The 118,730-nt window shown below is 58.6% G+C and overlaps 5 protein-coding genes across 12 annotated transcripts; 2 read left to right on the forward strand and 3 right to left on the reverse strand.

Moving 5' to 3' along the window:
- Positions 1 to 10,015: 10,015 nt before the first annotated feature.
- ANKS1A (ankyrin repeat and sterile alpha motif domain containing 1A) lies at positions 10,016 to 63,533 on the reverse strand (the record flags this gene model as incomplete). 2 transcript variants are annotated; one of them, XM_080358417.1, is made up of 25 exons in its annotated part: positions 10,016 to 10,426; positions 12,649 to 12,746; positions 13,900 to 14,070; positions 14,626 to 14,763; positions 15,118 to 15,204; positions 15,432 to 15,503; positions 15,619 to 15,744; positions 15,985 to 16,149; positions 16,407 to 16,514; positions 16,673 to 16,825; positions 17,095 to 17,193; positions 22,440 to 22,546; positions 26,970 to 27,036; positions 32,821 to 33,392; positions 38,592 to 38,715; positions 41,886 to 41,981; positions 43,500 to 43,696; positions 43,779 to 43,871; positions 45,059 to 45,160; positions 45,442 to 45,517; positions 46,137 to 46,433; positions 49,909 to 49,971; positions 51,496 to 51,652; positions 52,371 to 52,451; positions 63,334 to 63,533. In XM_080358417.1, the coding sequence occupies 25 exons, from the start codon at positions 63,531 to 63,533 to the stop codon at positions 10,423 to 10,425; spliced, it is 3,453 nt and encodes a 1,150-aa protein (XP_080214543.1). In that variant the 3' UTR covers positions 10,016 to 10,422. The 2 variants fall into 2 exon arrangements, with proteins under 2 accessions (XP_080214543.1, XP_080214542.1); XM_080358416.1 differs by lacking the exon at positions 10,016 to 10,426 and having other exon boundaries at positions 12,192 to 12,746.
- A 157-nt stretch (positions 63,534 to 63,690) lies between these two features.
- On the forward strand, positions 63,691 to 65,269 carry TAF11 (TATA-box binding protein associated factor 11). Its single transcript, XM_080358457.1, has 5 exons — positions 63,691 to 63,902; positions 63,970 to 64,109; positions 64,421 to 64,508; positions 64,624 to 64,720; positions 64,873 to 65,269. Exons 1-5 carry the CDS (start codon positions 63,741 to 63,743, stop codon positions 65,001 to 65,003), a joined length of 618 nt encoding a protein of 205 aa, XP_080214583.1. The 5' UTR covers positions 63,691 to 63,740; the 3' UTR covers positions 65,004 to 65,269.
- Positions 65,270 to 66,598: 1,329 nt separating this feature from the next.
- BLTP3A (bridge-like lipid transfer protein family member 3A) lies at positions 66,599 to 86,934 on the reverse strand. Of its 4 annotated transcripts, none has more exons than XM_080358168.1 (21): positions 86,846 to 86,934; positions 81,090 to 81,252; positions 79,924 to 79,962; positions 79,400 to 79,491; positions 79,008 to 79,197; positions 78,506 to 78,646; positions 77,804 to 77,974; positions 76,896 to 77,067; positions 76,321 to 76,407; positions 75,857 to 76,021; positions 75,243 to 75,385; positions 74,383 to 74,524; positions 73,658 to 73,851; positions 71,851 to 73,388; positions 71,423 to 71,616; positions 70,792 to 70,943; positions 70,546 to 70,693; positions 69,792 to 70,063; positions 68,887 to 68,995; positions 68,191 to 68,282; positions 66,599 to 67,734 (listed from the first exon to the last, which is right to left on the reverse strand). In XM_080358168.1, exons 1-21 carry the CDS (start codon positions 86,887 to 86,889, stop codon positions 67,609 to 67,611), a joined length of 4,374 nt encoding a protein of 1,457 aa, XP_080214294.1. In that variant the 5' UTR covers positions 86,890 to 86,934; the 3' UTR covers positions 66,599 to 67,608. The 4 variants fall into 4 exon arrangements, with proteins under 4 accessions (XP_080214294.1, XP_080214293.1, XP_080214295.1 ...); XM_080358167.1 differs by having other exon boundaries at positions 76,896 to 77,094; XM_080358169.1 differs by having other exon boundaries at positions 67,615 to 67,734; positions 68,191 to 68,332; positions 76,896 to 77,094.
- Positions 86,935 to 87,476: 542 nt separating this feature from the next.
- Positions 87,477 to 91,409, reverse strand: SNRPC (small nuclear ribonucleoprotein polypeptide C). Of its 3 annotated transcripts, none has more exons than XM_080358519.1 (6): positions 90,876 to 91,406; positions 90,604 to 90,646; positions 90,101 to 90,209; positions 89,128 to 89,220; positions 88,493 to 88,597; positions 87,477 to 87,838 (listed from the first exon to the last, which is right to left on the reverse strand). In XM_080358519.1, exons 1-6 carry the CDS (start codon positions 90,881 to 90,883, stop codon positions 87,714 to 87,716), a joined length of 483 nt encoding a protein of 160 aa, XP_080214645.1. In that variant the 5' UTR covers positions 90,884 to 91,406; the 3' UTR covers positions 87,477 to 87,713. The 3 variants fall into 3 exon arrangements, with proteins under 3 accessions (XP_080214645.1, XP_080214646.1, XP_080214647.1); XM_080358520.1 differs by having other exon boundaries at positions 89,128 to 89,217; positions 90,876 to 91,405; XM_080358521.1 differs by lacking the exon at positions 89,128 to 89,220 and having other exon boundaries at positions 90,876 to 91,409.
- Positions 91,410 to 91,651: 242 nt separating this feature from the next.
- Positions 91,652 to 113,600, forward strand: ILRUN (inflammation and lipid regulator with UBA-like and NBR1-like domains). 2 transcript variants are annotated; one of them, XR_013923171.1, is made up of 6 exons: positions 91,652 to 91,923; positions 102,002 to 102,156; positions 104,889 to 105,086; positions 106,543 to 106,871; positions 109,510 to 109,731; positions 113,512 to 113,600. XR_013923171.1 is itself a non-coding variant. In XM_080358094.1 (5 exons), the coding sequence occupies exons 1-5, from the start codon at positions 91,766 to 91,768 to the stop codon at positions 109,543 to 109,545; spliced, it is 876 nt and encodes a 291-aa protein (XP_080214220.1). In that variant the 5' UTR covers positions 91,652 to 91,765; the 3' UTR covers positions 109,546 to 110,358. The 2 variants fall into 2 exon arrangements, 1 of the variants encoding a protein (XP_080214220.1); XM_080358094.1 differs by lacking the exon at positions 113,512 to 113,600 and having other exon boundaries at positions 109,510 to 110,358.
- Positions 113,601 to 118,730: the final 5,130 nt, after the last annotated feature.

Below are 118,730 nucleotides of genomic sequence, written 5' to 3' on the forward strand. Positions count from 1 at the left end.
CAAGAAATAAAAGCAAAAGATCACAACAGGCATTTTTTTAATTTGAAGCAAAATTTAAAAAAGAACAGATCCGCACTTAGAAAATAACAACCACATCCACAGATCAAAGCAGCTGTTCTCTTCTCATTCGGTTTTAAGAGGTTTCTGCAGCTACAGGGATGTTTACACAGGGAGAGAGATACATACATTGTGTCTTGATGCTGCCTCCCCCTTCATCTGGCAAAACATTCCCCGGGAGGCGACGTGAGGTCATTCCCAGAGCCCTTGTTTTCCTCAAGCTGCAAGGCTGGGGGCAAGAGGCAATTCATTCCCCATGAGCACACACACATTTGCACTTGGAAGCCTCCCATGCACATTCTGCCCGACGGACCAGCCCTCGCCAGCTCGTGGTTGCGTTCCCAGGGAACTCCAGCAGCCGGGGCTGCCGGGAGGGTCAGCGGCTCCGGCAAAGCCACCGGGAGGGGACACGGAGCCGGGCAGCGAGCTGGCACCTTCTGCACGCCAGCTGCAGCGTTTCTGTGGCTTCCACCGCTTTCATCACGAGAGCGGCCGAACGGCTCTGGGAGCACTAACGGGCTGGGAAAAGCTGCTTCTCTCCTCTCCTCCTCGGCTGGAGCCCGGCGGGCGCTGAGCCGGGCGCAGGGATGGGCGCAGGGACGGGGGAGCCCCCCCGGCAGTCCCCCCGCTCCGCGGGCAGCGCCCGCTTCGGCAAAGTGGACAAACCCCAGCTTGGGAGCCACCCTGCGCTATCTGGGCTAATAAACTCGGAAACCAGACCTCCCCGGCTCCAGCACGAATTCAGTGCCATATGCTACGAAGGAGCCGCATCGTCAGCTCTGACCGTGCAGATCTGCGTGGTGCTGAAGCCAAGAGGGGTTTCTGAGGCCGCACGAGAAGCTGCTGTGAAGTCACAGCAGAAGCGCGACTCCCACGGTGCCCACAGAAGCAGCCACTGAACCGTGCGGGGGTCTGGAGCGGGGACAGGGCACAGCGCCGCGAATGGGAGATGCCCCTTCCCTCCGGCCCCAGCACCGGGCACAGCGCCGGGAGCAGCACCGGCCGCCCCGCTCGCCCACAGCGCCTGGTGACGGACGCCGGGACCGTCCCCGACACGTGGGGCGCATCTGGCTGGAGCAAACAGCAGCTGGGACGGTTCGATGCCCTCGCGAGGGCTGTGGTCTGAAACGCGGAACAGAATAGACTATTTTTATAACCAGGAAAGAAAACGCTGTATTCCAGTAACGCGCCAACAGCCCCGGCTCCGGCGACCCAGCTGGTCCCCAGCGCCAGCTCCCGATACACCCCTCCTTTCCCCAGCCTACAATTTCATTGAGGTCCCTCCAAGGGAGGTGAAAACCCACCGAGTTGCACTAAATGACTGTCACCCCGTGACACCTTTTTTCCAGCGCGCCAGAGCGCCCCAGCCCCGCGCGCGCTGAGCGCCGCTGCCCGTGGCGCCTGGTCTGCAGCGGGAGGTGACACGCCGGGGTGAGGCGGCTGGCCCCGCGTCACCGGGAAGGTCGATGGCAGCGCCAGGAATAGCCCCGTTCCCAGCTAACCACTAACCACACATCCCAGAATAAGGGTCCCTTTTTCCAGACGAGTTTATAACAGTTTTCCAAGTGACATAAGCTCTTACAGAAATAGGCAGGCTTTTATTCCAGAATAATTACTGGGAAATCACACTGGAGTGTGTATAATTACGCCGGTATCGTTGCTGCTGGCGGGTCGGACCCGCTGTGCGCTCCACGGCTTCTATCCACCCCGCTTTTCCACCAGCTCGTGCACATCAGCTGGGTGCGGCGCAGAAAGAAGGGGCTTTGGGCAGAGAGGGGAGCAGCGTATCGCTCTTTACAGCTCTGTTAATCGTATTTCCTACAGAAGAAAACCTGGTAACAGCTCTTACAGCTACCGAAGTCAACAGGAGCCTTTCGGGGTGCGCTGGATCGCACCCCGGACAGATTCGGCAGCGCCCTGTGCGTCTGCTTCAGCTTCACCCCACGCGTGGCTTTGGAGCAGGTGCTTTATTTTAAACGCAGTTTATGTCCCACACAGGTAAAACCCAGCTCAGAGTTCAGGTTCAGGCCTGAAATGCATTCCTGACAGAAGCTGCTGGAACACATTGTACTTAACTCCCTTCAGGAGCAAACCCACAGCGCTAATCGGGCGCGGATGCGTCTGCTCGGCAGAGCTGCGCCCGCGGCCACGCGGTGAGAACGTGAGGGTCAGCTCGGCACCGCGTTAGCGCGGCATCCGGACACACGTGTTTAAAAGTAGCACTTCTCCCCTTAAAATAGTTTATGAATCTTACTGGGGGATAAATCCAACCCCCCCGGGCAGAAGAAAACCTATTAATTCCTGAGCTTTTCGTGCCGTAGTAAAGCGGTGATTTTATTTGCCCGCCGTGGGTAAGATGTCACTCACCTTCCCACTTGCGTTTCCACCTCCAGTTTAACAAGGCAGCAGTTCATTTCCAGAAGCCCCAGCCAGACCCCAGCCAACGTGTCAATATTTTGTTGCTTACACAAACGCCACCATTAGAGTCAACATCGCGTTTTGGGGAGGCTTTTTCTCTTTTAAAGGGTTCCTGGGGGACGACGTACGTACGGCTCTTAAATCACGCAGGGGAACACGAGCCTCGCGCGGGGCGAGCGCCGCTCCGGGCGCTGACCCGACCAAAGGCATTTGCTAATTAATTCATTCTTCCAGGAGACTTAACTGCCTCTTGCCTCCCAAACCAAGGCAAATGAGCCAAATCCCAGGGCTGTCGGGAAACAGGGAGACCCTTTACTGACCGAGAAAACCGGAGAGCGGGAGCCGGCGCTGCGGACGCGCGGCTGCGGTCCAAGTCCGGACCCCGTGCCCTCCCCGCACCTGCCCCCCAGCACCTCGACAGCACCGGGCAGGGGGAACCCCCAGAGAAGGTTCCCGCATGCGCCCGGGGTGGCGCAGGAGCAGAGCGGCCTCAGCGCGCCCCCGGCACCCGGGGCAGCTGCAGTGAGACACCATTGTTGTTTTCTTTCATTTAAAACGAACTTCTTAACCTACAGGAAAGTAAATGTTCTTCTATGATGGCCAAGAAAACCACGCTGGGATTTTCCAAACGGGTATGACTGACTGTTTATGAGCAGAGGCTTCCAAACGCAGAAATAAATGGCTTGCTCTCAGCGGGTTTTCCTTTCTATATTTACCCTCACCTGAAATGAACATTATTGCACACTGCAACATTCATTCCCTCTGATCAGGGGAGCGGGTGAGGAACGAACCAGCCGCAACACGTCAGATAAATAGTTAACGTGCTGTTTGCAGGGGAGGACGGAGTCCCCTGCTCGGGCAGCACCGGCCTGCAGCTCCATCCCGGCTCCGCTTCCCCACAGCTCCATCCCGGCTCCGCTTCCCCGCAGCTCCATCCCGGCTCCGCTTCCCCGCAGCTCCATCCCGGCTCCCCCGCTGCCGCCGGCGGTGCCGAGGGCTGGAGCCCCACGGACCCGACCTGCTGGTCCCTGAGGGGGCTCCAGCCCCCTCCCCACGGCACCCGAGTGCCCCGGTGACAGTGGAAAGTGTCACTGTCCCCAGCGATGGGAGGAACGGAGCCGCGGGACCCCCCGTTTCCACACCAGGCGCTCTTGGGGTGGGAAGTCACGGGGTGACCCTCTCAGGGACAGGTCCCCACAGGCACCCACTGCCCTGCTGACAAGCAAAACAGCCACAAAAGCCCTAAAATGTCCTTCCTGATAAGGGGCCGGGGGACTGAGCCATTGCAAAGCGAATTTTAACAGGAGGTGGCCACTGAGCTGTAAAATCTCTCCTAATCCCAGCGCCGGGAAGGGAGAGGACGGGGATCCCCAGGACATCGCCCCGTCACGCGGCTCCCGGGTCACCTCGCGCCCCTCGCCCTCAAATCTGGGCTTGACCGCCAAGTTACCCTGGAGTTCACTCACTAATCGTCCAACCCCCTGGCACGCTGGCCGAAAACGGCGATCGGGTCGCCCGAGAGAGCGGGGGATTAATCCTCCGCCACGGCGGGGAAGCCCGTTGGTCCCATCGGTCGTCAGGGTACGTGGGTGCCAAGGGTGACCCGGGGACAGCAGCGACAAACCCGCGTCGCTCTGCTCGCGGGGCTCACACGCGCTCAGCGCAGCACGGGACCCGTTTGCGTTTTTATTCCAGCTCAAACTTTTCATTTTTGGAAAAGTCTGTCCTCGTCCGAACAGCTGAGCAAACCCTTCCCAGCCGTTCCAAGAGCATTTGTGTTAATCCAGATTAACGAACATAAAGCAATTTAGATAAACCGCATTAAGCCAAAAACACCTTTGAACTTTTTTTCGATCGAAATCCCTCCCGCGCTGTGTGTGGTTTGGGGCCCCGTCCCGCAGCGTCGCCCCGGCCGGCTCCTCCCGAGCGAGAATTAAGTGAAGTCAGCGAACGCAAAGATCACGCAGCCGGCAGCACCGCAGCGAACCGGCGCTCTGCACCGGGGCCCTGAACCGACTGCGGACCCAGGACGCGCACGGCGCGCGAGGAGCATCCCCCTGGCTCCGCGCACGTCCCCTGGGCCGCGGCCAGGCCACCTACATGACCAGCAGCCAAACCCCGCCAAGCCTCAGTTTACCCAGCACCAACCCGTCCCCGAAGCGCGGGGATGACGGGATCGGCCTGAAATGGCGCGGCTGCGGCGCTGGCCACACGGGCCGCGCGGGACGGGTCATGGTTTGCTCGGAGTGGCCGGTCCCCACAGCTCGGACACGTGCGCTGTGACCAAGGTGGGAACAGCCAGCTCATGCACACGGGCTGTGTCATGGAAAAGGTCACACACCAACTCAGGGGGGTGGAATTAATAGATGCCGTAGTCATTGGCAAAGCACGTGGTGCGTTATGGGCACACACACACCTTGCACACCTGCACCACAGCCACAGCTCTCCCCCCTCCAAGGGACTCCCAAACCAAACCCAGGGGCTGCAGCAGCGGACACCGAGACGAGCTCTCACCTGGACCCGGCGACACGGTGGCTCCATTCCAGCGGGGAAGCCGCGAGCTGCGCGCGCCTGGCCGCCCGCCTGCCCGCGTGCACCAGCGTCCGGCACAGAAACAATCCCGACCTTGTCTGGTGTCCCGGGGCTCCAGCAAAAATAGCTCTGCTGGCTGGTGGGTGAGAGGAAACTCCTGGCTTCCCCGCTCTCCCCTCCCAGACACCTGCCAGCACTTTGCCCTGATCACCTCCTGCCGAGGACTGTAACAGCCACAGCTGCGGCTCCTGCGCCACACTGCCTCGGTTTTCTGAAGTGGGGGCTGTAACACCAGCTGGGCTTTGCCTCTCCCGTTAGGACAGGGTTTGCCTTTTGCAAAGAGCCTCTGGTGGCTGCTCGCGGCTCAGTGCGCTGTGCTGGCTCAGCTTCGCTCCCGGCAATTTGGGTCAGGACACACTGGGACGTTCGGTTCAGCTGCCTCTGTGGGTGTGCAAGCACCGACCAACCTCACTGCTGGCCCGACTCCTTTGAACGTGGACTTTCACGTTTGTCAGGCTTGAAAAAACGGCATCTTTTAAACAAAAACCCATTTTGCCCTTCGCTGGCGAAGGTGTTTGCGTTGGGGCGACGAGGCCGCGCTGCGCCCGGGGTCGTGCGGCGGGTTGGCGGGAGCACCGTGAGGACGCCCCCGCTCCCTCTGCTCCCGCCGGGAGATGCTGCGCGTGGTGCAAACAGGTTTGCAGCCTGGATGGGGCCTTTCCAGGGTGGTGAGCGGGGTCACAAATTCCCAAGGCAATCAAAGGGCAGTTGGAAATGTCCCTATGGAGTTCGCTGCCTGATACTGGAGAGCTCACCACAAAATGCTCAAAATCCTGGTTTCCTCTGTTGGGATTTCGGCTGGATGGCTTGGCTAAAATAAATGAGATTAATCTAATCAAAGCGGTGGATGGAGCTCATTAGAACAGTAGATTAAAGAACCCACCCTGCCTATTAGTAGCTCTCCTGAGGTCTGTTGCCTTTGTGGCAATTGAGTCACCCAGGAACTGGGTTCCCTTGCAGAAATCTGCAGGAAATGCATTAAAAATACATTCTCCTATTACAGTTCCTCCAATCACCGGTCACTTGGCAAAGGAAATGGATGCAGGGCAAATGCATTTACGTTTCAACACGTACAACGGGCTCCCGCACAGGCCGGGAGCGGGTTTCCCGCGAGCCCCGCCCGCAGCGCCGCTCCCGCCGCACGGAGCCGCCGCGCCGCTCGGCGGCCGGCAGGGGGCAGCCGCGGGCCGCTCGCCGGACGGACGGACAGACGGACAGGGGGCTGTGACCCCCGCACACAGGCCCTGCAGAGCGGCTCGGGGCTCGTTAGACCCCGTTCTCTCAGGCTCCGGTTGGCGCCCCCGCCCGCGCTCCGTCCAGCCACACAGGGTGCGGGGTATCGGGACTTGGCTCCTGTGCCACGTTACACACAGGTTTGGATACCCGGTTACTTTGACCTTTTATTAGTACTCTGAGCGCTAACTCTGCGTCCGGTTGCAGCGCCACAGGCACAGGTGTGCTACCGGAATTGTTTCCACATGGAAGAGCAGCTTTCATCAGCTCTGAAGTCAGGCGGGGCTCTTCCCGCCCGCTGCTTTGCCTGGCGGGGTGTCCTTCGCAGCCCCCGCGCTCCGCCGCTGCCGGGCTGGGCTTGTCCTCCCGCCAGGCGCTGTTAATGCAGCCCTGGCGGTGCTGGAGCCCAGCGGCGGGTCCTGCCCGCGCTCCCGGCCACTACCAGCATTTCCCACGTACCCACCTGAAGTGCAAGAACACCTGAAGCACCCGTGTCGCTGCCCCTCAGCCCGTGTGCCTCAGGGAACGTTTTCCGCTTCAAACGCTGCTGTAGCAGGCAGGACAAATCCCGGGCTCCGGACTTCTATATTCCGTTACACTTGTGAAACGCTTGACTCTTCGATGCAGCACCAACTGCTCAGAGCGGGTGGAACGTCTCCACCGCTGAGCTGCTCCCCTGGCCCGTCTGGTTTATGGGTTCGAGCGCTCCGAGGTCCGGGGCAGCACGGCGGCTGGAGCGGCAGCGGCGGGGGGGACGGCAGCGGCGGGGGGGACAGCAGCGGCGGGGGGGACGGCAGCGGCGGGGGGGACGGCAGCGGCGCGTGGAGCTCGTCGCGCTGCCACGCGGCCGCGGCCTCTTCACTTCCAGGTGCTGACTGTAACCGACTCTGCCGAGACGCCAGGGACGCCGTGTGCATTCGATAACGCCATGCGGTAGTTAAGATCATTAAAACTGCTCAATATATTTCAATTTTAGCTTGAAAACCTGACTTACTGAATCATTAGAAATGGAACACGTGGTATAAATTTAGCAATCCCTGGTGTATTTAGGACTTTACAGCAGCCAGATTTTACTTGACATGAAAATCTGAACTTTAACCTGCATTTAAATGTCTGGATTTCTTGCTCTAATTTTACATAATGACAACGTCCTGTTTCTCGGGCACGCAGGCCGGGAGCGGCTGGCGCAGGTGACGCGGCGCAGCGGGCACAGCGGCACAGCGAGGCGACGCGAGTTTATTCATTCGGTCTGTTCCAAGTTGTACAATTATGAGAACAACAAAACGACTGCTGGAAGCCCAGGAATATTTACACTCTCGCCTTGTTGTAGTGAGGTCAGTCTATGTTGTTGCACAGATTGGTTATGTTTGGTACCACAAGATGTTTAAAATTCAGACAAATTTGAACAGATTAACAATTGTATATACAGGAAATAAAAGAAAATTCAAGTATCAAAATACAGACAGATTAAATAACATTTGTATTACAAATCAGTCCCACCGCCATACATCACAATTAGCAAAATTGTCTACATTGCAAACTGAACTCGACCGTTCTCTGCCCCGTTAGAGAATCTCAGGTTATTCTTCCACGGGTACAAATGTTTGATCCAGATCGACTTTGCGAGAGCAGCACAGCTCATTCCTTTTGGAAGAATAACGCAGCGACGAACGCCAACACGAGAGCGCGAAGGGAGCGACACCGCAGCGCTGCGAACGCTGCGCGCGCCCCGAACGCGATGGGTGGCGGGGAAGCGAGGCGGGAAACTGCTGCCGGGGCCTCCGGGAGCGGGCGGGAGAGCGCCGGAGCGGCCGAGCCGGAGCAGCCGAGCTGCCGCAGCCGCGCTGGACGCGCCCGCGGGGACGCCTGGCATCGGGTCCGCGTCCCTGCCCGGGGAAGGGGCAGACGGCACTGGGGGGCCGAACCCTCTCCCTGGAGGGGACGGGCACGTACCCCACAAAAGCTGCATAATTTCTTCTAAAAGGAAGGATCCCGAAGCGCGCTCGAGGGCAGCCGGACAGCTAACGGCCGCTTTGCTTTGTTTTGTAAATACAAAATTAAAAGGATAAAGCAGCTTTGATCTGAAAAAAAAACAACAAAAAAACCCGAGAAAACAACATCCCCCTATATAAAAAAGACAACTCTGCGTCCCGGCCCACCCGTCCGGAGCTCCCGGGGCACAGCGCCCCGATCCGCCCGCCCACCGCGCGGCCCGGCAGCACCACCTCCCACACGGGCACCACGGCCCCTGCGCTGCCATTCTGAAGTCGTATTCAGCACCAGAAATTCAGGGCACTTTCCTCCAGATACCACGAAACCGCGGTGGGAGGAAGAGCCGGAAGACTCAGCGCCGGGGGGTGAACAGACTCTGGGAGGCCCAGGATGAGGCCCCAGCGCACAAGTACCGTGAGAAACCCATGGAAACAAAACGGGAGACGTGCTGCTGAAAGAACTGCTGTGTGAATGAGAAAGATCTGGCTACAGAACTGCTGGGTCACTGAAGACACCCACGGGATGACACGCGGGGCTGGGACGACCCCCAGGGTCACCGAGCCTGCGGATCGGAGTCTTCATCACCACGTCACCTCCAAGCCGACCTCCGAAGAGCCGATGCAGCCGCGTCCTCCTCCCGAGCAGAGGTTCAATTTGCGTTCTCTCCAAAAAGACTTGTTGCTGACACACCAAATATTTACACTTACACCAGCATGAATTGCAACATATGCATATCAAGGAATGTTAGGTTTCCTAAATTCATCAACTTAACAAAACCAATCTACAGTTTCCCCTCCTAACCCGGTGCAGGGCTGTGCCCTGGGGTCACGGTTCCCTCCTCTGCAGCCTCACCGGCTGGAGAGATCCACTGAACTGACACCAGACCGGAGGTATCGGGAAGGAGTTGGCACGTGGCTCCGGTGCGGCAGCCGGGTCCCGCGTCCCCGCCACGGCAACGCCTGCCGGCATTGGCACAAACGTGCTGTGCTACATGTTTGCATCTGAAGAATTAAAATCACCATTTGAACATCTCTCCCTGGAGGGAAACAGCACTGCGAAACACCCGGCACAGCCACGGCGCGAGCACTCCGTGACTCCAAAGAAAGTGAGCGCGCAGCACCTTGGGGACGGCGGCGTCTGGGGCGCGCGGGGCCGAGCCATCCTCAGGCTGACGTGATTCATCCTCGGGAAGGGGCTGTTTCAGTGTAATGCCCAAAATTTAACTCCTCATTTGTTCATCTTCTGAAACTGTTGCACTAATTAAATAATGAGCTAGTATCAAAAAAGTGCTAAATCACATATAGTTAAAAAAACCCAAACACAACAACCCAGCCCCTCAGGGCACAACTGCTCAGAGCCAGCCGGGCGCCGGGAGGCGGGGCAGCGCGCCTGCAGGTACTCAGTGCGGGAATGGAAGAAATCGTGTCCTTGCCATGGAAACGTCAAGTATTGCAGGGCGAGCGTTCTGTGCCGGGGAAGCGAGCTTTGTACCATCAGACACTTGGCCACAGCCACTCCGGGCTGGAAGATCCTTTGCAGGCTCCTTTGCGCCTCCCGTGTGCCGTGGGCGCAGGGCGGCTCTGCGCGCGCGGCTGCAGCCCCACGGCCCGGCTGCTCGCACCGGAGGAGTTATTGCTGAGAACTTGGCGTTCTCTACTGCTCACCCAGAACTGAAGCAGATTTAAGTACCGTTGGAGATGCGCACACCAGTCCCACCACTAAGACTTTCTACTGTACTCCTCACCGGACCGTGGGCATTCTCAGTAAATAAGGATTTTGGTTTTTTCCTTTTTTCCTCACCAAAAAACTGCAGTGCTACATTTACACCGTGAACTGCATCTGCTCTGTATCGTTCTGCATGTTAAAAAGAGAAATGGGTCGAAAGGCCTTTTGTCTCAAACTAGCAAAGGTGACACAGCTCTCGCCCCGCAAGTCTCGGCTTCTCCGTGACAGAAGCGCCAAGAGCTGCCGGGGCGGGATCCCCGTCCCGCTGCGGGAGCCCTCACCGAGCAGCCGAGCGCCCGCGCCGACGCACACACGGGTGGAGGCGATCGTCGTGTCGGCACGCCACGGCTTCTTAGGTCTCTGCCCCGTTACTACATTCCCGTGGTAGGAGGAGCTGCCCGGAGATCAGCTTTTCAGAGGCAAAGAGAAAGGAAGACAAGGGAATGAGTGATTGAGTCACACGAGCAGCGAGCGCCGGGGAGGGCGGGCGGATGCCGAGATGAGACGCGCCGGGGTTGCGGACACGCGGTGGAGCTCCGCGGCTGAGGTGGGGCTGGATGCCACCCCGGCAAGGCACATGCTCAGCGACGGCTTTCAGGAGGTGCTGAGGGACTCGTCCGTCTCCCGAAGGTGGGAGACACGTGAGCTCAGACCCTCTGAAATCCAGCGTACGTGCGGGCAACTGCGCGGTACAACCGGCACAGGAACTGCCGTCACTGCTGCGTTAATTCAGTTCCTCTTTGAAGGACACGATGCCCTCGGGGCACCGCCGCAGCCTGGGAAGGTGCTGAGCACCCAAACCCGGCCTGGAGCAGCTTGGGCGCGCGGTGCCGCGGCACCCGCAGGACGGCACCGCCGCGCTGAGCGCTGGCGCTGCGTTCAGGGCTCCATGGGACACATCTACTAGACTGAACTCTCCCTTGTTTCTATCTTGCTTTAAGACAATCCCTGGAGTCCTCTCACTTGGATTCTTACAGCCTGGCGCTTATTTTGAAGTCAGTTTGCCGCCCAGTGCCATTAACCACAAAGGACTTGGGAGATCAAACCCATTCCTGAGAAAGAGCTAAATAAAGATTTTGAAACATCAGATTTCACTGCAAGTCTGGGGAAACGGAAGCGTGAGGAAAGAGCTCTAAAGCCCTGGCAGCCCCTCGCCCTGCCGGGGCGGTCGGGGCGCAGGACGCAGCTTCGCTCTGGTGTCTGAGCACCAAGAACTCGGCGTGTCGGACAGCGAGGCTGAGCCGGGTTCGCTGCCACGCTGTGCAAGCCCCAGCACCTTTCCCCGAGGGTCTCAAAAGCCGGGAGCGAGCCCCACAGGCAGGTAGGACATCCCCGTCCTGTGCGAGGGGAAACCGAGGTAACGAGGCAAAACTGCTCGGATGGCCAGCACGCCAGGGAGAAGCGGCACCCGCGCCGCGTCCTGCCCCCGCGCTGTTATTCACGAGACCGGCGTCCTCCTCGGCTCCGCCGCAGCGAGCTCTGCGAGGGCAAGCGCAGGAACCGGGGTAAGGGCCTGGACTCGCTGGGCTTTCACGGGGTTGTGAACCATATGGTGGCGCCAAGTGCCCTGCGGCCTCATGCAAATGATTCCCAGTCATATTCGGGAATTGAAAGCTGCTTCTACTGAGATACACAGAAATGGGGACATTTTCTGAGGAAAAACATGTGCAGTTGAGAACCAGCCAGCACGGCAGCTGTGCCCGACGCGGGGCCAGCTCCGAGTGAAATCTCGCTCTCCGGGATGGAAGGAGACGGATGTTTCAAGATCCCTACAGCCCTCATCGTTTGTAGACTGAAAAGCTTTGGGACGGCAGCAGACTGATTTCAATCATGTTTCTTCCTTTGGCAGCAGGAGAAAAAAATCCTACAGGGGACTGAAATGCTACCAAAACTGCATCTCACGGCTGAGAGGGACAGAACTCACAGTGGGAGCGATCGCACCCGGCTGAAGCAGCGTCCCTGTCAGAGCAGGTTTTCTGCTCCAGGCTCCGAGGACAGGGGCTGTGGGGAAGGGTCCCCGTGAGGAAAGGCGGTGAGGGTGTGTTATTTGCAGAAGCATCACAGTGGTTAGTGCCGGTGCGAGGGGCAGGGCAGACGGGGCGAGCTCACCGGAGCAGCACGCAGCCGCGGCTCGGTCGGGAAGAGAAGGATCTAAGAGGAGGGAGCGCGTGCACCACAGAGACAAGAGTCTCTATCAGTCCGAGGTGAAACAAAAAACCAGCCCTGGGGAGGGTCACGTTGCCCCAGGGACTCACAGTGCCAGAGTGAGGGGACACGTGGCAACGGCAGGTGGCTCCCGGGTCCGCAGCTCCAACTGCCCCAGCCTGCGTCCCTCTGAGCCTCCGCCTCACAGGGTCTGACAGCGCGTTACCCTTGTTTCCGAGTAAGGAGAATTCACAGTGTTCAGCAGTGATCAGGTACGAAAGCCGGTTTAAGTCTAGAGTCTCCTAAGTGCTGCTGCCTCGGATGCAGTACCTTAGGCGGGGCTCAGTGAGCAGGAGTGCCTAGGCGGGGCTCAGTGAGCAGCCGGAGGAAGAGGGAGTTTAGACCAGCAGACAGATCAGATCGCAAAGGCACGGTTAGACTGGGTGACACGGGGTGTGTTTGCTTTAGAAGATAGTGGTCTCATACTTAGTGCTGAGGGTCCGCTTGGAGTCCTGTTTGGGGTCCACGACCCAGGAGACACCGGCATGAGACTGTGAGTCTTGGTCCATGTCAGGGGGGTCCAGCTGGGAAACAAGAGAGAAAAGGCGAGTCAGGTCACCTGTGCTGCTGGGGCAGAGCGAGCGGGGATTCAGATCGCGGAGAGGCTGCTGCTCTGCCTAGCGCCAGCCCAGGAACCTGCCTGCGTGGCGGGAGGGAGCAGCTCTCGCTGGGGAGGCATTTGAGTCCTTCCCAGCTACGCCACGTCTAGCCATGTCAGTGTCAACCCAGCACCCTGAGATGACGTCCTGCATTAGGCCTACAAGCCCATTACCGTTAGTGACAGCTTCGCTTCATCTCACAAACGAGCATGAAAAACTGAGCACTCTAAAGAGGGCATTATAAAAATAACAATAGAGGCAGGAGGAGAGAGAGGGAGACAGCTCCGGCAGGTGAGCCCCACGTGATTTAACTCTCCCAAACGAGCGCGGCTCTTCCATCCTGTCCTCCTGAATCAGGATCCTACAGGAAGGTTAACAGCACCAGAAAGAGCAGCGCAGCGAGTCGGGAGCTGCCACTCCGCATCAGCGGGGACAGACGGAGCGGTTTGTCCCGGGGTTCGCGCGAGCCCACGGCCCGGGGCGGGCGGGCAGCGCGGGCGGAGCGAGGCAGGACGGCAGCACAGCGCGCGGTGCGGGAGGCGGCGGGGCAGACGGCAGGAAAAAGGGTAAAGACCTTGGCTCCGGGACTAACAGACTGCAGCGGCAGGTAGGAGGGGCGGTGAGTTGTGCAGGTGTGACAGTAACAACAGCGAGAGTCGGGAGGGAGCGGCACCTGAGCGGGGGGAGCAAGCAGAACACAAAGGAGACGTTACAGGGACGCAATGGCTCGTCCAGCAGCTCCTGCCTGGGCTGGTTGTGGCTACGGGGGCTGAGAACCACAGGTGACCTACAGAACTGACTGCAGCTCTGCGGGTGCGCACAGGGCAGCGGTGCTGGACACAGTGGGCACTGGACCCCCACCCCACCCGGGATGTTTCTACCCTGCTGCCCTCGTCCCCCCTCGGACAGCGGCAGGGCTGCGGCACAGCCACGACACCACGGTGCCCGCGGTGCCGGGAGCCGTGGGCACCGTGCCTGCGTGTGGGCTCCCCCATCGTGCAGGGAGGGTGCAGCGTGCGGTGCCCCAGGGAAATCCCAGCTCGGAGCGCGCAGACCACGCCAGCCCGCACACACGTACTGCAGATTTCCTCACGCCAGCTCGCGGCTTAGGCACCGGTTTGGAAGATTTTGTTTCGATCGTGTCTCCTGCTGCAGCACCCAGAGGCTTCGCTCTCTGCGCTTGGAGCGCCAGCTGGTAGGCGACCTCGAACGCCTGCCCCAGCGTGAGGATGATCTCGTACGTCAGGTTCTGCAGAGAGGGCACAGAAACAACGCTGTCAATGGCCCCGCGCGGTCCCTGTGCTCAGCAGACACGGCCCCGGTGAGCCCAGCACCGCCCTCGGCAGGTCACGTCGGGCAGGAACCGCGACTGCGCAGCCCTGAGCGTCGTACAGAGAGACAGAGACGTCCCAGAGAGATGGTTCTGCCCAAGAATAAAGCAAGTTATGCTTCCTCACTTTTGGTGAAGTAAAAGGCTGTTAAATCAGCCTATTACACTGCATGTAATTGAAAGTGTTTTAGGGTTTTGTTCAGGGCATGTTCCCCAGGAGGAAAAAACGCCTGTCCTGCTTTTTTCAGCACTGGAGACTGCAGTAATAAAGCCAGACAAATATGCTCTTTGTCGACAGAGCTCCATAGTAAAAGCACTTGGAGCCAGGAGTCTGATATTTTAGGGCAGAAACAGGTAATAGATCCCTAGAACAGAGCAGATCCTGTTCTACGACTTGGCAACAAAGCTGAGCGAGGCAACAAGCGGACGGCGCAGGCCTGCAGCGCAGCGGGCGGCGAGGCAACGGCAACTCACCACGTCCACGGTGCTGAAGACGTGGCAGTAGTGGTGGCTGGTCTGCAGGTCCTTGGTGATGTAGGCGAAGGTGCAGAGATCCTCGGGGTCCTGAGCAGCGCAGGAGATGTTCCGGATCTCGTGCTCAGCAATGACATTCTGCCAGGGGCAACCAAAAGCACCCGTCACCCTTCTGGGGATGGCAAATATTACACACGCGGCAAACGGTGATTGTGGCAAGTGTGTGCTGGGGCTGGGGAGGGGGCCTCCCAGTCTGAGCGGTCAGAGCTCCCCTCCGCTGTGGGAATCAATGGCAACATGGTCCACAAGCAGCGCTGTGCCCAGCTCTCGGCGTGCAGGGCACGGTCAGCACCCGCTGCTCTCCCATCCCCCGGCAGCTCCTCAGCACCAGCCGTGGCTTCTGGAGCCACTGAACGTTACCTGCACCCCCAGGCAGGGGGGACTGTGGGGCCTGTCCCTCCTGACACCCCCTTCGTGCTGTGCGAATCTCACCTTGTTAGAGGCATCGATGAACTTCACCCCCTTGTACGTGATGGACAGTATTATGGTTGGGATCTTCTTCATGTGCTCTGTGGATTTCTTGAGAAACAAGAACATTGGAGTGACCAGTTGAGAACACACGCTCCCTCCCTCACCACCGGCCCAGCCCCGCCCGGGACCCCCGGCCACGGCCCCACCGCGTCAGGCCTAGGGGGGAAAACCTGCTCCTGGTGGCAGCGGAGAGGAAGGGATGGGGACAGAGACCCCCGTGCACCTCCGCCCACCACGGGCTGTGAGCGAATCCCCCGTCCCCGTGGCCTCCGTACCCTCATCTTGGCACAGGCGTCCTGCGTCGACTCTGTCCCTCGCAGGTCCTTGATCAGCATGGAGCCCAAGTACTGGTGGGAGAGGGAGAGACGTTCAAGGCCCCCGGCGGGGAACTGCCCGGCCCCACGGCCCGGCCTGGCCCCAGAGCCTCCTCGTCCTCGCCACCCCATGGGCAAAGCCACTTACATTGGCCTCGTACCCGCAGGACTCGAAGATGAGCTTCTCTGGCTGGTGCTGCCAGCTCTGGACTGGGGCGTACGGGGCAGCCAGGCTGGGCGGGCGCAGGGTCAGCTTGGACTCCCGACGGTCCTCCTGGAAGGGAAGAAACACGGACCTGAGGCTGCCGAAGGGCGCTGATGGAAGAGTAAGTTCCCCGTTTGCAAGGTGAGACTGAGACAAAAAGGAGCTGGTGGTTCTAAAGCCTGTGGAAGCTGTGCGTGCTCAGCTCCCCGGCCCCCGTGCACCGCCGCAGCTCCCTGCTGGCTGCAGAGAATTGAGGTCTGCGCTGAGCTGCGCAGAGGGGCCCCAGCACACACAGAAGCACCCGCTGACCTGTGCTTTGTGGCGCTCGGCTTTGGCGTAGGGAGCAACCTCGGTGCCGCGATCATGCTGCCTCTTCCCGGTGTCCCCGGCGGGCAGCAGGAGATCGGCCGATCTGCCCGTGCAGGAGTCGTTCTGGCTCAGTGGCGACGACGTCTGGGACATCAAGTCCTGGCACTGAAACAAGCAGAGACCACGGGCCACCTGGTCAGCCTGTGCCGTGGCCGTGCCACCCGCCCCCGGCACGGTGCCCGACCCGAGGGGAGCAGCGAGCGGAGTTATCAGGGTCAGCTCCTGCTCATCAGAAATGGGACAGTTATCCCTGGCAAACCCCAGGTTAGCTCTTTGAAAGAAAGGGAGGAAAGCGAAGCAGAGCCAGGGCAGAAGCAGCATCCCGGCCACCGCCAGCACCAGGAGCACAAACGGGGACTCACTCTCAGCTGTGAGAACCGTGGCGGCTTTGCAGGTGGTTCCTCGTAGGGCCGGTCTGCCAGGGAGGCGATGATCCTCTTCCGATGGCCGAGCAGATTCACTTTCAACACCTGCAGGGACAGACCGGGGCACTGTAGGTTTTCCGGCGCTCGGCACACAGCGCGGTTTCCCGCTTTGGGCAGCGCTGCCCCCGTTTAACACAACTCCCGGCGAGTCCGCAGGGGCACGGCAGCACCTGGCTGCGGGGCAGGAGCAGGGCAGTACTCACGTTGACGATTTCAAGCTCCCAGAGGTTTTTCACAGTGTCGATAGAGCTGTAGCCGCTCGAGAGGAAGGACTGCACGTAATCCTGCAGCCCCAGCGAGTCGAGCCAGGCGGGAACTGAAGGCTGGCTGTTCCCATCGCAGCCCAGCGGTTTCAACTGGAAAAGCACAAGCCAGGAGAAAGGGGTTAAAAGCCCCAGGGGCTGGGATCCCAAGGCACACAGCATTGACTAAAAACAATTTAAAAGCCATCATCATCTCCACTAGCAGCTTTAAAGTAAAAAAATCCCTGTACAACCAAGGAACGTGCTTGGGGTCAAAACTGGCAGGTGGGACAGCCAACCCCTCCCCAGCCACCCCATCCACACAGCTCCTCCCGTTCCAAAACCTTCTCGCAGCCACGCGGGCGATGCCCGTCCCTGCTGACCTTGGGCAGCGAGCGAGCTGCCTGCAGGAGCTTCCGCCGGTGCTGCGGGTCACTGATCCCGATGTCCCGAAGGTCCTGGTCTTCCATGACATTACAGCCCTGCGGGGACAGGAAGGAACCACATGGAGCAGAGGGCACCAGGAGCACAGACGGTGCATTACAGTGCCTGCCGATGGCCCCGCGGGAGGAGGAGGAGGAAACTGCTGAGGAGGGCAGCTGGGCCCCACGTACCGACCCTGGGCACCGAGAGGGTGACAGGAGCGGGATTGCGGCACACAGCATCCCTGTGCCCTTGCTCCCGCAGCGTCCCTGTCACCTCCCTGCCGACACACAGACACTCCAACCGCCCACACCAGCGCATGAGGAAACCCAGCCCTGGTGCCCACGGGGGCACTCGGCTCGGCTCGTCCTCCCTGCACAACCACACAGAAACCACAACTTCTTTCCGCAAGAGCAGGTGACCCAGGGAAGGCCAGATCTGCCCCATCGGGAGCTGCGGCAGGGAGGCAGCTCCGTCCCCACACGCTGCCCCGTGCAGCCCGTTTTGTGCCCCAGTTCTCCCCAGAGAGCCAGCGCAGCCGCACACAGAGCACATCGACCTCACCGCCACCCCGTCCCTGCCCGCGTACCTGGCAGCGCCCACCCCGCGTCCCGGCACGGCCGCTGCTGTCCCCCGCGTCCCGGCACGGCCGCTGCTGTCCCCCGTGTCCCGGCACGGCCGCTGCTGTCCCCCGCGTCCCGGCACGGCCGCTGCCGTCCCCCGCGTCCCGGCACGGCCGCTGCTGTCCCCCGTGTCCCGGCACGGCCGCTGCTGTCGCCCCGCGGTCTGCGCTCCCCCCAGACCCTGAGCTGCCTCCCGCCGCTCCCGCAGCGCCGCGGCTCGGAGCTGACAGCGCCGCGCTGCTCCACATTCGGGTTTTATCACAGAAACCTCATTAAACGGGCCGCGGGGCAGGACGCTGCCGCAAGGGCGGACAGGCTGCGGGAGCTCGGGCACGACGGCCGGGCCGCAGGAGGGAAGGGCGAGGGGAAGATCCCCACCCGCCCTCTCCAGAATGTGTTTGCTATTAAAAGCAACAGATGCAAAACCCAAACACAGCTTTTCCAGACTGCAAAGGCTTCCGCAACAGCCACAGCAGAGCGCCTTCAGCTGCCTGCACAAAACAGCCGTTTCTTCTTATTTTAATGCATACAAAGCTATTTCTCTTTTGCCCCTCAGTACAATTTGCATCCTGTCAAGGATTTTACTGCCACTGCTACTGCTTTACTTTTGGTAACCAATCACCTGCACGTGGGAGACGGAGACTCATCCAGGTCACTGCAGACCCAGCCTAAACAGGGATTACAGGCAGCAAGTCCTGAAAACAAGAGGTAGCACCTTCCTCAGCCCCAACACCACTCAGGTTTCTCCTTTCCAAGGGAAAAGGGGATCCAGAACGCTAATGTTGATGGTGCGGGCACCAGCCAGCTCGGGCTTTCCGGAGCCTCACGCGGGAGGCGGCGAGGGGCCGGAGCCCCCGTCCTGCCGAGCTCCGGCTGCGCGCGGTGACCCAGCCGCTGCGGCTCCAGGCAGCTCCGCGGAAACCAGCGGGAAACGCGCGTTTGTCCGGCCAAGGGCACGAGAACGAAGCGCTCGGCCTCCGCAGAGCGGCGGCTGCGGAGAGGGCGAGGACACGGAGACCCGCAGTAAATCCCGGATTAGCACACAGCCGATGCGTTTTTGTTCAGTTTTCCTCCCCATGCAGACTGGCAGCGTGACAACGGCAACGGAGGGAATCGGTCATGGTTGTCAAGTTCGGGCGATTTTATAGAGAGAAAAAGAAGTTAACTGCTACTTTAATGGCTTTTTAAATGTTTACTAGGCCTGGAGATACTAATGAATCAAATTTAAGTATCCTCTGAAGTGCCAGCTCTGGTCCACCCACTTTGCTCCTCAGAATCCAGCCCGAACTCGCTGGTCCCTGTGGAGCCATTGACATCACCTGGGAGCCCAGAGCATCGTTCACCGTCCCTGCCAGAGAAAAGCCCAGCCCGAACCCCCACGCAGTCCTGCTCAACCACCCAAGCAGCATCTCCAGCCACCGCAGGCTGCCACACACAAAGATTTCTCTCCATTGTGCGCCGTGATTCCCCGTCAGACGCTTGGCAGAAACCCCTGTGCAGGGGCCGTACGGGGGTTCATCCAGGGCACTGAAACCAGCCCGGGCCCCGCGCAAGAGCTGCGTTTGCAGCAGGCTGGCAGCAATGAGAGCGCACACGACGCCACGGAACGGGGCTGGCGCTCCCTCCCTGTCACACACATAAACGACAGCCATTGCAGCGCTAAACGTGCCAGCGCGACCCCAACGCTGCTCAGCGACAGCTGCGGGTGGGTTCCCGCGTGCGCAGCACTGACCCCGCAGCTCCGCACGCACCCATGAGCCGGCCCAGCGGAGCCGAGCTCTGCGAGCACTGAGCACAGAACCACCCGCCCCAGAGCTCCCGGGTGAGCAGAGCTGGAAACCGAGCCTACCCGCCCAGGCACGGCTTCGGCTGGAAACCGAGCCTACCTGCCCAGGCACAGCCTTCGCCCAGGGCTCAGCTGAGTCCACACTCAGGAATTCTCCAAGAGCTTTCTCTTTGTTTCAGCAAGTGCAGCGGCAGTGAGCAGGGTGTGCAGGGTGTGCGGGGTCGGCAGGGGATCTGCAGGGTGTGCAGGGTCTGCGGGGTGTGCAGGGTCCGCAGGGGATCTGCAGGATCCGCAGGGTCTGCGGGGGATTCACAGGGGTTCCGCAGGGAACCAGCCCCGTGTGTCCTGCGGTGCTGTCCCTGTCCTGCCCGGCGCCCTCGGCTGCGCCGGCTCTGCTCGCACCCAGCACCTCGGCTCCGCGTTCTTACCGACCGTTCACTTGCGCACACGCAGAGGAGACGCTGCAGGCTAATCTAACGTGGCGCTGAATTACACCGAACCAAATTCATGTCAGTACTCTAAATTATTTGCGGACATGCTGTTCTTCCAATGCCATCACGCTTCTACCACCTCTCCCCAATTATAAAAACAAAAAACCAACCCAGCGGAGCCCAGGGCACTGCACAAGGAGCACAGATTTCCGTTTCTGACGCTGTCTCGTTGAATCAGCGTTAGCTGCTTTCCACACTCTCCATGGGAATCCAGGCTAGAACAATAAAAAAAAGGCTGTAGAAATGGTTTATGTGCTGTTTTACCTGCTCATTTGTGAATGGAAGTATCTTTGGACTCGGAAGTTCAGCCGCACAATAACACACAATTGCTGCGGCGGTTGGCCAGCCCGGGACGCACGGGCAGCAGCGCCGCTCAGCCCCGGGACGGCACCGCTGCCGCAGACCCCGCAGACGCAGCGGTGGCGTCGGCGGGACCACGGACACGGCCGGGCCAGGGCAGGTGCTGCCACATCCTTCCCCGCTTCGGGGGGCAATTCCACCAAGAAATGCTCTAATTCCTCCTTGTGACAGCGGCACCGTCCCCTCTGTCCCCAACACCGCAGGGTCCCCCGGTCCGCTGGGCTCCCCGTCCCACCGCGGCCACCGGGCCTGCTCTGTGTCAGACTCTGCTGTGAGTCAGTGTCTCCTGCAGGCTGAGCTTCCTTCGTTAGGACGTTAAAAAGCTCTTTTTGTGGGACACAGCCCGTTTCACAGCTGTACTATCAGCGCACGTCTAACAGTCTGCTCCAGCCGCGCTGGTTTCTCGTCTGCCCGAGGCACAGGCTGCTGCTTCGCTCACCAACGGGCACCGGGGGACTCGGGCGGCGAACGGAGCATCCTCGGCTGAACCCATAGCACCGACGTCACACCAAAACAGGAGCATTTCTGCACGAAAAGACTTCAACTTCTTCATTGTTGCTACTAAAACTTAATTGGCCTCAGAGCCCATCTGGCAGTTTGCAAACCATTACCCAGCATTCTTTGGACCTTGAAATATTTAACATAATGATGCCCTAATAGGGATTAATCCTTTCACAGAAACCATTTAAGTCCAGGAAAATAACGCCACTTGGTTTGAAATATTCTTCGTTAGCAATTAAAAGTGGCAGCTAATGAAGCAATGGTTGTGTAAGAGAGAAGAGGAGCACCAGGAGCAAGCACCCGTGTCCTGCCGGTGCCGCGCTGCCCGCGTCCTGCTGGTGCCGCGCCGCCCAGCTCCAGCGGCTACAACAGCCTCAATGATTCATCTGAGAACACCAACGTCACTACTAGAAACAAATTAAATAGCTGTTCCTCGTTTGTACTGTATCTGAAGGTTTTACTCCCACACCAGAAGCTCAAGGCCAGTAACACCCCAGAGGAGAAGATTCTGAATTAAACTCCCAGGCCGGGCTGGGTGGATTTAAACCCAGCCTGGGCAGGCGCTGGAGCCAACTGGCCCGGGACAGGGAGAAGCAGCGAAACGCAAAAGCAATCGGCCAGGGTTTGTGAAATGATCAGATCTTTTAAAACCAGAGGAGCGAGCGGGAGAGCGTCCCGCCTCCCGCATGCAGCGCAGCCGATTCCCAACCCGGGAGCAGCACCGGACGGCAACAAAACATCCAGCGACTCCCACCACATTTACCACAAAATCACCGAGTGAGACACATCCAAGGAACCTTTTCCTTCATCTTATAAATGACAAAATTCTGCACTGGACAATTCGCAACCAAGGGCTACTATTTGCTGCAAATAAGCAGAGTCAACACAAATTCCTGCTTCTGAACCTCCAGCTCCCACCCCTCCGGGGCCAGGCAGAAAGTTAATGCTCTGGGTTGTTAAACTCTGGTGCTGAGGAGGTTGATCAGCACCCGTGTCGGGCAGGGCAAAGGCTGCTGAGTGAGCAGCCCCGACACCGCGGGGCACAGACCCACCAGCAGAGCATCCTGAGCAGGGATCTGCAGGGAAACCCTCAACGTGAAGCATTACTCTCTTGTCATCATTAGGTTTCAGAGTCAACAGTGTCAATGTAATTAGGTACAGCTCATTAACATGCTGTCTGCATGCTCAGGGTAAGGACACTTCCAACGAGAGGTCCACCACCTCCTTTGCAGCCCAGAACTGCTCAGGGGTTGCTTCAAACACCAGAGACTTCCAGTTCCCACTGCTGGAGTGAACTGGACAGCAAAGATGTAGGGGCAGAGCAAACAGAACTACAGCAAAAGAACTCTAACACCCGAGTGAAGGTGAAGGACCCTGACCCACCGCAACCCCCAGCTGCTGCTTCTGCCCAACCTCCGACGTGCCCTCAGGGCTGTTCTGCGGGGCTGCAGAACCAGACGCGCTCTGCAGCTGACGGGTACGGATCACAACCCCGGGCTGGCCGAGGAGCTCGTTGGAGCCCGCGGGTCCCGCCGGGCACTCACCAGGAAGCGGACATCGTCGAAGCCGTTGAGGAGCAGCTTGCTCTCATACTGCTGCAGGCCGATGGACTCCAGCCACTCCCCGACGCTCTGCTCCAGCATCCGCGAACCTGACGAGAGAGGAATCGGCAGACGCTTGAAAAGGGAGAATCCGTTAAGGCGGTAGCAGCGGCACTCTGAGGAAGACAGATGGCATTGCCACATCATAGTCATTACCATAGAGAAACTCAAAAAATTATGCTCAGAGTACAACAGATCAGCCGGCAGCCAATTCCTCCGGTGCGCACAGACCGCGGGCGAGCGTCAGTGCCCGCAGGTGCAATCTGTATCCCAGTTAACACGCACGAAAAGAAACAGCTCGCCCGGGCAAACAGTGCAGGAGCGCGGCTGGGGCAGGCGCGGCGTGCACTGCGCCCGCGGCTCGCGCAGCGCCGGGCAGGCGCGCGGAGCCCAGCCCCGCGGATCCACTCCTGAGTCTGGGGGGCGGGAGGAGCGAGAGCCGTCCGCCCCGCGCGCCCGGGCAGGCGCAGGTGTGGGGGACGGAGCTGTGCGGGTCCTGCGGTCCGTGCGGCTCGATCCTGCTCAGCGGGCCCGGGGCAGCGCGGGCACAAAGCGGCTACAGAGAAAAGACATCTTCATGCAGCCCAGACAGCAAACAGACACAACAGAGCCTCAGAAAAGCAGCAGAAGCCAGACTAGAGCAGCTGTCCGCAGGAGGACATGCGAGACAAAGAAAGCACACAAACGGCAGCAGGAGAAAAGACGGGCTTATACTTTTTTTCCCCAAGCAGTCCTGAAAGAGGCAAACCATAGCAAGGGCTTTTTCTCTCCGTTACGGTGTTAAGAGGAGCAGAGGCGTGAGGGACTCCCAGCACCAGCGTCCTGGCACAGGTGTTTCACCAGCAATCCGGACACGCGGCATCTCGGCACGCTGCTGGGAGCGGAGCGCGGCCGCCGCGCTGGCAGGGACATGGCGGGACCGGCACGGCTCCCCCGGCACAGCCGGTCCCGCGGTGCACGCTCCGTCCGCCCTTCCTTCATCCTCCGCAGCTCCCGGCCCTCAGCACAGCCCCGAGCGGCTCTGGGGAGCCATGTCAGCTCCCGGCTTCCTCGCACGGCGAGACAAAAAGAACCCGAGCGCGAGCGCGCTGCCTCCCCTTCCTGCAGCGGCTCCGGCGCCAGACATGCCCTGGCACCTCCTCTCAGCCTCTGGTCAATGAGATTCTGCCGACACCCTGCAGAGGCTGTGCAGACAAGCTCTCCCTTCCCGCACCCCTGGGGAGAGAGGCCGGGGACTTGTTACTCCAGAGAAGCTTGAGACCTTAGCCATGACACAAAGAAACTTCAGACATCTCCTTGCCAGCAGGAAATTCGCCACCGAGACAGGCAGAATTTTTCAGGCTTCTTATCACGTCTGCTCCAGGGGCGTGTGGAGCCGCAGAGATGAGCAGAAATCCGAGTTTGCTTCCTTTGAGCTGCCAGGTCAGCTGAAGCTGTGTGGTCCCTTCCAAACCATCCCTCCCACCCCCAGCGGGGACTGCGGGGGGGGCTGCGGGGGGGTCGGGGCGTTATCCGGCAGTTCCTGGGGAGGGGCCCCCGCTGCTGTGCTCCAGGAGCCCCTGCCCGCCGCTGCAGCACCAGCGCCGCCCAGCACAAAAGGTTTCGGTCTCCCTCGCGCAGCCCGTGCGGAAGGACGGCAGCCAGGCGCGGGATGTACGCACGGAGCGCCCGCTCGCCCGGCGCCGCCGCCGTCCCCTCGCTGCTGCCGCGCCGGCGCTGCACTCCCGGCGATGTGCTCCTGGAGATGTGCTCCCAGTGATGTGCTCCCGGCGATGCGCACCCTGCGGAGCGATGCGCTCCCGGTGATGCGCGCCCTGCGGAGCGATGCGCTCCTGGTGATGCGCGCCCTGCAGAGCGCCGGCTCTGTGCGCCGGCCCGGCCCCCGCGCTCCAGCCTCCCCCCGCGGCTCCCGAACTCCCCGCTGGAAAGCACCGACTTCCCGCTATTTGCTCAGCGATGGCTGACACGGCCTGGGTTTTCCAAGCCGACGTTCCGGGTCTGCCCGGACAGCCCCCGGGGATGTGCAGCTGCCCAGAGGTAACGGATCGAGGCGAGGAAGGCGCCTCTGAAGCAGCCGGGGTGCCGGAGGTGGAATGAAACCACAGCAGCTCCCTCCTCTGAGAGCCTCAATTTTGCTTCAAAAAATTATTTACTCCACTCGGGCTTTTGTACACTCGTAAACGTTATTTCTGCTTTTAAAGGGCAGACGACAGTGACACCAAGTGCAGATTTTCTGTTTCTAAGGCACTTCGAGATAAGATGAGGGAGGGGGGTATTTGTATTTGCAGGGAGGGGAATGGAGGGGTTTACTTTAAAAAGAAAAAGAAGATAACAGATGCCCCCGAACGTCCTACACTGAGCATAAGGAAGCCCAAAACACAATGAATATCTGCATGTTATGGGGATGACGGGGAACAATGAACCCCCGTCACTGTGCCCCCAGCAAGTGCCCGATCACGGCTGATTAAAACAAACACCTAATCCTCAGCTCCATCCTTGTCCTTGTGCTCCACGTTTCAGGAATCCTACCTCAAAAGGTAGCAGAGGGGGAACAGTCCATAGAGCGCAGTTAGAAATAATTTGAGCGTTTAAAAGTTAAAAAGAAACAAAAGGCAAGGCGAGCAATTCGGTTCCTGTTGCAAGAGGATGGATGCGTCAAAGACAACGGGAAAGGGAGAGAAGGGAGAGAAGGGAGGGAGGGGGCTACCAGGGCCCAGAAAGGTCCTTTTACAAGTTAATGTGTCAATAATGACCTTCCGTGCAAAGTTTGGACCTCTTTGAGGAAGAAATCAGTGCATGGGCCACGCTGGACCAAACCCATCACCTGGTAACAGTTTCAGGTGAGCCGGTGCGGGCTGGGGACACACGACCCAGCCCCCCGGAAAAAGAGACTGCAAATCCAACCAAGCGTAACGAAACCACCGTCCACAGCGCGTGAGCGGGCAGGGGAACCGGGACAGGCCGCCGGTGCCACAGCTGGGGACGATCAGCAGCTGGAAGGCCCTAAACCCACCGAGGGGCCACACTCCAGCAGCACATCAGGCAAGAGGGACGGGCAGGGGACGTGTTGCCATTAATGCCACCAGATACAAGAAATGCAGCCAGCACCCGACTTTACGAACCGAGATCAATCAGCCAAACACAGATTGCTAACGGGTTCCTCCCTCTTTTGTCAAGTAAAGCACCAAGGACATTTTCCACATCCCAGGTCAACTGCAGAGCTACCTGAGCCGCCCCCTGAGCCCCTGGGCAGCCTGAGCCCCCGGGCAGCCCGGCGCAGGACCCGTCCGGCCGCACAGCCACGTCCACGCTGCTGAAAGCCCTGCACAGCGGCAGCGGCTGCAGCGCTGGCTCCTCCTCTGCCTCCATGTCAGACTCCTCACTGCCGACATCGATCCCCGCAGCCCGGGCTGGGCACAAAGCTGGATGCTGAGCAGCCGCCGTTGCGCCAGCCCCAGCCCCGCGGCCCTCGCCGCGCTCTGCAGAGCACGGCCCCGCTCGGCTCGTGGGGCGCAGGGCAGGCGCAGGTTGAATCCCCACGGGGAACCACGGGGGATTCCTCCTCACGAATGGGTACGGGATCTGCTTCATTATGGCAAGTGTGCGCTGCGGGTGCCCATTAGCATCTCATCAGGAGGAGACGCTGCCCAACCGCAGCAGCTGGAGGTGAAGGATTGAAAAGGACAGAACCGGTGGCAGCTCTCCAGCACCTTCCATCACGCTGCAGCAGAGGCAAACGCGCTCCTGAGCTCTGCTTTTGTCTTTGCTCACCATTCAAAGGCAGAGAAAGGAATTCCTGCTTAAAGCGGTGGGGGAAGCAGCTCTTCTTTAGGGGATGTCGATACCCACAGGCACACTCAGGATAAGCCGAGTGCCACCCAGACTGAGGCAGCAGCACATTAACCACGACCAGCAATGGGCCCCAGCCCATCCTGCTCCAGCAGTGCCCAAGGACGATCCTCCCACAGAAAGCGCCGTGTCCCGGGCCCGCTGCTCGGCCGGGCCGCCCCGCGGGGCCAGCGCTGCCGCAGCGCCGCCGCTCCCGCCACAGAAAGCGCCTCCCGTGACACTTCCGAGATGCAGATTTTCTAAAGCCCTTGAGCAGTCCGTGACATTAAGGCACCTTCGGTCCCCAGCCAGCAGAGCTCACCAGCATCCCTTTGACTGAGCCCCGTGCGCTGTGTCTCACCACAAACAGCTCCGTTTCTCAGGGCACCATTGAAGCCCAGCGATTGTCTCCACCTCCGGAGGCCACAGACTGCTCCACGGGGAGCTGAGCCCGCAGGACCCAGGCTGTGCCCGCGGCAGCCAGACGGGCGTTTGTTAACAACCCGCTGGTTTTCAGAGAGAAGCTGCGTCCGGGGAGAGAAGAACTGAAAGAAGCTCGAGCAGCTCTGCAGGCAGGAGCCGGAGCCGGCGCCTCCGCCCGGCGCAGAGCACAACGCGACGGGCACGCGCGAGCTGGGCACGCACCTGAGATCCTCTGCTGCTCCTGGGAGAAGTCGATGCCTTCACCAATGGAACTCATGATCTTCTCAATCTGAAAACACAAAACACAGAGAAAAACCACACGTGCTGCATTATTCATAAAGTCCCAGGAAAAGTCAAAGGCAGCCCCTGTGTGACTGCCCAAAAACCCAGGCAGGCTGCTCGCCCCGCTGGCCCTCAGCACCCTGCTGGCCCTCAGCACCCTGCTGGCCGTGGGGCTCCCAGAGCTGCCCCTCCGCACCCGCCAGAGCCGGGGCCAGCAGCTCCCACCGAGCGCTCCTCTGGGCACTGAACGCAGGGAAGGCGGGAACCGCAGCTCGGCCCCAGCACCGCGGCTCCGCAGTCCTCACCAGCTGGGGCTGTTTTAACTTTTAACCACCCATTTCCCAGCGCTGTGCACGGACAGCGCGCTCCGCACCCGCTCCTCGCCAGCAGAGCTGCTCCGAAAGAGCTGGAAAAGGGATGGAGTTTGGGAAGCAGCAACATCATGGGGGCAAATGCCGTAAATACCCAGGAGAGGGAGCTCAAGACAACTCCATCCCGCGCGGCGATGGGGACGCGCCGCACGCTGGGCGCGCAGCGCAGTCTCAGCCCCAGCTCTGCGCAGAGTGCCCGCCCTGAGCACCCACGGCAGAAGCACCAGCAGGTTTGGACCCGAGCGGGATGCAGAATTCCCTGTTTCCCCGATCCCGGCCCCACGGCCAGCAGGACACAGTCCCAATACCGGCACTGCCCTCGCTCCCACCCGCGGACGCGGAGCCGTGATGCTCATATTAATCTCTCCACTTCCCGCCAGAGCCAGTGCTGGCGTTTGGAGCCAGCGAGTCCACTGAGAGACAGAGGACAGTTAAACAAGTCCCGGCTCTTTCATTGCCACAGGAAAAGAGCCCCGCGCTCCACGGGCTGTCTGCAGCTCATCCGCACGCAGGGGAGGGAGCCTCAGCTCCCAGAGCAGGTCGGGGCGGTGCTGGACCGCGCGTCGGGGCGGCTTCGTGCCGCTGCCGCCGGGGTCGGGCTTGGGAGAACCTCACCTAGGGCTGAGAAGCCTTTGCATTTACCATCGACACAAACGCAGAGCTTTTGTGCTCAGCCTCTGCACGCAGCGTCAGCGATTCCCAAGGACATCGCAAGGTTGTCCTGGGAGAAAAAAAACCATATATATATATATATATATATATATATATATATATGTACACAAATGCCAGCGTTCGGATGAGCAGACACGTGACAGCCGGTTCATGCGCTGGGGTCCCCTCACAACAGGAGGTGGTCGGAGCCTCCAGCTGCTCGGACCCCCATCTGCAGCCCCAGCCCCCCAACCCGGCTGAGCCCCAAACCAGCCGCGGCCCCTTCCCAAAGGGGAGGGCTGGAGCTCGGCAGACCAGAGAGCACTTCAGCAGCAGATCTCATTCTTGAAAGCCACTTACAAAGCTGGGTTTAAAGGTTACCAGTATTTTAAAGTTCTGTGTGAGTATAAGGGTCAAGACTTCGTTATTCCCGAGCTCCCACAACCGAGGGATGTGGTGGATTCGGTTTAAAATTATAAAAATCCCAGAGAAGCTGCTTCTACAGCTTAAAACCCCTCTGAGCACAAACAGCCCCAATGGCGAGGGGGCAGCTCGCTGCGGCCTCACGAGCCAGCTCGGAACATGACGGGGCGCTGGGCTGGTGCTGGAAGCGCAGGATGGCTCCGTCTGACACGCCCATTTTGTGCCAAAACCGCAGCCCGGACACTTCTGTTCTGAAAAAGAGAGTCCCAAAAATGCTACCGATCACAAGATGGTTACACAACCAAAACATCCACCAGAGCACGAATAATTCACATACGAGGCTCAAAAGCTCCTGATCCAGAAACACCGAGTTAACGCACTCGGAAGGTTGCCGGGAGCGCGCGGCACCGCGGTTGCTGCGTTACCCTAACACGCTGGATGCACACGGGCTAATTCAGATCCACGTCCAGTCCGTAACTGGCGACCCATAAATAGGAGCGGAAAGGAGCCGCTGTGCCCCGACCCGCGCGCGGGAGCTGCCGCCCGCCTCGGGGCGGCCAACGAGCTGCAGCGTCTGCGTTTTGCAAACCTGCCTTGGGAGAGCTGCTCCCAATGAACCGACACGACTCACAGAGCTGGCCAATGTAACCCTTGTGACGCCTAAACCTTGCTGCCACACACAGAATGAGGTACGCTCGGCCTTCACACCCACCTTTCAGACCAGAACACCAAGTGATTTTACCTACGGAACGAGTAAATTGTCTTAATTTGGCTCGGATCGCTCAGTGCGGTACTGGTTTATAATTTTAACAGGCCGGCCATCTGCAACGGGCACAAAGAAACCTGCGAGGTGGGGACACAAAAGCTTTCGCTCGGGGAAGTTAGTCCGGATGGAGGAAATCTCAGCACAGGCAAAGGGGAAAGAGCCTCAACGCGAGGTGGTGTCAGAATTCCTGACCCCGGCACAGGAAAAACAGGAGGAAACAGTGGGATGTGGAGATAATAGAATAATCAGCCCAATTATTAAGTTGATTAACATCCTGATGGACACACTTGCTTAGAATAGCAGAAACGAGAACAAAAATATTGACCACATTGCCGCTTTTCCCCTGCAAACTAAACCGTGTCTGTGGGGCAGAGGGTGAGCGGGGACGGGGACGCGGCCCCAGCCCACGCGGCCCCCGCGCAGCGGCGCCTTGTGCAGGAGCTGTCCTGAGGCCTCGCACTTCAACGCCAACGCTCCAGTCCCAGCCTAACTGTGTAACGAGGCACTAAGTCCAGCAGGCACTCGCACCTGAGCAGCCCAGAGGGTTCATGGGGACGAGGCACTGAATCCCCACGGCAGACTCGACCGCCAGCTCCTGGAACCCGCGCGGGAGGCATCGCACGCGCCGCTCACAGCCGGCACCCGTCCTCGGTGACACCGAGACCCGAAAGCGGGTCTGCAAGAGGTGAAACACCAAATCCACATGTACTGCCAACGGGAAAGAACTCCTTGTGCGTGACAGCGAAACACGGAGCACCCCTGCGTGAATCCACAGGAGAGAATGGCTGTCCAGGACCATAATTAGCTGCACAATATTCATTAATTTCTCAACTAATTCACTTGGGGAAAAAGGCAAAGTGGTGGACTGTGCATTTCCTTTCTTCCTAAAAAAAGCTGAAGTAAAATGCATGTTTTATTCAGTTCCCTAAGCCTCCTCTGAAGGAGCTTTAATCTCTCCCTAAAAGAGCTAAAGACAGAACACAAAGCGACTCTCATTTGTAAGAGTGATGCTGGAGCCGCCGAGCCCAGCGAGCTACGGCTGCCGCTCGCTCCTCGCGGCTGCTCAGTATGTATGACATGATGGTGAAAAATAGATTTATCACTTCAGCCTCAGCCGAGCTCGGAAGGATCAACATTCACCATGAGCTCTGCCCTCGCACGCCGCTCCGCTCCACTCCGCACCGCGCTGCCCGCACAGCCAGGGCAGCTTCGCCCTCCCGCGCCACACGTCGCTGCTCGCTGCGGTCACCGCTCCGGTGGTCACCGCTCCGGTCACCGCTCCGGTCATTGCTGCGGTCACCGCTCCTGTACCCCAAGAGCTGCTCTCCGCAGTGGCCGAGGAGACAGGAGGTGAGAGCTCCGGTGCAGGACAGCAGGTTGGGGACAGACGGACGGCGCTGAGCGCGGCCGGAACACAACGCAGCACTGTGGGCAGCTGCTGTTCGGGCCGGGCCTCGGAGCTGGGAGCTGCAATCGGGAACAGGACGAGCTTTGCCAAGTGAATCATTTCTTCCCCATCCCACCCTTTTGGCAAAGCCGGCACCACCTTCCACTTGCAGCGCCGGGCTGGGGCCGGGCCGTGACCCCGCGCTGCGGACGCCCCTGCGGAGCGCAGCCCCGGCCCCGCGCTGCCACGGCGCCATCTGCGCGGACACCGCGTCCCCCCAGCACAGCCAGCGCTGGCACGGCCACCGGCAGAGCCGTCGCTGCAGCTGCGCAGAGCTGCACGCGGATCGCATCCCTCCTCTCTGCCTGCATAAAGACTCTCAAAATTCACAGAATAATGCACATAAATCTGCCATTGTTTCCCCTCAACGCAGAGGAAGAGCCAAATCATCGCTAACGGGGCGGCTCAACACGGTTTTATATTAGCCTGGGAAATTTGGAGGCTGCAAGTTGCATCTCATTGTGAGCAGCTGCACCATCCCATTCAGGGACTCATTAAACCTCCAAAACCAGCACTACATTTATGTTTAAATCTCATTGTTGCCGTTATCACCAGCCAGATCAGCCCCTTTCTGCACACAGAAATCATTGCAAAAACTCCCCAGATGTTCCCCACAGGTGCATCTTTACCATTTCCTACCGAGGCTGCTCTTGGACACGTTACAGCCAGGACGGGCCTGGCCACGCAAGCGGCGCCCGGTGGCTCCCTGCGCGCTGCTCTGCGGCGCCGGCTCCGCCGCCCCGAGCGCCGGCAGCACCGAGCGCGCGGCCAGGAGCCAGCGAGACCGCGAGCGCCCCGCGCCGCCGTGCAGGCCGGGGAGCGCAGCAGGCGCGGGGGGGAGCAGCAGCTGCGCGCCCGGCCCGGCTCAGGAGGACACGTCTCTGTACACGGCGTTTTCAGGCAGACTCGCCCCGTTGCAGACAGATGTGAATTTTTCACATTCTTTCTCCCATTTCCTCACCTAAACATAACGGGAGGGGACGCAGACTTTCCTCTCGCGGCCGCTTAGGCTGACACGAGTGGAAAACGTGGTTTGTTTCCGAGTGGGACGGGCAGGGAGCCGCTTCCTCAGCGCCTGCTGCCCACAGCTGGGCCGGGCACGAAAAGCACCGTCACAATCATCCCGTCCTTTCAAACGAGCCTTCTGCTGCACAATCTCTCACTCACAGCCGAACCACAACTGACCTGGGTAATTAACGGCAAAGCCTCTACAACCAGAACAGCTACAGAGGAAAACAGATTATTTGGTGACCCTGAAACGCTGCAGGGAGCGGGAGCAGGACTGAAGACGGGCTCGTGCCCAGGGGGATCCTCACTCGGCTTGCAGCATCTCTCGGGACCTCCCTCCTCCACAACCCACGATTTCCTCCCCGAGGCGGCGCAGCGTCCACGCGTGCGGAGGGGCGAGCGGGGCACGGGCCGGGGTTTATTCCCTCTCAGCGTACAGAGTGGCTGAGCTGAGCTTATCTCTCGCGCAGCGCTGCTGCTCGACCAGCAGAGCATCATCTCCAAAGAATGTTTCAGTAACGCTGGGGTGCCGAATTTCAGAGGGACACTTAATCTCGCCCGAGTGGTTCGCTAGGGCCAACTTTCTGAGCATGAAATATTTAACTATCCACGGGCCTCCTGGACTATAATAAAGCAACTTCTAAAAAGCCTCTGAAATAAATACGTGAAGAGGAAGGCAGGAGCTATTAAATACACCAAACACAGCCTAATTACTCCCTTCCTTCCATCCCCACGAGCCCAGGACGCTGCTGCCCCCCCGGCAGCACGGACCAGAAATAAAACATGTCCGGATGGCGGGAGGGTCCCGGGGGACGGGCTGGACGAGGAGCTCCGCACAGAGGTTTGCAAGGAGCACTGGTATCAACTTGCCCTCAGCCTGGGCTTGCCTAAAAGAAACCGAGCTCTGCATCTGAGCAACTTAAACTCTGAAAAGTCCCTGACTTCTTACAGTTCTGCTTCTCCCCCACTCCAGTTAAGCCGATCCTCTGGCATTTAACACCTTAAAGACACAAACGTGAGCATGTGCCTGTTAACGTGATCCGAGTTAGTAAAGCAGCGAAAATCAGCCAGGACACGTCCGAACGGCCGCGCGGCTGCAGCGGCGCAGGGCAGGGCCGGCCTTACCTCGTCCCACTCCGACGCGAAGGACGGCGACTTCTCCAGCCGCTTCTTCCCGGTGCTGCAGTTGGAGAGCGATTCGCTCCGGCTCCCCATGGCATCGTCCTCTGTCGGAGAGCAGGTCAGCAGATCAGAGTCTGATTTGGACAAGCTGCGGCTGAGTTTAAGCTCGGCTTTGGGCTTGCTGCCCGGGTGGGCTCTGCCCACAGCTCTGTCCCCCTCTTCCTCGGTGCCGCCGGGGTGCAGCGGCACGTGGGGCGTGACCACGGCCCCGGGATCCGCCCGGCTGACGTGCGTGTGCTGGACGGTTGCGTAGACGACGGTCTGGCTCTGGTCCGGAGGGCTGGCCCGCGCTGGTCCCGACGCAGGTGAGTCGGCATCCTCCCGCGGCATGGCAGGCGGGCGGCCGGGCGCTTCCGCGCCGCCCGGCTCCGCGCAGGAAACCAGCCTGAAAGGGTCCTCGCTGATCTCGCAGATGGGGGAAGAGCCGTGGAGCAGCCCCGAAAACTGCTCTGGAACCTGGATGTCCGGGCCGTCGGCGGCGTCTTGGCTGCGGCTGCTGCTGCTCCGCCTGCGCTCTTCAAGGGACGAGAACGGGGGGGGGATTAAAAACATGGAAGAAGCACCAAAATTCCAGCTCTCCTCCTGCCCTCCCTCAGCGAGGGAGGGAGAGATAAAGAGAGAACAGTTCAGTATTGTTCGCGCGCTCAACTTGTACCCAAAGTCGTGGCATTTATGAAATTCCAAACACTGGCCTGATTTATGCAATCTGGCAGCTCTCCTTGTTGTTTTATTCCTGTTAACACTAACTATCAGGCCTTGCTATATAAGGCTAAGAGAAGTGCTAACTATATCCTGCAGAGAGAGCAAGTGAGGTAGGAGAAGCGGAGACGGGGCTCCTGGAACATCTGATACATTTCCATAAAGGCCAAAGTGTTATTTAGAGCAGCGCTCCCTGCTCTTGGCAGGGGCTGCGGGGCGGGGAGGCTGCTGGACCGCGACCGACCTGCGCGCTCCAAAATCCGCTCCCCAGAAAAACGCTGCTTTCCTCCCTGGTGGCTTCCGAGTCTGACCTCTCCTCCCGCTCGGGGAGAAACAAACAGCTTGTGCAATAACGAGCTCCAGCAGAAGTTCTGTGTCCTGCAAGCGCCGCGCTGCGCTGCGGGGGCTGAGCCGCGGGGCCGGCCCAGAAACGCGACTCTCGCTGCACCAGCGCCTTCAGTATCAGGTACCGGGCCCTGCACTAATCATGAATAATTGACTGGTGCCAATCGCCACGCGTGTGCACAGACACACGTACTCACCTTACACACACACGCGTTTAACCGGGGAAGCAAAACATTGTAAAGCTGAGAAGTACAACCTTTGTTTACCAAGCGTTTCTACAGCTGCCCAGAGCCACTGTCAAGTTTTAACCACTTCCATTCAGTGAAGAAACATTTTTCAGTCTGAGGACCAAAAAACACTGCACAGGAACGAGCGAAGCGCCCAATAACACGGCTCTGGGACGCAGGGAGGGTTTTAGATGTGAAGATGAAACCGCTTGCTTTGCAAACAGCAGCAAGGCAAAGGAACCTCGTTTCAGCGAGGCAAAGTACGCTCATGAATTTTACTTATCTTGAACTAGAAGCCTATGAGCATCTACAGTGAGATGAACTGTTTGCCCACCCTGTCCCGCACTATCCTGAGCAGGCTGTCTTCAAAACGAACACCAGCCGTTTTGTGGTCTGTTCTCGCACCAGGAACAAGGCAGGAAAGGTCCAAATTGATCATTTGTCTTTCAAAGCATCTTCAGGCCCTGGGGTGTCCTGCGCCCCGTGTTTGCTGAGCGGAGCTGCCCCCCTTGTTTGCTCCGCAGAAACGCTAAAAGCAGCTTGTTCTGTTGGCAGCTGAGTCAGGAGCAGCCAAAGCCTGAGCGGAGGTTTAACTGCCAGGGCAGCGCTGGCAGAGCTCGCTTCAAACTGGGACCAAGTGATGCGAGGGCTTAGTTCATTCTGGATCCTGTGAGATGAAGATTCCAGGACAGTGAAGTAGTTGTTGATGATCCTGCAGGGGCACACGCACCGTGAGCTCCGGAGCTGCCGGGGGTCGCAGCCCCGGGGCAGGCGCCGCACGTCAGGGCCCGCGCGCCGGGCAGGCGGGAGCAGCGCCCACCGCGGCGTCTCCAGCCCCGACTGCCCGCAGCTGCTCTGCGTAAATGCACGAGGCTGGAGAAACCTCGGAAGGGGTCAGACGCTGCGCTCGCAGGACAGGCTGGTGTTAACAAGGAAAAGCTACTGACCTCGTGAGAGGGACACGGCACTGCCGGGACAGCCATGGCAACCCAATGGGAGGGAAAAACTTCTGCACAATCAACAGCCTCGCTTCTCAACCTTCTTCCTTCCTTGGAAATGTTTTCTTCCACGCCCCAGCTTAACCTCCGCCGACATTTCAGCGGGCGGCAGAGGCCGAGAGCTGCTGCCAGCACTGGGCGGCGCGGTGCAGCCAGGGCCACGCGGTGCAGCCAGGGCCGCACGGTGCAGCCAGGGCCATGCAGTGCAGCCAGGGCCATGCAGTGCAGCCAGGGCCACGCGGTGCAGCCAGGGCCATGCAGTGCAGCCAGGGCCACGCGGTGCAGCCAGGGCCATGCAGTGCAGCCAGGGCCATGCAGTGCAGCCAGGGCCACGCGGTGCAGCCAGGGCCGCGCGGTGCAGCCAGGGCCGCGTGGGGCAGCCAGGGCCGCGCGGGGCAGCCAGGGCCATGCAGTGCAGCCAGGGCCGCGTGCCGCGCTGCGGCCCGGCCACAAAGGGCTCCTGTTGCGCAGAGATCGCGGCCGCCCACTCCCCCCGGGGCGGAGGGGCCTCGAAACACGAGGCTGCCAGGGCGGGACGGAGGAAGCCGGGGCAGCAGCACTTGCTCAGATGTGAGGAACGTCTGGCAGAGACACGTCCTGGGCCTGTGCCGAGAGCTGCAGGGGAGCCCAGCACGGCAGGGACAGGCAACATCGCCTTGCCACCGCTGCGGGACCTGGCAGGAGCACGGGGGCTCCTGGGACCCTGGGGTGCCAGGGGATGCTTTGAGGGTCCAGCTCCAGGTGCCTCCGGGTGGGCAGCAGGGACAGAAACATCACGGCGTCCCTTTGGGGATCGGTCACCAACATGATTCAGCTGCTGTGCTCATCACTGCTCTCATGACAAAAGGATGAGTAGCACTCATTTATCAAGGGTACGGTGAATTCAGAGAGGGGAACATATTTAGGTGCCAGAAAAGCAGAGAAACCCCAGTTCTACCCATCTGCTGCACCTCAAGGCATCTGAAAGTATCGCCCTGCAGTTACCGCTTTTCTCCCAGAAAGGAGCCGTCCCTAATGCAGGAACCTCTGCCAGGTCCCAGCGCGGACACCTGCGCGGCCCGACTCGCTCAGCCAACGCCCGCGGGCTTCCCGCGCCCCGGCAGCGCCACCCGCGCCCCCGGCAGCGCCACCCGCGCCCCGCTGCTCCCGCAGCCGCGCTCCGGCTCTCGGTAAAGGTGTCTTCGTTCAGTCTCTCGGCAGCGCATTTTGCTTTGTTTGTTGGGCCAGGTCTCTGGTTTGGAGCACAGCCACACATCTGCTTGAGCCCGGTCAACCCGAACAAAAACTAGCCGGAGGAAGGGCAAAAGCTGGGACTTCCAGCTGGGCTTCCTGTAGAAGCAGCACAGCAGAACCTAAACATGGGTTTTTAAAAAGCATCAGAAGGAACCAAGTAAGTCCTACCTGCAGCTGGTTACTGCTGATGGCGCTTGGGGACGACTCTCCTGAGAAGCAAGACAGACGTCACGACTCAGGAGTGTTTTCCGTACCCATCCCCGGCCAGCGGAGCCGTGCAGTCCGTCTGTCCTGGCCGGCGGAGCCGTGCAGTCCGTCCGTCCCGGCCGGCGGAGCCGTGCAGTCCGTCCGTCCCGGCCGGCGGAGCCGTGCAGTCCGTCCGTCCCGGCCGCTCCGCCGCCCTTGGCCGATTGCCGAGCGTCGCTACCAGCCCCGAACGCCCTGACTTCACGCACGCAATCGCACGTCGTGTCCTCACCAAAGCGATGGGCAAGCGTTTGGCTCAAACCGCTTCTGATGCTCTGCCCAACGCACTGGGCCAACTTTTCCCAGCGCTCCAGCATGTGACAGCAAACGGCTGTAACACACACAAAGCAGCCAGAGCCGGGCGGATAATACCACATTCATCAGCCACCGGATGCAAGAATCTTGCGGCAAGAGCGACAAAGGCAGCTATCACATCTGAAAGGCCCCTTTAAACCCGCGGGCCTGAAACCCTCGGGCTGCCCTGGAAAGCCCTTTGCAGCACCCGCGGGAGCCAGAGTCCTCTGCTGGCCACAGGCTCCCCCAGAGCTCGGAGGGTCACGGCGAAGCCCGCGCGCTCGGCCCCAGGGCGCAGCGGGAACCCGAGGCCGCGGCCCGGCGTGCTCCTTGTCCCGGGTCTGAGCCGCCGCTTTGATGCTCCAGGACCCTCCTGCTCCAGAGGTGGGAAAATTCTCCAATGCACCAACTGCGGCTCCGTCCTGTATACGGCCCTTGTTTAACGTTTTGCCAAAATGACTCTGCTAGTCCCTAAATGCATCTTCAGCATGTACCTCGCATTCCATATGCAGCTATGGCTGCTCCCACGAGCCCTTCTGGCATCTGCCCCAACTACTGCAAAACTACAACACACCTTCACTCACATTAATCAAGGGCAGAGAAAGGAGCAAAACCACTGGAAGTAGCTCGCACGTGAATGACCAGCAACAGCCGCACACGGAAAGGAGCCTGAATGGCTCGGGTTCCCGGCCAGGACAGCAAAGCACCGACCTGAAAAGTAGCGTAACCCTGCGCCCGGCAGCACCGGCTCTGGAGCCGCTGGTGGGAAAACAACGACCCCTGTGCCGCCCGGAGCAGCGGGAGCGCGCGGCACCCAGGGAACGAGATCACTGCGCAGCGAGAACGGAAGCGAGCTGCAGGCCCCGCAGGGCACTGCGCCGAGCCCTCGCCAGCCCCGGTCCAGCCTCAGAGAGAGGTGCTTTCCAGGTTTAGAGCCCCAGCTGAAACCTTCCAAGTTCCTGCTCAGGACTGCTGAATAAAGCAAGAGATGTTTTTCCTCTAAACAAATCTGTTGTTGTTGTTGAAAAAGAGCCAAAAAGCCCAGCAATAGCTGAACAAGAGACAAGGTGCTCCCAGGTCCTCTGGAGCGCGCGCCAGCTGCTCCAGGAGAGGATAGCCCAGGTCAGTACTTCACCCGGCCCTGGGGCGGATCTGCAGTCCGGTCTAGAAAGGGCCTTGCTCCACACGTTTATTTTCCTCTTTTGTTAGTCCACATCTCCAACGAGCTCTAACACACAGCGCGGTGCTGGTTTTACGACCAGGAGAGCAGGGCAAATCACCTGCCGACACAAACGCGCCGCGGCGGCGGCTCCTCGGGCTGAGCTGCGTGGGGAACGGGCTCAGCGGACGCTGGCGTTGGCTGGTCCCACATGTCCCAGCAGAGCACAGATCACAGCACACAGGATTCGCTTGTTTTCTAAGTTAACAGAGCAGGTTCTCGCAATCCCTCAGTTGTCAAAACAGCAGAGTTGCCCTTCCTCCGTGTACATTTTGTACAGGAACACTTGGATCTCTCCTTTATAAAAGTGAAGATTACCAGGAAACAGAACAATTGGAATCCAGACTCAGTCGCCCCACCCAACAAAGAGTTTAATTGTTCCAGTTACCCTCTCCCCTCGGTACTTTCTTTAAACGCATCTAAGCAAACAGCTCTTTTTGGACGGTCACTCACCTTTTGTTTTCCTGTCCACCACAACTGGCCTTTTCGTCTCAGCTGTGAGCAGCAGCTCGTAGGGGTGCTCCTGCTCCTCCTCCTCCCCGGCTCCGCTTCCCTTGCGCCTTCCTCGCGCGGGGTCCTGAGAGAAACAGCACAATGCACGCTCCGCAGAGCAACGCCTCGTCCCGGCAGCAAGCGCACGGCCTCTCTGTGCCGCGGCTGAAGCCAGGAGTTGGCAGAGGCAGCACCTTCGCTGTTGAGTGCGATCCAACATGTGAAACTCCCTTTTTTCCCCTCAAAAAAAGTACCCCCCCACTTTACTTTGCAGTATTTGAGGCTGCTGGCAGCTCCCTCGCGCCGACCAACCGATCCCCTGCGATCCACAGGGCTGCAGAGCGCCGGGGGAAAGAGCTGAGACCACTGTTCCTGCTCATCCCAGCCCAGACGCGCTGTTGCTATTGGAATTTGCATCGTCATTCATTATTTAGCTGCCAGGTCTGTTAGGACATGGCTGGGGGAAAAAAGACACCCAACCAAAGCCCTGCCGCCCCCGAAGAGTCAGACCCTGGGTTTCTAAGCTCAGATGCACAGCGTATTCAGGACTGAAGAGCCCTCAGGCAACACTATAAACTCAGTTTAACCTCAGGATGTGCAGCAGCGATTGTGCTCATTGAAATCCCAAAAAGCCTCCGATTAGAGCTTGTTTGTGAGGTTGGCAGAGCCTCCAGCAACCGCTGGAGTCCCCATCCACGCACAGGAGCGCTCAGCACACAGCGCCCGACCGGCCCGGCTGCACCGCGCAGGCTGGGCCACCTCACCGCCAGGGACCCGCCGTCCCGGGGCTCACCGGGCTGAGCTGGGCTGCCCGGCAGCCTGCTGCACGCGCAGCTGCCTTCCAGCACCATCTCCTGGCCAGACCCTGGCAGCCCTGTCCCAGGAACCACAGAACCACAGAATCATTTGGTCGGAAAAGACCTTTTAAAATCATCAAGTCCAACCGTTAACCCGACACTGACACTAAACCACGTCCCTAAGAAGTGAAAGCATCAGATTTGCTTCACAGGCAAGTAGGTACCTACAGCGTGCAGGCTGGCCGGGACGCCGGGAGCTCACGGGGCCTTGGGCAGACACGGGAGCGAGCAGCAGGAGACAGGAGAACTGCGTCCCCACCGCTCTGTGCGGGCCCAGTGGCCTTCAACTCGCCCTTCTCAATGGGAGGAAAGGGGCCGTGTCCGGCAGAGAAAGGATTTATTCATTTATTCTACCTGCTTCGGGCAGGAGCTGTCAGGAAGACCTGCTCCTGTCCAGGTGAAAGAGCTCATAATGAGCAAATTAAGGGGAAAAAACCTCCTGAGCAGATGGCGGCACAAAAGCATCAGACCAGAGCAGCAGGTACAGGCTCTGGGCAGAGACCTTGGAACACCGCGCGCAGCCGCCTGTCCTGCCAGCGCAGCCCGGACCCGGCGCCGTGGCCCCCGGAGCTCCCGCAGCCGCGGCTCCGGAGCCCCGTCCAGCACCGAGCGCGGTCGGGCAGGAGCTCTCCAGCAGCACGCAGCTCCCAGCTCCTGCTCTGCTGTGCTTAGAGCCCTGGTTGCACTTTATTGTCTCCACCTCTCATCCTCGCAAGCTTTGAAGACAGTCTCAGGTTCAAGTTCACTCAAAATGAAGACCACTATTTGCTGGAGAACGGTGCGTGCTCTGTAGGCTCTGCAACCAGCAGCATCCAAACTGTCTTCAATTCACCCTCCATCCATGTACACATGTTGGTTAGCACGGTCAGGCACTCACTGTTACCAAGCTCCAAAGTAAGAGTCGTTACGAAGGAGCACGGTCTCCAAATTGCGCTGAATCCGCAGCAGAGGGCCGAAAGACTTGTGAGGGTAACTCGTTTCTCTCCTCCCCCGCAGAACTGCAGCGCGAGCCGCGGAGCGGCCACGGCGCCCGGGCCCGTCTGCGCCGCCCGGCCGGAGATGAGCAGTAAACAACGGGAACCCCGGTTTCCTTTGACAACGCAGGCTCTTATTCAGCTACAGACCCAGAAGGTTTCTGCAGATAGTGAAAGAACCCCAAACAATCCGCTCTTTTCCCTGTCCGTGCTGACGTTTTTCCATGATGAAAGCTGAAAGTTTGTTGTTTGTGCACATCTGCTCAGAGCGATAGCCCCGTCTTGGCAATGGAATCAAAGACTGCTTCGGAAACCAGAGCTTGGCCCAACCGCAGAGCACCCGGTGACTAACGGTCCCGGTGGCCGCGCGGGCGCAGGCCCGGCGGACCAGGAGCCCCAAGAGGTGCTCGCAGCGCCCCTCGCGCCCGTTCGCGCCCGTTTGCGCCCGTTCGCGCCCGCCGACCCCAGAGCGCGCCCCAGGCGGCCAGCGCGGCAGTCCACGGGCAGAGCGGCCCAGAGGCAGCGAGTGAAGACAGAGCCGGGCCCAGGGCCGCCGCGGCGCCTGCAGAAGGTCACTTCCCGCAGCTCTCATCACTGACTTTGGTTGCAAACCAAGATCTCCCCGGCGAGTCACTCTGTGCACAAGTGTATTTGGCAGCAAGATTTCCATTAGTGGATCACGTTTCCAAAGCCGCTAATGGCAGGACAACACAGCAGGTGTTTTATAATTAAGTACGGCAAAACTACCCAGCAGGAGCAGTCAATGCACGTTTCTCTCCCTCGTGTTTATCATCCTGAACAAAATCTGCTCTCCAATGACACCGTGACCCGCTGCCCAGCACGGCCGGGACGGGTTATCACACACCGAAAACCGTTTTAGCACCCGCGGAGAGATCAGTCCGCAATTCCACATTGCGGTCTTACTGTTTGCAGCTTTAATATCTCTATAAACCACCCATCCTGCTAAAGCAAATAACGTTTACTTATGTCTCGTGTAGATTTGACAACGGTCCCTGTTCACATCAGTGGGACCCGCAGCCCACGCGTCTCCTCCCCACTGGGGGCCCAGAGGAAGCAGGAGCTCACGGGCCTCCGGGCTCCCGTGGAGCGAAGCAGCATTTGGTGGGATCATTACAAGCGGGCAACAGTCCACAGCGCAACGCGATTCAGAAAAACCTCTTCCTAAGGGAATTTCCAGCCAAGAATAGGAAAGTGAGGCTGAAGGTCACCACAGAGGTGCCCGGGAAGAACCGCACAAAGGAAATTCCCATGGCAAGTGACAGCAGCCATGCTGGAGCGCAAGAGAACTTCACATTCACAGCCCGACTCGCAAGGGAGGGAATAACAGTCGGCTCCTCCTGAACCGTTAAATCTGTTCTTTAAACCACATTCGTATAACTCATCCCAGACCAAGTCCCACGTACCTCGCAGGAAGCGCCGTGGCCCGTCGTCTTCTCCACGTGCTGCTGCTCCTCCTCTTCATCGGGCGGGGGCTTGGCCGGCGGGGGCGGCCGTTCCCGCTGCGGTTGGGAAGAGCAGTGTCAGCCACGCCACCCCACACGTCCCCCTGCCCCCGCGGCCCCTCCTGCCCCCCGCAGCCCCCCTGCCCCCCGCACAGCTCGGTGACAGCCCCCAAACCCAGCGGGGCAGCCCAGCCCCGCAGCCACCGCTGGCACAAAGCGCCCCGTGCCGCTCCCCGTGAGCAGCAGCCGTGCCGCAGGAGAACGAGCGGCTGGGGAAGGGGCTGCGCACACAGGTTTATTGCTCCACTCCTTACACCTGCTCAGCCACCCCAGCCTGGCGATCCCAGCGGTTACGCAGGGGCGGTCAGGAAGGAACTGGTGCAGATCAGTAGAACGGGCGGCTCACCACTTGTGTTAAGGAAACACTAACAGGAATAAGGGACCGCAGAGGTGCGGGGCCAGCGCTGCTCGCACAGCTCAGAGCCCCGTGCAGCTCCCGGTCACTCCTGCCCTGCAACGGCTCCACCTGACGGCTCAGGGGAACGCTCACTCAGAAAACTCAAGCCTAAGTTCTGGAAGCAATGCCAGCGAGCTCGCGCAGCGTGTCCCTCTTCCTCCTCCTCCTCACTGCAGCTCAGCCTCTCACCTTTGCTTACTCAGACCTGAGCTTATTTCACATTAGACATTATTAACATTAAACAGTATGTAGATGGATAGAAGGCACCTACATTTAGTTAACAACAGGATACTGTGTGTTGTACTGCATACCCTAAATGGAGATCTGGTTGAAAGGCTTTTGTCTCATTTCTGCTATATTTGCTAACAGTGCAGCAAAGAGGATGCGCCCTTTGCAGAGAGGGAGGTCACAGCACCACCAGCAGTTTAATTGTTCATCGCTGCTTTGCCTTTTGTCCACAAACACACGCATGGAGCGGGCTCTGTAAAACCCACCAGCAAACAAAGCCCGCAGCCGAGCCAGCGTGCCGCACGGCCAGCAGCCCTGCCCCGGGAGCGGGCGCCGCGGGCGGGGGGCCAGCAAGGCTCGAAGGCTGGAAGGAGACACTTCCAGCCGCTCTGCGCTGCCTCGCGAAGCCTCGAGTACCCTCTACAGATCTCCGCAAGTAATACACAAACAAACCCAACACCCAAACCACGTTTCTGCCGCCAACTCGTTTCCAACAGGATATCCTTAAGGATAATCTCTTGAGAGCCTTCTCTCGGGCAAAGAGAGAGCAAGAAAGAGGAGAAGAATGCTCCACACAAGAATTGCCGAAGTGTTCTTCTCGGTAAGGGGTCAGCCCTTCAGCACAGTGCAATGGCCTGGCAACCGCCAACTCACAGGCACCAGGACCCAACACCAGGGGAAAATCGGGCACCTGGAAGCGGTTACTCGTGAGCAACAGCAGGGTTCTGCAGGCAGGCCCGTGGGGGGGCGGGCGCCCGTCCCACCCAGCGCCAGGGACGGGTTTAAAGGTTCCCTTGGGCGGGGGGACCGGCAGCCAGCTGCACGGCCACGACAATGGAGCCAAGCTCCCTGTCCTGCGCAAGCAGACAGCAACACGCACGGCTACGTACAGGCCTGACTGCTGCTGCTTTGAGAGCAGCCGATTCCACCTCTTTGCTCACAGACTCCCGATCTGAGGACCTCCCGCTGGCGAGGCTGTCCAGCGAGTGGCAGGACGTGGCGTTGTACAGCGCTTCATAGGGGCTCTCCTCCTCCGGGTTCACGTCGAAGTCCATGATCAGCTCTGTGACGGCTTTCTCCACGTCACCTGCGAGAGGACGAGAGGCCAGCGCGTCGCCGGGGCTCTGCCCGCGGGGCCGGCCCGCGCGGGAGCAGCGCCCGACACGCACCCTGAGACGCGCGGCTCACGGGCTCCGCGCCTGGGGCCGGCGGGGCCTCCGTCTTCTCTGCAGCTTTGGTGCTTTTCTTCCCAACCGTGTGATCTGCAAAGGAACGGGGCACAGCATTAGTTTATGCCAATCTAGCTTGGTGTCCACTGCAGCATACGGCGCTTCCTCCCTCGGGGATGGAAGGCCAAATGTCAGCTTATTAAGTCTCCAATTATAACCAAAGTACGTTATTAAAACTTGCAGCTCAGATCCCAGAATAGAAGCAGGCGGCCTCTTTAATCACATGCACAAGGTTAAGGATGGTTCTTTGAACTTTTACAGTCTTTAATCAGAAAGCTGCAAAGCTCCTGTACAGCCACAACGTCATGGAGTAGATTACTTCACGTTGACCAGAGATACAGCCTGGTGTCCTGGAGCCGCAGGACAGAGAAAGCACCTCGAGCCGTGCTCCCCTCGCCACAGGCCGAGCCGGCAGCACTGAGCTGGCGGGAATCAAGCCAGCACCGCCTCACGCAGGCAGCTCGCCTACCGGAGCAAACCAGAGCATCACCCTGCAAGAACTGCCCTTTCAAAGCCCACCTTCGCCTTCGGTTTCAGAACAGAGATAACACCTACCAGCCTTACAGGCAAAGCTTAATTCAAGTCTGCAAAGTGCTTTGAACCCGTAAGTTCTCAAATGGTGAGCATGAATAATGCACAACAGTTGCATATGCTTCTGATCTTTCTTCCCACAGCTGAGAGGAAATTGAGACAGCATAATTACAAGGTATGAGTATAGCTAAGATGCCACATTTCCTCCCCTAACTCCAACAGGCACAATGGGCCAAGCTCCTTTATAAACCACAAGTAATCAAGGCCTTTTCTGTAAATCTCATCTGCAAAACCCATGCCCGAGCTTCACAATGAAGCGGGGAGCAGGATGTAAGATCCGTGGATGACTGTTTCCCTACACAGACACATAAAGGGCAGTTAATCCAGAACCATTTCTAAAGCTGTTACTTCACATTCTGCAAGCAGATTTAGTCTATCTTTATTTTTAATTAACTTCTAAAGTGAGTTAATCAAAGCTCAATTAAGCCCATTTAAACTGTAAGAGGCACAGCACGCTCCTCCAGCAGAGCTGATCCCCGCGCGCCCTTCCCCCCGCGCCTGCGCCGCCCGGCCCGGCCCCGCTTTGCTTCCAGCGCCTTCCAGGACCGGAGAACCAAATCCTGCGCTTGCACCGGCGCAGTCAGCACCCCGAAGTCCCCGTCCCGCGCACACGGGCCGCGGCTGCTCACCCTCGATGAGAGCTGCTATGTGCTGGCTCTTCTGCGAAGGAAGCTCCCTCACAATATCCAGGGCTGTCAGGCCTCTGTTGTCCTTTATGTTCACATCGATACCTGTGGCAAGAGGTGCAGAGAAGGCAAAAGCAAGAATATTTTCTAACTATGTGCAAATTCAAGTCTTTCATCAAGTCGGTTCTTACATTTGCGATCATCACTGTGGGAAGCTAAAACGTGCTCTCGGGAGGCAGAGCTAAACCAGGCACCAGAGGGAACCTGTCCCGGAGCCCCGAGGATGCGGAGGGGCTGGAGGTGGTGCTGGCCTGCGAAGGGCCGTCCTCGAGTGCTGCGCGAAGGGACCACCACGTTATCGCTTTACAAGGGGATCATTCTCTCACCTGCAGCCAGCAATATTTGTACCACATCTGTCTTGCCAAACAAAGCAGCTTCGTGCAAAGCACTGCCTTTCTCAGTCTGCAAATCAAATGGAAAAACAGCATGAAGCGGGACAGCGGGCAGTGGTGGTGGAGGCACGTTTTAGAGGGGTACAGAAGCATCACGTACAAAGTGTGCGCAATTATCTACAACTGAGGACAGACCATTGATATTATTACAACGCTGAGAATTTGGAATGGAAAATGGGGATGACTCTGCAGAGACATGCGGGCCAGGTTAAAGACCAAGAAAGGACTTTACAGCTTAGCAAGAGGTCGTGTCCTGACAGGAAAGACAAGACCGCCACATCCAAGCTCTTGCTGTGAGAACAGCCTATTCACAAGCGGCTTGATAGGAAGAGAAGCAGTTTGCCTCCGTTGCTATCAAGAGCTGGTGGTTTGCAGGGCAGAACAGCTCAGGCAAAAGGGCTTTTCCTCCCTCGCAACGCGCCCGGGGCTCCCTGCCCAGCTCGCGAGCAGGCGTGAGGCATGCACAGCACCCGGGGCCCCCGAACGGCTTCTTGGAGCCCCCGAGAGCTGCCACGCAGCCCGGAGGCAGCAAAGCTGTTGCTGTTTCACAGGGGATCCCACGGGAGGAGGGTTGGATGGAGCTCTCCGTGCCGGGACCCTGGGGTTCTCCAGCCCTCCCTGCACGGTACCTGGTAGTTGCTGTCCATGCCAGCGTCCAGCAGGACGTGCACCACGGCTTTGTGCCCGTTCCTGGCCGCCAGGTGCAGCGGAGTGTGTTTCTTAGTGTTGCAGCTCAGAAGATTGGGGTGAGCATTCAGGAGCATCTTCACGACCTCCAGGCGCCCGTAGAGCGCGGCCAAGTCCAGCGGGGTCTCGAACTTGTTGTTGCGCATGGTGGGGTCGGTCAGCTCCTCCAGAAGGACCTTCACCACCTCGGTGTGGCCGTACTGCGCCGCGCAGTGCAGCGCCGTCTCGTTGTCGTTGTTCTGGGGGTCAGACACACCGGCGCGTCAGAACGGGGAGCGCGGAGCCACCCCCTGCTCGCTCAAACCATTGACGTTTAAATGCAAAAACAAGATAAAAAAGCAGTCAGGAAGCAGAGAGCCCAGTATGAAACGGAGCCTGGAGTGACGTTTTCAGCCCCTCACGTTACCAGGCACAGACACCCCCTCTGAACTCATCAAATGACCCACCCAGTACAAGCTTCAAAACCATTTCCAACGATCAGCTTTCCTCGGGTATGGGAAACATGCGCTATGGGAAACAGGTGTCACACACGAAGAGCTGCTTTCAGAGCCCCGAGGTCGCAATTGAGGGACTGCACTGAAGTTCCAGGGACTGTGGGGCGGCAGCTGGATTCCCGCCAGCTCCGCCAGCTCCCCCGCGCTGGCTGCCGCGAACGCCGAGGGCTGCAGTGCACGAGGCAAACGGCAGCACGCGGTCTGCCTGCTGGAGCTCAACTGTCAGCACTTTAGATTTAAACTTCAATCGTTTCACATCCTAAGTCATTCCACCTTTGCAATTCTGAAGCTGGCTGGTTTAGAGAAAGGCTGTGTGAGGTTACGTGCAGGCTGTGGATCGGGTGAGCCCATCGCTGCGCTAACGAGCCCTCCTGACGAGGTCTCGGGTCAGCCGGGGGCAGAGCGCCCGGTCCCGTTAGCGCGCGCGGCACCTGCCACGGCACCAGCAGCCCATGCAGAGCGCTGCGAGACGCGCCCGCCGCCGGCTGCGCTGCGGAGCCTGCTCCCAAATTCCACTCAGCCCAGCTCTAGCTTTACCACTGTGCGTGACACACACAGCTATTTCTGTTTAAGGACTTTAGAAACGGTGACTTATCTAACAATTTGACCCAAGAAACTTTAGTACAAACTGTCACACGGTTCAATTTTAGCTGAAAGGATTGTGGTAGAATTTGTCGTTTTAAGAACAGCCCCCACAAAAAGAAACCAGAACATACTTGTCTTAATGGAGCTGGAAGTGCTGCTTGAGAAGGTGCATTTGATCAAAGCACCTTCCTCTGTACCTGGAGAGCACGTGCGCTTTTTGGACACCAGCTTGCAGGAGCAGTCAATATTTTGCACCGTTTCACAACCACGCTGCAGAACTCGCTCTGTTCTACAGGTACTTTAATCCTATTAATGTGTTAAGTCATTCTAAGGATGACAGGAGTCACGCATGCAAACTCCCGTTTGTTTTATATGGTATTTGTATCATTTTCCAGGCACTGAGAAGCGCGAGGGAAGCGAGGAGCTCTGGAGAGGCGCCGCGGCTCCGGGAAAGCCAAGGCAAGAGCTGCGACGTTCCGCGGGGAGGGACAGCGCCGTGCCGGAGCTCGGAGACACACAACGGGTGACACTCCGCGGGGAGGGACAGCGTCGTGCCGGAGCTCGGGGACACACAACGGGTGACACTCCGCGGGGAGGGACAGCGCCGTGCCGGAGCTCGGAGACACACAACGGGTGACACTCCGCGGGGAGGGACAGCGCCGTGCCGGAGCTCGGGGACACACAACGGGTGACACTCCGCGGGGAGGGACAGCGTCGTGCCGGAGCTCGGGGACACACAACGGGCTCTGCACGGGCGGCAGCGCAGCCGGGGGAAGGAAGCACAGACAGGCGGACAGAGTTACTGCAGAATACAGAATCTGCACACCACATGCACACAGGGAGTGAGAAGGGCAGAGGACAGAGAACCACAGGTTACAGCTACCGGTCAGCTGAAGCCGCTGCTCAGGATGAACCCCCAGCCTTTCCTCCTGCAACGGGATCGCCAGGGGGTGAAACTCCCTTGAGTCACCACGGCAAGTCACAAACTCTGCTCTTGCACAAGTCTCTATTGCTCCGTATTGCGGGAGCGTTCTGAGCAGCCGAATGTGCCAGAGCCATCTCAGGCAAGGGCTTTGCCTCCCTTCCCCGCATCACTGCTCCAGGCACAAACCAGAGCAGCCAGCACAGTGCTCAGACACACGTTTATCAGAGATGGAGCAGAAACCTCCGTCCGGCAGCCACGGGCACACGGTTCAGATTCCAAGACTCAGACGCAGCGCCGCGGGCCCAGGACGGGCGCACGGGCAGAGCCGTCGCTGCTGCCATAGGGGCTCCAGCAAGTTTCTCAAGCCCTGGTAACCACGTATCACCTACGATATCCTCATGCTCCTCATCACACATAAAATGGAGCATGCAGCCTGTCAAACCTCCAAATCTGAACGCTGAAACAATCCACAAGAAAGCCAGCTCGCGTTCACCTTTATATTCCTTCTCCACTCAGCATTTTAACGCCAGAGCGTGTGGTTCTGCTCTTACTAACAGTGTTCAGAAAGCTCCTTGCAGGCAGCTGAACTGATGTGTTCCCACACAAGACATTTGTTGCTGTACAATTCCCATCTGGATTTTTGTAAAAGTCACCGACAGGGATGAGCTTCATGTGAACATGTTTGTGCTTCAAGAGAAACGCACTGGAGCACTTCTGAGACAGACGTCTGCAAGAGCAACACAGTCGGCAAGCTCAGCAATTTTGAACGTGGGTCTTTAAGGTTCTGCAGATCAAACAGAGTGAACGTCTGAAGTGAACCCTGAGACAAACGTGCCACAGGCGGCTGATCCAAACGCCCGCGGGCGCTCCTGGGGCGCGGCGGCTCACACAGGAGGGACTCGGCGACCCGGCAGACGGTGCTGCCGCCGCCGCCCGCAGCTCCACCGGAAACCAACCCCAAAACGCTGCCTGCGGGTCGCTCCTGCCCGCTCCCCGGCCGCTCCGCCCGGCGCTGCCGCTGTCCTGCCTGCTTGCGGCTCAACAACAACCCAGAGCAAGAGAGGAGCAGAGAGGCGAGGAAACAGAAGAGAGGCCAGGGCGAGGGTCGGGAGACACAACAGACTTCACACCGAAAGAGAGACTGATGCAACAAGCAGGACACGAAGGACTGGGAAGGGAGGTGTGAGCATCGCTGCCGACCCTCGTCCCACCACCACCACCAGAGCTAACCGTCCGCTGCAACGACAGACACACCGTTATGCGTTCTGCAGGAGAAAAGGCACGAAAATTCACTCCCAACAGCCCACAGAAAAGATGCATCCATGTTGAAGCAGGGAAAAAAAATTCCTTCTCTTTGCATTGATCAGCAACATTAGCACATGAAACAAGACCTAGAGCATTTTAATTGAAATAACATTACCTTTTGGAAGTCATCCAGCCAAACCAAGCAAACTGACCATCACCGTGCGTCCTACAAGGCTAAGCAATGAAGAAACCCCCAGGAAAGGAAGGAAAAACTTCCCTTAATTTATGTTTCTATAACTGCTTTGAAGAAAGAAACCCACAGTAAAGGAGCGGTCGTGTTCTCCTCCTCCCCAGGCAGCTGCAAACTGAACGGGTGTTACTGCGAGTGGATGACATTGCACCTGGAAGCACGCGAGTGCAGCGTGGAGTCACGATGCAGTGAAATGCGGACAGCAAAGTACACACCTTGGCATTGATATATGGGTCAAAGGGGCCGTACTTTTTGAGTTCTTTGATCTCAAGAGCATTCTACAAAAAGGAAGAGGAAAAAGAAACAAAAATGTGATAATGAAATGGGTGAGATATAGCAACAAAGCAATGGGTGACTCCCAGGGGGGAATGACAGGGCTCAGCATTTGTTCCAGCCAAAGCCGTTAACAGCAGAAGCTGCAGCTGCGGGTCCTGCGACCCCAGCCGCGGCGCCGGCCGGCGCACGCCGCGCGGGCTGCTCGCCTGGCGCTTCTCGCTTAAAGAGGCTCCTGCTAAACAGACGTTAATGAAACGTTACCTGGAGGGATTACACTGAGCTTTTAATCTTTTGCAAAGCTTTCTCTACACCTGTCCTACCCGGAGCAGAAAGTTTACACTCGGGGTGCCCAGTCAGTTCCTGTCGGGTTGCCTGCAGGCAGCTGGCTACACCCTGACCTACTGAAACAGACGGAATGCCTGCGGCTGTGCCCGAAGGCACTATCGGCTGCAGCCCTGACCTGGAAAACCCTACCAGAGACACTAAAACACACACTCTTAGCTATTTCTGCTCCGTTGGGGAGTGGTGGACAATAGCATTACCACCATATTTTTCACTTTGTGATGCTTTCGAGGCCGTGGAGCAGCCTGATGCATCAAGCCAGCCGTCCTGTACCGAGGAACAGCAAAACTACGTGTGGCACGTCGGTGCCGCAGGACCGGCTGGAAGCAGGACGGGGACTCCTAAACCCAGCCCACGGGAGTTCGCTCCTCGGCTTCCCAAAGTGTAACATCGCTCGGGCTCGGTGTTCAGCAGCCCCGCTCAGTAAGCCAGGCCCTTGTCCGAAACTCCTGAGCAACACCCGGCTCTTGTCGCAGCAGCGCTCCAGGGCTCCTGCGCTGCGGGACACCCGCGCCCTGCAGGGGCGGCCAGACGGAGCCAGCGCTCCCGGTGACGCGGCGGCCGCTGCACGGAACCGCTGCCTCTGCACAGCAGACCCCGCCGCCCTGGAGCAAATCCCACCAGTGTGACACAGGGCAAACAATCCCCTTTCTTTTTTGTTTTCTTGCCTGAGAAAACAGTTCTTTAAGATTAAGCTGGGACTTATCTGGGGGCAAGTAGGGCTAAAATTATCTTACAGCTTACAAATGAGCTAACTGGAGCAAGTGCTAGAGACAAGCCAGGAGAGGAGCTAAGAGAGCGTGGCCAAACAAAGCTGCTTTGATTAGTCCCCAAGAAGGGAGCCAGTGTGTCCTTTGACAGCACCAGAAACCTCTCAGCTACCCAGCAACTGAAAGCGAACACTATGGGTTAGTTTCAGAAGCCCAGTACGAAAGCAGGAGACCGCTTCCTAGGTGCTGCGTGGCTCTCACATCTATACCTCTCTAGATAAACATATATACCCCACTCATTCAACCACTAACTCGGAACCAGGGGTATCACTTCAGGCACTGCCCTTCCTGTCCCATTAGCAAGCAGGAATTTACAACCATTGCTACTAGTTTGGGAAGGGCCAGGAGCCGCCTGGAGCAGCGCGTCTCCATCCGAGGGAAGCGATTCCACGGTACACAGGAAAACAGGCAGACCTGCTCATTCACTTTAGTGTGCGAGGGTCCCTGGTGGATGAGCAGCCTCACGATGTCCGCGTCGCCCTTCCACGCTGCCAGGTGCAGGGGGTAGCAGCCTTTGCAGTCTGCCACGTTGGTCAGCGCGTCGTTCCTCAGCAGCACTTCCACCACGTCCCTGCAAGAGAAGGAAACTCGAGCCCATCAGGCATTTGGCCCCTGTTCCACAGCCACATTCTGCAGTAAGAACTCTACACAAAGTTCATCCGAACAGGTGATTTTAAAACATTCCTATTAAGTGCTGCCCAAGAAAAGAGAATGCAATGCTGCTGAGGTGAGCTCCGGAAAGATCTGTGTTACCTTCCCGCTAACGGGGCCAGCAGGGACCGAGGCCATCCCCGAGCCGCTCCGGTGACAAGTGAATGGCACCAGCACAATGCAGATGAATAAGGACTTTAGCGCTCAGTTTCTCAACATCTTAAGCAGCAATGAACAACAGGAGATTTACCGCGCTGAAGACTGGAGTTACTTAAAAACACTAATGCACAAAAGCACATTTTCAGTGGTGCAGGCACAACAACACGTGGGACAGCAGACAGACTGCACAGGACTGTGACTGGAGAAGCACCCTGAACGTGTCGTTCTGTCTTATCCAAATGGCTTATCAGCAAAAGGCTGGTTGGAAACCCAGTGTTTTGCCAGATTTGCGATGTGTGACCACAGTGCAGCAGGCAGCGCCTCTACAGCGTCACTGCACCCGTGTCCTTCAGCGCTTGTCCTGCAGATGGTGCCGCGCTGCACTACCGCCGCCTTTGGGCGTTTGTGACTGAACTGCCCAGAAACCGCAGCTCCACGGCACCCAGCGTCCCTCTGACCAGCGCGGTACGATCACTCACTTATGCCCGTTCAGAGCAGCGTGGTGCAGCGGGGTGTATCCAGTACTGTCAACGCAGTTCACATTGGGCCCTCTCCAGATGCTGCAAGACAGAAAACGGACAGGGAACACTTAGCATACAGCAGACGGACAGACAGCCGCAGGACGAGGCTCGGGCTCTCACACCAGGCGGTTATCTGCACACCGAGGTTAGGAGCGTGACACAGGGACGAGCGCGCGGCGCCGCGAGTTAGTGTCGGCACACGGCGGCACGGACTCGCCTCCGCGCGCCCCCCGCTCCACGTCCGAGCCCCGCATTCTGCTCCACGCGTCTTGCAAACACACACGTGCTTGCCAAAAGCAGCTCCAGAGGAACATGTGTCCACAAAGTCAACCACAACAGAGAGCAAACCGTCAACGAGGAGGTCCCCAAGCGCTTCCGAGAATATTGCAAACTTCCCTCCCTTGTTCACAAGTCGAACGCCAAGGATTTAAGGATTAACCCCACAGGGGAATTATCTTCCCCCCGAGCTCTGCAAGGTGTCCTATTTAAGACAGAGCGAGCCGCGTGCGGAGGAGCCGGCGCTGCTCCGGGCTCGGTGTCCACCGCCACCCCCGAGCGGCACAGAACCCACATCAACACGTTCTGCCAGTGAAACCGTCTCTGTCCTGTGCGTGGTCCCCTCCGTCACTCCTCACCGTTCCCTGCACGCTGCCGTGTGTTAATACTTTCAAGAGTTATACGGGGTTTACTACAAGCCCAGACAACCATGCTTCTGCTAACACACTGCATTTTCCTGCATTGTTTTCTTTTACCAGGGCTGAACTTAACAGTGCTCTCTAATCCCCAATTTAATTGGTTTAAAATAAAGTCAACCGCTGCTCGCTATGAAGTCGGCCTTTCCCGATCACTTCGTTTCCTGCCCAGCATGTAATTGCTACGACTCACTGTACGATACAGGGGCAGCTCGGGCAGCGACCAGGTTTTCTCCAATAACAGTCACTACTGGAGGGCTCCTAGCCAGGAAAAGCTCTAGACCAGTGTGTAAAGCAGCAGGAAAGGCACCAAACCAACAGGAGTCTCATGCAGACCAAGCAGGAGTCCCGAGGGAAGGGGCAGCACGATGCAGGTGGACATGAATGGAATGCAATGGAATGGAATGGAATGGAATGGAAGCCCATGCACGGGCTGCTCACCTGCCCAGCGTCCAGCGGTCTGACAGACTGGACTGAGCTCAGAGAGCTCCAGGGTGTGCATGTGAAAAACTAGCAGCATTTAACAGAAACGTTTCTTTCAGCCGAAGTTACAAGGTAAGGAAGGGAAGGTCAGCGGTGCGGCGGGCACAGCGCGGGGCACCCAGCGACAGCCCGGGGCACCCAGCGACAGCGCGGGGCACCCAGCGAGCCACGGCCGGGCCGAGCAGGGCCGGGAGCCCGGGCTGCGTCCCCAGCAGAGAACACACGCACACACACGCACGCACACTCACACACACTCACGCAGTGCCACCAGCCGCCTCCACCTGGCTGCGTAACGCCTCACAAACACAAAGTTCACTCGGGGACTCAGCCGTAGCCTTCTAAATAAAGCTTCCTGTTTGTAAAAACTGCTGAATAAGGCATATTGCTTTAGGTCACGATAAAACCCAATAGTTCCTTTAAACAAGGCCATATTTGTCCTCTGCCTTTCCCATGTATTTCCTCCCAAGCGCGGTAACTTTACTCACAGCGCTGTCGGGGCAGCACGCTCGAGCAAAGGCCACGCGCCCTGAGAACAATCAGCGTCCTCAACCAGAGCATGAGCCGCGGAGCTCACTGACAGCCGCACTGATCCGCATCACAGGGACCAGAGGCTCCGGGACAACGCACCCCAGCCCCAGGACAACAGGCACAGCACCAGCACTGCGCGGTGTATTCACACACCCCATCCTGAGGACAACAGGCACAGCACCAGTGCTGCTCCAGCTTCAGGGTGCGCGAGTGACTTGGCCCAAGGTCTCGAGGGAAGTCGAAGCAGCTCAGAACTGGTCCCAGATGTCCGGAGCCGCAGTTCAAGGCCTCAGAGATGCTGTCACGGGGCACTTGAGGCCGGGGGCAGATGACACCCAGTCCCTGGCCCAGAGGACATCGCAAGTCAACGTTCACATCTTGGCTATTAATATCCGTACAACTGCAAGATTCCCGCAACGCGAACATGACCCTCTTTTGGTATTTCCTGCTTACAGACTGGTAACACAAACAACTCCAGCGCAGGATTCGGGGCTCAGAAAGCGTGGCGACGCTGCCCATCGGGCCGTGGGAAGGGGCTGGAGCGCTGGGCGCGCGGCGGAGCCGCGACCCCTTCCCGCCGCCTCAGCCGCTGGATAATGCGACAGCCCTTCTGAAAATAACCTGCTGAGGCAAGGCCGGAGGAGATTACAGCAGAATCTCCCCGGGGCAGGGGAGAGCACGGCTGGGCCCAGCACCGCCGCCTCGGCCGCTCAAGCAGGCTGCGGGAAGGGCGGCGCAGAACCCGCGCGGGCTGCGGCTCCGCAGAGCGGCGGCGGGACCCGCGCCGGAGCCCAGAGCTGCGGCGGCTCTAAGGAGCGGGCCAGGAGCTGCCGCGGGCTGAGGGTCAGCTCGTCTGTCCCCCTCCAAACCCGCCTGCCGGCTCCCACGGCTCACCCAGGAGGCTGCTGTGGGTTGGTGCAAGAACCACCACAATCACACATTTAACCTCTGGGCTCAAACCATAAAGGAACAATACAGGCTTGGCATCGCTTATAGAAACGCACCCATCCACGAGGGCTGCCCTGCCCTGGCAGATGGCTCCTGGCAGTGGAAATGCTTCTCTTTACATTTAATGCATGGGGGTGGCAGTGGGCTCGGTCACCTGCGTTGTGCAACAGAGACAGAAAGGACGGGTCGCGCGTGCACGTCACGCTACATCAAAGAATCCCTCCGAGCAGGAGGCAAAATAAATAGCCGCAGGAGAGGCAAAAAACACAGGTCTGGTTTGAGTGCATATGCTGCTCTTTATTCTTAAAAGCATCCCAGCCACTGGCTGTGCAATCTGCTCCCATTACCGGAGCGTTTCCAGCTGATTACACGCAGCGGAGCAGAGTTCACACACAGCACGGGCTCCGCGCCGGCTCCCGGGGCTGCACCCGAACAAAGCTCTTCTGGAAGAAGCACAAAACCTGTCAGCGGAGACGGGAAAGCCGAGCAGCGTCTGCAGGCCCAGGGCCGGGTCAGGAGCAGATATGGCCGGGGCAGCGCTCGGCAGCGACGGGAAAACGGGGGAACATCAAAATGGCATCAGCCACAGGGCCCCACGTTTTCAGCTCCCAACCACCACCGCGTCACGCTGGCACTCAGCCGAAACGGAGACAAGACTCAGAGGAGATGAGGAGATTTGGGAAGGAAGGAGAAGGGAAAATGCTCACTGGAGTAATTTTTAAAAGGGTCTGCACTTGGCCCGTAAGGCACGCAGCGTGGGCGCCGCGTCCACCGGCGCCTCCACAGCGCTGCTCTCCGGCCGCAGCGTCCACAGCTGCGGGAGCGAGCGGCAGCGCCCAGCGACACGCGGGACTGCACCCAGAGCACCTGTGCTGCAAAGCTGCCTGGGTCCTTCTGGGTGGGGAATCCGACCTCTAAAAGAGGCCAGAAATTGGACAACAAAATGCTTACAAACCTCCTAATGAGCTTTACTAAACACCAGTTCTGCAGTGGACTCTGCCTTTTGCATCTGACTAGATGGGGGTTTGAGGAATATGAGCAAAAGGAAGCAAAACATTCCTGCAGAAATTCAATAAACTGAGCAGCATTATGAAAGTGACATAAAACAGCCCGGAGCTGGCAAAACCGCAGAACCGCAAAGCGGAACCAGCAGCACCGCTAAGGTCAGCACCCCCTCCTCCGCTCCCACGGTGCTGGGAAGGTGCAGCTCGGAGAAGAACATGCAATACTGTTAGAAAAGATGATCAGACACAGAGCACGTCAGCAGGACACGCCGGCCGCGCGGGCTCCGGGAACGGCGCGAGACGCCCCCTGCGCCCCCACCCAGCACCCGCGGAGCAGCCGCTGCGCACCACGGGGCCCCGGTCGGAACAGTCGGGAGCTGCAGCTGCCAACCCTGCGCTTCGCCTTTCGTTACATGATTTAACGAGCTGTGGAATCAACGTGACAATCAACTCACAGAAACAGAGCATCGTGTCTTGAACTGTACGTGTCCATCTGCGCTGCTCCCTTTGACAGACACACAAAAGGTCCGAGTTTGGAGCAAAAATTGTTGCCAAAAGGAACTTGTGCAAAATAGGTTCTGGCAGAGCGCGTTTCATTCCCGCCGCCCGTCCTTCCCCCGTACAGGGAAAAGGAGGCACCACTTAGGTGTTTTGGGACAGCAGGAGATGTGTGATCCTCTGCTAACTGTCCCAGCTGCAGAACAGCTACGTGGTCACTGTCAGACAACACCAACAGAATTAGAACAGGCCCAAGTTACTGGTTTTTTCCAGCACCCACAGTGACCTGACCCAACACACACCTCAGTGGGAATGTGGGATTTCTAGCAGGGAACCTCGCACCTACAAGTGTACAGGAAAGGTGGTGCTTTATTTAAACACGACATCCTCCTCCTGGTTAAGCGTCAGAGGGAAAACAAATCGCCCCCGTGCTCCCCCGTGTCCGTGCGAGCGGACGCGCAGCCCGCGTGCCCGCAGCCCAGCTTGGCCGCTGCGCCCGGCCCGTGGCCCCAGCCACCGGCAGCCCTGCGGCGCTCGGGGCCACCCGGCGCTCACGGGACAGGTAAACGGGCCCCGCGAAGCAGAGCAAGGACTCGGAGCTTGAACCACCCCTCCCCTACATCAATTAGAAAGCAAATGCAATTATTTTGTACCAATAAGTGCATCTGGAGTGCACTTTTGCCTTAGGGAGACTGGAAAAAATGAGACTGGCTCACACAACATCCCATTTCCCCGGTGACATTGCCAAGATCAGTGACATGAGGGCGCTGAACTTCTGCTGGCATTGAAGCTTAATTGTTCCGACAGGCGGGATGGGGCACGCGTGGAGGGACCCGCGCCGGCCGCCCCAGCACGGCCAGCGGGCGCGTGGATCGCTGAGCCGACGTTAAAAGGAAACTGGTCGCTCTGGAACTGGAGACCGAATGCACCGGGACGGGAGGAGAGGCCCTCGGGGAAGGGAACGTGGGAGTGCAGAACCAAGAGCCAGGACAAAGCTCCAGCACTAGGAGCTGTGTCAACACAGCCCACGTCGGCAGGCAAGCGCTTCACCCACAGGACCCACCTCAGCACACACCGCAGCGCGGGGCCCCGGCCCCGTCTGAACTCCCCGAAGGCTGCGGAAAGACACGGCCGAGCAAGAAATCCACTGGCACCAACGCGGGACACAACAAGTCGACTACATACCACTGCACTGACTCCAGATGAGATTCCTGCTTGATGAGCTGCTCCGCTGGATGCCCAGAGAGCAAGTAACAGGGAAACGAGGGAACAGGGACCCCGAGGGCAAGAGGGCAGCCAGAAAGTGACCCCGCGGGGCCCGGGGCAGGAACAGCAGGGACACACCGGGCGGTCGCGGGTCCCTTATTAAGTCATCTGATGGACTTCACAATCCTTACAACAGAACCAAGACCAGGAGGCAAAGCTTTGAAGTCTCCAGATTTCAAGGCTTCATCCTCATCCTGTTCCTGCTTCCCACAAACCCCGTGCTGGTTCCTGGACGGGGAGCAGGGGGTCTGGGGGGCAGCCTCACACCGACCGGGCACGGGCCGCTTCAGTCGGACTGCAGTTTAAAACCAGGCAATTTACTTGGTGATGCCGAACTTGAAAGGAGTTTTCATAGTGTCTTAATTAGGGTGAGGGAAAAGTCATTTCACCTGATTTCCAACCCACTTCAATATTAGATTTGAAAGACCACCTATGACATCTTCAGCCTTGTCTGGCCTAAGAGGCTGAAAACCAGCACGCACCAGGATTAGATATAAATCTAATGAGATAATGTATTTACATCATATTTATGGCACTCGCTTTTAGACAGGGCTGTGTTCTCGCGTCCTTAGCACGCAGCACTACAGACGCCTCCTTTTAGCTGGAAAAGGCTTCAGGTTTACTTTTTAAATTTAATTTCCCTTTAAAAGAAACCATGTATTAAAGTAACAAGGGAAGAGTGCTACTATAATCTGGGCTTACCAAACCTAAACGAGATGAACTCAAACATCCAGCTCCAGTTTGAGTTAAAGAAAAGTTAGCTCAGAAATTCAGCCTGACTTCTCACGAGCCGCCTCCTCGTCCATCCAACAAGGATTCCCCGACAAGCCCTGAACGCTTCTCAATCACACCACGGTGACTCCCTGCAGGACAGAAGTCATTTGAAACCCAGGTTTAAAAGGTGCACTGGCCACGTTGAGCACCCAGCGCAGCAAAGCGCCGCCCGAGCTCCGCCGGGCACCCGGGGCGGCCCGCAGCTCCAGCACCGTCCTCCGGGAAACCGGCTGCAAGCGGCTCCGAGGACACCGCGAGAAGGGCACGTTCACACACCCCAGCACCCACGTCTTCCAAACGCAGCTCACACCTTCCCGCCCTCCGTCTTTAATTAAGCACCTCACCCCTTCGTCAGTCCATTGAAGATCTTTCTTTGCTGACAGCTACAGTCCCAGGTGGACTAACACTCCAGTGTATGTTTTCCTCCCTTCCGCAGGAGCAGCTGCATTAGCTTCTCCAGGCTGTTGCTATAGAAACAAATCAATCCTCAACAGTTTTATTTTTACCAGTTTCTGTGAAATAGGATTTACCTCATTTCCATGACTAAGCTGTACTCCAGAGTGAGCTCCTTGGGACAGCGATGGTGACATCGCAGCATCGGCCAGGACCTCGTACCTGGCGTCAATGACAAGAGGAAACAGCCATCGCCCGTATTTAAATGCACCTCTGCATTTCACCAGGACACTTCACCTTGAAACGATGCCCACAGACAGAGCGTTCCAGAGATGCGGCTGTACCCGCGGAGTGAAAAAGAGCAGAGGGTGGACAGGACAGACGGACAGAGCAGGGACGTGCTGGCAAAGCTCGGCAGAGCGCCCTTCACACCTCACCATCGAACGCCAAAAGCCACTTGTGACACGCTCCGCGTGCAGCGGAACTGCGCGCAGCTCCTGCCTCCAGAACGCAGAACACGCGGGATCCAGACCTGCAGTGACGTTTCTTCAGTTTGGGGATCGCAGACAAAGTCGAGGGAATAAGGTAGTGGAAACATTGGTATCTCACTGCTCAAATATCCCCTATTTGCTGACACACTCAGCTGCGGTTCTGGCCCTGTGATTCCTACACACAGCCCAACGGCAGGTTAGGAAGCTGGTTACAGGGATCAAAAGCCATCACGGAATGTCACAAACATCCCTCAGTCCACACAAGTCCCACCAGCAGCCACCGGGCGCTCCCCTGCGTCCATCCCAGCGCCAGGAAAACCAGCCCCGAACCTCTGAGATGAAAATGTCAAGCTGTACCCCACACACAACCTTAATCACAGAATCATGCTGACCCAAGCAAGCAAATAAAATGTTCCAAAGCTGAATTAGAAGATCACACAGACGCAACACGCTTCAGAGGCACTGCCAATAATTGCAGCCTTCTTGAATTATTTAAAAAGTGCTTAGAAAACAATTCACAGGAGGGAGCGGGTGCACACCTAACGCCCGTGGCACCAGCACCCGCGTGCGAGCAGCTCATCAGAGCGATCCGCGCTGCCGGCGGGACGGGGCGCAGGGGAGGAGGCGGCTGCAAGTGGGCGAGATGTTATTAATCCCAGCACACGGGGAGCGGGAGGCCCGGCCGCGATCTCCAGCGCAGCCCGTGCGCGTGAACCGGGACGCGGCCCCGCAGCGCCAACGCGCCACGTCTTCAAACCGCCCGGGGGCTGATATGAAACACTACTTTTTTTTAATAGAAATAATTTTTCAGACTCCCAACCGCATCTGGACCGTCTGAAGCTGCTTTAAGCGTTCAGCCACGACACCGTGTCGCTTCCTAACCCGGTGGCTGCTGCATCGGCGGAACACTTGCCGCGCAGCGGCAACCGGCCCCGTCGCACAGCGGCTGCACCGGCCCAGCCCACGGCAGAGCGCGTCCCCCACGCCGCACAGAGCCCACACACCGCCGCAGCTTCCCCTGCGCTCAGCAAAGGTCCCGTCTTGTCACATCACCAGATGAAAATAAAAAGCTTTTTCTGCAGATTTGGCTGTAACACAATTCATCCCTTACTGCTACCGGCAAAATGGACTGAATGCAGATTGATATTTCAGGCTGCAGATTTTGTTTCTTCCTGCCTTTAACTTCACAGTGAAGCAGTAAAAGAAGCATTGAAATTCTGCAGCCCCTGTGCAGAAGTGCCCCTAAAATCCAACAGACCTCAAGGACTCAGAAAGCATTTGCAATTTCTGGAGCTGCTTTTGCTGACCCGCAGGAAGCTGCGCGCAGGTGAATGGTATCCCCCCGTGGCGCCGTGAGCCGCGTCACCGGCCCCGCCACAGCGCCGGCCCCGCGTCCGCCGGCCCCCGCCACAGCACCAGCCTCACGTCCGCCAGCCCCCGCCGCAGCACCGGCCCCGTCGCAGCGCGGGCCCCGCGTCACCGGCCCCGCCGCCCTCGGGCGCAGCAGGAAGTGCAAAAGCCAAGACCCTGACAAAGTTCACATTCAAACTGTAACGAGCACAGCAGGCAGGTGCGTGTGCGTGATAAACCAACACGTTCCCATCAGGAAACAAAAGAAAACAAGATATAAGAGTAAGGTTAAAGAGAAAACCCTTCAGCTCTAAGGTTATTCCGAGGTGGCTGCTGACCGGTCGCTCACCCGGGGACGCTGCCCTGGCAGAGGCGGGGGGACCCTGCGCAGACTCTGCGGGCACCTCCGCCCTCCCGCAGCACCGCGTCCCTTTAATTTGCCCATTTTCCACTTTCCTTGAAGTGTCAGGCAGACACGGTGTCACGTTCCCTGTCTCCAAAGCCTTGAAGTCATTTCTGCAGGCGTGCAGAGAGGCCAAGCGCAGTCTAATTAACCACCGCTCCTGCCCGGCGCCCTCCCTGCCCCGGGGACCGCGCAGCGAGACCAGCCGAACAGACACCTGCGCGTTGACAACGCAGACAGGAGCGGCGGGAAACTGCAGCCCCTGCTCGGGCACACGCGGCTGTGAAACCCGGGGCTGTTTGAAACTCAGTCCCAAAATCCAGCGCTTTGCTGTGGCACTAAGGGGACGTGAAGGAGCATTTGCTACTGCAATAAAGTGTCCGGCAGAGCCCGTACATCTCAGGGCCATCTCACAGCCACCCGGGACGCTGAGCGGTCACTTCCACTGGGCCCACACTACAGAAAACAACAGTTTCGCCAAACAGGCTGACAGAACACCAGGGACAATCAGAAAGCCTCCAAGCTGTTAGAAGTCCGTTTTTGGCACCCAACGTGCAGCGTTTCCCCGCAGCGCAGCCCCGGAGCCCCGCGGTACACGCGCAGCCCTGCGGACCAGGGGCGCTGCTGCAGATCACACACACGTAACGAAGCACTGGGACGACTCCCGGCAGCCCGAGAAAGCCGAGACGCCTGCGGAATGAGATCTGCGATCGTGAACATGCAAAAAGCCTGACGGTAACTCAGCAGCAGCCAGGAAGGTTCAGGGACCGGGAGGTTTGGTGGGAGAAAGGGGTGGTTAAAGCGTCAGCCAACAGACACTTAGGACAGGCAAGTTAATGAGCACACAGCTACAAACGAGAGCTGAGACAGTCACCATTCTTCAGATCCGCATCCACACACCAAACGGGTTTACACGTGAAAAAGCACACTGGCAAACAGCCGGCCTGCTCCGCACCGGCGGGACCACCAGCCAGCGCCTTACCGGGGAAAGGGTCGGCGTCGTCACCAGGCGCTGCCGGGAAGCGCGACGGAGCTGTTAGAACAAGAGGCTGATAACACTCACGGTGTGTATTTAACTCACTGGCCCTCTCCACTTTATCTAAACACCCTGTGACTACATCCATCTTCTATCGCAGACAAGCCTGAAGTGGGCAGAGTGATTTCCCACTCAAAACAAGGACCCAGAGTGTTCAATATTTTAAGAGGAGAGAAATTTGGACCAGAGAAGATTTACATTTCAGAGGAGCCAATGCAGGCGCTGGGAGAACACAAACTCTCCGTGTCAGCAGGTCTCTGCCACTCAGCTCAACATGTGGAGTTTGATAAGGTTATGTGGAAAGAAAAATGGATCAAATTTGGCCACAAAAGGGCAAATTGCCTCTTTCCAAACAGTCGGGACGCGCAGTGACAGCGTCACTCAGCGCCGGGCTCTGATCTCCTCCCCGTGCCCCGGTATGAACCGGCTGCTCCAGGAACAGGAACAGCACCGTGTCCAGCAGAGAACGGCAAAAAGATGCCGGTGCAGCCGCAGCGCAGGCGCCCCCCGACCCACAGCAGCGCTGCGAGAACCGCAGCACGGAGCGGCCGGGGAGGGCGAGCGCGCGAGGCAGGGAGCGCGGCCCGGCCAGCCCGGCACGCCGGTGAACCCGCCCAGCGGCGGGAGGCACGGGGCCGGTGAACCCGCCCAGCGGCGGGAGGCACGGGGCACCCCGCCCGTCCTGGCTGGGGCAGCAGCCCGTCAGCAGCCCGACCCGGACCGTCCGGGCTCAGCGCGCCGCCTCAGCCACGCCAGCCCGCAGCTGCCCAGCAGCACCCGCAGCCCGCGCGGACCGGCCTCCCCACCCGCGACCCCGAGCCCCGCGAGCCTCCCGCACCCACAGCCGCCCACCCACGCGCTCCGCGCCGAGCCCGGACGGGCCGCCCCCGCCCCGCAGAGCCCGCACCGCCGGCCTCCTCCACCCCGGCCCCAGCGACCCGACCCCGCAGCTCCAGACTCCCGCCCGCCCCCCGCCCAGCGCCCCCTCCCCACCCCTCTTTCCCGCCCTGAGCCCCCCGCGCCCGCCCCGCCCGCAGCCCCCGGGCCGCGCTCACCTGAGCAGGCTGGACAGCGGGTGCCCCACACCGCCGCTCCCGCCGCCGCCGCTGCCCCCGGAGCCGCCGCCGCCGCCCCCTCCGCCCGCCCCCGCGGAGCCGCCGAAGCCGGAGCTGAGGCGCTTCCCCGACAGCAGCTTCTCCACGGCGGGCAGGTTCCCGGTGCGCGCGGCCTCCAGCAGCTCCTGCTCCTTCCCCATGGCCCGCACCGGCCGCCGCCGCCTCCCGCCGCGCCACGCCCCCCGAGCGCCCTTCCGGGGCGGGGCCTGCGCGGGGCGGGCCGCGCGGTGGGGCGGGGCCTGCCAGGGCGGGGACCGCGCTGGGGGCGGAGCCTGCGGGAGGCGGAGTCCGAGGCCCTTCGCGGCAGCCGTATCGCGTCATCAGGAAGCGCCGTCGCTGCCGGCGCCATGGCGGCTCCCGGCGAGGCGGCGCGGGACGAGCTCGGGGCGGCCGCGCAGGAGGCGCCGCCCGCGGGGGCCGGGCCGGGGGAGGCGGCGGAGCCCGCGGGGGCCGAGGCGGGAGCGGCCGGCGGCGGCGGCGAGGCCAAGGCGGAGGCGGCGGACGGGGAGGTGAGGCCGCGCCGCGCCGCGGGGCAGCGGGGCCGGGCCGCGGGTGCGAGCGCTGCGCTGTCCGCAGGGCCGGGGCGGCGAGGCGGAGGCGGCGGACGGGGAGGAGCCGGGGCTGCCGCCGTGCGCGGGCAGGAGGGTGAAGCTGGAGCTGAAGGAGCGGAAGGAGAAGAAGCAGAAGGTGGACGAGGACGAGATCCAGAAGATGCAGTGAGTGCCCCCGGGCCGCTGGCGGCGGGGTGGGCTCTGCGGGGCCGCGGGGCCCGCCCGCCCGTCCCATCCCGCCCCGCCCGTCCCACCCGTCCCATCCCGCCTGCCCCGCCCGTCCCACCCGTCCCATCCCGCCTGCCCCGCCCGTCCCGCCTGCCCCTCCCGCCCGTCCCTCCCACCCGCCCGTCCCATCCTGCCCCGCCCGTCCCGCCCGTCCCATCCCGTCCCGGGCCGGGGCAGCGCGGCTCTGCGGGCGGCCCGGGAGCCTCAGGCTGTTCGGGTTTGTGTGAACCACGATTCTCCCCCTCCAGGATCCTGGTCTCGTCCTTTTCGGAAGAGCAGCTGAACCGCTACGAGATGTATCGCCGCTCCGCGTTCCCCAAGGCTGCCATCAAACGGGTACGGTGGCGCTTTGCCTCAGAAGCCTGAGCTCAGGCTGAGCTTTCCTAGGCCTGGCAGGCTCAAGCCACTCAATACGAGTTGAAACGTTTCCGTGTCGCTGTGTCCTGCGCAGCTGATCCAGTCCATCACCGGCACCTCCGTCTCGCAGAACGTGGTTATCGCCATGTCCGGCATTTCCAAGGTCTTCGTTGGGGAGGTGGTGGAGGAGGGTGAGTGGCAAATGTTAGTGTTAGAAATTAAGCCTATGGGGTAAATTCATTAGAGCGGAGCAGCAGGACGTGGAACACGCCTGCGCCCCTGGCGGCTGCCGGCTGTGCCGTGTCCCCGAGCTCACGCGGCCTCTTTGGTTTTTGTTGTTCAGCGCTGGACGTGTGTGAGAAGTGGGGGGAGCTGCCCCCTCTGCAGCCCAAGCACATGCGAGAGGCCGTCAGGCGGCTCAAGTCCCGGGGACAGATCCCCAATTCCAAATACAAAAAGATCATCTTCCACTGAGCGGCCCAGGAGCAGCGAGAGGACGCGGGTTCAGCGCAGCCTCGAGCGCCCGGCTCCGGAGCTGCGGGACTCGGGCTCCGTCTGCAGCTCCGTCCTTCTGTGGCCGCGGGGACGGCTCTGCTGTTGGAGCTTCTTGCTGCACTGACCCTCTGGGTTCCCACCTGCTGCTGGCACAGGTGCAGTGTGTCTGTGCACAGAACTGTCCGGTTTTGTACATTAAACTTGTTATTGTATTGTCACTCTTGCTGGACAATGCTAATTGTGTAATGGCCTTTGTGTGATTGCAGCGCGGCGCCACCGCGCTGTACCGAAAACGGGGCAAGGGGGAAGGTGAGCGCGAGGGAAAGAGGGAAATAAACCGCAGGAGCCCGTCAGGAGGTTAACAGGTTTAATTTCGTTCCGTGGTTCATAGAACCAATAAACGCGTGAGTGGAAATACACTGTGGAGTCCCAGCACTGTCTAACTCACAGTCAGACTTGCACGTTGCCCACCCGTGCACGTGGGGATCCCCGGAGCCGCTGCCCACGTGCGGAGGCTCTGCTGGGGGACGGGTGACTCGGAGGAGTAAGCTGAGAAACAGCCCTTCGGGAAAAGGCTCTACAGGGTAAACTTTGCTCATCATCGTCAGTGGAGACGCGGGAGTTTTTATCCTCCCGCTCCTGCCCTGGGGAGGGACGTGGATTTTGTTTTACAGAACGTTTTACTGGTACTTGAAACAGCAGAAGTGCCTTAGTTGAACAAAAGCATCTGAGTTGCTGCAGCAAATGTGCTGTGAGCAGCCCGGCCCCAGCCCGGCTCAGTCGGCACGGCGGGAAGGACACGGCCAGGGGACAGCGCCCCAGGGACCGCGCTCTGCGCCTCCCCCTGCCCGCCGGCTGGGGACGAAGCGGGACACCACCTCCGACAAAACCTGAACGTGAAGAAGAAAGAAACCTCCCACTTTCAAGCAATTAGTGAATAAAAGAACAACACTGCGTTCCCCCACGGCAACAGTTCTTGCATTTCCTGCTGCGTGCAGGCAGAGGGAGCGAGAACAGGAGCAGGGGGACGGAACGGAGCCCGAGTGTGCTGGTGCGGGCTCTGCGCAGCGGGGACGGTGTCACGGGCAGTGCTGGTGTGACATCGAGCTGGTGGGGAGGTTTGTGTCACAGCTGGTCCAGGTTCGCAGGTGCTGTCACCTCCTTTCTCTCGCTACAGAGCTGCTCACAGCAAGAGCCTGTGTGGCCACAGAAGGTCCCCGGCCCTTCAGGACCTGCTCTCACTGCCGCGCTGCGTGCACGGGGCAGAACGGGGCAGGACGGGGCAAGGAAACGCCCGCAGACATTCAAAACACGTAAAGTGCATTTTCCTCTGGAGAAGAGGCCCCGCGGGCTCCTTCCCGTCCAGTGCCCACGCAGCCCACCCCCGTCCTGACGGGTGACCGAAGGGGCTCAGGGAGCAGCGCGCCCGGCGCTGGGGGCAGCACAGCGGGGGCAGCACCGAGCCGGTGCCGCGAGCACCAGAGCTGGCCCCGCTGCGCAGGCACTTTCCTCACTCGGGGGGGCAGTCACCGCACGTTTGTTTTACAAGCACTGAACAGCTCATGTGTCAGAAATGGTGCATTGACACAAACACAAAATGCAGCTGGAAAAATCCAAATCAAAGTTTGAAATAAGATGAGGCCCAGCGAGCTCTGCTGGGGGTAACAGGGGAGGGGTGTTCGCCCCGAACCTCACACCTCCTGCCGCAGGACACACCCAGACCCGCAGAAACCGCGTACCCGTTGCCTTCGGTGCCTCTGGATTTGATTCTTGCAGCTCATCAACAACATTTCCTTTTTTACTTTTTAAAATTAGTGTTTACTTCATATTTTACTAGGGTTTTCTTTTTTGCCCCCGGCCCTTGCAGAGGCTGTTTCTTTATAGACCACGTCAGTCACTGAGCACAGGGAGCTCCTCCTCCCCAGGGAAGCAGCTCCCGAGGAGTGAGAACACAAACCACGCTCAGCGCTGCAGCTCCTGCTCCACGTCCAGCCCGCCGCGAGCAGCTGCTCCTGCCCTCACACAAACATCCCCGCTAAAGGACGGTTGAGCCCAGGCAGGAACGCGGTGCTAATACAAACAAAACCGTGTGGCAGTGCAGAACGCAGACGGCTCCGTCCTGTGCGGCCAGCGCTGCTGTCCCCCTCCACTGGCGAAACCGGCGTGCGATGGTGTGGGACAGCGTGCACCCCAAAGAGAACACCCAGGTCATCTCGTTCTGTGACTTAAGCAGCTTCCTTCCCAACGAGGACGGCTGAAAGCAGCGCGAACCCAACACGGACCATCTCCAGCTGATACGGGGGGAAAGGGAGGGCTGGAAGCAGCTGCCGGCACCGCCCGCGGGCACAGAGACAACGGAGCCAGGTCTGCAGCCGAGCGCCGCCCTGGTGAACAGACCGCTCCGCGCTGCCCCGCCAGCCCTGCCTTCTCTTCTCCCTCTTCCGAGTTCACTGGGATCACCGCTGGTTTCCGTTCTCCGAGGGGATGGGGCTGCAGGAGGCTGACCCGTTAGCAGCCATAGGATCCAGCTGGCCGCCGCAGTGCTGGTGCTGGGCTGTCCCGAGCTGCGGCTGCGCCTTCACCGTCAGAGCTGGAACAGGGGATTGTATTTCCTAATCTCCTGCAGAAGGCGAGTCTTGTCCATGTTGGCTTCTGCAAGGGCTATTTTCATGGTCTGAAGCTCCCTTTGCAACTCTGGCACGTCCTTTAGCTGCAAGAGACGGGGGAACCAACCCAGGAGTTGCCAGAGGCCGGCAGCCCCGCAGAGCTCCCACAGCGCCTGCTCCCAGAGGGAAACAAAGCAGGAGCTTTTGAGATGAGTTACACGAGGTAACACAACTGCGCGAAGCTCACTGACACGTGGCCCCGGCTGAGCTGCAGGACCTCCCGGGCCCGTCCCGAGCGGCGGCGCGGGCTGCCGGGCTGGCTCCCCGACCCCCGCTCCCTCCAGACCTCCCTTCTCCAGGAACGGGAGCCAGACGTGCGGCGGGCAAGGTTTCAACCCAACAACAGTTTTCAGAAAGGGACCGAGAGCTGATGCTGGGCTGACCCTCACGTCTCAGAACTTCTGAGAATGCCCGCGAAGGAGCTGCAGGCGGCTGCCTGCTCCGCAGCGCACCCGCCAACGCACGCGGACAAGAGGCCGCATTGCCCGGCGGTCACTCACCTGCAGCCCCCGCGCTCCCGGCACCGGCTCCTCCTGCTGCTGCGGCGCTGCCGCGGGCTCGTGTCGCTGCGCTGAGCCCTCCCCGCGCGGAGCTGCGAGCAGCACGGGAAACGTTCAGGGTGGACATTTATACAACAGGGTCCTCAGGACAATAAGAGCAACTTCATCTTTTTTAAAAATCAAACTAAACCAAAATAAAATCTCATTCCCATTTTAAAATGGAGAAACTAAAGCAAGGGAAGAAGTGCTAATCTGTCCTGACCATGTGAGCTCAAGGAAGCACCAGGCAGGAATTCAGGCGGCCAGTTCACCGGTTTAGGTCTGAACCTGCTCGCCTGCGGTATCAAACCGTCTGTCCAAACGGAACACCCGGAGCAGGCACGAGAGAGGCAGGAGCGCCGGGTCCAGAGCCGAGCGCGCGCAGCCCAGGCAGCTGCACCGCGCCACGAGCGCTTGTCCGCTGTGGTGGAAGCGCCAGCGCAGAGCAGGACTAGGGCTGCTGAGGGCCAGAGCCGCCCCGCCGGTGGGCTCCAGCGCCCCAGCGCCGGCACAGAGCAGGACCAGGGCTGCTGAGGGCCAGAGCCGCCCCGCCGGTGGGCTCCAGCGCCCCAGCGCCGGCGCAGCGGAGCCCGCAGCCCCCGCCCCGCCCGGGCAGAGCCGCCGCAGAGCAAGGGAAGTTTCCCCGTTGTTGCTGACCTGTTACGTAGAAAACTCCATCATCCCTGCGCTCCACAATGACGTGATCTAGTGCCACGGTGATGGGAACGGGGCCGGGGGAGGTGGGGTACACCCGCGGGCTGTCGTCCTGGAGAAACCGAGCGGAGGTTACAGCTCTGCGGAGGATTCCCCCGCGCCAGTGAACGGCAGCACCGCCACAGCTCACCAGGGTCACCTACCCGAGGAAAGGCCTGGCTTTGTTAAACCAGGCTGCATGTGAGTCTTAATCTGTGCAGAAATCACTCCCACAGAGCAGGAGCTCTGTCCTGCCCACAATGAAGGCTGAGGAGGGACCCACCACCATGGCGCTGGAGGCTGCTCTCACAGCTGTGCCACGGACTCCTCACTCAAACCCCTCGCCAATATCCCTGAGCCAAAAAAAGCCAATATCCCCCGGTCCGGAGAGTCTCGTGCTGCTGTGCAGCGCTGCTGGTTCCCACTTGTCCTGGAGCCGAAGCGTTGCTTTCAAAAGGGTTTCATCAAGAACTTCTGTCAGTGCCCCCCTCCTAAATACCAACCAGCTCTTACATAATGTTTTTCATGGTTAATTCCCTGAATGCTTACAGAAAAGGTCAAATATTTCCCATTTCGCACAAGCACTTGGAGGAAGCAGTATTTAATTCCCTCCCTTGAGCCTGTGAACCAGGTCAAAAACAAAGCCGGGGAGAGAATCTGAATGTCAGGCTCCCATTTCCCCACAATCCAATCTCTCAACAGTTCCATTGTGTTACTTGTTCATCCCTAGGGCAGTTTTTAGAAGCAAAATAAAACAGTTTTGGGAAAACAGGACCTCTGCAGAGGCCCCGGCAGGCCCACGGCGCCCTGCACGAGCGAGCTCTGCCCCGGCTGCCACCGGGGGAACCCGCGCCACCCCGTACCCTCACCTTCAAGGTGATTTTGGCATCCACAACTTCTATCTCCATGGGGATCACCTCGGGGATTGTTTCATCCTCCAGAAAGGGGCCCAGGTTGGTCAGGAAGGACATGGAGAGCTCTGCCGCGTAGCTGCGCACCAGCACCCGCAGGAAGCCGTTCTGCGCGGCCAGGGGCGAGTGCGCGGCGGCGCCGGGTCCCGCGCTGAGCCGCAGGCACACGGCCGGCGGGGCCGCACCCGCGCCGGGCACCAGCGGCTCCTCCGAACCCGCATCTCCCAGAGCTGTGGGAGAAAGACCTCACACAGAACATGGCACCAGCCGGAACACACAAAACCTGAACAGGAATCTTGAAAAGATGCCTGTGCGCTGTCGAGAAGCAGAATGAAGGGGCAGGAGCAGGACCGCGGGGCTGCAGGGCAGGGGCAGGACTGCGGGACAGGGACAGGACAGCAGGGCCGCGGGGTCGCAGGGCAGGGGCAGGACCGCGGGGCCGCAGGGTCGCAGGGCAGGGGCAGGACTGCGGGGCAGGGGCAGGACTGCGGCCGTCACCGCAGCTTTGGGGCTGCTGCTGGGCTTTCTAGTGGTTGTTGTTGTATTTGAACCACTGACAGAAAAGTTAGCATTGACATTCGGTCACACACAAATCATACTCGATCCTAAATCCACTGAACATTAACACTGAAGAACCAGTGCAAAGGGAACACTCCCTGAGCGCGGCCAGCATGAAAGCCAGTGCTAGAGACTCCAGGAGCCAGCCCCTTACCCAGATAGCCACGCAGATACTGCCACATCCCCACGTTGCTCAGCTGCTCTGGAACCACGTTCGTGACTTGTAAAGCAACAGATAAATCATCACCTCGTGCTTCTATTCCACAGTTCACCTCATTCATCTTCAGCACGAGGACAGACACCTGAAACAGCGAGCAACAAGATCGCTTCTTAAACACCACGACATGGCTCCAGATTCACTTCAAGACAACCTTGCAGTGCAAAGGAACAGGACGCTGACCAGCGGGGCGCTGGGGTCCTCGCTCTGCGACGTGGAGCTGTTCATTTCGGGAGACGCGCCGCCCTCGTCCCCCGCCGCCAGGCTCGTTCTGCTGCCCGTGTCGTCGTGGACCGGAGGAAGGTGCCCTGAGGGGAGAGGTTCCAGGCTGGGTTCTGAAATGGAAGTAACAACAACTCGATTCTGGCTCTTTTTCTGGTGTTAAGAAGCCCTGATCTCAGTATCTGCCTGAATCTCATGGCCTGTCAGCCTGTACCGTCCCCCGGGAACTCTCGCCAGCTCCTCAGACGAATTTAAGCAAGAGAGCTGGAGGGAAAGGCCGCCAGTGAAGCGCTCAGGGTGCCCTCCCTCCAGCCAGCCCTTCCTGACCCCTCCTCAGGGCCCGGTACCACCCAGCCCCCGCACGCACCCGCGGTCCCGGAACGCGCTGCGGCGTGCGGGGCTCACCCCGCCTCCCAGACACGGCCCCTCCGCGAGCGGAAAGAGCCGCTGCGCGTGAACCACTCCCGACTTCAAACAGGAGCGGCACGAGTGAGTTCTACACGAACACAGCGTGACACGGCTGCCCCGGCAGAAAACCGTTCGCTGGTGGGAAATAAGCACGAGGAAGAAGATAAAGCCAAGCGCTCGTTACCAGAGTCTGTGAGCATCACGAAGCCGTCGCTGCCATCGCTGTCCACAGACAGCCCGTCCTCGGGGCCGCTCCCGTCCACGGACGCGGTGTCGAAGGAGTGCTGGGACGCCGTCCTCTTCATGGAGAAGAAACGCAGCCGGCTGCTCCCCCCGCCCGGAGTCACCGCGCCCTCCTCCGCTTTGGGCACAGAATCCCTGCCAGAAACCAGCGATAAAGGCAAAGAGCTCTGCCTCCACATCACGCAGATATGGGGCTGGACTCTGAACACCTGCGAGTCAGACTTCAGTGTTCTTAGAGCAAGCCCGAGATGAAGAGCCAACCTGTCTCTAATCCAAATGACACAGAACGCAGAGGCGCGGTCGCCCCGCGTCTCCCCGTTCCCGCAGCCTCGCTGCTGCCGCGCGGGGCCCAGGAGGGCGGCCGCTCACCTGGCGGGGGGCAGGGAGAGCATCTTCTGCACGGTGGAGGTCATCTTCTCGCGGCTCAGGCTCAGAGCGTCCTTCGTGATAGACATGGCTTCTTTGGTGAGGCCCATGGTCACGTGCAGAGCCTCCTTCGTGGCATCCTTGGTGATGTGCAGCGCACTAGACAGCTCCACCTCGATGTTCTTCAAAGGGATGAGCTCTGCCTGAGCACTGAGCGCGACGTTTCCTCTCCCCGAGGGCTGCGTGTCCGAGGCTGGGCTGGAAGGGCTCTGAGGGGAGCTGCCGGGCTCTGCTGCTCCCTCTGCAACCAGGGCTTCCACAGCTTCGCGTGCCTCCTCGACCAAACCTTTCTCCGCTGCGCTCTGGCTCCGTGGCGCGGTACTCAGGGCTCCGTCGCTCGCGGACCTCGGGAGTCCCTCCAGCGGGGCACTGGTCACCCCGGTACCCGCGTTTTCAGCCCCGCTCTCCTCCGGGAGCTCCGAGGCGCCGCGCACCCCCTTCTCCAAACTGCTCTCTGACCTCAGCTCCTTCTCTTCGGCCGCCAGCCCCTCCTTGCTGTCTGAAGGCGAGAGCTCCGACTCGATCAGGCTCGTTGTGTCCGAGTCAAGGGATGTGGGTTCCAAGACGGCGCCTGGTGCGGGGTTCATGAGCAGGGCCACTTCGGCGCTGTGGAACATCGCTCCTACACACGCGGACACGGGGTCCACAGGACACCCGGTCACCTCCTGGGTATCCTGGGCCAGCTGCTCCTGCAGCGTTTGCAGAACTTCCTTCATCCTGAGCAGCACCAAGTACTGGTAGTGGTTGAGCCGAACTTTGACGTGGACAGATGAGGACACAAGCACGTGGATATCAGCAGAGGTTTCCAGCTCTTTATCATCTACTCCATCATTAATTCCACAGTCAGATTCTCCCAAGACATCCATTGTGTCCGGGGCCTTGGAGATGTTCTTCAGGTCCTGGTCAGTCTTTGACCTCTGACAAACCGCTTGCTCTCTGGAAAGGCTCTCCTGCTCGGAGCGATGGCTGAAGCTGGCAGAAGGCTTCATTTTCAACTCGGAGGCAACCAGTTCCTGTCGTTTAGCTATCTGCGCTTGCCCCCACCTCTTGGGAAGGCAGGCCCAAACTGAAAGAGGAAACGGGTCAACAAAGCTCAGGGCTCTGCCCTTTGAGCTTTCAGCCCCCTCGAAGTCCAGGGAAAGCTCAGTGAAATTCACCGACCACAGATCTTCAGAGGCAGCGGTTCTGTGCAAGAGCCGGGCAGAGCGCGGCCGCTCCCGAGGCCTGTCGTCCACCTCGTACGCGTGGCGCAAGAAGAGGGTGTGCAGGAGGCTGAAGTTGTCCTGGGCCCGCGGGAACTTGGTGTAGCTGGAGTGGAAGAATTCTGAGCTGGCAAAGCGACGGAAGAGGCCCTGGAGGTCCCGGCAGGCGCAGAGCGGCGCGTGGCGCGTGTTGGTGGCGGTCACCGCCGACGCGCAGGCGCAGACGCTCTGTGGGCGATCTGGGTGGTCGGTGACTTTCTTCTCCACGGGGATGTTAAGCTACACAGAGGAGAAAGACGTTACAAGTAAAGCGGCGAGAAGGAACATTAACAGAGGCTTTTACTGGCCATTTACATGGAAGGTCAAGCTGGTTTACTGCCCATAGATCCAACTACAACTAACACAAGTGGCAGACAGAAGAAAGTTAGAGAAAGGCAGAGGTTTTGTTCTCTCGTTCTGGACTCCAGCTGCATCCTGGTCTCCTGTTCCTTCCACAACAGGGAGGGAGAGAACACTAGAGACTGGGAAAGGAAGGGAACAAACGGTACCTTCAGCCGAAAGCCATCCAGTCGAACATCAACATGCTCATCACGCTTGCCTGAGCCCTCCAGTTTGTAGATGGCTTTGAACTGCTCCAAGCTGCGATAAAGATCCAGACAGAAGAGATTTATCCAGAGCACGCTCGCTGTGTCCAGGGTCAGCATCAGGCCGTTCAGCTGTGCGTACAGGTTTGGGCAGGGAACTGGAACGAAACAGCATCGAGACAGGTCAATATCAGAAAAGGCACCTGGGTGGTCTGCGGCTCGGGGTACAACCCGCACCAACAAAACCAGCGCGGAGGGCTTCACCGGCTGCCGGCAGAGACGCCTCCGGCTGAGCAGCAGCCGCGGCGCAGCAGAGACACGAGCTGCGCCAGGTCTCGCACCGCAGCCGCTGCAGAGCCCCAAAGCACCCACAGCCCCACTGCAGAGCCCCAAAGCACCCCACAGCCCCACTGCAGAGCCCTGAGAGCTGGGCAGACACAGCAGGCCCTTCAACATGCTCCTGGACATGGTGCTTTGCAAGCACAACTTTGCCTCCACGTCCTGCACTGGGCAAACTCCATCCCGCCCTCCCAAAGGCAAACGAAAATAAATAGAAAGGCAAACATCAGAAAATGAAACAGAAATGGACACCTAGAGAACGTGTAACAGGGTTAACACACCTAGAGAATGAAGAGCTGATCAATTATGTAAGAAACTTATGAAAGAAGGTGCTAACCTTGGTGTATTACCTGGAAAGTCTTGATTGTCTGGGAAGTAATACTCTGTGAATTCGACGTGGATGGCAGAGACCTGATCCGGAAACTTGAGGAATTTTCTGCTGCAGGAGAGCAAGGGGGAAGGTTTCCTGCTCTGCTGACCAGCCGTCGAGACCTGAAAACACAGTTGGGCAGAATTCGGATCTGGCAAAACGCAGCGTCCCAGTAGCCCTGCAGTCTCCTCTGTTCAATCCTCCTCGTTTTCACATCAAACATACTCTGCTTTCATGTAAAACAAAACTTTCTGCTACCTGCTCACATTGCAGCTCTTCTGCTTTGGGGGAATTTGGTTCTTCGTCTCCTGTCACTGCCAGTAAGGGCCATGACAACCAGAACTGGGTGACATGAACGAACAGAACTGAAATTTATTAGAGCTTCCTTGCAGATTAACAGCACGTTGGTAAGTCCACGCCAGTGCCTGGTACCGGTTACGCTCTTCAGTGGTTACAGGGAGTATGGCCTGGCCCAGCCTGGTGCTGCTCCCTGTCCCGGGTCAGAAAGCACGAGGGGAGGCTTATCCCTCCTCTGTCACGAACCCATATCCTCACGACTTCTCAAACGCACGACACCCTCTCCCCTGCGCCTGCCTCACGCTCGTGGCAAGTTCAGATGTGAACAGAGCGCAGACACTGTGGCTGTGCGTGCAGTCTCCTCTGGACACGAGAACTATCAGCAGGTCATGCTTGGGTTAAAACATAATAACAGCATTTGGGTTCTCCGGGCAGAGTTTTGACTGTCTCGGATGACATGGGATTTGCATGATTTATTTACATATCAAGATGTTGTTGTTTTTAAACGCCATGGACACCTCCAGACGCTGCCGAGATCCTGACCTGGTGAACATCCACGTCATCCACTCGAACGACCACGCAGCTGGACCGGAGCCGGTGCCAGGGCGGGCGCCGGAGCTGCGGCAAACTCGTGGGAGGCTCCCGGCCCCTCTCCAGGGGACTGCTGTGAGGGCTCGACGAAGCATCTGTGGGGATGGCAAAGCAGAACCAGCGGGGTTTTACTCACGTCCTTTGCAGCAAACTTCACCATCAATACCAACACGTATGTGCTCGCAGAGCCGAATTAACAGCCCCAGAATCAGAAACAGATGGGCAAGAAAAAACAACGGAGACTTTTGAAGGAGGAACACTGTGAAAGATGAGTCTGCTCTAGCAAGGGAACACGCTCTCCAGCCAGCCTTTAAGTATTTCATTTTTGCTTTATATGCTCACTGATGGACAAACTCAATAGATAAGCCAGAAAAGTGACCACTGCCATGGTCCATCCTTGCTGCAGCATTATTGCAGCGACAGCCACTTTCCTCCCTAGTGCGCTGGGGATTCCTGCAGCACCGAATCAGGCTGCTGAACTGGGGACAGGCAGCTGGAGACAGCGCTGGGTGGAGCAGAGCTGTCACCATCTCCTGCTTTACTGGGAGCCCGATCAGGTCCATTACCTGGTTTCCTTTTGAACGGGGAAAGTGGAGTCCTGGCAGATGCAGGGTCCATTTCTTCATAAAGCTTCTCAATCTTGCTTTGAAATTCACTGACCAGCTTCTTTGCCCACTGGCCCCGTGTTTCCATCGCTTCGCTGTACCTCACCCAGTGCTTGCAGGCATCTCCTGCAGGAAAGCAAACGTCCTGCCTTTAGAACTGGGACTCCTGCTCACACACAACCCTCCTGTGCCCCCAACACATGCAAATCTGTACAGCATTCCTCTTTATTGACATCAGATCTGGAACACGCAATATGCGGCATATTATGTGCTTGTGAAACGCGCGCAGGCTTTCGCACAGCTGCCGGCACGTGTCCCGAACCCGGGTGTTGGGAGGAACGCCGACGTCGCTTTTCCTCGATACGGCAGCACTGTTGTTCGAATCCCGATCCCCTCGTGGGGCCGGGAGGCGGCACGCTCCCTACCTGCCCTGTGGAAGGGGTAGTAGTCGAATGCCATCCTCCGGAAGGTCAGCTGCATGGCGCCGCCCAGCACCCCGTGCTTCAGCGCTCCTGCGGAAAGCGGAGCACAGCAAGCGCGTCAGCCCTGCCAATCCCAGTCCTGCCTCGGGAGAACGCAGAACAACGCTACTGACTGACGGTCACTGTGCCACTGTTAAGGTATCACCTTTTAGAAATCCTGTCCTAGGCAAGGAAAAGGACAACCGACTGTAACAGGCCAACAACTGACATCATAAGAACCGGGCCTAGAATCCCAAATACCAAACCACAAGACCCCATTGCTTCCCAGGCCCCATCAATGATGCTTCTCCCTACAAGAATCAGCACTCGTGTTTCCAACACCTGCTGGTACAGCCAGTGAAATACAGACAACAAAACTCAGCCAAGAGGTTGGTAACAGCAGCTCGGGAGACAGCGATACACAGATCAGTTCTAAAACGTCACGGGACGGATGAGGCAAATCCTCAAGGGGAAAATCCTCCTTGAAGACAGAAGATCAATGACCGGATTAACGTTCGCCCCGGTGCTGCGCCCGTTACCTGAGTCCCGGGCGTGGCTGTCGTCGCAGACGTGCAGGTCCAGCCGGGAGATGAGGAGGTGGTACGATGACTCCCTCATGTCGTGCTTATCGAAGTACTGACCGATGCTGCTCGCGCTGCCTCCGGGCGGCTGAGCCCAGGACTGCGCGGCGCTCGGCGCGGGCGGCGTGATCTGTTGGAGAGACCGGCCCGGTGAGAACTAACGCACATTAAAAAACACAAACAGAAAAGGGAGAGAGCGCTTATAATGCAATTAAAACAACTCATGCAGTCTTCCAGACTGCAAGGCACCAAGTTATAGAAATTGAATTGGGAGTCCAGAAATCTGGATCCCTTCCCGTGTTCTCATGAGAAAACTCCCCGTGGTTCTGCCTCCCGTACATCACGCTCCCGTTCGCTCCTCTTGAAATACGCCTCAAGACTCCTGGACACGAAGGGCTAAGTATCCGCGATCCCCCCGTGACGTGCAAAGCCCTCCTTCCCCGAGCTTCCCCAAACAGCCGTATTCCCCTTCCCTCGTCCTGCCTCTGAAGACATCTTTGTCCTCTGTCCTACGTACTCGGTCTGTGATGTGTCAACCATTTACTCAGCACAACACTTTTACAACAACGAAAGTTCAGGGTTGCTGAGAGAAGCAGCTGTTCTAGGGCTCTCACACGCTGCCAGGCCACACGCAAACCAAACAACGGTTGCAAAAATCAAGAGCTCTCCAGAGCATCAGGAAGAAAAACAAACCAAACAACAACAGTGCAATCAGACGCCACTGTTTTCCCTCGAGTGTCACAGCTCACTCTGGTTTTATGTCATAATTCCTTACACCAGTCCCGTCCCCCAGAGAGAAACTGGCGCTTCCACCTTGTGTTTCCCCTTCTCCTGGCAGACCAGCATCCGCACCACGGCTCGCTCACCTGCACGGCCTCCGGAGCCAAGCTCTTCCTCTGCTGGGCAGACTTCTCCATGGCCTCGCTCAGCGACTCCGCGTATTTCATCATGGCCTTCAGCTGAGAGTCCGTCAGCACCCAGAGCAGGTCGTCCAGGAGAAACATCAGCTTGGACGCCATCACGTTGCAATCTTTGGTCTGAAAATACACAGACATTCTTCAAACCACACAGAAGCTGTGGCAGAAACCAGAGATGCTGCTCTGAAACTCATCCAAGAGGAAAGCCAACTCATCCGGTGGATGTCCACAGGACCTCCTCTGAGACAGTCGGCAGCCAAAGCCACGTCCCGTTCAGGAGGCAGATCGCTCACCGGTTCAAAACAAGAGAGGTTTATTTTATTTTTTTGATGTATGTTTCTTCACATTTCCATTGGCAGCTAAAAATAAGGCTACCAGGCTTAAATCTCCCAGTAGAGAGATGGCAGCTCTCTTTGAGACGTTTGAACCAGTTTAAAAACCGACTGCATACATGTTCTGTTCCCCGGGAAATCAGCTGCCTGGACGCTCGTGAGAACACAGCTGCTTCCCACCGAAAACACAGGGCGATGCAGCAGCTTGGTCTCAGCATTTGCGAAGGGCAAGAGCGGCTGCTGAGGAACGTGGGCGAACTTGGCACCGGCACTGCGCAGGCAGCGGGGCTGCGTCCTGCAGCCAGCGGGCAACTCTCACCCTCCTCTTGAGGGAGATCCGGATCCTCCCCTGGTTGGTGATGAGCCTCAGCGGGGTGCTGACAGGATCCTGGTCGCCGTTGTCAGTGGCATCTGCTTCTATGCGCAGTGTCTGCCAGGTGAGCTCTTTGAACGTCAAAACCTGCCCAGAAGAGGAGAAATAGGAAGATGCTGAGACTTCCGACAACTTCAAGGGTTACACTAAGCACTTAGAGGGCGAGGAATGAAACAAGGCCACAGAAAACCATTCACTCTACTTTTCCTCTGTGATCCCAGTACAAAAATGAAATTGTGCCCCAGGTAACATCTCTCGCGCTGAGTTTAGCACCAGACAAACCACAAAGGCGTTCAGAGCTGCTCCAGTTCCACTCTCAGGCTGGAAGAGCTCAGAGAAAGCTCCGAACACAAGGCGGCTCTCAGCCTCCCTGTCCAGCACACAGCAGGCACGCTGACCGACCCCTCGCGCTGCGAGCGCTGAGACACCATCCTGACCGGCTCCGCACCTCTCCGCGCTGCGGGTCGGTGATGCGCGTGAGCCGCAGATCGCTCTGCTGCCAGCTCGGGTTGACGCTGTAGCCTTGGAGCTGCCAGAGCTCAAAAGAAGCGTGAAAGGCCTTGGAGTGAATCTTGATGGTGATGGAGTTGACAACGATAAACATCCCCTCCACGACCTTCTCAGCAAAGCCGTATTCACTGCAAAGAGAAGACCCCCCAAAGTCGTCACCTGTTACAACAAAAGGCCTGGTAGAGGTGAGCGTACAGAGAGACTCCAGGGCTTACAAGCAATACCAGAGCCACTTAAACCCCAGTGCAGAGGGGCCGCGGGTAACTGAGAACAGCGGCCACCCACACCCCAGGGGTGCGCCAGAAAGAGACCCCGGCGCTGGGCTCTGACCTCTGGCCGGCGGCAAGAGCGATGGGCGACTGTCCGTTGGGTGGCCGAGGCTCTTCGCACGTTCGCATCTCCACCTCCACTTTATCCAGGTACTGTGAAGACAGAACATGGGGCGATGAATACAAGACCCAGGCTCAAGCTCAGCCTACCAGCCTTAGCTCGGGGACTCCGGGCAGGGATCAACAGCTCCCGCCTCTCCCAGAGCCTCAGGTGTTCGGGCTCCCACAGCAGCAGCGCCAGGGTCGCTTGGTAAGCAGAATCCCCAGAAGTGGGGGAAAACAAGCAACAAAAACCAGGCACGAGGTTGGCCTGGACTTGGCTGAGAGCGCAGCCCAGCGCCATCCTGCAGCGAAACGCGGGGCTCCCGGGAGTCACCGCGCCAAACAGGACTATCTCAGAGCTCCATTCCAGACAAATGGAAACTGAGCATGCACCTCACAGCTTCCCCTCGCAGAACTCTTCTCCAGGAGGAGAAATTAAAGAGAGCGAGGAAGAAAAGGAGCGAGCAAGAGAGGAAACGTTACCAGGCAGATCGGGTGCGTCTTCAGCTTCGTCCACTGGATCTGAAAAAGTGAAGCTGAGGTTAGGAGAGTTGCCTTTGCACTGGAAAGTTCTTCTCTGAGAAACGACCACCGTGACAACCACCGTGTCCTGCCGTACCCAGGTCAAACAGGCTCACGCAGACAAGTGAAGAGACTTTCCAGCCAACACCTATAAACCCGACTTAGACCTCACCTCTCATCACAACTAACAGATACTGTGTAGCTCAAATTCTCATTTTTCCTGTTTCTTTATGGAGAACGTTCTTGTTGCTGCTCCTACGGGAACTCCAGTAACTCTTTTGAAGACTGTACGCAAACCAAAAAGATCTGGTTTATTTTCCCACAGCAACATTTATTCTGCAGTTCTTGTAGGAGGGAGAACAAATGTTGTTACTAAATTAAGCAGATCTGACTCTAAAAACAGAGCTGATCAGATGAGCAAGACAGGCACATTTTTATTACCACTTGGCAAGTCTCTTCAATACACTAAAAACTCTTGGATTCATGTAACGCAACTATGGTTATTACCAACTGAGATCAAACAACCTGGCATTTCATATAAACTGCAAAAAACCAATTCTTTGCTCTCAAAGCACAAAGGGGAAGAATTTGTAAGAGAGGCTCAGTGTGCGAAAGTGCCTCTGCAACTATCTGCAGATTTGACACAAGCAGATGCGGACGCTGTGGACGGTGCCGCAGCTCTGGGTGTCAGAGGAGCGCTCTGGGTGTCAGAGGAGCGCTCTGGGTGTCAGAGGAGCGCTCTGGGTGTCTGTCAGAGGAGCGCTCTGGGTGTCAGAGGAGCGCTCTGGGTGTCTGTCAGAGGAGCGCTCTGGGTGTCAGAGGAGCGGCTCCAGAAAGCCTCTGGGCAAATTCCCGGAAATCCATCAGGGGCAATTAACTAGAGACCTCAGTGCTGGCTTAGCAGGGCCCCTGCGCACCTTCCTGCGCTCTCAGCACCCTCAGTGTGCCGGCCGCAGCAGGGCAGGGCGCTGGCGAGGCTGCTGCGCCCACTCACCCCTCGAGCGCAGCGCCCGAGACGCGTGGACTGAATTGCACCGCGTTCTCCATCAGAAACTCCCGGTGACAAAGCGGCTGCCGAGGGAAGGTGCCGCCGCGCCGGGGGACGCGGGCGCAGCTGCTCCGCTCACCCGGATAGACGCCTTGTTGCAGTAGACGCGGGTGATGGCGAGCCAGGTGGGCAGCTCCAGGACATTCTGCAGCACCTCCTCGTCCAGCTCCAGGTTGGTCAGCTGCCCCTGCCCCTTCAGCGTGCTCAGGTTGATTTTGTCTGGAGACAGATTCTTGGTAAACCTACAAGAGGAGAGAGAGGAGACTATAACGCCAAGCCCCAGAAAAGCTGCTGAGACTCGAGGAGCCTTTAGAGGCCAGTTTAAGAACCTGGTTGCTGCTTTTATTAAACTCTTTCTGATGTTTTTAAACCCAGGGCATGTCAGTCACTCCAGAAAGAAACAGCCTTTACACTCTGACATTTGAAGGACTTGTTTGTTTTTTGTTTTAGGTCACATCCGGGTCCTTTCCTGCGCACCCCGTGGCTGCCCTGACCGCGGGTCCTCACCGCGGCAGCCGCTGCTCCCTTGTCTGCAGCTGGAACCTTCAGACCCTTCACGCGGCTGAGATTTGAACGCAATGGATGAAACTATCCCAGCAGGGCTGCCCAAGAGCAACGTGCTCCGGGGCAAACCTGGAAGCCTCTGGCTTCATTAGGAGCACTGCGATCCCTGGGGAAGCAGAACCGGCTCAGGGGACATGGGATCGGCGGCGGTGCGAGGAGCAGCACCCTCGGGGACGGCTTCTCCACCGCGCCGCGCACCGGGGCGGCGCACGGGAGCGAGGCCGCTGCCCAGCACCCTCCGTGGGCACCGCACTCCAAGCTGCAGCCTTCCCAGTGACTCACGCACCGCCGGAGCCAGCGCTGACTGCACCCTCCTCCACGTCACTAATGCTGCCCAGAAAGTGGAAGAGAAAGAAAGCCCCTATTGTCAGCGCAGGCAGGATTAGTGTCTCAGTCAGTCACATGCTGCCATTCTCCCTCTTTCCCTGCACCAGCAGCGTGGGCTACTCTTGTGACGGGCACAAAGGCCGTTCTGAACAATGTCACCGCGCAGAGGGCAGGAGGGACGGCGGCTGCTGCGGCACCGCGGGAGCTGCGGCACCGCGGGAGCTGCGGCACAGAGCCGGCCGAGGCACCGGCAGCCGCGGGTCGGCCAGCCTGGGGCGTCCTGCAGGGAAAGCGCCTCTCCACAATGAACGTGTTGTGAAGAGCAAGTCCGACAGACGGCAAAGAGCTGCCGATGCCAACCCCGCGCCACCGACGCAGCAAGTCCTGAAGAGGAGGGTGGCACAAGCTGCTCGTGCGCTGCTCCCGGCTGCCAGAGACCTGGCGCCTCCGCGGCCTGAGCAGGCGATCGCTGTGCCACGCTGCCACCCCGGCTGGGCCCAGGGTGCACACCCACAGCTGATTAAAGACCAGGGTCACTACACACCCCCTGCGTTGACACATTCCTTGGAACCGGCTGCTCCCTTTAGCAGAGGCCGGTGCTCACACGCCCGGGCAGGGCTGCACGGGGAAGCAGAGCGCGGCTGCTGCGGCGCAGGACCGGCCGGCGCCTGCGGGGGAACACGCACACAGACACTGCTGAAAATGAGAGCACGCGCATCCAGGGGCAACACGCGAGCACCCTTGTCTCACGCTAGCCAAGCGGCTCTGCTGAAAGCCCTTGGCATCTTGGCCACTGGGGACTGCAAACTAAGAATAAACCAAACCCAGCTGGCCGGGCAGGTAACACAAAGCGCCTGGCACCGCGGGCCCTGATCGGCTTACGGCCGGACAGGCTGCGCGCCGCCGCTTTCTCACGCTCGCAAAGCAGGATCAGACCCGGCTCAGGGCCCATCCCGGGCTCAGCCGCGGAAGCTGCTTTCAGCTGCTAATGCGGAAAAAAGACAGAGGACACGTCTAAACCCAGGAATTGCTGTTACCTAGTGCGTATGTGTATCAAAAAACCCAGTAACACAGCAAAAGGGCATCAGCTGTGAAACAGGACACTGGTGGAAAGAGTGGTATGAAACAGGAGCTAGCTAACAACAAACAGCTGTTTGTATCATCGCCAGGGAAAGGCTGCAGAGATCCCGCTGACCTGGTAAGAGAGGCACCACGAGTACTGCCGGCCTCCTGCCCACGAGGCGTTCTCGGTGCACCAAAACGTTTGCTTGGAAAAAGGTCCATGACTAGTAAGAGAGGTCAGTGACTTCCAAACACAAGAAAACTTTCAAGGGAGACAGAGGCAGAAGCTCCAGCGGTGAGATTGCGTCTGAGAATGAACCAAAAATTAGTTCGGAGGAAATAAAACTGGGCAAGTGATCAAAACTTCAGTAAAATGGGAAAAAGCAGCTGGCTCCAAGACACAGGAAGAAGAAGTAAAAGCCCTTTCAGGAAGAAAAGCCGCTTCAGCCAAGCTGTTGTATGACTGTGCAACAACGTTCCTGGTGAGCGCACCCGGTGCTGAGGGCGCACTCAGCGCTGCGCCAGGAGACGAACGCCGAGCCGGCACAACGTGGGACTCGTTCATCACAGCACTAGACGGGCCCAGCACCGACCAGCCGAACCGTTCCCGCTCGGGAGGAAGCCACTGGGAACTTAGGGGAATCTCATCAATCCCAGACCCACCAGCTGTTTAGGGATGGAAAGCACCACATCTCATTAGCAAAGATCAGCCACCTCCACCACTCCAGGCCTGTGCACAGCACCCTGCGCCCCGCACCGCAACGGGGCTTTCCCTGGGACAGTCCCGGCGCAACGAGCCCGGTGACCTCACCCGGCTCCAGTTCCACCGTAACACCGTGCGCTTCCCCGGGGCCGGCTCCGCGCACCCCGACAGGCTCCCCGACGCGCCACTGCTGGCTCCGCGCTTCAGCTTCCCCCCTTCCCAGCCTTCAGCTGTGCTGAGCGAGCGGCCGGATCGCTCACCCACCCAAACCAGACACCGAACGAACGGCCGGATCGCTCACCCACCCAAACCAGACACCGAACGAACGGCCGGATCGCTCACCCACCCAAACCAGACACCGAACGAGCGGCCGGATCGCTCACCCACCCAAACCAAACACCGCCTCGCTAGTACTGCAAAACATCTTCATGCTCAAAACAAACGAGTTATCAGCTCTCTAGGCTCCGACTTATCTACTGCAATACAAAACTAAGGTAATAAGACCTTGAAATCCCAAGTTAAACTCACAAAGGAAAATCAACATTTCTAAAGAGATCAGGAACGAGTCCGGACTGTTCCACCAAACACCGAATTCCACACCTTCAGCGCCCCGTCCCGAGCAGAGGTGACTTGAGCACTCTGGACACTGGAAAACTGCAAAGGCTCCAGACCAGGTGCACCCACTGTCGACTGATTTGGTGCCGGGAGGCCTGTAAAGCAAACCAGACAGAACCCGAAAGGAGGGGCCGGGGTTTTGGCAGGGGCTGAACTCCCCCTCGCTGAGGAGCTGCTTTACTATTTCCAGCTCCTTGGCCGGGAGCTCAGTGGCGTTTAAATGCCAACTGCCCCGTGCTCCGAAACCTGGAACCCAAACCCGCGGCGGCCGCCAGGGAATTTCCCAGCACTAAACCTCACTCAAAACACAACACACGGAAGAGAACTAGGAAGAAACGTAAATAAATGCACGAGTCAGCAGCCCCACTTCCCAGACTTTAAGAAATTATTCACCCTGTGATCAATCGGCACTTGTGTTCCCAGCCTGCAGAAAATGACAGGTTATTACATAATTCACACTCAACGGAGAAGCTGCAGGGGCGGCCGGAGCTCGAGCAGTCGGGGAGAAACGAGGCAAGGGGAGCAGAGCTGTTGAGCAGCCCCTTTCCCGACGGCCCGGCCGGGGCGGCGCGGGCAGGACCCGCAGCGCCCGCAGCCCCGGGGGAGCCGCCCACCCGTCTCCCCCACCGAGCGCAAGTGCTGCTCATTTGTGCTGCAACGGGAGTTTGTTCAGCGCTCCAGAACCAGCACAGAGCCCAGTGGAAGTGGCTGCACACACCCAGCATCCAGCAGCCGACACACGCTCCATCAATCCGGATTGGGTTGTTCTGGTAAAGTGCAGCACAGCAGCTCTGGTTCTAGAGATTACTCTCTGTGAAAGGAAAATGTCACGTCCTGTTGTGCACACGCTCCCCTTCCCTGCCCGTCTTGAACAATGAAGCCGTAGCTGTTTATTACTTTACCCCACAATAGCCTGGGGTTCTGTCTTTCCATCAAGAATTCCTCAATATTAACATTTTAAACAGTAAAAGAAGCCACAGCTGCCCCTCAGCGCTTGAGCACGCAGCACTGCTGCAAAATGCTTCAGGACAAGTGAGAACTAAACAGACCGGAGAATTCAGACCGTAATTCCTTATAGCGATTTCCAGATTGCAGCATTTAGCCAAAAATCTAAGCCCTGGGGTGGGGAAAAAAGGGCTCTCTGGCTTACAGAACCCCCCACGCCTCCATGGGGGCAAACGATGCGTATCGGACACCACGAGCCGCCCTTCGCCCGTCCCAAGGGCTCCGCACGGCCGCCTGGACCCCGTTTTGGCCGCGGACCCACCGCCCTGCCCCGCTGCCTGTTCCGAGGGGTAACAGGTCCCGCTGCTGCCGTCCGAGCGCGGAGCCCAGCGCCACCGAGCCGCGGGCGGCACCAGCTGCAGCGCCCCTCCCAGCCCGTGCTGGTGCGGGGCAGACAGGGTCCAGGAATTTAAGCTTCCGAAGCACAGCACAGGCTAAGCCTTGCAAAACACATCTGCAGCTCGGCTCCGTCAGCACCCACAAAGCCCGGCTTTACAGATCGCCAGCGGTGCTGGACGCGCGACTCCCTCCATCCGAACCGCTGCTGAACTCGCTCACGTCTCCCCGTCTCGCGGTCTCCGGTGAATGCTGCTTGCAAGTTTCCAGATAGAACAGGAACAAAAACACCCCCCATGCAGAAATGACTTCACGTGAAGACATAACAAGAGGAACAAAGAATTATTTCACATGCAAGTTGAAATCAGAAAATAAAGGCACATTAATGATTCAGGAGCAAAATTCTTCCAGGCAAACGAGCGTAGGTGAGAGAAAGACCCAGAGGGAGCGCGAAGCTGTGGTGTTTAGGGGAAACAAAACCGAAATGGAAAAACATCATCGTTTTTATGCAACATTAAAGCGCGTTTCTGAGAAGCGTTTAGCAACGCGCAGGGGGACGCGGCTGCGGGCGGAGATAACGCGGCCCCGCGGGCCCGGCGCTGCCCGCGCCGCGAGGGATCGGGCCCCGGCGGGGGGATCGGGCCCCGGCGGGGGGATCGGGCCCCGGCGCCGGGCCGAGCGTCCACCGCGCAGCGCTCACGGCCCCCCGGCCTCCCCCGCCGGGGCCCGCAGCGAACTCGCTGACAACGGCAAAACCTCAACGAAAGCGGCAACCGAGCGGCTGAGCAGCGGCCCGGGCAGCAGCGTCCGCCCGCTGCCGAGCGCCGGCCCGCCCGGCAGGAGCTGCGGCCCCAGCCCGCCCGGGCACAGCGGCCCCAGCCCGCCCGGGCACAGCGGCCGCTTCCCCCCGGGGCAGGAGCCGGGCCCGCGGGAACGCCCGCACCGGGGGCACCGGCCGGGGCTGAGGGGCCTGAGCCCCGCGGGACGCGGCCCGGGGAGGGGGCGCCTGGGCCCGCGCACGGCGAGACGGACCCGGACCCGGACCCGGACCCGCTCCCGCCGGGCCCCCGAGCACCCCCGGGCACCCCCGGGCTCTCGGAGACCCCTAGCCCCCAGGCCCCGCCCCGGGCCCGGCAGCCGCACGACGGGCACTCGGGCCTGGGGCGGTGGGTGATGGCCCCGGCCCCCCAGCCCTGCGCAGCCCCGCGGGCAGCGCCTCTCACCGGGAAAGGTGCTTCAGGATCTGCTTCTTGATGATCCCGGCCATGCCGCGCGGGGCCGCTCAGCGCCGGGGCGCGGGGCCCATCGCCGCCCCCGCCCCGCCCCGCCCCGCCCCGCCCCGCCCGCTGCGCCCCCTGGCGGCCGCGGGGTCCCCATCACCGCCCCGCCCGCTGCGCCCCCTGGCGGCCGCGGGGCCCCCATCGCCGCCCCCGCCCCGCCCGCTGCGCCCCCTGGCGGCCGTACTCCACAGGGGGACCCCCCCACCCCCAACCCCACCCACCCCAAAACTGCTTGTTGATCAGCCGCAGGCTTGGAGCCGCAGGTGGGGAGGCACAAGGCCCACAGCAGCACTCCCAGACCAGCCAAAAATAAGTTTTAACGGGTTTTTTTCATTAAAAAATGTTAGACATAAAACAATGTAACCAGGGAGGCTGCTTGGAAGAGAAAACGTAAGTTTCTAGTAGTTTGTGTGCTACTCGGTTTCCATGTACAGCTTCATCAGCGCCCCGTGCTGACCAGCACTAACCCCGCTGGTTCTTCCCCCAGCGCTGGTGACGGGGAGGGTTACGGCTCCGGTGCGACGCCGAAAAACACGTCGACCATTGCCCATGGAGAGACATCCGCAGCCAGGTGTAAACCAGCATCAACGCTTTATTGTTGTTTGACCATTCAATGTGGGAGGGAAACTAAACAAACAAAATCAGGTACAAAAGCACCAGTGCAGGCGCAGGCAGGTCAAACGGTCAGCGATCCAACCGCAGATCTCCCCGCACGGCAGCTTGATGCACAATCCCGGGGACTCGGGTCTGCGGCGTTTTATCGTACAGAAGATCGCGACACGAACAAGAGAAGGCGGCTCCGCTTCCCCCTTTATCTGTCTGGACGGGTCATGCCCGGCCGCGTTGGCACCATCATGGGGCGGGAGGGCGGTCTCATCATGGGGGGACCCGGCATCATGGGCATGTGGCCCCCCATGGGCGGGCGCATCCCGGGCGCTGCGGGAGAGGGGACGTTAGAGCCCTCCTGGTGCTCCGGTCTCTACCTCAGCCAGACGCGCCCTGAGAAGCCTTCAAACCCCAGTCAATCAAAGCACAGCCGCTCAGAACCTTCTCAGTTTGCCTTTTCAGCTCTGAGAAAACATTCTACGGTACATTGTTTCTGAGACACGTTATCTTAAAGACATTTTAAACAATAACATTCATTTAGCGCTGAAGTGTACCCCTTGTGCAAAAGTGTAAGCACAGCCAACGCAGAGCTGCCAACTAATTAAATATTGAACTGCTACAACTACATGTAGAAAAGCTACAATTTCCCCGAGCAGTTGTAGAGAGGGGCCAGTAACTCCCAACAAGCGGTAAAGGAGCTGAGTGAGCAGCTGTAAGGCTGCTTTGGGTCCCACCTCGCGGAGGACAAAGGACGAGCTCACGTGTCCATAGTACCCGTGAACTGAACTACTTCCCCAGCTTGGCGCGCGGGGCTGCCCTCTGCGCTGCGTCGGACACGATGTCCCGGCGAGCGCGGTGACCCGAGCGTCCCCCGGCACCCCCGGCCCTGCCACAACGCCCCGCGAGACGGAACACAGACCCCAAACCTGCTCCAAACCAGCCCACCAGCACCCCACTTCCAGACACCCCCGCTCCCACACTCACCGGGTCCGACCGGCATCATTCCTGGCGGGGGGGGGCCCATCATCGGCATCATGGGGGGGCCGCCCATGTGCGGGGCCGGCATCATGCCCGGCCGGGGCGGCCCAGCTGCACACAGACACATCGGTTACACACCCGCGCGGCACGCAGCCACAACACGCAACAAAAGCGCTTGCCACAATTCACAGGACGCTTCAAAATCACAGTGTCTTAGACCGTTTCCAGTTTCAACTCTCACTCCGAGTGCCAAAAAAGCGCACTGGAACGCGCTGGCTCGTTCCCAGCTCCGCACACTCAGTGCATTTCCAGCCGCAGGACCCGCAGCCGTTTGCCGGCTGAAGTGCAGAAGAATGTTATAAATCCTATTCTATTTCAAACAACACAAGCCCCACCATGCTGGAAGTTTTAACAAAGCTATCTACACGGCAGCTCACACGCAGCCTATTAACGTACTCAATGCTGCTAAAGTGAGACAAACTAGAGGTCAGGATGCTTGCTGAGACTTACAGAGCATCCTCTTACATTGTGATAATCTTAGCTTGACTTCAAGCTAAAAGCACTTTTCTTTACAAGCCCAGGAAACGCGACACGGCTCGAGGTGCTGCCCTCCCGCCCCAAACCGCGCCGTGCGGGCTTACGGATGCTGGGCGGAGGGGGTATCATGGCTCCGGCGGGAGGTGGTGCCGAGAACGGCGTCGGTGGGATTTTCCCTTGCTGAAATGCAGCCGCTACATTGGGGGGGAAAAGAAAAACAAAAAAAGGAAAGAAAGAATCCCAGGAGAAAAAACCAGTTACTAAGCAGAGGAAGCTCCTTTGTCAATCGTCCTTCTCATGCCACGCGGTCAGAGCGTCCTTCACGTCATGCTGCGCGCTCGGGCGCTCTGACTCCGGAACAGATCCCTGGTTCGTGCTGCTTGTCACGGCGGATGCACCTGATTCTCTCAAAGACAATTATTACAGTAATTCCTCCAGCTGAGACTAGAGAGCTCCTTGATGAATGTCACCTAACAGGAGGGCGAACGGTAAAGACATCACGTGATTCGCAGCTGCAGCTTTCACCTGGGATCGTTAGGTAAAGACATGCCAGCTCAAACTGGAAATAAGGCAATGACCTGGGGAGGTGAGGAAAAGCATGAAAAAGTCTTATGGGAAAGGGAAAAGGAGGAATTCAAAAGACTGCGATGGACTAGAGGAAAGGCAGAAGATGGGAAGCCTGGAAGTATCATGAGAAAAGCAGGCACAAGACATGGAACGAAACTGTGCCAGGGGAGCCCAGACGGGACTCTGGAGAAGGTTCTGCACGGAGAGGGACTCGGTCACGGAACAGGCGCTCAGGGCAGCGCCCGCGGCTCCGCGTCTGGACGACGCTCCGAGTCACACGGTTTAGTTGTAGGCGGCCCTGCGAGGAGCAGGGAGTTGGACCTGATGACCCTCTGGGTCCCTCCCAACTCCAGAGATTCCATGCGAAGTTTTCACCCATGGTTCACAGCACAACGATGCACAAGGGAAGTGAGGAAAACACATCAGGGAAGAATGGAAGAAAAGCAGCGGGAGGAAAGGCAAAGGAAGTAACGGGAGAGCGATCCAGGGTCATGGAAGGATTAGCCTTACTTGTTTTATCAATCAGGCTCTGAGCTTGCTCCTCCATCCATTTCTGATAGTAGTCTTTCACATTCTCTTTGTGTTTTCGGCCACTGCAGTGGGTTTTTCTCACAGAGGGCTGAGAAAGAGCAGGTAAACCCAAAGCTTAGACTATATCACATAAAACCAAAGTTTACTGGGAACTGTTGTATAATTTTAAACCTGTGCAATTTAGCAGCATCAAACAGGTTGGTTTCTGTGAGCAGCGGGAGCCTTTACACAAACCCTGAGCGCAGAGACACAGGTCTGAGCAGGAGGGGCTGCCCTGACAGCAGCCGCTCGTGAGCCCCTCGCAGCAGCGGGCACTGCCCCGCGCCGCTGCCGCTCCCGCGCCCCTCCTGCCCCTGCTGCTCTTCTGCAAAGGAGATCACAGGCGCCGAACAAGCAGGACGCTGTGACATTTCAGGGAACGCGCCTTTAGTCTGCGTACGTCCTGTTTACAGACGAGGGCCCGATGTCGCCGGGGTACTCACCGAGTCGTGGGTGAGGTACGTGTCACAGTAATCACAGTAAAACCTGAACGGGAGAACTCTCGTTACCAGGAAAGCACCGTGCGCGGCGCGGGCTGCAGCGCGGCCGGGCCCGGGGACGCGGCCCCGCGCCGAACGGGCGCCCGGGGCTCGGCGGGTCAGCGCCCCGGGACCTCGGCGCCCTCCCCGGCGCCCTCCCCGCCTCCCGCGGGCCGGACCGGCCCGCCCCCACCCCGGGCCGCCGGCCCCGCCGCCCCGGCTCCCGCCGCGCTCACTTGGGCATGGTGCTCCCCGCCGCCCGCGCCGCCAGGAAGTGACGCACTCGCGTAAGGACGCCTTCCGGCGCTTGACCCGCGGCGGCTGCCGTAGCGCGGCGGCGCGGGGCGGGCCCGGCGCTCCCGGGAGTCGCGTCTCCGGTCGCCGCTTGTTCCCGACACACCGGGCGCGGCGATCGCGGCCCCGCTGCCGGCGAGACCCGTCCCGGGTGCTATTTCCCCCTGGAGCGCGGCCCGCGGCCGCAGGCCCGTGGGAGGGAAAAGCCGTTAGCGTAACGCAGCAGTTTGCGTCGACACCCAGGGAGAGTTTATTTACATTGACATATTAACGTATAGCGGGCGGCGGGCGAGCCTGCGCGTCCCCCGCGCGAGAACGGGCACTTTGTTGCCTCCCAGGGAAGCACTCGGTGCTGCCGGCTACGGCGCCGCCGGGCCTGGCCCCGCGGGGCGCAGAGCGGGGCAGAGCGGGGCCGCGGGGACGCGGGGACGGCGCCAGCCGGGGCGGGCCCAGCGGGCCGTGCGCCGCCCGCTCTGCGTAGCGCCACGTGACGCCACGGCGGATGCGCGCACGTAAGCACGTGCGCGTGCCACCTCCATATATGGCAGCGCGCGGCCGAGCTATGCAAATTTCCTCCCGCGATGTCCCGCCCACGCACGCAAAACACTCATTTACATGCGCGGCTCCACCCCCTCGCCGAGCGAGGGGTGACGCCACCGCGCCTGGCTCCAGCGCAGTGGCGTCATAGGCCGCGTGCCCTCGCGCGGGGCGGAGCGGCGCCTGCGCAGTGGCCACAGCGCGCGGCGGTGCCCGCGCCCCCCGCCGTGCCCGCGCTCCCCCCGCCCCCATGCGGCGCTGAGGCGGCGGCAGCGGCGGCCCGGGCGGCGCCGCCATGGAGGGCATGGACGTGGACCTGGACGCGGAGCTGATGCAGAAGTTCAGCTGCCTGGGCACCACCGACAAGGACGTGCTGATCGGCGAGTTCCAGCGGCTCCTCGGCTTCCAGCTCAGCCCCGCCGGCTGCGCCTTCTTCCTCGACATGACCAACTGGTGCGGGGACGGGGCGCCGGCCCGAGGGCGCGGAGGGCGCGGGCCGGGGGTGGCGCGGGAGCGGCCCAGGCCCCGGGGCGGGGCGGGGGGGCGGGGGGGCCGCCCGCCGGGGGGATGTCGGCGCTGCCGCCCGCGGAGGCCGCAGGCCCGTCCCGCAGCCGCGGGGCCCCGAGGGTTGGTGTTTGCTGCGGGGCCCCGTTCCCGTCCCGGCCGGACGGGTGCGTGCGGGACGGGCCCAGCGCGGGGAGCGGAGCGGGGCCCGGGCTGCGAGTGCGCCAGGCCGGGAGCTGCCCGGTCAAAGGGCTGCGGGGCTGTTAGCGAGCGGCGGGAGGACGGGCCTGTGTCCGGCGGGCCCGGCCGCGCTGGGAGGCGCTTCTGCGGGGTAAGGGCGAGCTGGTCCGGGCCCCAGAACCGGGGAGCCGTGGGGGAGCGGCGGTGTGCGAGTGCGGGGCTGCCGCGGCTTCCGTGTGAGAGGTACCCGGGTGTTGGTGGAAGCCCCGCGCCTGCCCGCACGGCGGCTGTGTCTGAGGCGCCCGGCTCTCGGGCGCGTTCCGGTTCTGTGAGGCGTCTCTGCTGCTGCCCGAGGGGAGAACGGGGGCAGGTTCTCGGGGGAGCTGCAGCGCGAGGAAAACGTGGGAAATACGCGGCATAATGGTGCAAAAGCGCGTCAGTGGTGCCGCGAGCCCCGTGACTGCCGGGGAACGTTGTGAAACCGCCGCGGGCCGGGCTCGGGTCACCCCTGGGGACCCCCCGCGGGCTCGGGTCCCCGCCGGCCCCTCGGAGCCCCTGGGGACCCCCCGCGGGCTCGGGGTCCCCGCCGGCCCCTCGCAGCCCCTGGGGACCCCCCATGGGCTCGGGTCCCGCCGCGCGGGGCAGGGGTCGGGCTGGCCTGGTTCAGGTGTTGTGAGCAGCCGTTGCTTAGCCAAGCTACACGTGCCATTAGTGGTGTGATACCAAACCCAGAAACCGCGGGTCTGAAACTTGAAATCCAAGAGAAAGTCTTGATATCAACAGTTGGGGAAAAAAAACTTGTGCGGAGTTGTTGAACTAATAAACAGCAACAAGACAACTTTGTCACCTTTTTCCTTTCAACTTTCCCTCCTTCTGCAGCTCCATATTAAATCATATTGGCAAATCTGCATCTGCAGCGGGAGTAAGGGAATAGCAAATAACACCACGTGCTTTGTAAGCTGATACAATGCGGAGAAGGTCTCTGGGGCGCCCGGGAGCTTGCTTGGGAGCAGAGGTGGCTGCAGCACAACCGTGGCGACCATGTGAACAGAACTGCCAGCACTGCAGCGTAGTAATGGGTATTTTTCTGTAAAGCTCCTTGGGAGAGCAGGAAGCCCAGAGCTGGACCTGGGAGTTACTTGTGAGGATACTATGTATAGCCATAGCGTTCCTGGTTGGTGGTGAAGAAGCTCGCTCTTTTTCAGGAGTATTTAATTTCTTTTTGAAGTAACAGTATCTCAAATATAATCTTGTAACCAGTGGCTTTTAATTATTTTTTTTAATTACAATTGAAGAAAATCTTAGGTGATTAAAATAGCTTTAATTTCACAACTTCGGTGGCTATTTTGGCTCAGAAAACATGACTTTTAAAACTGTGGAAGGATTAGTTGCTGAGCCTTGCGGAGGGCTGGGGCTGCGTCCTGTTCTCCAGCTCCTCAGGGCGGCCTTTGGGTTATCAGCCTGGATGCACCAGCCCTGCTCTGGTCACCGCGAGAGCTGCCGTCGAGACACATTTTCCTTTTCTAGAAGCACCTTTCTCGTGCCAGGCGTGGGGACCCCGTGTAATCCCCACTGCCCCGCTGCTGCTGAGTTTTGGGCTTTGTGGCCTAGGATTAGGGTCAGAATCTTCTGTCACCATCCTGCAAATGATTTGCCTTGATGAGACCGTCAAGTGGCTTTTCACCTGTTAAAAGGAGGCGCTTTGCTGCAGGGTGATCGCTCCCCCTCCTGTTGGCTGCAGGGTGAGGTGCCCTCCCCTGCCCTTCTGATGGAAACTGGGTTCTTCTTGCTCAAATCCATAATTTTCGCTACAACATTTTTCACAAGTTGCTCGTCAGTGATCCTTGTGTGTTCTCCAGTCCTGAACTCACTTCTGTTTGTGCCTTTCACGTGTTGTGCACTAAATACTCTGAGTTGTAAGGCCTTTGGAAAGAATGTTTCCAACAGTATCGCTAGTGATTGTATTTAAAGTGAATTTGTGGTTCTGCTGAAATAGAGGAGTTATTTCAAAATAGCATGGTCAGCCAGTTTGGGGGACAAAGAGCGTTTGACTGTGGAGTGATGTGGATACCTGAGGAGCCTCTAGAAGCCTGTCCGCTTCTGCAGGGCACCTGATTTGCTCCATGCGCCTTCCACATTCTGGCAGACTTGGGACAGGACTAAGAAACTGCCAACTGGTTTTATTAACAATATTGCAAAAATGCTTCAGGTAGAACATACGCATCCTACTTTTCTGAGACTGTTCCTTGATCTTCAAGAAATACAGGTTAAACGCTTTGGTGAGTTGTCTTTTTCCCTGTTATTTATTAAACACTTTCCTAAAGTTCTGCCTCTTTTTAATTAGTGCTGAGTTTTGTTTGTGGGCTGGTCTAACTTCTTAGCTCTCTGCTGCCTAAATCAGAGTTTGGCCTTTCCGAGGGTCCTGGCTGTGCGTTCTGTACCCGTGGTGCCTGCTGTCCGTCCTCACGGTGTTTATTTCCCTCCGCAGAGGTGAGTGAGCTGCTGGAGCAGGGCCTGGAGCCTCTGGCCTAAAACCAAAAGCGAACTTTTCCAAAAGATGTTTTGGCACCAAGTATTTCTTCCTCGGGAGGGAACCGCGGGCGGCGCGGCTGGGAGAGCGTTGTGCTGCTCCCCCGCGCCCCAGCTGTTGTGGCGCCGCTGCCGGGGGCTCCCGGGAGCCCTTGGTGTGGGGAAGTTAGATCCAGGTGTCTGCAGCTCCTCGCTGTTACGTGATAGTGTGGCCGGGAACGTGTCTGAACTTGTCTAGACTCAGTCTACCCGCATGCGAAACTCCTCCTGAAAGCCCTTGCTGTGAATGTTCTTGCAGTCGGGACTGTTTAGGTGGGATGTGCGATGCTGAACAAGTCTGCAGGAAACACCCGCTGGCGGTGCTGCCCCCGGGCTATGGGGCTGCGGGCAGGGGGTCCTCGGTGCTGCCCCCGGGCTGTGGAGCTGCGGGCAGGGGGTCCTGGTTGCTGCCCCTGGGGCTGCGGGCAGGGGGTCCTCGGTGCTGCCCCCGGGCTGTGGAGCTGCGGGCAGGGGGTCCTCGGTGCTGCCCCCGGGCTGTGGGGCTGCGGGCAGGGGGTCCTCGGTGCTGCCCCCGGGCTGTGGGGCTGCGGGCAGGGGGTCCTCGGTGCTGCCCCCGGGCTGTGGGGCTGCGGGCAGGGGGTCCTCGGTGCTGCCCCCGGGCTGTGGGGCTGCGGGCAGGGAGTCCCTGTGCCCAGCCCGGCTGTTCGGATGATAGTGAGATCAAAGCTGCCCAGTGCGGGGCTTTGGGGGCGCTCAGTGAAGGCCCATTTCACAAAAGTCGTTAGGTGTCTGTGAGGCTGGTGTGGAAGTTGTGTTGTGACAGGGAGGAGGAGTTGTTTTTGTTTTACTGGAGAGGCCGCAGTGTGAGGCTCGGACCTGCTTTAGTTCTGTGAGAAAGTGAATTAATTTGACTTGAAGTAGCTACTGGTGCTGTATTTAAAATGCACGTTTCAACGCGGTTGTGAAGAGATTCCTGATTTGGAAGACTTTATGTATATTTCAGTAATTGACATGTAATATTTCTTTAGGTTCTTTTTTAAGCTTTTGTTTAGAAAGCTGAATTTTTATTAGTCTAGTAGGTGTGAGATTTAATTGAAATGTGTCAGATAACGATGGTTTCCATTGTGCGTGGGGAAAGGTTTCATTGGTGCAAACCGGAGACTTTTTTGGCCTGGCTCTCTGGTGAGAAGGGTCTGCTCAGGGTTACTGTGGTGAGGCAGCCGGGTCGTGGAGGCCGTTGATGTTCCCATGTGCCTGGAGCCGCATCTGTGTGGGGGAGCGCGGACACGGGTCCTTCGCACCCTATGGCTGCGGAGAGAAAGCAGGTTTTGACCTTTTAAATGTGTTGTGTCTGACTTAAAGCGCAGTGGCTGTCACCCTGGCACGTGTGAGCTGTTGCAGAACGTGGCTGTCCCCTGGTGCTGCTAACAGCGGCAAAAATACAGAATTAAACAACTGAAAGGTATTTTCTTGGACAGCTTTTATTTAGTGCTTTTAAAAACCAGTCTACATACCTCCAGAATAACAAAAATGTTTTACCTGATCATTTTGAATGAAACCTACATTTTATATAGTATATTTAACTATAGAAAACACTGTAATTGTGCTGTGCCCCAAGTTACAAAACACTTAAAAATTGGGTGCTTGTGAAAAGTAGGCAGACAGCTGTGGCAGAAAGGATTCGGTACAGTATGGTTTGGTCTGGCCGGACTGCGGTACGTGCCTGGACGGGCTAGTGACACGGGTCACGCCGAGGGGCTGGCGGTTCCAGTCTCCTCTGCCCCGGCGGCCCAGGTGACGTCCCCGGGAAGAGCCGTGTCAGTGCCGGTGCCGCAGCCGAGCAGCTCCTGCGCTGCCGTTCCCGGGATGTGTCACCGCTGAGAGCTCCCACCAGCGGCTTTGGGACGTTCAGCTGCTGGGGCTGTGGGGACATGGAGCTGCTTGGTCAGGTTGGTTGTGTCCCAAGGCCCTCGCTGTTGAGCCATCGCGGTGTGACTGCCCGGGGTGTGTGACACAGCCCGGCTGCAGGCTGGTGATGGCGGTGTGGCGGTGATGGTGTGACACAGCCCGACTGCAGGCCAGTGACGGCGGTGTGGCGGTGACGGTGGCGTGACACAGCCCGGCTGCAGGATGGTGATGGCGGTGTGGTGGTGTGACACAGCCTGGCTGCAGGATGGTGATGGCGGTGACGGTGTGACACAGCCCGGCTGCAGGCCGGTGACGGCGGTGTGGCGGTGACGGTGTGACACAGCCCGGCTGCGGGCCGGTGCCGTTGCTCGGGGGGCCTGCGGCACTGTGCCTGCTCTGTGGCCCCAGGGTTCCCTTGTGCTGCCCCGGAGAGCACAGAATCACTTCTGGGCACCACCGGTCTCTTCTTCTGGAACGTCCCACTTGTGTTTGGAACGGGCTGTTTTCAGCTAAGACAATGAAATGTTCTTCTGTGGCTTCATATGAGAAAATACATAAGCTTTGAATTAGCCAACTCTTTTCCCCGCCTGCCCTCCTTCAGCGGTGTAAGTTCGGCCTAAAGCTTCCGGCTTCCCTCAGTGGTTCTGTTGGATCATCCAGCGTCTTCTAAGGTAGCTTCCCAAGCTCATGGTTTAGTGTGAAAGAGGCCAAGAGTGAAGATAACTGATGCACAAATTTTGCTTTCTGAAATGTCTGTTGAAAGCTGTTCAATGCTTAGAATTCCACTCCTCCCAAACATCTCGAGCCTTTCTGCTTAATTGCCACGTGTCACCTCTGTTGAAACGTTTGAATGGAAAACTCCAGGTAGAAGAGCTTCCCTGCGCTGTGACGAGTGTTCTCCCCGTCCCTTCAGCTCTGGGGCACCTCCCGCTGCGGGGGCATCGTGGCCGGCGGATTGTCCGTCCCGTCCCCGACAGCTGGAGCAGAGACGATACTGGAGACTGAGACAGCAGGAGTGCGTTGGGACGGCCTTATTTGGATGTCCTCCATATACGTTTTTAGTCTCTCCCACCTGTATCACGTAGAGATGTTCCATTATTTAGGAGTGAGAAATTATCCATCTGCTGCACTCTTTCTCTTCTGCGTTTCTTCCTGGTTTTAGCAGTGGACGCCTGATGGGGTGTTACGGTGCCCGGTTACATACCGCGTTTGGAGAACGAGAGGAAGGTCTCTAAAGGTTGAGAATTCAGTTACGGAAAGGGTACGAGGTGTTCTGCATAACATATTGTGTTCTTGAGGTTTTATTGTCCTTTTATGTCACTGCTCAGGTTTTGCCTTGCGCGTTTCCAGGAGAATAACAGCTGAGTTGCTTTTCTCATGACAAAACAAGGTGCCATATGTGAGTGCTGAGGGCATACCATGAACGTACCCTATGGCTTGGACTCTTGCCTGGCTCTGCTCTCTGTGGAGGGACAGAAACGTAACTCGGCGTTGGCTTTATTACAGTTGCTCTGCACGGCGAGGCGGCCGAGTCCGTTTGTCCAGGTGCTTTCTGCTTGACTGGTGAATGTCCTGCGCTCGCCGGACTCCAGCCCGGGCGAAGTCCTGAGCTGCGCTGGCAGCCCAGCCCTGGCAGCCCAGCCCTGGCTTCCGAGCGCCGCAGGCTCCCCGCCTGCCTTTGAGCTTAACCTTGGATTTGGTTTTTTACTCCCCAAACCTCAATCTTCCTCTTTTTTAAGGGTCTTTTTGTTTGGATGTTTCATCAAAGAATTTGACAATAAATGAAAACTGACAGATTCCTGTAATATTTATAGTTAAAACGTTAAAGTTGTTGCTTTGTACCGTAAATGTTATTTTGGAGTGGAATTCTGAGGTGTCCCCACAGCCTGCGCATGGGGGATTTTTCGGAGGCGCAGTCCTGCCTGCTGGGCTGACCCGACCCAGCCCGTCCCGGGGCAGCGCGGGCGCTCCGCCGATTCCCCGCTCCTGCGCCGGCGTTCCTGTGGCCTGTGCCAGGACAACCTGTTTGTGTGGCTTTTGTTCCAAGATGCTTCATTTCTAGACCCTGAGAGAATCAGACACTTTATTGGTAACAGAAGGATTGCATATTGGGCAGGTTTTGCGCAAGGCCGCAGTGAGTAAAGCCTCTGTGCTCTGGTTTCTCTTCTCCTAAAAAAGAATCTGATTCAATTAATTTTTTAAAAAAAATCCAGTTACCCATATATTGCTTTTCGTTTGCACAACAGTTAGGTTGCATGAGGAGGCGTCTACTCGCTGAATTGGTTTAGGAGAGTTTCTTTCATTTTTGAGTACTGCATGCTGACCTGGTTAATTGGGAGTAATTACTGTCTAAATATATTTGTTTAACATAACAAAAGGCCATCTGGAAAAAAGACAGGGAAGGGGAAGGATGGCTCAAGATAAACCACCTCTTCGCAAACACTGAAGAGTTCTTCAGGGGCGTCTCCAGAGCTGTTGGCGGAGAAGGTTTTAACTTCATTGCATGCAGGCTGGAAGCAAAGCCTTGGTCTGCAAAGGAACGCTTTCTCCCATCAGAAAAGGGTGGTGGGAGCAAGCGGGCTGACACGGAGCTGTAGCATCCTCACCTCTCCCTGTGCCGAGTCCCGGCCGCAGAGCTCTGACTTTGTTCCTGCCCCTAAAGTATCTGCAGTTGGGGCTGTGAAATTACAGCTGGGGCACACCGGTGAAGGTGAAAAAAGAAATCTGTTAAAAAAGGACCAGTTTCACGGCCTGGAGCGTGTTTGCCCTTGAAGCCGTGTCTCCCGTGGGCGCTCGCGTTTCCCTGTTGCTCCAGCCCTGTGTGCGATGGAAGGCGCTGGGCTGGGCGCTGCAGTCACCTCTCTGCGGGTGGCACTGGGCTGGGCGCTGCAGTCACCTCTCTGCGGGTGGCACTGGGCTGGGCGCTGCAGTCACCTCTCTGCGGGTGGCACTGCGCAGTCCGCGACCCTGGGGGCCTGGGGTGCACTGGCTCAGGGAGCGCTTGCTGGCCTTGCTGGTTTATAAGCCGAGAACAGCAGCAAGCGCTGCAGTATCTCCGGCGGCACAGCGGTGCCTATCTCCTGTGTCAAAGAGCCTGTACTTCAGTCAGATTTGCTTTGTCATCCTGACTTTGGCTCTTGCCACTTTCGATTTCTCTTTAGTTTCTGGAAGCTTCTGTTTAATTCTCTAGGGGGAAGGACAAGATGTAGGCAAACACACAGAGGGCTCACCCCAAATAAAACATTAACACACTGAAAATGGTGGGAGCAGGAAGGTTGGTTTGCGAGTACCTGATCACACACGGTGCAAGTTTGCTTTGCAGCGTGTGGTCTCCAGTTGGTTTTTAAGCAGCTGCAGCAGCCCGGAGCCGTTTGCCCATGGCAGAGGCAGCGCTGAAACGCGACCCGGGGAGCTGGCAGGGCCCGCGTGCACAAATAGCCGTGGCACGAACAGCCGCTGCCGGTGCGCGGCCAGCGCGGCTCAGCACCTCACAGTGGAGATCAGCCCCTCGCCGCTCCTCGTCATCCGCTCAGCATCAATAAAATGTCATTGCCACTGGTGCCAGTATCGTAACTCACAAGATGTTGTGGTCTGTCTGAAGAGGTATTTATGCAGCAGTGGATTAGGAAGAGAAAGAGCCGTATTGCTGTCACGTGTGGCTCGTTTGCCGTGGGTTGCTGTAATACAGGGAGAAATCCCGGTGCTCGCTGGCCGAGGAGCAGGAGTCCCTTGGCACGGCCCTGCCTCGGTTATGTAAATCTGGTGCCGCGTACAGGCAACAGGCGGCTGGTGACGTAAAACCAGCACTTGTCTGTGTTTATTGGCTGCTGTGACACGCACACTTCTGCGGCGTGTGACCGAGCCGCTGCGGTAAATATAGCCCTGGCACCCGGCAGAAAACGCCTCGAGATGAGTAATGGCTTCTGCTCCGGCTTCGCTGTTCTGGCCGTGGAAACCTCGCACGGGGCTCTTCGGTTTCCCTGCTGCGGCAGGTCCCGCTGCCGGCTGCGCTGCGCCGGTTCTGCCGCGCTGCGCCAGGTCTGCCGCCCTGTGCCGGGTCTGCCGCGCTGCGCCGCACGCTGGCTGGGGCGCTCAGAGTGTCTGGTTTTATTTAGTTCCGTGAACGCTGCAGGAGTTGAACGGGAGCAGCGCCTTTGCCCGCTGTTCCAAGGCTCTCTCCAGCCGGCCCAAAAGCCCGTGTTTGCTGTCCCTCAGGGTCACGCTGCGAATGTTTCTCTTGCTTTCACCTTGGCTTTCTGGCGCCGCTCCAGCCGCGCACGCTGCGCCGTGCAGCCCTGCGTGTCGCGGTGCGTGGCGCAGCGCTCTGTGCGCCTCTGCTGTAGGTGGTGCTCCCCGGCTCCCCAGGGTTGGGGTTTTTCATCCTACTCAAAACAGCAGCCCAGGTTTTTGTAATGATGAATGAAAACCAGTTCTGAAGCCCGTTGCTTTTGGCGAGGTTGTACTGGCCTCCACTCACAGCACCTACTCACAACACGGAATCAGGGCCACAGCCTCACAGACACGCGTAAACAGAGGAATTACAGGACTTGCCAGGCACTTACCTAATAACTTAATAGTGTATCGCGGAACGGCAGCGGGGACTCGTGCATCCTCTTCCTATTCGACTGCTCCTCTTTGCAAGTTAATTATCATAGAGTTTTTGTTACAGCACGGCTCAGGAATCAATAGCATCTGTGGCTTTCTGAACATCCTCAATGCATCACAGACTTCCAGTGTCGTTGGTCTTTATTCAGCAGAACGGGTGACTCAGAGGGTTTATAAGTTCTTTGAGCTGTGACTGCCAGAGATGAGCAGGCGCTTTAATGATTAATAAATAGCCTTAAGCACTCATGGCTCACACGACGTGTCCGAAGCAGCAAGGCCCGCGTTGGTATCCGTAGCTGCTGGCGCCCTTTGGCCCTGGAGTTATCACAAGAGCGTTCTTTGTGGCTTGTTCCTCCTGTGCTCCTTTGACCTTTTGTGCCCAAATACAAGAGCGGTTCAGTCCTTCTGAACTGAGCTGGGGAGACACGGCTGGTGCGAAGGAGCCACCTGGATGTTTACCAGCTGCGTTCCTCGGTGTCTCCGGGACTTTTTGGCAAATGTCCTGAGGAGCTAATGCGGTAGAACTCCCCGAGACTCGTGGGTTCCAAGATTCCCACAGAAAATCAAGTGGAGTAGGGAAGTGCTCTAAAGCAGTGTCCCTGGCAAGGGCAGAACTGCGTTTTGAGCTCTGTTATCTTGGAGAATCCGTGTGTGATAGGGAGAAAAGCTTTAAGAAAACATGAGCAGCAGAGCTAATTTGGGCCGGATAGTACCTGTGTAACTGTTTAGGATGACATACCTAAACCCGCGAAAAGGACCTGAACCACTTGTACTTTAGGTTGTAATCTGTTGCTTTGCTTTCTAGGAATCTACAAGCCGCCATTGGAGCCTACTATGATTTTGAGAGTCCAAACATCAATGTCCCCTCCATGTCCTTTGTTGAAGATGTCACCATAGGTGAAGGAGAGTCCATCCCTCCCGATACCCAGTTTACGAAAACGTGGAGGATACAGAACACAGGTGAGGCTGTGGGGCTGCGATGGGGCTGTGATGGGACACATGTGGGGCGGCAGAGCTGCTGTGGGGCTGTGATGGGACACGTGTGGGGCAGCAGAGCTGCGGTGGGGCTGTGATGGGACACCTTGTGTTCCTGTGTTGTGGTGACAGGATGTTGTGTGAATGTTTAAGCTGTGTGTCTGAATTTAATTGACCTGCTTGCACTTTTGTGAAGAAGAGGATAGCACAACAAGGCATGATATCATGAATCATCATGAGTAAAGTTCAGCTCTGTTTGTATTTCAACTTGTAAATAAGCGCTGTACAGAGTTGTGCTGAATGTCAAAGTGTAACAGAGACTAAAGATCCAGGAGTATTTCATCAGGACGGGAGCGGTGCGAAGGTGCGTGTGTTTGAGAACACCAGTTTATAGAGACTTTATTCTAAAGAAAGGGCTTAAATATTTCAGTTTACATTTTCTGCCTCCGTTTGTTTGACTTTGTACCTTGTGTAAACTCCACTAATGTGAAAAACTGGCAGTTTCTTTCTACCTGTCTCAAACACAGGTCTTCCAAATGTACTGAAGTGGACAGGTCTTGTTTCTCTGCTGGTAGTACCTTAATTTGTGTATGTTATGACTACACTCCTGTCCTACTCCTCTCAGACTCCTCCGTCTCTTGTTCCTCATGCAAATCCAGCCTTAATTTAACATCCTAGTTCAAAAAACGTTTCATTGTTCTTGGAACGTTTGACCCTCTGAAACCCATGGGCCTCAAAAATGAGGAAAGGGAGTTAATCTTGACTTAAAGTTCCTGGCAAGGCCATCATTTGTTTTGGCTTCTGTGTGGGGTAAAGCCCGACTCCTCAAACGCGGGTCTGTGCGGCGGCACCGCAGCCGGCTCCGCGGGACCGTGGAGAGACGCTTCGGTAACGCGACCTCACCGGCTGTTCCGACTGCACTTTAAGGAGGACCGTAGCATTTTAAAACCATTTTATGGTTTAATTAAGGTATAATATCAAAGGACTGTAGTGTTTCCAGATAGTATCTGCTTGTTAGGTAGACAACTGAAGCAAAGCCAAGGTTTTGAACGGCTCTACGGGAGCCTTTGATTAAATGACTTCAGTTCTAGAACACGAAATACCTGAGGCGTGTGTCACCGGAGCGTTCGCTGCCTGACGAGACTGACAGGCTGGGAGATTGTCGACTTCAGGCGTGCGAGCAGCAAGCCAGGTTCAGTCAGGTTTTCAGGTGTTATTTCAAACTGATACCCTGCTCTGATATCTTCCAGGACAGTGCTCGGCTTGGCTGCCAAAAGGCCAGTTTGTATAGTGGAACGTTGCTGAGGGAGCAGCAGGATCTACCAGACTGGTTTCCTCTTCCCCCCCCGACCCAGCCGCTGCCGGCTGTGGGACAGCTGCCTGAGATGGGGACGAGCGCACTGAGCAGTGATGCCACCATCGCTTCATTTTGTGGGGCGTTCTGGGCACCTTGCAAGCCTAGAGCCGTTCAAACCGATAGAAATCACATCAATTATTGAAAGTGCGCCGTGTTGCTGAGCTGCCAGCCTTTTCACATGGGACTTGGCGGTCAGCTCCCACACGCCACTCTGAGGTCAACGCGGCCTCCGCTCCCGCTCAGCGCCGTGTCCGTCCGCGGTGACGGAGCCACCGCTCCAAGGGTCCCACGGCGCTCCTTCGCACCCTGGTTCCCTGCTGGGTTGCGAGTTCCGCGAGCAAGGACTTGAGCAGAAAAGCGGTCCCTGCCGTGTTGTCCCTGAGTATCCGCGGGGATTAGATTAGCGGGCAGGCCGTTGGGAAGGGCGCTGGGGGAACCCACGGGCCGATCAGCACCCGCCCTTCTCATCTCAGAGTAGATACCAAGGGGGTCCAAGCTTTCCTTAGCTTTTCGATCCACCTTAACCAAGCAGGAGGTGTTCCTAAAGCCGTTGGTTTAGTCACGGCACGCTGTTGGGGAAGAAGCAAAAGAGAATTCTGCTAAACTGAATTTTCACGAGTGTCTCTGCCAGCCCCGGCCGCGTTATGGTGGGCGAGGGCTGTGCCTGCGCGCTCCCCGCTCCGTGTCCGCAGATCGCTGCTCGCGCTGCCCGGCCCGCTGTCCGCAGTCCGAACACTCCAATAGACGGGATGTTCACCGTCCTTTCTACCTCTGTACAAGGCTGAGAGAAGGCTTGGTGCAAAGGGGCAAAAAGTCCGCTTAGAAAATAGTACTCGCTCTTCAATTATACTTCACACTATTCATTTCTCCTGAGACTGAACAAGCTTAGAAAAAATAAGTTGCTGAACTAAAATGTTTCCAGCACTTGGTGTTAGTGCCGTGTGTTTCGATGTGGTGAGGCTCAGGAGCTGCGTGTAGGGAGGCAGAAATTAATGAGGGGAAATGACCCCCTGGGTCTGAGCTCGTCTCGCCGCTGGCATGGGTAAAGCACGTGCGTGTCGGTGATGCTGATTGATTTTACAGCCGTTACGCTAACTTTGAGAAGTTTTCTATGTAAAGAAGACCTAGAGATTATTCAAAATATAAAAGTGTAAGTTGTCCTGCTAGTTTCAAAATGGACCAGTTAAGCCTTACCTCAAAACTGCATTCTTGAGCATCCGTCACTGAGTTCTGGGTATCTTGGTATTCCTTCGGCTGTTCAGCAATTGCACGACTGTTTCCATAACTGTTTCATGCAGCCTGACGGGGACACGGAGCCGCTCCTGGTGCACGGTCAGGAACTGTTTCTGTTTGCCCGCAGGGACAGAGGCATGGCCCCCGGGCGTTTGCCTGAAGTACGTTGGGGGAGACCAGTTTGGGCACGTGAACATGGTGATGGTGCGGTCCCTGGAGCCCCAGGAGATGGCCGACGTCAGCGTGCAGATGTGCAGCCCCAGCACAGCTGGAATGTATCAGGGACAGTGGCGCATGTGCACGGCCACGGGACTGTACTACGGAGGTGAGTGACCCCTGCGCCCCATAACCGGCTGTGCTGCAGAGCCCTGTGCGCTCGGAGATGTCAGGGAGCTGCTTTGTTGTCTCGGTCAGCGCGGAACAGTTTTCTAAACACTGGCGCTAGGTGAGATACACGAAGCTCTGAACAACGAAGGCGCTTGCGCCGTTCTGCCGGAGCCTCTTTCCCAGGGGCTCTCGTCAGGATTCTCTCCTGGTTTTCCAGCACTGAACATCATGAACTACATACGGGCTTAAAAATCCATTTAAGGGGTGAAAACCTCATCAGTTAAATTCCAGGTTTTAATAGTGTAACTTGGTGTATCTACTGTGAACCATTTTTCTGTGTTTAAAAGCCACTTTCTGATATTCTGCCTGGTGGCTCAGCCTGAGCCACCTCAGCTTGAGCCCCCAGCATCTTCATTCATTTGGAGTCTTTCCGTCACTTTTAGCCAGCTGTAGTCTGTCCCGAGAGCACCTTGGTGTCTGTTTTGGTGGTTGGGGTGTCCCGGGTGTTGCGGTGTGGGTGAGAGGTGTTGGTGCTCACGGTCAGCACTGTGCTCAGCAGCACGGGGCTTTACAAAGCTGAGCTTTTCCCAGCTGCCGAGCAACAGGCTGAGATCTCGCTAAACTTCCTCAAGTGTCACATCTTGGAAAAGACGCACAGATTAAAATCCCTTTGGCTCCCGAACTGCGAGCCCAAACTGCATTAATGAATGCCCTTGTGCAATTACCGGCTGGCGCCGAACGTCGCCAGCAGGGGGCGCTGCGGTGCTGCCGCGCGGGGGGAACTGAGAGGTGCGGGGGACGGGGCTGAACTGGGGGGTGCGTGCGGGGTCGGGGCTGAACTGGGGGGTGCGGGGGGTCAGGGCTGAACTGGGAGGTGTGTGCGGGGACCTCCCCAGGCCGGGCTGTTGGAGGGTGTGCTCCTGCCGTCCTGATTTGGGGCAGACGGCAGGCGAGGAGCCCAGCGCTGTTAAACTGGGGGGGAGCCCCAGCCGGTGAGCCGTGCCGGGGGTGCCGGGGCTGAAGGCAGCAGCACCCGCTGACCCCCCAGCAGCGCCCCATGCTGGGACACTGTCCGCACACAACCTGGGAACGGGCCGCGGGCTGCGGGTGCTGCTGTTAGACCTGCTGGCATGAGCTAAGGGGTCGCTGCTGGTCTAATTCTCCCTCTCTGCAGCACAACGAAACTGCAGCACATTTAACAGAAGGGGCGGGGGAAGGCAGTAAAACTGAATTTGAATGCATACCGAGAAATGTATTTAGTTAAATAGGCCATAATGTTTGCATGAAGTGTAAATGAAATGGTAAGTAAAGTAGCAATCTTATCTATGTACAAGAGACAGATACACATTAGGTAAGAGCTTTAAATGTGTTTCTTGTTCTGCCAGTAGCAACGCTCTGATTTTCTCCCTCTGCCCTCTTGTCCACAACGCCATCGAGTGTCTCTTTCCCCGCAGATGTCATCTGGGTGATCCTCAGCGTGGAGGTGGGAGGACTCCTGGGCGTCACGCAGCAGCTGTCGTCCTTCGAAACAGAGTTCAACACGCAACCGCATCGCAAGGTAGAAGGAAACTTTAACCCCTTCGCCTCTCCACAGAAGAACAGGCAACCAGATGAAAACAACCTAAAAGACCCTGGGGGTTCCGAGCTAGGCACAATCAGCAAAAACACATGGGGGCCTGCTCCTGACCAAATCGAACAAGATCAGAACGGACTGTCACAAAACTCTGTAAATCTGTCCCCCAGCAGTCACTCGAACAACTTGTCGGTAGTGACGTACAGTAAGGTAGGTGCCCTGGGGGAGCAGGAGAACGGGTAGTGCTGAGCCTGGGCTGCGTGGCGTAGTTCTTCGGTACAAACTGCAAAGCCCTTCCCTTCTGCTTCTGCCAGACCTGCTGAGGAAGGTTTCCGTTCGACTGTCTGACTGCCAGCTCCTCATGTTGTATTAAAATACTTTGCTTCTGATAGACTCTACCAGATCCACCTTTTTGGTTTCGCTTCAAGTCCTTCTTAAAATCTATATAATCTTGTCTGGGTGCTGTGACTCCTGGCGGCTGGAGCCCGCTCCAGTTGCATGTGCAAATAAGTCAAAATATCTCTCTAGATGTGCTCCTGAGTTTTATGTAGTTCTGACAAGAGTAACAATAACCACACCCCAAAACCTCCAGGTAACCAGAGAGCTTCTTTGTAGCTGGTGTGGGGGCACCACAGAGCTCACGCTGCGGTCCCAGCAGCCGCCGGTCAGGAGCAGTCGATCCCAGAGCTGTTCCTGGCGGTGACCTTGTCTCGTTCAAACCGCAGGTCACTTCTAAACGATCCGTGCGTTCAGCCTCTCTCGAGAGCTTGCTTGCTGGATGCTCTATGAGTCGGAGTGATATTTTGACTGTTTTTATTTGCTTGTGTGTGAAAAATGAATTGCAGGATTATTTACAGTTCAGAATCCACCTGTTAATGCAGCCAGTGTGTGTAGGTGTGTACTGTCGTATGTCAAACTAGTTTGATTTTTAAAACCCTTTAACAATGCTTCACTGTACTTTAAGCAGGCTGAATGGTTGCTGAATGACTTAATAAAGCCCTAATGTTAGTTCACCTAGAGCACTTCAGTTCCTGCCTGGCTGACCTGCCTGTCCTCGCCAGCTGATCATCTTTAGTGACCCACTTTGCACCAGGACTATGCACTTCTTACTTTTTTAACTGGTGGCATGCGCGGGTTTAACTGTTTGACAAACTGCAAATCGCCCTTTTTCTGATGTTAAGCCGAGTCTGCACTCGATCCTAAAGAAAAGAAACAAGTGGTCCTTCATTTTGTAAGTTCTCGTGTACACTAACAAATCTCGTGGGTAAGTGGCAACCCCAAAAGCAAAGGTTTGGGGCTTTTCCTCCTGGTGACGTTGGTTCCGTCGGGAGGAGCTGCCTCGCGGCACTCGGGGCTGCTCCTGGGGTCGCTCCTGGCCAAGCTCGAGATGTCAGCCCGTCCAGAGCTGGGTAGCAAGTGGTACAAAGCTATATGTGCTTAGTAATCTGATGCTCTGAAGGTGAGCTAAATTCTCGTTTTAATTAACACACGATTAGCATAATTGGGTAGCTTTACAGTAGGTGCTGCAGGAAAGAGCATCTGAAGATGCAGAGGGTTTCCCTGAAGCTGAGGTTAACAGGTGGGTCCCTGCATACAAGACTCATGCTGAGCTGTCTGTGTAAGCCGAGGCCTCGTGTACCGTGCTGGTTCTGCGTGTCGGGGGCGATGGAGACGCCTTGGCCAGGGGGCTCTGCCTGTGGCACAGGGTGCAGGGGCAGCGGAGCAGCTCATGTTTAAACCTCCCTGGGGTTTGAGTTTGCCAGTGTCTGCAAACAAACCCTAATGGGCAGGTAACTAAAGGATAAAGCAGATTCTGGCAAATGAGTGTACAGGTAATCTGCACCAAATCCTGTTGTTCTTCTGCAGAGCAATAGCAAGTTCAATAGCTTCACCCCTGGGAGGTGGATCTCGCTTGGAACTTTGCTTTCCTTCTGCGTGCTTGGAGGATTTTTTGCACCTATTCTCATTGTTTTAACGTTCCTCTCTGCAGTTCCCGCTCTCCGTGTGTCAGTGACTGTTTCTCAGGAAGGTTGGATATCTCAGTCTCTAGATTTCTCTGTGGCGTGGACTGTTGTGCTGGAGTCTGCGGGTGTTACCTTTGAGAAGCTTTACAGCACGGCAGTGCAGTCTTCCCAGGGCACAAGCGTGTTTGTTTTTCCATCACTTGCCCCTATTTGTGTCTGCAAACAGCAGTTTCCAAGTTCCCAGTCTCCCTTCCCACACAGCTGGTGAGATGTCCTGTTTAGTTGTCTGCTAATCCTCCTCCCTGCGTTCCCAGAGCTGCTGGTAGATGCTTCATTTTACCACGGTCTTGTATTTTGCCACCTGATTCGAGCCCTGTTCCTAGATCTGTCCTTTAGGCAGCTCGTTTCAGGGGGCAAGGGAAGGAAGATGGGTTCTGCAGCAAGACGGGTTGATTTCCACTTGAGGAAAATGTGTATTATCCCGAGGGAGCAAAAGTGGCGGTTGTGGGAGTGGAGGTTTCCAACTCTTGGTGTTGTTTTAAGGACTCTGTGCCAGCTGCAGCCTCTCACCTCGCAGTTCACGGGGACTCTTAGAACAGCTGCGAAGCTGCAGCTGCTGGGCCTCGCAGGGGTTGTAGCGTCTCTCGGGGGTTTTTGCTGTGGTGCAGAAGATCCGCTGGTGACGCCGTTGTTGGCGGCTGGGAGGTGAGTCGGTGCCGCAGGCAGCTCGGCGCGCCGGCCCTGCCGCTGGGTCTCGCGGCGCTGGGTCTCGCGGCGCTGGGTCTCGCGGCGCTGGGACGGGACGGTCGCTGTTCGTAGCTGAACGCTGGTCGATTTTTATTTCTTGCCTATTGACATTGATTATGTCTCCAACTTTCTTTCAGGGTTTCCACGGTCCTTATCCCTTCGGACAGTCTTAAAACACAAAACGGGTATCGCCAAGAGGAGAATTTAACAAAGAAGTGACTTTTGGGGAAGGGAGGGGATCCCGTGCAGCCAGACGCAGCGCGGAGCCGCCTCCTCGCCTCCCCGGTCTGCGTAAAGAAGAGAAAACAAAAGCCCAGTATCTTTAAGACTAGCTGTTGAGAGCAAAATGCGAAATCTAAGTATGCATGTGTGAATGCTGGATTTCAGGAGTGTTGCTTAATGCTATGAGAACGACAATATACCACCACAATGGGGTTTTTTAGAAATCATTCTCACATAATTAGGTAGCTTAAAAGGTTTAAAAATGAAAATGAAAAAGCCATCTTTAAAAAAAATATTTTGCCTACAGAGCGGTTGTAGTTTGAGCAAATGTTTAATTTCTGTTTGTTTCTTGTTCCGATTTTTTTTTAATAAGGGACAGCGTGCATTTTTATGGAACTGTCACGTTTGCTTGCTGCCGAGGGGGAGTGTGCTTGGCATCCTCTGGGGCTTGTGCCGTGACTGCGTGTCAGGCTTTTCTCCTGGTGGCCGGCTGGGGCTGCACCCAGCTCTGCGTTTTTAATACCATCTGCTGCTTTTAGTCACCAGCTTCTTAACCTTCCCTTGTTTCTTCTCCTTTGCTGTTGGTCGTCCCGCGTGTCGCTGGGACCGCGCTGAAGACCGGCGCTCGGGGGCGAAGTTGGAGAGAGACTCTGGGACTTCCAGGCTGACGCGGAGGGCCCGTTTCTCCCGCAGTGCACACAAACACACACCCGTAGCCCTGAGAAGCAGATTTATTAAAGTTCCAGAGCTGTCCTGTGTGGTTAGCGTTTTAAAATACCCTTTTGTTAACTCTTGATGTACAGTAGCTGTGCCTAGAGCAACCGCGCAAGCGCATCGGTCTTGTGCCAAGAGGAAACTCTGTAGCCGTAATTCACTTGGTAGTAGTTGCAAAGCTTTACAAAAGTCTTGTCCTTTTAATTTTGAATCTCCCATCTCTCTCTTACAGAATATAAGTTTGAATTCATTTCTCCTGTGGTAAAGGATTAGCTTAGAGGCTGATTGTTTGCGTTTCCGAATGCAGAGCAGCAGTTAGCATCAGCAGCTGGAGCCCAGCGCCTTGTATCCGTTTGCCTTCATCGTCCTGGCTCGTGGCTTCGCTCAGGCTCTTCCCTTCAGGCGGGCTCTGCAGGGCTCCTCTGCAGGTTCGGCTTGCTCTGCTGTTCCTCCAGCGGCTTTGCCTCCAGTTACGACTGAGAAGGTCCAGTGAGAGGAGAGGGAGCGTGGCCCCGATGCCGCGGTGGCTTCCTGAGGTGCCGCGTCCCCCCGGGGCTGCTGCTGAGGGGACACGGTCCTCTCAGACACGCGAGCAAGGCTGGAGCAGCCGGCTGCCAAAGAAACGGGAATATGCAAAGCTCTCGCTCCCTCCTTCCCAGCCTCTCGGGCGGCTGTTTGTCCAGCGGAGCGCGGGCTGGCCACGGCGCCTCCTTCACGCTGCCTGCCCTGGACTGGCTCTGCTTTCTTGGTTGGTTTTGAATGGGGGATTAATTTTATTTGTAGCTACCAAGGACTCTCTTGTCTTGGCGCACACGGATGGATATGATAGAAGACAGCAGGAGTGACTTGTGTCCAACAGAGAAAGAATTGGGCGATAGATTTTTGTTTGTATTTCAGAGGTTTCGTTGTTAAAGGTCCCTGTTATCTGAAGTCTCTCTTCAAAGATCTGTGTGCTGGGAAGGACAAGTGACATGTAAGAAATAACGTGCGCACTTGCCGTTCGCTGAGCGCTGGGTCTGTCTCGGCAGGTTCTGGCGCTGGGAGGGCGCTCGGAGCCGGGACGGCGGCGCTGCCCCCGGGACGGCGGCGCTGCCCCCAGGGCGGCCGCGGCGGTTGCTCCTGTGCTGAAAGTCACTTGGCCTTGGGTGAGTTCTGATCTGTGTCACTGGAGGGTTCCGCGGGCAAGTGGGTTTTCACGCTCCCGCCTTTCTGCACAGGCGGCTTGTGTGACGAGCTCTGGGGACACAGACACACCTGTCACAGCTCCCGCGGTGCCGCCGCTGCCCGTCTGAAGCGCTGGAGACTGAGGAACAGGGCGACTCCTTATCTTTGAGCTCCTTTTACCAGCTGCATAGCAGAAAGGGAGGAGAATCGAGATCTGAGAGCGCGTGTTGTGGCTGGTGCTGCGGCCCCTGCCCCGTGCCAGCCGAGGCACCCGGGAGACCCTTGAACTCAACGCCCCGCACTGGCTTTCTCGTCTCTGTGCAACGGCTGCGGCCTCGTGTGCCCTGCTGCTCTAGGACCCAACTTTTCCTTCTCTTGAGAACAAACCTTGCATGCGCCCCCAGTCGTGTGCTTCCCCAGTGCGACGGCGCCCCTGCTCCGCAGAGTTCCTGTGCGGGGTGCTCGGGACACCCGTGGTGAGGTGTGAGGGGAGCAGGGCCGGACCGCGCTGCTGCTGCACCTGCGGCCTCACGCCGCGTGTGAACTGCTGGCTGTTCTACCTCTGGGTTTCTCATCAAGTAGAAACTGTTATGCTGAGGCCAAAGGTGGTTTCATCTCCTTGGTTCCTTGGAGCTCAGTGGTGCAGCCAGCCCGTGAATTGCTCTTGCTGTCAGGTTTCCAGCTCTGAAATGGGAGGATTTGAGATGAGTTCAGCAAAGCTTTTTCCAGGTGGCGTCAGGGCACTGTGGTGGCGTTGGCTTCTGTAGGGCTGGCGCCTTGAACTCGCAGAGTTGTCACCATGAGCTACGGGAGACAGCTGGGCTGGTTGTCCAGTGCAGAACGCGGCTGTTGTGGGAGCCCGAGCGCTGGCTCAGGAAACCCGGCCCCACCGAGCCGGGAACGCGCAGCCGGGGCCTGGGGGAGGTGCGGAATCCTCACCCTCGCTGGCTGGGCTGCTCTGCTGGGGCTGGGCCGGTGACCCGGCTGCTCTGCCGGGGCCGTGCCACTGGCACAGGGTGCAGCGAGCGCTGCGTCGGCTCCGCTCGGGTGACACCCCCAGCGTGGGGCCTGGGCGCCGGCAGGAGAGACCCCGACCCCCCAGGGAACACACAATGCGGAACATCTCTGGTGGGCTCTGAAGCGGGTCCTGAGCCACGCTGAGCGCTGTGGCTGTGGCACCACACCGCTAATATCAATACACGTTGGGCGGTGGCAGCCCAGACAAACGCAACGTGCCCAGAACCGGCGCACGGTCCGGTGCGGAGCGCTGGGTCGGTGCTCGGCGGGCTGGGACGCGGGGCGGCGCGGGGGCTCTGCGGGAGGAAATGCACGCTGTCCCACCTCTGGCTTTCTGTTGTGTGTTTTAATTATTTTTGCGTGTGCGAGTGCGTGGGTGCTGCCGCCCGTCTGGCCTCTGCGGGAGTGCTTGTGTAGAGCAGGATGGTGTGTTGCCTGGTTGAGTCTGGGAGAAGTCCTATGATAGCACATTGGGGGTCAAAATAAAGGAAGCTGTTTCCTTAATGTATAAATGAATATTTGTATGATTAAATTAACACAGAAAAAAAATGTTCTGTAGCTGTTGAGAGTTTTATTGAAGCTGCAAAAACTTCTGAACGTGTCACTGTGTAGTTAAATGTCCCCTGGTTACTTCTGTGTTGAGTGTTTTGAGTCACTAAGGCACAGTGTCCTTAAACCCAGTTCTAGACCTGCTTCTGCCCCAAATCACGTTAAAAATCAGTGCATACCGAGTTTGTGAACCGCCTCCTCCCCTCCGCACAGGTGGGTACAAGGAGGAGGGTCCCGCTGGCCCACGGAGCTGGCTCAGGCCAGGCCGGGTCACCGCGGCAGCGGGTGTCCCTGGGTCCCGGGCCAGGTCACGGTGTAGGGTGGTGCAGTGTCTGCAGCCTGCGGAGGGGACAGGGGTGACACCAGCGCTCCCGGCACCTTCCGCTGCAGCGGGGCCGGCGCTGGGGTCAGAGTGCGGATGTGGGGGGTGGTGGGAATGTTTCCACTGACCTGCAGCCATTCTTCTGTTACAGGCGCCTTCGTTACTAATCCTTGCAAGAAGCCTCAATACGTGTGCGCTGGGTTTGGTTTTGAAGATTTGAATAAATGCCCGGAGGTTTCGTGTGCTGTGTAAGCCTCCCTGGGAACAGACATCCTGCTCGCCGTGCCCGCGGCTGTTTGCTCAGCACCTTGGGACGCGGCAGCCCGTGCTCTGGTGCTGCGCGGGACCGACCCGTGTGTGCAGGTCAGCATCGCCTCCCCGGCCCTCCGCACGGCTTCTCCTGTTCTGGTTATTTGCCTGGAAGGATCTGTTTGTTTTCAGGGTTGCGCCCCGCCGCAGCCTCCAGCGCAGGACGATGCCGTGCGCCTCGCGCCGGCCCGAGCAGCCAGCGGGGGCCCGGCCGCTCGCGGGGTCCCCGGGCGCGGGGGCAGGACGCCAAGACAAACGGCCGCGCTCACCTGGGAGCCGCTCGGCTTTGCTTTTGCTGCTCGTTTATTTTTGGGGGGAGAACCAGATCATTGTTCATAGAAAGTAATAACAACAATTGTGGTTTTGAGCAGCTCTCCTCTGGCCCCTGAGGCGACGCTGCGGTAGGCAGGAGGGTGTTCTGTGCCGTGTGGGTTGTGTGAGATGAATTCACCCCCTGAACACGTAGCAAAGTGTAGAATGTACCCCAAAACCTGCACAGCATCACCCGTGTCCTCATACCTGCAGGCGTGGGCTCGAGGTTTTCCAGCGCCGCAGCAGGGAAGAAAAGGACAGGGTTTTGTGGTTTTTGTTCTTTTCTTTCCCTTCCTCCTGGCTCTGTCCAGCAGGTCCCGGGTGCGGAGGGGGGATCTGTGCCCTCTGCACCTCCTTCCCTCTGCAAACCGGGGTGTCGGGAAGCACCGGGACCCCTGCAGTGCTGGGGGCACGGGTCTGCGCTGGGTGTGCGGGGTCAGTGGGAGCCATCGGCAGAGGTGTTCTCTGGAAGCGTTCTGCAGCCTGTGCTCTGTCACCTGTGTGTGTGCTCCGCCTGTGCTCTGTCACCTGTGTGCTCCGCCTGTGCGTTAGTTGGAAAATGCCCAGTTAAACAGAAATTATTTAAGGAAATCTAATCGGAAATGTTTCCTACCCCATTCATAGAACAGCCGAGTAGTGGAGCCCGGCGAGGAGCCGGAGCAGCTGGCAGGCGCGGGTGCGGCGCAGCCCTGTTTGCCCCGGAACGCGAGCAGGGCAGGCCTGGCTCGGAGCTGCTGTGCACGGGTGTGATTGTTCTTCACCAAGTGTGGTGTTTTTCCAGCAGTCAGGTACCAGCTCTTCACCTCTGGGGCTGTGCTAATGGGCTGTTGATGGGAGTTCATTAGTGAGCTCTACAGCCTGGGACAAAAAGGCTCTGGAGCGCTGTCCCGCTGGCTGGGGCTGGGCCAGGTGTGTGAGCCAGGTGGTGCTGCTGCAGCTCCAGGCACAGTGAAACCCTCCGGAGCCCCCAGCTCTTGCCCACAGCTGCCGAAAATGCTGCTGACGTGTCCACGGGCTCCAAGCAAACCCCGACCCTGGACAGCGAGCAGGTGTGGGTGTGATGCGGCTGGTGACCTGCAGAGCCCATCGCGCTGGTGGCCGCGGTTTCGCTGGCTGCTCGTGCCGGGGCTGTTCCAGCCAGGTCAGCGCTCACTGGGTTTTGTAGGTGCGAGAGGCTGAGGGTGGAGGTGCTGAGTCCCTATCCAGCTGTGAGGCCACCAGGACTCACTAAACGCCCAGAGGAGCTCATGGGTGTTGTGTCTCTGCTGCCCGGCTCTGTGGGGGCTCAGCAGGACCGCAGCTCGTCCCCAGCTGCCCCTCGCCACCGGCTCGCTCCCCCGTCAGACAGGAGTGAGCACCCTGAGCGGGCCGGACGGACGGGCTGTGTGTCCCCCTGCTCGATGCGCTGCTTGTGCTTGGTTGCAGCAGGAGCTGGGGAGCGTCCCCCTGGGCAGGGGCACCGTGTCCTGCAGGGAGGGCGCTGGAGCTGTTGGTTTTAGCTGGATTTGCTGGGGAAGGGCCTGGTCTGACACAGGTGCCAGCAGAGGGAGCTGAGATTGTTCCTCACCTGCAGAACCCGCCAGAGCTGCTGGATGTGGCATTTCCGAGGTCGGGGACTTGCTGGGGACAGCGGGCAGCCAGGCTGAGCCGTGTCCCTGCGCACCCTGCAGCGCCTGCTGGGCTGGGGGACCCAGCGTGCCTGGGAGTGTGGGGTCCTGACTGGTCCCATTAGGCAGTGGTGGCACTTGTCACCTGGCATGTTGCCACCACCGTGGGGCTGGGCTGGCACTGCTGAGCTGGGCAGTGCTGAGGTGCCCAAAGGCAGAGCCGTCCCGTCCCGGAGGAGGAGGAGGGTGTCTGAGTGCCAATGGGCCCGTGCTGTGCCTGGGCTCGCAGGGTGCCGTGCAGCTGGGGACACGGGTGACACACCTGGCTCTGAGGGGCAGCTCGGTGCAGCAGCCGTGCAGGGGACACGTTCCCCTGCGGGACCCGCCGCGGTGCCCAGGGCTGAGCTCCCGAGCCCTCGGCGCGGCTGTGCCAGCGCAGGCAGGAGGGGAAAAGGCAGCGGGAGCCCCGTGTTCCGCCTTATCTAATCTGCCCATTCTCCTCCTCGCTGTTTGCTGTGCCCGGGTTTCCTCAATCAGTCCTGACAGCTGCAGGCTGGGCTGTGACGTCAACCTGCGGTGCCAAAGCCCAAAACCCTGGGGTGACACTGGATGGGACCCCGAGAGGCGACCCCGGGACGTGCCCCTTGCACCTGAGCTGGGTGCACTGAGCCTCTCGTAGGCGGCAGCGAGAGTTGCCCCCGGGCTGACACCCCGAGCGCCCCACAGAGAGTCCCTGTGCCCCGCAGCCTTTGCTGCTGCCCCCGCTGCTGTTGTCCTGGAGCCCAGGCCGGGCAGGACTCGCGGTGGCCCCAGAGCGGCTGTGTGTGCAGGGCAGAGGAGGAGCCCCCGGCCCACAGCTGAGGAGCGTCCAGCTCGTCCAGCGCGGCAGGAGGGGCCGGGGGCTCGGTGCTCCCTGAGCGGGGACTCCCGGGCCAGCCCGGCGCTCGCCCGCAGCAGCGCAGGGAGCGGTGACGGTGCCTGAGAAGCAGGTTTGTCTGAATTTTAAAGGGATCTAAATAAATAGCGATAAGGAAACAATTATTTAAAGAGCAAACAAATGGAAACTGCTAAATGTACTTCTATTTTTTGTTGTTCTTTTTTCAGGTGAAGGGTGCAGGGCCAATGCTGTCGGGTGCTGGGAGCCAGGCCCCGTGGCGCTGGACCCATGGCCGGGCTGGGGGGCAGCCTGCAGCCCCAGGCAGCTGGGCTGAGCCTCACCAGGACAAGGGCTCATGGCATCCCACCAGAAAAAGGTTTTTATGGGTCATCAGAAAACACCAGTCCTGGGGTGAGCCCGTTCCTGCCGGGCTCGGGTGCCAGGTCAGGGGGGACGTGGGACAGGGATGGCCGGGTCGTCAGGGGCTTTGCTGCAGACACCGCGCTGGCTGCGCTCGCCGGCTCTGGTTTGCTTAGAGGGAGGGAGAAGGTGCTGCCGGGCAGGAGCTTTGGAGAAGGACGTTTCTCGCACCCCTGGGTGGGGCCGGGGTCCCGCTGGGCTTTGGGAAGGGGGCGGATCCGCGGCCGGGCTGGAGCGGAGCCGTTCCCCCCAGCCGCTCGCTGGGCTGTAGGACACCCACGGGACTGGGGGGTCCTGGGGGCACCCGTCCCGCGTCCCCCCTGCCCCAGCGCCCTGTGCCCCGTGGATGCCATCACCACTGGGGCTTTGTTTCAAAGGGCAGCTTATTCCCATCCTTCCCCCTCCATGGCTTTTTCATCAGCTTTTGGTTGGGGATTAGGCACGTGTTGACAGAACAAACATTTTACTGCCTCCAAATCCACCACTGAGGAGAGGAGCGACGTCCTCGCTCTGCCGGTGCCCCGAGCCAGCGCGGGGCCGGGACAGCCCTCCCAGGGGCAGCAGCGCCGTTTCGGGTCACGACCCACGGGGGCCGCAGCCTGGCTCCGGCTCCGGCTCGCTGCTCCCTTGCGGGGCGTTAATCGCTTTCTGCTCTAACGTCCCATCCTGTGCAGCCCGGGACGGCAGCGAGGAGCTCTGCCCCGGCGCTGCCCCAGCTCTGCCCCAGCTCTGCCTCGGCGCTGCCCCAGTGCTGCCCCGGCCCCGCGTGTCCCCTCCCGCTGCCGCTCGTGGATCTGTTCTCCGGGGGAGCGGGGGCTGCTCGCGGGCGGGCGCTGGCAGGGCTGAGGATGCACACGCGCTGCCCCGGGAGCTCGTGTCTGCTCAGGAAAAACAATTTCCTCCAGCCTCCGGGCCCGGGAGGTGAAGACAACGCGCGGCCGCGCGCTGTGCCCAGCGCAGGAGCTCGTTTGGAGTCCTGACCCCCGCGCCCGCAGGTCTCGCTGAGCCCTGGACCCGGTGTCTGACTGGGCGATGCTCGCGGGAACGACACGTTTCCCTCGGTGACTCACGCCTGAGTCACGTCTGGCTCTGCCGCAGCTCAGCACCGTCCCCGTCCCAGCCCCGTGGGTTTCCCTGTCCCTGCCACAGTGTGTGTGCTGTCGGGGATGCAGCTTTGTACAATGTTGTGGGACACAGAACAGCGTTGTCCCCCATGGGGGTCTCAGAGGGGTCCCCTGGGAGCTGCAAACCCAGCTCAGTGGGGTTGGGACTCTCTGATTCCAGCGGTGACCGGAGGGGGTGGCTCTGGTCCCTGCTGCCCCCACCTTCCCTTCTCTGTCTCTTTGAGCTGAGATGGGGCTGAGCTGTGGGGTTTAGGGTTATCTTTGGGAATTTCCCCCCTGGAGCAAAACCTTCTGCAGGTTATTCTGGGGTGGAGAGCACAGGAATGAAGGGGAAACCGCAGCCAAGAGCCGATCCTGCTCCGCGGGGCATCGTGTGCTGCCCTGCCCGCTCCGAGGCCATTGGAGCTGCTGCCGCCGGCTCCCCCGGGGGTTTCCCTCCCCAGCAGCTCCCACGCTCTCCGGGGCCGCCGCTCCGTGGGGCCGTTATGCCCAAGGATCATTTTGCATGCGAAGAGAAACACCAGAAGAAGAAGAATATGAATTTGCATTTCTTGATGGCAACCAGTGTGGGAAACAAAGCTGCCGAGGGTTCGCTGCCGCTCGGCCCCGCGCCGGTGCTGTGTGAAAAGACAACATCGCACATCGCGTCCGCTGGCACGGGGCCCCGCGTCTCACCTGGCTGCCCGCGCGCCTGGGAACCCGGGCCCGGCGCGGGCGGGGG

The sequence above is a fragment of the Nesoenas mayeri genome, assembly GCF_963082525.1.
Source record: "Nesoenas mayeri genome assembly, chromosome: 23".
Lineage (NCBI taxonomy): Eukaryota > Metazoa > Chordata > Aves > Columbiformes > Columbidae > Nesoenas > Nesoenas mayeri.

What these genes read in the sequence shown, in the direction of transcription:
- TAF11 (XM_080358457.1), top strand. Translation starts at nt 63,741, where the DNA reads ATGGCGGCTCCCGGCGAGGCGGCGCGGGACGAGCTCGGGGCGGCCGCG. An exon ending in CGGAGGCGGCGGACGGGGAG is followed by an intron (nt 63,903 to 63,969) that starts GTGAGGCCGCGC and finishes CGCTGTCCGCAG; the next exon opens with GGCCGGGGCGGCGAGGCGGA. An exon ending in TGGGGAGGTGGTGGAGGAGG is followed by an intron (nt 64,721 to 64,872) that starts GTGAGTGGCAAA and finishes TTTGTTGTTCAG; the next exon opens with CGCTGGACGTGTGTGAGAAG.
- BLTP3A (XM_080358167.1), bottom strand. Translation starts at nt 86,889, where the DNA reads ATGGCCGGGATCATCAAGAAGCAGATCCTGAAGCACCTTTCCCG. An exon ending in CTACCCCTTCCACAGGGCAG is followed by an intron (nt 76,022 to 76,320) that starts GTAGGGAGCGTG and finishes GCTTTCCTGCAG; the next exon opens with GAGATGCCTGCAAGCACTGG. An exon ending in AGGACCCCAGCGCCCCGCTG is followed by an intron (nt 70,694 to 70,791) that starts GTCAGCGTCCTG and finishes TCGCTGTTTCAG; the next exon opens with GTGTCTGTCCTCGTGCTGAA.
- SNRPC (XM_080358519.1), bottom strand. An exon ending in GAGCCTGATTGATAAAACAA is followed by an intron (nt 89,221 to 90,100) that starts GTAAGGCTAATC and finishes TCCCCCCCAATG; the next exon opens with TAGCGGCTGCATTTCAGCAA. An exon ending in AATGATGCCGGTCGGACCCG is followed by an intron (nt 87,839 to 88,492) that starts GTGAGTGTGGGA and finishes CCTCTCCCGCAG; the next exon opens with CGCCCGGGATGCGCCCGCCC.
- ILRUN (XM_080358094.1), top strand. Translation starts at nt 91,766, where the DNA reads ATGGAGGGCATGGACGTGGACCTGGACGCGGAGCTGATGCAGAAGTTC. An exon ending in CACGGGACTGTACTACGGAG is followed by an intron (nt 105,087 to 106,542) that starts GTGAGTGACCCC and finishes CTTTCCCCGCAG; the next exon opens with ATGTCATCTGGGTGATCCTC. An exon ending in CGGTAGTGACGTACAGTAAG is followed by an intron (nt 106,872 to 109,509) that starts GTAGGTGCCCTG and finishes ACTTTCTTTCAG; the next exon opens with GGTTTCCACGGTCCTTATCC.